General features: G+C 29.0%; 1 protein-coding gene across 2 annotated transcripts; it reads right to left on the bottom strand.

Annotated features, from left to right (window-relative positions):
• Positions 1 to 8165: 8165 nt before the first annotated feature.
• Positions 8166 to 112535, bottom strand: LOC129959077 (arrestin red cell-like). Of its 2 annotated transcripts, none has more exons than XM_056071874.1 (13): positions 112407 to 112535; positions 103220 to 103340; positions 84866 to 84896; positions 71544 to 71604; positions 71032 to 71273; positions 67557 to 67684; positions 63700 to 63835; positions 50757 to 50841; positions 50601 to 50673; positions 36568 to 36711; positions 30833 to 30919; positions 24018 to 24167; positions 8166 to 16344 (listed from the first exon to the last, which is right to left on the bottom strand). In XM_056071874.1, the coding sequence occupies exons 2-13, from the start codon at positions 103255 to 103257 to the stop codon at positions 16260 to 16262; spliced, it is 1260 nt and encodes a 419-aa protein (XP_055927849.1). In that variant the 5' UTR covers positions 103258 to 103340; positions 112407 to 112535; the 3' UTR covers positions 8166 to 16259. The 2 variants fall into 2 exon arrangements, with proteins under 2 accessions (XP_055927849.1, XP_055927851.1); XM_056071876.1 differs by lacking the exon at positions 112407 to 112535 and adding an exon at positions 111922 to 112359.
• Between the last annotated feature and the right edge of the window lie 8017 nt (positions 112536 to 120552).

Here is a 120552-nt window from a genome sequence, read left to right as displayed (position 1 = left end):
TTTACCTCCTTTTCTTGATGTAATATCTTAGAATCATAATGGAATAGGTCTGCTTCTGTTGAACAAATATTTCATTTTATAAAGTGCAGAGTTTGTCTTGCAATAATGCACTCCTATAGAACACTGTCTGACCTCCCCCCCCCCAAAAAAAAACGTACTACTTTTCAGGTATAATATCTTTGTAAGTTATTAAAAACAAGATTAGCAAGATAAGCGCCAAACAGAAGCTCAATCTATTTTATTAATTGTGCACTTAACTGCTGTTGACAGATACACTTAGATACATAAAACAGATAAATTTGTGGCGGGGGATCAAAGCTCGTTATAAATATTATTACATCTTTCCTTTTAAAAATGTAATGAATAAAAAATAAGAATTAATAATATTTTAATCAATGCTTTAATAATTCTTATGCTTTATAAGTCTTTCTGGCGGACGAACCACATGCTTGGAACGAGATATTACAGAATCGGGAGCGAAAGCACTTTGGTTGGAATTTACTGCATCACGGGAAGGGTAAGGATCACTAATAGAATTAAATTGTTCTGAGGTAGTCTTAGCAGGATTCTGAGTAGAATAGTCTGGCACGAAGAACAATGCATTCACGATTAGGGGCAATATCAGTTTTGGTATAGCAAATAATTTGAATTTCATTTTAAAATATTTCCATGAAGTGTAGTGACATAATAAGAGGGTGGGGCATTTGAAGCTGAAGAAACGGTAACAGGAACCCAGTTTCGGTTAGCTACTTTTAGTTTAACTGCATCACTTTTTTACACAAAAAGAACTTTTATTTGAAGATGTCTTGGAACTCGATTGTTGTTTTTCTCTTATTTTTCGTAAAAAAAACTCGATGACATTCTAGAAAGATGTACCTCAATTCCCTTACATATATTTCAACGAGTAGGACGACCAAAAAGTCGTTCAGCAGAAGTTAAATCCTTACGTGGGGTATTTCTCAAATTGAGGAGAACCAATCTATGATCAATTCCTTCGATTTCGCTTCATTTTAATGTGGCTATTTGTACATAACGCTCAGCTAATCCATTCGATTTGGTATAACTGAGGCTTAAAGTTTGATGCTTGATTTTCCACTCAAGTACAAAATTATGAAAAGCATGTGATCTATAATGTGGATCATTATCCGACACCTCGATATCTGATATTCCCTGGGTGGCAAAGCTGTCTTTCAAATGATTAATTATAGCTTCAGAATTAGAATGTTTGAACTGTTTAAAGTTAAAATATCCAGAATAGCTATTAGCAGCAAATCCGTAGCGATCCTTTGCCAGGGGAAAGGCTCTGATCTCATCAATAAAGGCTCTGTATTGGGAGAGCTGGAAGTTTGTTGATACACTGAACAGTGTTGAATATAATCTGTTATGCCTTTAGACATTTCGTTACAAAAAATTATTTCTCGAGCTCAATATAAAGGGAGATTCGTTCCAATATGTCCCTGATGAATTAGTTTTCAACTTTAGGTACTATTAGGTATTCTGATTTGAATAGAAGATTATCGTACACCGATAATTCCTCTCTATAGTTCTAATACTTCCGAAGCTGATGAACTTCTTGAATAGAATGCGGCCAGCCATTCATAATTAATAGCTTGAATTGCTGCATTTCTGTATCCTCGTTAACTGCAGACAAAAGTTCAGGATGGATTGTCATTGGAAGTGGTAGATCTAAAATGATTTCAAACATTTTTGACACTTCACTGGATATTTCTAAGGATTCAACTTTGCAATCACGGCTTAAGGCATGAGGTATTGGAATTGGTCACGTTCATACATTATTTTTGGAGAATGCATTAGTGTATCAAACAGTAGACTTTGTAAACGAGGTGGTGCTGATTGCAACAGTTTTTTGACAATCGTTTCTAAAAACCTGTGATCAGTTTCTATTACCACTGATTTGCCATAAATATAATCATGAACCCTTTTTTGCTGGTATTTGTGACTCTTTTGATATTGCTTGCATAATAACCGTTCATAAAACATTTGTCATCCCTACCTGTGATTCGGATCATCTACTCAATTAGATTATTCCTTCTTTACTGTCTAAAAAGTAGTTTGAATCGGAGGCCTTTCATGTGATAAGCCAACATGTTGGTTTATCTGTCCGACAGTAGATCAGATACTGTTTAGGTGGAAAACGCATATTACCGTGCAAAATCTCATACTCATCCGAGAAAAACCATTTTGATTCTGAAAAAGAAAGTTCAAAATAATAAGATTCCAACGTTCTTTATCGATTTTACTCAAACTGATGAGCGACAATAAATAAATAAAAATAAAGATCCAAGATAGAATTATCGAATTGTAAACTTGAGATCCAGTAAGAATGTTTTCTTATATTTTGTACCATAAGATAAATATTTTGAACTGTATATATTTATATATATATAATCTTTTTAAGGACTAATAAATGAAGTCTATAAGTTAGGATAAGAAACATGCATTTACGTGTGTGTAGAGAGAACATTTAAAAAAATTATAATATGCATAAATTTTTAACATTTGGAAAATCTAAGATTGTTTGATTTTTAAACTATGGCTTGCAAGTAAAACGGAATTAATTGCTGAACTAAAATAATCACTTTATATTACATAAAAGAATTAATCCCTTGACATTTTGATATCATGTCGTTAAAAACTAAAACTTTCTGGACTTCAACTACTTGTTCGTCTTTTTATTTTATTTCATATTAGAAAGAACAGAACTTCTATTTAGGAGGCAAATTCTGATGTGAATATGTGCAGGGGGGGGGGGGATTTAATTTCAATTTTGTTCAATATGTTTTCTTAAATAGTAATTATCTAAGCCATTTATGGAAATCAATCGATCCCTCCCCCCACTTACACATTTATAGCTACACATCTATCAAAATAATTAATCCATCTTTCGAGATTGATACCATCAAAGTTTCGTATTTTATTTGGATAATTCGGGGCAACTATAAATAAATGTATTTTCAAATACTCATTAGTTCATAGTGCAATACAAATCATAACCAGAAAAATTAAGTTATATAACAAATTTTGGATGTAATTAATACTAAAATCAATCTAATACTTTATATATTTATTATATTTTAATAGGTCATGATAAATCACAACTTTTACAAAAGGGCTACAACTAACTTAATTTGTCTGTGGTTATGAAGGAAAATGTTTGTCTGTGACGATTTTTAGGATAATATCAGCAATTAAATATTCATAAAAAGTAATGTTGCAATGCATTATTAACTAGTCATATGATTATTATTATTAAAAAAACTTTTTCACAATGTTTAATTATAACAATATTATTACTTTCTTTCTGAAAATGGTTAATTAATGTACAGAAGCAAACATGATGGAGAACGTGGCTTTAAGGAGATAAATATATTGTGTTTTTTTGCTAGTCGATTTCAAAGGCAACTGAAATTCATTGTCAAAACACTTTGAAGTCATAATAATCTGAAACTAGGTTTGTTAATTATGTGTTCATGGTAGAATAAATAAAGGACACTTCTTTCACAAAAATGCTTTTATCTAAAAAATAAGTAAGATTTTTTCATTCACATTGTTCAATTGAAATTTAGACTAAATGCCTTTCAAAACTTGTTACTCCCAAGATCAAACAAAAAACAGGTGTACATTTTTTATTACAGGTATTTTTCATTGGAAAAGACAAATATAAGAATATTAATACATTTTTTTTAATTCCTTCACTACCTTAGTCTCCCAGAAAAACCAATTTAATAAAGTCTATTTATTAAAATATTGAAGAGCTCCCAAAATTTACAAATAAAAGGTTTTACCAGTACATTTTTGCATATTAAATGCGATTTGAGAAATGATTTCCAACAAATTAATTTTTATAGCCAAATAAATTGCAAATATCATGAGTTTGAAATCAAAACTGCATGCATAATGTACATGAAGTTACAAAAGAGTTAAAATTTTGAAAGAAACATTACATACAAAAAAATCAATGTTTCGAAATCAATGCATATTGAATGTGATCATGAGTTACAGTGACTTGCAAGATAGTACATATTACTGTGACCTCTCAATTACGACGCTTTTTCAAATGGGTATCGTGTTTTTTTTCCCCCCAGCCAAATTTTTAATCGTATCAAAAACCATAAAAAAACATTTAAAAAACAATATTAATTTTATGAATCTGAAACTGTTCACTTATATAGGATGATTTTCAATATGGTTCCCAAACGGACCAGCTGAAAATCCATTCATATTTAAAATGGTATTTTTTTTTTTTTTTTTTTCAAATTACTGTACGGTTATTTAACTAAATGGGGAATTCAGATATTCAAAATACCGTATCAGGTTAGCAATTTACCTAACACATCATGAAGAAAAAAAAATAATACCAAAGGTTCTACACTTTCTGATCTATAATAATAATAATAAATGGTATTCAACAGATATATTATAATTTTCAATAGAGCATCATTTTGCTATAATTCAGAAGGAATCTAGAAACTTTTTCACTCAATGAAAAAAAACAAAAAAAAAACCCACGAAGTTTTCAATTGTATAGTTTAAACACAGCTACTAAAAGTACTCTTTCTTCATATATTTTTAATAAAAATGGTGATTTTATGCCCTTTCGTAATAATGAAGAAGTTGATAATCCCTTTTCAACCTATGGTAATGTTTAAAAAATTCAGAATTGTCAAGCAAGCAGTGTCATTATAAACATTGAAATGATCCCACAAACAGTTGGATTTGGACTTCCAGCGATGCAACATTTCAAACATATTTTTTTCATGTTAATTTGAGAGGTCACTGTAATTATATGCTTACATATATATACAAAGCAGTCGCTAGCATCATTTGTTAAAAACTGGATATTCAAAAGGTACATATATACAGATATACTCAGAAAGTGCATTATGAAACTGGCAAATATTATATATCAGGATGATTAAAAAAAAAAAAAAATGATTTTTAACAAATGAATGATTGGTTCACAAAACTTATTCGAAGAGAAATTAATACTCTGGAATGAAAATAATTTTACAGAAATTCATTTCATCTCTGAAGACCAGTAACAATAAAAAAGAAATTGCAAATAATACAAAATATTAAAATACTGCTTTGAAATATTACAGTTTGAAATAAAAACTTACAAATTACTTTTAAATTAAAATGGTTATCAAAACATTTTTAAATGTTCCTAACAACAAATATTTTAAATGAAATTAGCAATAATTTTTGATGACAGCGACCAGCATCAGAAATTAAATCAGTAACACAAATTTCAAGAATTGAATAAATTTCCATAATGAAAATAAAACTTATTTTAGTACAAAATTATAGGAATAAAATAAACAAGATGAAATTATCACATCCCACAAGAAATAAAGTACATTGCATGCAATTAAAAAAAATTCTGCACTGCAGCACAATTTAAACAAAAACATTTATATATAATTTGCTCTTTTACAACAAACATTAAATTTTAAAACTTTTCAGTTTTTGGTATTTGAGCTGCTTTTCATAGATACTATGTACATAAGTTTGGCATCTTTATGTGCAACAATTGTACCACAACCATTTTGTTCTGATTACACAGAAATTCTTGTAATGCATATAATAAAAATTACGCCACATTTAAAGAGCATTCTGATATGTATTCTAAAGTATATTTTAAAAATTTTAAATCATAAGACAGGGAAAACAGAACAATTCAAACAGCTGTGAGTACTAAGTATTTTCACAAAATCGGATGGCGAATATTCACTCTTCTTTTATAAAGATGTATATATACATCCATTTACAACTTTTTAAATGCAATTAAAGGTGAACTGAATGTTAATGTCAATCCAATATTCCTTAGTGAAAGGAAAATAAAAACAGTGTTTAGTAATTATGTATCCTTACATTAACACACCATTTCAGCTGTAAGCTGATTTTTCAACTTATTTTCAAAATGAATTTTAAAAAATGTTTTCAAAACAAAATAAAAGTACTTTTAATATCATAAGTAGTAATTCTATCTTTCTTTGGTTGGCTGATTATTACAGTTGAATTAACAATAACAGCATTCAAGTATTTTGTAAAAAACTGAAGAAAAAAAAATATTTAAGAAGTCATCAGCAACTAATTGTATCACTTTAAAAATATTAAAAATATATATATACATTGAATACTCCTCTTGTCTCAAAAACTTTCATAACAGATAAAGCATTTATTGATAATTTAAAAGAGAATGAAAGAAATTCGACCTCTATGCAAATACAATTAACAATTAGTTCTCATTTTACATCACATAAAAATGTAAAATGATTCAATCAACACTTGAAAGAAACACCAATCGTAATTACAAATTCAAAATGTTTAAAATTTTTTTTCCTCGCTGAGTTTCAAGAATTTTCTCAAACATTTAACTGTTTGAACATAATAGAATGTGATTTCTAGTCCAAGAATTTTGTAACTAAGTAAATTTTTTTCAAACTGACTGAAAAGTATTTTATAGTTGCTTACAATTTTGAGGTATCTAACACAATGATATATCCTTATTTTAACACTGAAAATATTTTAGAAGAACAAAATAAAATATTTAAATTCGCAAAGAAGAATAGAAATGTAACAATATATGGCAGTTGTTTAATTTTTGAGGTTTCAAAACATTACTAAAAATTATCGATATTAATATCGTTACCGAGGAAAAGTTTAGTATTGAAACAAGAAAACAATTTATTATAAATGCATAAATTTATTAATCAGTACATTTCATATAAATCTAAAAGTTTTTTCATAGTCCAAAAATGTATGAGTATAGAAAGCAAGTATCTATATCTAAAAGATAAAAAGCGCAGTAATATATATTATATATATATATATATAATACACATTTTCGCCAACCAATGAAGGCATTATGAAGTTATTAAAAGTAAGTAATATGCGGTTGAAGCACTACAGTAATGCCAATTTTTAGTAACATGCAGTTAACTTAAGTAACCATACAAAATAATAATAAATAAACAAATCACATAGCTTTAAAAAGCACTTATTAAAATTAAACAATTAATATTACAACAATAAAGAAACGATGGCACGGAATTTGCAATTTTAAAAAATAATACAAGATTACTCATTTGAATTAATTACTATTATATACTTTACCAGGAACTTAGCTTTTTTTTTTATTATTATTATTGTCTTGAAATCTATATTTGTCTTGATTCATAAAACTATTAATTAACACTTCACAGAAAAATACAATTAAAAAAGCCATTATTTCGAAAGCCTTTCGGAAAGATTTTTCTTTTACTTCACTAACAGGATACACGGAAAATTTTTGTATAAATACACTGATATTTTGCAAAGCAAATTATATATTTTTTTGAATATCGTTACCCTACTGAGCAACATCATTAACAGTAAAAAACTCGACTTTCAAAGAAATGGCAATTTGCTGAGGCATGACAAAATCCTGACGCTCTTGTGAGAATTATACATTGTCCTTTGAAAACAAAGGATTTTAAAAATGAATATGCATACTATACACATATAAATATCCACAAACAATTCATAACTGCAATATAAAAAGTGTGACAAATTTTCCAAATTTGTGATTTCTTTTCCACAATCCAAGAAAACGAACTGAAATTAACTAAATCTTAAGATACAAAAATTACTTTTATTCGTTCATTTTAAATGCTTGTATATTTCTCGATAAATAAATGAAATATTTTAAATTACAAAAAAAGATAAATCAAATTTTATTTTTGCATTCAAAGCTTCAAACATAAGCAGGATAATTCTATTTCAATAAATAATTGAATAAGTAATGTATGCATAGTTAAATTAATAAAGTATAATTAAATAGGTAATAACAAATTTTATATCAGAATTTTACTATAAAATGCTTCCAATTTAAATACTTTAATACAGTAGTTCTTTCATAAATTTTTTAAGATAGCGATTTATTAACACTCAAAAAGTGTCATTATCTTCTTTTATTCTAAAAGAACAGATGAAAAATCCGATTTGTGAAAAGACTAGATCAGTTTATTAATAAGTAGAAAAATGAAATTACTCTTTGTTCAGAGCACAAATGCAGATAAATTTCAAGTTACTGCAAGAGAAAACATTTTACATTCTAATTTATAAAAAAAAAAACCTATAACATGAAAACATAAATTAAAATCCACAGATAATTTAACATCTTTTAAAAGGTTTTGATGATTTAAAAAAACCTGCAAAACTATTTCGGAACATTATACATAAGTATGAAAAATGTATAAACAATTTTTCTTAAAATAAAATTTTGTTTATGTTTTTAATTTGGGTATCTAAAGGCTTTTGTTCAATGGAGATGTAATTTTCTACAATCTTGATGTTATAAATAATATCACCAGTCTCTCTCTCTATATATATATATATTTATAGCACAAATGTGTAAACAATAGAGCTTAAAAAAAGATTAGTGAAATCATCTAGCAGACACTAGAAAAGCTCAATTTAAATACAGTCCATTTAAGAACTTTTATAATGGTTAATTATAAAAATTCGAGGAGAAAAGAAAACAATTTAAATTACTGAACAAAGTTCAATAAAATTCTTTCAAAGAACGATGTTATAAGAAGCAGAAATAACCCTTAAAGAATTCACATTAGTTGAAAATTTTACAGTTGCATATATTTTGTTTTAAAATGTACCATATAATTTATAACTGAAAAAATAGATGATATAGATAAGTGATAATACCCACGACGTAAGATCAATGGTTGTTTTCACATGGTAAAATTTATATGATATTTTTATTTGCAAATACAGTACCTATGGATAAAAATTTGTTTAAACATACAGTACATTTTGCATAATTTCATTTTTCTTCAACAGGAGTCACTTTTAAGCTATTCAAGGATATGGTGAATTCACAATGTTTGCGGTTCACAAATTGCCAAGCACGAAATTAAACAGATAATTTTATGTAATTCCTTACATATGTGCACTGTAATAACAATAAGATTATATTTAAAAGTAATTAATGGAATGATGCAAATTTTAAAAAGTAATTACTCTAGAATTGTTAAACAAAAGCCCTGAAAGAATTGTATTTTTAAATGTTAATTTTGCTCATTTGGAAAAAAGATAATGCAAAATGAAATATGAGAGTCATTACGAAAGTTTTACACAGTTGGAGAGACAAAATCAGTAAAAATATCAAACTAAAGAAAAATTACATAATATATGTAAACAGAGAACAGCAGACTAAAACAAATTTGACCACCATGGCTTTTTGTTGATTTAATAAAGATGCAATTCGTACAATTCTTCTTTCAACGTTAATACAAGAGGGTTATGATGATTTTTTGCAAGTACATTGAAAAAAATACAGATGCCTTTGCTAAAGACATAGAAACTAAAACACAATTTTCAAAATCAAATTAAACAAATATTAAAATTGTTAAAATTTGTGTCGAATAAATATGCAGTTTATAAAATTGTTACAAGTATAAGAATGGAAAATAGACTTTCTTTTGATGAGCAGATAAAAACTTAAATTATTAGTTTTTTAAATACTAATACTCTAAGGAATGGAAAATTATGAACTCCTTACATTATATTAAAGATCAAATAATTTATGATAGCAAATAAAATGATGCTATGACATGCATTATGTTCATAATAAAAGAAACAATAAGAACAATATTAAAAGATGAAATGCTCTAAGTAAATATTAAAAAACAGAACAGGTCCTGGAATGCATTCCCCCCATTAAATAATGTTATCTTTTTTGATCTTCGATTAAAGTTTGAGCAATTAATTAGAATATTTTCAACTACCTTTAACAATAAAAAAAAAAAATTCTAAATAAAACATTTAACATGAGTAGTTTTAAGCTTTTTTAAAATGATCTTGCATTGAAAAAACTGAGAGTAGCAAGCTCTGATATAAATGTGCGTGTAAATATGACCTTAGAATATTCTTCAAATGCACAAATTCAAGCATTAAAATCGGTACTAAAAACAAAAGGAAGTTCATACTGAAAAATATTAACTTTTGCACCTAAAATATGACAGCTGTTGCAAACATTCAAAGCAGTATCTGGAAAAGCTAAAAAAACACAACACAAATTAGAAGAGAATATTCACAAAACATTTGGAGGTCAGACTCCAAACTTTGAAAATTGTTTTATTTTTTTATTCCAAAAAACCATTACAGACTATTATTATTTTGAAAAAATCCTGAATACAGTAAACTAAAAATACTTAAAAATCAGAAAATAATCTCTGCACGAAGCACTAAATATTGTAAAGGACATAATATGAAAATGCTGCTCATTTATTAATTATTGACATAGAATTTAAAATCAAAATTTCTCACTTTACAACATTAAAGTGAGAAAAATTATAAATTTCATATTTTACTTAAAATAAAATGAAGATTCTTAAGGATATCAAACAATCAGTGAAATACAAAACAGTTTAACATTTATTGAAGTTGAACAAATATAAAATGTAAACGAAATTAATTCGGTGAAACATTATTAGTAATTAGGTTGAAAATTAACATTATAAATGACACTTATGCATCTCAAAGTACATTTTAAAGTCATTTTTTGATATTCTAATACGAATTCTTAGATAATTTTATTTTTCTGTGATAAATGAGCATTTAACATATGTTAGATTGAAATTAAGGCTAATCTTTCGTTATGACCATCAAAAAATTTTACATAACAGATAGTACCCTAAAGTTAACTCCATTTAAGACAAGGGGACATTTATCTAAAAAAAGTTAATATTACAAGCATCAAATAATTAATTCATACAGTATAGCCAAGCAGTAGTATGTATAGCAAATCTCATGTCATAAGTCATTACATTTTTAGAATTACCTAATTATCCTTTTTGGGACATCAAACCATGACATACTAATGAATAATTGTTACCAACATCAAAGGTTTTCTGAAGGCTTATATCAATGTTTAATTGCCACTCATTTGAAAATTTAATAAAACTGCGAACTAAAATTTGGCAGGTCACTGAAAAGTATAATATGGCACTAATGGGCAACTTATTTTAGAAAATGCTGTCAGAGAAATTTAATAGTTAACAAAAAGGTTTCCGTAAAAAAAGTTTTTTAAAAAATGAGGTAAATAAAAGAAGAAATTACAGATAAAAATGCATGATGAATATCTCCACTTCCAACTTCCCTGCATGCGTTTAACTGAAATACAAGTTTTATTTAATACATCAGTTGAAAATTATATTAACTCACCCAGAAAATATTCTTGAATGAGTGAATAAAGACGTAAATGAATAGAAATGGAAGACAATTACAATTCAAAACCCATTAATAGAAATTCGTATTGTAAAGGAATAGATTTAAAAAAATGTTGGATTATAACATGGAGGGATGGAAAATACGCATATAAATTCAAATTAGAGATGTAAAATGATTTTTTGGGAGCCAAGCGTATATATTTAAAGGGTTTCTCATATATATGAATAGCATCAAACACATGTAAAAATTGTGAACATGCATTCAAATGCATGTTTAGCTTATAAATATAATACAATCATAGAAAAGTTTGATTAATGAGAAAAATCTGATGGTAGATGAATTCACGAATCATGAAAGAACAAAAAATTACAATCTTCACTTCAAAGACATTGAGAGGATGATATCCTATTAATCATGGAAAAGGGCCAAATTGGACGTCTTTTCAGTTGCACTATTATGTGACATTAAAAAGAACATAGTTTTCCATTTAACATCAAAAAACTAAATCAAGATACTCGAAGATAATTTTAGAATAACTGACACTGAAGAGATATACTGGTGGCAAACTTAATACAGCGCTATACACCTTTTCTTATATGAAAGGAAGAAAGCAGTTTAATGAAAGGAAATACACATAAAACGAAACTTAATAAAAATAGCACCATAAAAAAACTTACAAGAACTTCATAAAATAGCAAACGTATTTGTTATCTACAGGATATGAATTGCAATTCTATGCATATAATTATCGCCATAAGTTTTCTGCAGTTATCATAAATTCTGCATGGTCAAGTTTTTAAATGCATTCTAAAACTTCTACAGGCGAATGATTTCTGAAGTAAATGAAATAAAGTTTACAGCTATATTTGACAAAACTAAAAATTCATAATCAGCAGTAGGCATTATTCGTCAACTAAGAAACTCCAAAGAAAATTCAAACAGCTCATTTGTAGCAACCGCTCAGTGTATAAATTTTCAGAATTTGAAAAATTTTCAAATTTTCGCTATATATGCTTATACAATTAGGTCAAATTTTACATGATATTAATTTTTAAATGCACATAAAAAAGACATGTCAAATACACTCCCTATTTCCATATATATTAAGCTTCTGAAAGCAAAGTTCTCATTCAGGGAAGGAATTATACAACCAGAAACAAATCCGTAAATCTTAAAATTTTCATTCATATACATAAGAAATTATGCATAAATTTTTAGACGGCTTACTTTTAAATGTTCTAATTTCCGAATCATTAATTGAACTATAATTTAAAATGCATAAAAAAACTACAATGGTATATAAAACGCTTATTTTTGGAAAATTAACAATTTGATCTTTCTGAATATGTACATAACTGAGAGAGGCGGGTAAGCATATAACACTGAACTTTAGAACATCTGAAAAAAATACACTTTCACATATACAAAGATACAAGAAACATCTACAGACCAGCCCATACAGAATATACCACACTGTACTATATTTGCCCTTAAGTGTCAAAGTTTCTTCATTTTTTTAATTCAAGGACAACAACTGGACTGGGAGCTAAATGGTAAATACCCTGTGAACCATATAAAATATTTTCCACAAGATTAGGGTAATTTTTCCAGCTAAAACTCTACAGCACCTGATTTAAAAAAAATTGACAAAAATACATTAAGATGAAACATTAGTGCCTTAGTAATTTGACAGCAATCTAATAGAAAAAGAAATTTGCACAAATCTCACATAAAATATAACAGGGGTGAGTAAGATAATTTTCCCTCGACTTTGTAGAATTCTTTCAAAAATTAAATTAAAGAAATGAAAAATCTAAAAAGATTTTTAAATCAAAACGTTTCCTTCACTTCAAGGCAAATCTTATAATATTAGTAACTTTAATATATATGAGAAATCTATTTTATAGGATTTGACAATTTTCAATAGAAACATAAGCGATTAAAAAATTAAGTGAATTAGATAGCTGCAAACAAATTCAAATTTGAAACCAATTCAGAAAAAGCAAATATATAAATTATATATAACAAAGTACAAAAATGATTTCGTTTTGAGAAAATTATTTATGCTATCAAGCTGCTGCAATATTTTTTAGATCGCAAGACAATAAGTAGCAATCATATCAACACCCCTGTTATGAAAGCATGTCACATCATTTTGTTTTCATTTGTAAGCATAGGAAAAAGACTAGTAACATTAAATAACTTTTTATATGAAGAATACAATGAAGGCTAATACAAGACAAGTTAAAACACACACATCAAAAAATGAAAGTCACATCCACATATACATCCACATAAGTGTATATAATGATACATATTATGTGTTATATCCAGATAGTCTTAAAAATTTATTAAATAGTTTGCAATTCCAATAGAAGCATTTTTTAAGTAATTGATAGAATCTATAACTAACTAATATCAAAATTCAGAAAGTACACATTATGTTATTAAGGGAACTCTGATTATTTTGATTCACTTGTTTGTTAGCATTACACATGAGGAAACATATCAAATTATGTTATATCTATAGGTTATAGAATTTTAACTCTGCTTTTAAGGAATGTTAATATCCTTATTTTCTTATGAACAGAATTGAAAACATGCACTAAGGTTAAGTTCATAAAAACTGAAAAATTAAAAAGAATGGGGAAAAAATAACCCAGTCATTACAATTTATGAAAGTATATGAGCGTTTTTCCCTTAACATTTTTAGCACTCGGATTAATGAAATGGGTCTCTAAAATCTCATTATAATTCTATAAGTTAAAACCATATTAATGCGCAAATTGGCTATAAATTACGAAATTTTATAATAAAATTATCTGACAAGGTATATAAAAAAAATTTTTTGGTAATAATATAACTCTTTGCTAAAATAAATATATTATCTTACTTCTTAAAAAGGCAATATCAAAATTTCAAAGTGATTATAAATCAAAGTTTACTTTTAACAATTTGTACAGAGAAATGAGCTCATAAAACTAAAAGGAATAAAACAAATTTCTCATTAGCAACATTTGGAAGTTATAAAATGAAATGGAATCGCAAAGTTTCACTCAAAGCCAAATATGACTAAATGGCTTTATTTGACTGTCTATACTTGTGAATAAATAAAAGAAACCAGTCGTCACAAAGAAAGGTATAAAGACTTGTTTCTGCAAGAATTATCAATCAAAAATTCCCTATCATATAAAAATGTTTTAGATAATTATTATAGATCATTATTTAAGTTTAACATACAGTCAATTGTTTCAATAATCTTTAAAACCTATTCATAATACGAATGATTATCATTAAGGAAACATTTTATGACACACTGAACGCAACTGTCAATTTTTAAATATGCCAAAACAGCAATACTCATTCAACAGTAGAGTAAATGAGAATAATCAAAGTCCCTTGCGCCTTTTCAAAAAGAACTCACAACACTTTTATTAATTTCACATCAGTTGAATTTTATTTCATAGAAATATATGCACATGTGTGCATGTATCATTGTGTGTATGTGTGTGTGTGTGTGTGTAAACAGGCAATACATTAATATTATACAAGTAAACAAGCAGTTGAGCTTCTGATTATTGACTTAAGTGATGAATTAAAATGCATCTTTCACACCAAACAAGTAAATCCAAACAATGTAAAAAGATCACCAGTGTTACAAGTGAAATTTAACCACATATAATAAAAACGGCTCATTAAATATTTTTGCCATACATATATTTATTGGGTCCATTTATTGCAATATGTACAAGGAAATAAGTCTTAGCACATATTTCTAAATATACTATAATCTGTGTTGATAATGATACAACATTCAGAGTTCCTACACATAATTATCACTTCATACAAAAAAATTACTACAGCACTGCTTTATATACATCATAAACAAAGAAATTTGTTCTTATGCTTTAACATTAATGAAAGGTCCTTTTCAGTTGGCCTGGGAAAATTCTTATTAATATGAGTGTCACTGTGGAATTTCCTCGAACACTGTAACTTTTGGGCTCCTCATAATTCATATAACAACTCAAACTTCTGTAAGTATAAGGGACAAATGTTAACATGGCAAGTTTTTTTAAGCGCCGAGTTTTTTTTTGGCTGAATATTTGCAATAAATCTATGCAATGACGAAACGAATTTCCTCAAAAAATAAACTTTAAATTATAGAATAACGCAGCTATTCAGATAAAAAAAATTATCCAGATATACACGCAGTTAAAAATTATATGATAGTAAATTATTTTTAGATTTGCTCCAACCTCAATTCAACAGTGACGAGAAAAGTACATATTAATACGAATTTAAAAGGAAAATTAACATTTCAGCAATGTACAATAAAATGGCAGCTTCCTATTTATCTCATATTTTAATTAAACAAACGTTAAAAAGTCGAAGGTGGATACATATAAATTGTAGAAGGAATAACACATTCAGAGGTATTTTGGAATCTTTAAAAAATATCACAATATACAGATCTATTATTAAAGATGTCAATAAATAATGTTTTCTTCCAGAGCATTTTTTTTCCCCTCAAAGACAACTGTTTGCAAATAAAATTTTAAAGAAAGCAAATAATTAAACATTGTTTACATAGCGTAATACTAACTTATAATGTTAACTTGAATGTTTCGAAAATAATTTATACAACTTTTAAACAAACTCGAGGGAAATCATAATAATCAGTGCTCAACTGCCACATTAAACTTTTGATGACTCAGCATTGAACATTCTCTGCAATACAAAGGATGAAAACTCATAAAACAACATAATATACAAATATGCATACCAAGTGCTTACACATAGACAGGCAGAAACACCATCTGTCTAAACCATATACATATGCACATACATTTATAAATATACTTCCATATATATGTATGTATATACATGCCAGTGCTTGCATATGTACATGGTAATGTATACACACTCCAAATCTCACATACATTAATGCATAATTAAAAATGCAAACACAGGACACATTAAATAAATATTGTGCCTCAAAAAGATTATGCATCAGTTTCTCCTCTCAAACGGAGTCTAGCAAAATCTTCAAATATAAGATCATCATCTCCATCATCCAAACCTGCTTCCCTAAAATCAATAAATAAAGTCACTATAAGATATGAGATTAACAACCAGATATGAACAAAAAAAATTTTAAATTCTAAAATCTGTTTAAATTCAATAATTATGCTTTTACCAAAAATTGTAGCACAATGTTAATCTACATTCAAAAATTTTAATCGAACACAAGGATTTGTGGTATAAAAGAACTTTTTCATTAATTCCATAAAAAATAAAATATTAAGTAATCACTTCGATTTTTTAAATTTAAAACATAAAATTAACATAATAATATTAAACGTCGCTTTTAAGGATGCTAGTGTAGCAAAATTTTTAACAGTCGCTAGCAAAAAAAAAAAAAAAAAAAAGTTTAGAACGATATTTTCCATAACTACTAGGAATTGATTCTTTACCATCGTCACCAATAGATTTGACAAGAACAAAGTAATCATCGATACAGCTTACTTTTTTTTCTCTAACAAGTGTTTCACTGCAACCATTTCAACATCATGACTAATTATATAATAACATTTCATAATCATATATATATAACTCATGATATTAGACTAAAATTTTTTTGTGTGTGTGAAACAAACTTTTTGAGAATTAAGAGAATTTGTTAAACGTTGCTTTCAATCAGCCTCATTAACTATCAAAGATATCTCATCAACTATTATATGAGATATCCCCGAGAAGCAGTTGAGATTACATCCTCAATCCATTAGTAACTTTTTAAATATTTTGCTATTTCCATAATCTTGTATCTAAAGTTTTCGAATTGCAACAAAATTTTCATGCTTATGTGAAAAATATTATAAAATGTATTCATAAAGATAATTTATTTTCTAATGCTGTTGCCTATAATCTTATTAAATACAGCCTCCTCCAGGGAACATCTTAGATGTGCAAATGAGAAACTTCCAGTAAGGCGGTTGGTTCTCGCCGTCTTGGTGGGTACAGAAAAGGTGCGAGATTGGTTAACCACTACTTATGCTGTACCTACTTTTGGTTTCTACTACATACAAAACGAGATTCTAAAACGAAATTGAATTGCAAATCAAGAAAGCTTCTATAAATTTATGAAGGTAAATGATCAAAAAGAATGTCAAATTCTTACGCAAAGAAAAATATATGTTTAACTAGTAGCTAATACTTGATTTAAAGAAAACTGAATACTATGAAACAATGTAGAACACAATTTTTTTGTGAAAGCAATTTTTTCTAGAACATTTAATTCTATGATATAATTTAATATTATATTTTATGTTAAATCAATATTTATTTTTAAGCAACTGTATACTGGGCCATAATAATATACACGCATGTTCAATATCGTTTTTGTGGTAATTTCAAAGCAATTTCATTTCGTTCTTTCTTTGAATTATAAGTCCCGTAAATTCGGAATTTATTCAGATGAAATAGAAGTATTGTTTAAATTTTGGAACATTATTCCAACAAAATTCCTAAATAATTACTTTTTGTAAATATTATATTATGTTGTATTATTATACTTTACATATGATGCTTTATAATGTTTAAAAACGCCCGATCTAATAATTAAAAAATAATTTAAATTGATTTGAAAATGTTATTTTTTAAAAATTTGTATTAAATTACTTTGAAATTTACATGATGAATGTAAATTTATAAGCAAGATATTAAAACCAACTCTTCAGAAAGCAGTTCATATTTAAAAGGTTTATTTCAGTATGTAGAAATTTGTTACACAAAACTATTTATATGTTATTAAATAAAATGAATTAAAAAATATGTAGTTTTTAAGTTAGGGAAGGGAAAAGAGGGCACCCAAAACTTGCCTTACCTAAAGGCCCCTTAAAAAAAAGAAAGATTAATTCTACCCTCAGCCAGTGCCATATTAAGCTTTCTTCTTAAGTAAGTGTTACATAACACTTACTTCAGAAACTGGTTTTAAACCAGCTGTGATTTAGTATTTAGAATAATTCCTCATCTCTCAATCTAGCAGTGTTCCAAAAAGAATACTTTTTTCTTCTTTTTACTTCTTTTACTAATGAATGAATCATATTTCAAGAATTATAAACTTATCTTTCATTTTTTTTAAATATTTTTTTCTTTAAATACTTTCATGTAATTTGTAAAAATACATAAAATTACTGGAGTACTTTTCATGTACATTTTTTTAACATTAATTGTATAGGAGTGATTTGTTATTGTTGCCGATGTTAAAAATAATGATCGACTCGAGAAAAAAATTGCTTGGTAAGAAATAGTTTGTATTTTTTTGTAAACACCTTTTTCATGTGCTTCTTGCTTTTATATAAACAGTTATTGCACCAAATCCTTTTCTATCATCTCTACTAATAAAAAAAAAAGATAAAAGTGTGTCTGTGTAATGACGCTCTACTTGGCCAAATAGTTTGACTTAGAGAGACTAAACTTGGCAAAAATATACTTTGGAGCGTGGGAATGTAATGTGCACCTCAGGACGATTTTTAAAAAATCTCATTAGAATTTTAATTAATTAAAAATTAAGCATAATTTCGGCGTTTTCCAGCAATTACTTTCGAAAATATTGCGCAAAAATGAATTCTACACCATTTAAAAATTAAAAACATCTTTTTAATGATACCAATTTAAGAGTCTTGCGAATTTTCCGTGAATTTTGGCAATTAAAAAAAACATTTTTCCCCACTTCTAATGTCGAAGTATAGGACATTAGAAGGACTGTATAGTATAGTTCTGAAATTCAAATCGTTTTCATCGTTTCATCAAATATCCATCCAAAGTGGCCAGCACTTCTGTTTGATTTTCCCTGACTTTTACCTGTTATTTAAAGTTTTTCTGAGAAAAAAAAAATCCTTCACTTTTTTCGGAAGTATTCAAAATCTTCAGAATAATATTGTTTTATTTTTCTCTTATGTATTAAAGTGCATTTTTAATAGTGTGTCAAAAATAGCGTTCTATTTTATCTTATGAAAATCAATGAAGAATAAAAAATTGCGTTTAGAAAACAAGGCAAAAATTCATTTTTTATCATTAGGTCTTAGATAAGCATAATTTTTGTAGACATACAAATCAACTTATACAAAATACTAGAAGACGTGAGCTTGTCCGGATGGGTTTTTCTGAGAACTGACAATCCAAATTTATTCATGAAAGATGCAATATAAAATCACATGCATACTAACAAAATATATTTAAAAATAAAATCTATTTTCTTTTAGAGTAATCTTCTTTATTTAAACTGTTTACTAACACCCAAATTAAGACTGAATAATATTACCATATAATGATAACAGAAAGTTATCATTTACTAACATTAAATATAAAAACAGCCGTAAGAAAATATTGGCAATAATAGTATGCACTTTTACATTAAAAGTAGGTGGTATAGCATTAAAATAAATTATTCAGCGATAGCAAAATCCAATAACTTTTAGCTTGCTAAACACAATAAAAAATCACCTGCACATGGGCAGAATAATTAACCAATTTATATTATACAAAGAAAAGTAGAAATTTCGTTCTTATCACTAAATTTTTTATTGCATAAAAAATTGTTCCCATTAGAATGTTAAAAAAGATGGAATGAATGAATTCTATAAATTTTTATCAGTTTCATATACAGTAGACTCCCGATTATCCGCGGTGCGGATTATCCGCGCCTGCCGCACAAAGTTTTTTTTTTTTTTTCTTTTTTGACTGATTTTTTCAAAAGGGTGCAGTTTTACAGTTATGCTTTTGTAATTACATAATACATTACAGTATTAAAACAGTACATATGTATTAATTTTTCTGTGTATCCTTGACGCCTCTCGTAAATACAAAGCACTTTTCTGTTTTCATTAACAAAATGGATTTTAAGTTAGTTTTGAGTGATATACTAAAATATGAAGCGTTAGTTAAACATTTTCTGCTATTTATTTTACGTTTTATTGTACATAAAACGATTTTTCAAAGTTGGAATGACTGTTTTCTTTTTTGCTATACTCGTTTTTAGCTTTTTTCGGATTATTCGCGATTTTTGTTATCCGCGGCGGTCGCGCCACCCAATTCCGCGGATAATCGGGAGTGTACTGTACTCTCTATTTTCAGATAAGGAAAACCTCCGCGCTATTGCCCATGCGCCAGAAGGAATTGATTTTACCTTAACTGAAATGAGATGAAAGATGGAAGAGGATATTGATATTTTATTTAACAGTGTAGTAAATTTTGATTATCAATGGAAATAAGAAAGAGTAATAACCGCAGATAAATAATAAAAAATGAAATAGCCAAACTAAGATCAAATATACGTTTCGAACTAAAGCAGTGCGGATCAAAATGACAAGGAAAGAAAAAATGCAGAAAACGCGTCTGATGGAACAAGGCAAGGTCAAAAACAAAGGAATATGAAAACGCGCTACTATTATTTATTCATCCAAAAGGGAGAGTCTTGGGTTTCTGAAACGACCCTTATATTAAATCGTGTAAGAAAAATGTAGTATATTTCTTTTTTATATATTATTTTGAGAAATATCGAAGAAATATATTTCAGTTTAATGTGTTTAGTATTATATTATTCAGAAGAGTTTTACTTATTGTAGGAAGCTTCTTAAAGATACGCAGAAAAAAAAAAGGGGGGGGGGAAGTACTCAGAAAAATAAAGCATATGCAAACAAACAAACAAAATGCTTAAGGAAAATATAAGCAATATGCCTGATACTTTCTTATTCAATAAAAAGTTCGTCGAGAAATGGAAAAATAATTTAATTTTAGTTTAACATTTTATTTACAATAAATTAATCATAGATTCTGATATTGCGCAATATTTTAAATGCAGTTTAAAATAACTTTGAATATTATCAGCAAACACTAGCTGGAAAACTATCAGTGAAATTTATACTTTCACAACCCGTAGTAAGATTGACGTATGAAGAAGAAACTAGCTGGATCGGCCTTCAGAAACTTACTCACACAGATTAAATTTGATAGAAATCTACTATTTCGTGGAAAGACCACGCGCAAAATTTCATTCATTTAGCTTAAAGCACATTTGAGGTAACAATGTTCACAGATAAACCGATAAAATTCCAAAAATATGTTTTTCAGGCTCAGGGAGGTCATGAAGGTGTTTTTCGAACTTGGGAATGATAATTCGTCAAAATCTCGAGATTATATATTATATATATATATATATATATATATATATATATATATATATATTGCGCTAACAATACTTTTTCTTTGTATACTTCAAAACAAAAGTTTACTTTGTGTACTTTTGAAAAAAATTTAAAAAAATGTTTAAACTATAATAGGTTTATTAAAGCCGAAGATCATAGCATTATTATGAGCTGGGCCTTAATTACACTACCTTTTTGATACAATGCACAAGCAAAACTATTTTCGTTAATTACGCCGTTATTATACGTCTCGCAACTTGAAGTTCCGAAAAAAAAAAGTTTCGGGGAAATGATTATCTAAACAATAAATTACTCATGGTGTTTAATTTTCTTTCTTCTCTCCACTGCAAATCCGAATGTTAATATAACCAACTTTATTATTTTAAAATTATTTTGACTAACAGCATGAGTGCTAATTCAAGTCTCAATCGAGATTCGATCTAAAACTAATGAATCAACAAATTGTAATATAACGGGATTATCAGGCATGAGGCGATTAGTACTGATTAAAGTCATAATAAAAAATGCACAACACTATTCCACTGACATCAACCTTTCTTTTACATTTTCTCCAACAAATCAGTCTGCTTTTCTCCCAAGTTCAAATTTATTCTTTTCTGGTTTTTTTTTTTTTTTTTTTTTTTGTTCTTTTGGTTTCTTATCTATGTCCAAAAATATTGAACTATCAGAAATAATGATCACCATCTTCATGTAAGGGATTAAAAACTTACAAATTTGAAATCGAAATAACTAACAAATGAAGGAAATTGTAAAGATAGCGAAAATAAAATGGTTATCTTACGGAAAGCAAATAATCTTTTTCTCATACGATCAAAACTGCGATCGAATTGCATCATTTCATTCCAGATAATTTTTGACTGGATCAGAGAAAAGAGAGCGGGGAGAGAGAAAGAAAAAAGAATACGAAGTTTCGAATTCCTTCCAACACTGAACTCTAATCCCAAAGTGCGACCAAACCGCGAACTTTTCTCCTTGCATCACTTGGATTCTGAAAGGCTATAGACAAGATTAGGCAACATCCTATCAATTTGAAATGTTTTCCGCTTCAAAATTTTTGTTAGCGTGCAGTTTTTGTTTGTGTGTGCACTTCAATGAAAATGCTAGAAAACAATCAAAATGTAAAAATGAAATGTGCGAAAATGGGGGGGAAAGCAACAGTAAATTAAAAATAAGACAGGAAATGAAACAATAAGTAAGAGAAATGAAACTGGGGCTGTTCAACAAGCAATCAATGTAGACACATAAATCGCCAACTAAATTGCGATTTGTCTGAAGACCAAAAGCAGTCCTTTCTCCTTTTGAATTTATAGGCGTTAGGGCTACAATCAGACTAGACTCAGCTTGGAGTGTGGCCAACTGAAGCCCCACTCCCTTTTTTCACTCCTATTCAAAGTGCATCTTAATTCTCCCTTTTTTGCCCCCCTTCTCTCTTTGGGTCTCCACCCCCACCTCCTTTTTTTTAAGTTTAGATTTCTGTTCTTACTGCTTCAATGGAAACAGAACTGGTTTATTGAATACTTAAATTTTTCAATAGAGACCACTCTTCGAAAAAAAAAGCATATGGGAAATTTTCAAAAACATTATTTATATTGAAATCTTTATGAGGAATACATTATTACATGTAAAACACAATGAACGTTGTAGATCATTTAAAGCACATATTATCAAATATTCATTTTTGGATGAGCATTATCAAGCTGAGTGGGCAAAGAAATCTAAGGGAGGTGGACTGATAATTTTATCAGTTGAATCAACACTTCAACATTCACATAATTTCTTGATGATAAAATATAAAGAAATTGTATTATATATTGGGAATTTAATATGTTAGAAATGCAACAAACTTCATACCTAGCTTTGTAATTAAACAATTTAGATTATTTCGAGGCAAAGTTGCATTTTTAATTGCAATCTCTTGATAAATATTTTTTACAGCACTGCTAATTTTTGAAGTGACGAGAAAAACTGGTAATATTATTTCTAGCTGTTCAGTCTGTCGCAGATACTTTTGACAAATGTCATGGCAATCCTGTTTGCTCCCCTCATCCAGTCCCTCCTTCTCTAAACTATATAAAAAGAAGAAATTGATGAATCGCAACATTCCCGAATCAATATGCTTTTTCTGTTGGTGGAATTTTCCAATCTATACACAAATTGATTTCCTTTACTCTAAAAATAATGCATGTATATTTTGCATATTTTTCAAAGACCAAATGAAAAATCAAGTCGTTTTTTTAAGGTTCAAGTACAATAAATTCAAAGAATTTCCAAGGACTGTAGAACTTCGCTGATGCGCAAATATTGAGTTTGAAAAACATAGTATTAAAGGTAATATTAAAAGAAACCTTTTCTTCAAAATTTTACAGAACATCAATGGCTAATTTAATTCTGTTTATTTCAAATTTGAAGTAATACAAAATGAATGACAATCTTTTTCAACAATATAACAAATTTTAAACAATTAAGAACTAATTTCCTCAGAGAAACGTTAACAAATCTTACAATAAAATATTTAAAGTTATTTCAAGTACTTACGTATCAAGACGAATAAGATCAGTATCAATTCCTTGATTTTCACTATCTCCTGCATTGGTTATAGCACCGGCATTTCTAGCTGGTAGTGGAGGAGGATCATCTGCTGGCTTAGGATGCATCAGAATAAATGGCAATTCTGCAACTAAATCACTAAACCCAGCAAAAAAAAAAGAAAAAAGAAAAAAAAAAGGCATTTTTTATTATTTTAAAAACATTTTGAGTATAGTTTAATTATTTATATAAATACTGAAAATATGCATATCAGTACACTCTTGCATCTAAATATATTTAAGATTGAAATTAATATGGTTCAGATTATTTATGACTATTAAACCAAATCATTTAATCAAAGTACAGGCATAGGAAAAAAAAAATCCTAGAATGAATTCATAAAAATTAATAAACTATTAGACAAAAATTTATATTACATATATTCCAAGTTAAAAAAAAAACTGCATTAGATGTTCCCGTATTTTAAATATGTAACATTTACTGGAATCATTTTACAAATTGTATTTTTGAAAATAATTAAAATAACAACAAGACATGTGAAAAGTAACCCTTATATTAAGCTGCTGCTGCTTTCTGTGATTATAAATAAATGATAACATGTACAAATAAAGAGAGGAGACACATACCCAAAACAAAAAGATTCAATTATAGGGGAAATAATGTCAGTCTCTATAAACTATACACCTATCCAATGCGAGAGTTCTCCCTCATCCTTTATCATATACCAAATAAAGATATTACTTACTCTGTAGAGGCTTTTATAACAATTAATACTACAATAAGTACATCTAGCTACAGGTAAAAAAGATTTTTTTATGAGATATTATATGCTTTTTTAAATTAGAAAATAGAAATAAGCATAGCAAAATGAAACAATGCTACCATGAAGCTTAAACAAAAGCAAGCCAGAAAGCATGAAAAATGTATTTTCGATTAATTACTCAAAACCATTCATTCCCATTCTTCTGGAAAGATGCCAAATGGGGTCACATAATGCGGGACTGCTTTAGTTTTGAACTGCCATTCATTTAGCTTATTGAATTATCAACAAAGACAGATATAATATCATTTTATGTTTCAAAAAAAAATAATAACAATAATAAATAAAAAAGAAGATCAGATATGAGATTTAACAAAATCACAAATCTGAATTCTTTGAAATTACAAGAAAGTTCCTTCTCCTAAATAAAACATACTATCCCAATATCTATGCATAAACCTCAGAAAATACATACGATATTTTTAATTTGAATGTTTAAGTTGCAATTCCCTGCCATCACCAATTCTTTCACACACACATTTTCTGCATTATTTTACGAAAAAATTAATTTCTATGAGGTATTTCAAAATTCTATGGTCACATCATGTCTTGGTAAGGCGGAAAGCATAAAGAATCATATATTCACACAGAAAAGCAGAAGAGGAAAAAGATGGCAGAGCATCACGCATTTGTATTTTTTACATCTACTGAAAATTAATTGTGGCATGTTCCCCCAAGTGAATATAAATCATATGAAGGCTTTCTACTTCTCAACGTACTAAGGAGTTTTAAGACACTTTGCTTTATTATTATAGACTCTATAATCAGTTGTAATACATTTCAAGTTTTTCCATCGAAGGTCCTTTTTATTAATGGCATTTTCAACTCCCTTAAAGAATATCGTTCCCAGTAGTCGTGCCGTGTATACTATCAATATCAAGAAGTTCTTTATACACTTCACAGCTTTTATCTATTTCTTGAATAAAAATCAACACAGGAGCAGTATCTATCTATTGAATCATTTAAGGCCAAAGAAAACCACTCAAGATGCCCATTTTCGTTAGACAGTTGAGATGATACATTTTCTGCAATGTCTTGTACCCTCGGAGCTACGGTGTTTGCTGATAAACTGACAGTTTTAAATAAATTTACTTTTTCAGGGCACATTACTTCGGCTACTGCAATTACGCATTCTTTGATCCTTTCTCCACCGGTGAATGATTTTCCAAGTTTTGTGATTTCAAGAGCCAAACAAAAGTTGGCACGAGTTGCAACCTCTTGTACAGTATTGACTTTTGCTAACAAAGTTTGCTGCGAATTCAATTCGCGCTTCAAAGATTCAGATTTTTATATCCGTAAATTTCATGTATATTTTGAAAATGTTTCGTTTCATAATGACGTTTAATGTTATATTCCTTGAGAATAGCTATGGTTTCTCTGCAAATCAAATATAGCGCCATATTACTGGACTCAATCACAAAATATTAATAGCTCCTTTGATCTTTGAATGTTCTGCATTCACTGTCTATTTTTCGATTCTTCTCCATGCTAGTAGATTACGCACAAAATCTTTTCACATACAAAACACACACTTTTAAATGGGGGTTACGCATTATTTTATTTCACAACAGATAGTTTAATTTCCTTTGCTTTCCCAAGGCAGACTGACTCGTGGTTAATTGAAGTATAACAGGAGCACCCGCCTTGCATAGTAAGGTTACCTCCAAAGTCCTGGTGCTCTTCAAGGTTTGGCATTGTAACTGCCCTGCATTAGAGAGTGGAATGAGCGAAGTAGGGATCCTGGGAGGAGCAGGAGGCCTGGGTAAGGGTGAGATATTTTCAGCCAATAGGGTTTCGTCCTTCCAGGTGGAGAGGATGGAAGTGCAGTGAATCTCGAGAGATTGTAGCAGTTTGTAGATTAAGGTTTTTTTTTTTTTTTTTTTTTTTTTTTTTTTTGCTGCAGACAAACTATTGTTAGTTGCTGGAGAAATCAAACTGCTTGCTTTGGCGTGTGGGTGCAGCGAAAAATTAGAAAGCGGGGCACTTGTTTTTAGATATGTAAGTTCGTTGAATGGACAACACATTTCTTTTAATTTTAGGATCAGGAGTGTATTTACTAATTATTAAGAGGGCTTCGTTATCATTTTTGTCCAGGTTATTGAAAAAGTTAGTGGGGAGTCTTTTTAATGGCATCTATAAAAGTATTATAACGCTGTGCTTTGCACAGGACCGCAGTTCTCATGAATCGTTGTGCTTTACATATGTGTCTTAAAATTTGGTTATGCTGTTGTACGATTTTGATATTGTATTTGGCGGCATGACTCCAGATAGGACATGCATATGAGGGTAATGGATGCCCTATAGTCATGACCTATGCAATTTTGAGTTTCGGCCGAATAAGGGGGGAAATTTATGCGACTGCGCTCTTAACTTTTCCTTAATGTAAATAAAGTGTTTTCTCCAAGTTAATTTCCAATCTAAGATTATGCCCAAATATTTTGCTTCCTGAGACCACAGCGTGAGGTTATTTTTTAAAGTAAGTTTGGGGAAAGTCAGCTGCTTATGGGCCTTGTGATACATTACAGCTTCGGTTTAGGAGGCATAGATTTTTATTTTTCATTTCTGAAACCAATCCTCCGGTTTGTGCAGATGTTTATTTAGCGCGAAATGTACCTCTTTTGGTTTTGGCCAGTATTGCTGTGTCATCTGCAAACAAACATAACAGTGTTAAATTGCTTGGCCATATCATTTGTATCAAAAAAGAATAGCAGAGGTCCCAAGTTGGATCACTTTGTTACTCTTACCTTAATATTTTTGGTGTCTGAGAGTTCGTGAGACCCTGACTTGAACCTGACCCTTTTCGTGAGACCCTGACTTTAAAGGAACAATCGGTGAGAAAAGAATCGATTATTTGGATCAGATAACCTGGAATTTGATACTCAATCAACTTAAAAATGAGACCACTTATCTATACTCGAGCAAATGCTTTCTGAATGTTAAGGAAAACAACTCCAGTTTTTTTTTTTATTAGCAAATCCTTCCGTGATGTATTCAACTACCTTGACGAGTTGATGCGTCCTTGTGAGGTTTGGTCGAAACCCAAATTGTTCAGAACATAGAATGTTGTTATCTACTAGGTGTTTCTTAAGTCGTTTTAATATTACACTTTCTGCAATTTTGCTTAAGGAAGAAAGTGGTGATATTGGCCTGTAGCTAGAAAGTTTTGTGGGGGTCATTTCCCGACTTCAAAATAGGGACCACCATTGCTGTCTTCCATCGCGTTGGGAAGTCAGCAACTTCCAAGAATTTTTGTATTAGCAGGATTCGTGATATTATCACATGATGGTGTTTTAATCTTTTTGAGTTTTTTGGTGGCGCCATATGTGTGTTATGAAGGTTGTTAGTAGCTTCGTCGACCTTAGAGCTTATTCGCGGTCGCGCCGCTAGCCTGTTTATACTTGCTTTCGAATGTACTATGAGCTGATAGAGGGTTCTATCAGCACCTATTTCTTCGTTTGAAACCAGATGTTAAGTCGTACTCTAGAGATTATAAATAATGACAGGAAAAGTAAAACGGTTTTGGCCCTCGGAATATATTGGAGTAATCAATATGGCAAGAAGGCTGGAAAGTTTGTAGACCCCCTGTTATAGAGAAGAATGCTAAGTGATGCGAAGAAAGCAAGAAGCAGCTCAATATATTCTAGATGCTTATAAAATTTGATATCTTAAAAATTAATGTGCGCCACACACATTGGATCTACTGTATTTTTTACAAAGACATATTATAAAAGCAAGGATGATTGCTTCATATACAGGAAGGCAAAAGCATATTGGCCCCTATCATAATACCTACGCATAAATCTTGAAATATACATGTGATGTATAATACTTTGATGCATAAATAGCAATTGCATGCCACAAAATTAATATTAAGGCTTTTACTGCAATAAATCTGAGTCTGGTAGCAAAAATGATTCAAATGGAAAATCAAAAGGCTTAATTTTTAATTAATTTGGAGTTTGATTTAATTTTATTACAAAATTCATCTTTAGAGAAAGAGGATGAGTTTTCAAAACCCTTTCAAATTAATCACATAACTTAAGATAAATTTTGAGAATAAGTATACATGGACATGCATCATCCTTCACTGATGAATTTTCCATCAATCATTCAATAAAAACATTTTTCGGTTATAATAGCGCCTTCTAACATGTATTTCAAAAATATTCTTATGTCTTTAAGATAAACTTCAATAATTTACAATACAGTCTTGCATTCAATACGAATGCATCTTTCCCTAAGAGAATAATTGAAACATTCAGATGATAAATCTTGAACTATACAAAACAAACTTTGCATAATAATTCTAATTTATAGCTTTAAGAATTCTATATTAAATAATTTCTACGTAGCTTTCTTTTAATAACAATAATTTACTACCTTAAAATGACACTTTCACTTTACTTGACATAAGTTACTTATTACTTTGCAAGCAGATTCATAATTAAACAATTTTTCATATATTCAAAAAGTAATGGGACCGTTGTCTTTCCGTAAAGACTAAAACACATAGAATAAAGACACTTGACAAATATTGATCCTGATTATCATAAGTATGTACAAGAAGTTATAAGGTCATAGTTACTGCATCTTCTGTACAACAGAGCTTTGTACAATACATTGAACACTGACGTGCGCATTCTGTTCCCATTGCATTTGTTAAAGAAAGCTGATCACAGAAACTGCATCAAATTTTGCCAAAAACTTGGTGATACTTGTGTTGAAACTTATGCAAAGTTGAAAGTAGTTTATGAAAAAAATTTTACGGCCCGCACACGAATTTGTAGAAAATTAGCTTTCAGCTGTGTCTGATGTCCTTGAATGTGTTAAAAATGAAGACATTTTTTTTTATAACCGAGTGTGATGGAGTATGAATTGTGAGTTTTATTGAGCGTTGTAGGAGATTAAATGCAATTTTAAATCTCCATTTTCTCTACCATAACAAATACAGCAACAAAATAGTGCACACGTGTTCGAAGTCCTACTACATAGAAAGTGTGAGTTACGGACTTTACTTTCAACGCATGCGTAGGATTCAAGGTCAATATCTATTTATATCTTTATTCTGCCTGTTTTAGCTTTGAGGGTAAGAGGCAACAACCCCGTTTCTATTTTTTTTTTAATCATGAAGCGTACACTACGGCAACCCACTCTCCTGTCCACTTGCGGCAGTCATACCCCTTTTCTGCCTTCCCTTCAGAGAAGGGAAGAGCAGAATGGTGGTGGATGGATTTAGTGGCTTTAACACCTAGTACTTTTAATTTCAATGCTATTCATAGTTTATAATTTTTAAACACTATACATTTTGAAATGCTATCAGTATTTCATAAAAGATGTAAAATTCTCAAAAGCATGATGTCAAACACATATATAATATTTAAAACATATATAGGATTTAAAATAGACCTAGTACAATATTACTAGTAGCCTAGAAATAGTTTCATAAAAGCATGGCAGATATGGTTATCTACAAATTTTAATGTATGTTTTCAATAGTATATCATTCGACTCTTTTTTGATCATTATGAGGTCATTTGATGATCGCGTTATCATTTTTTTTTTGTTGTTCAAAATTAAATAATTATTACCATTTTTACATATTTAGAGTAACTAACCTTTCATTTGGAAGTCATCAAAGTATCTATTTTTTTAAAAAGTTCACTGAATTTCACAATGACACGGGATTTCCTTATATCTTAAAACACTTTATTTTTATTTTACTCATTTTCTATTTGAAAATTTACACACTACACATCATTTATTTATTTCGGAATTATTTATAAATCTTCGAAAATTATTACTTATTATTTTTTCTGACCTTGTACTTTACACAAAATTAGCCATTTTCTGTTACGATGCTTCAATTCTCTTTCTTTTATAGTTTTTTTAACCGATTGCAAAGGGAATCATTATAGAAAGCAGTTGACTGGTTTATCATGATTAACTACTAGCTTTCAAGTATTATGATTATGCATTAACTTACCCTCCAAGTGGTCCAAGACATAACTTGACTTTGACCTTGTACTGAACAATTATACCTAGATTTTCCTTCTGTGTTGCATCAGAAATTCTAAAGAAGAAAAGAAAAAAGCAATAAACAAAAATGGCACAAATATTTCTAAGAAAGGGGGAGAGAATACACGTTTTGTATACCACAAATTCTTTTAGGGAACAAAACAGATTAAAGAGGAATTTAGTTGCAACATGCAATTAAGAATGGTACACAGTATAAACATTTGAATTTTAACAAATATCTCCCATTAAATATAATCTTTGCTCTTTCTAATACAACAACTTATATATCTAAAAGTTTTTTTTTTCTTACAATAATAAATACTTGCGATTTGAAGTAAAAATTGTACAATAGCTTAATGGTTATCACAGGTTTTAAATCAACTTTGTTCGCAAATGTCTTTATTGAGCATACCCTATAAACTTTTTAGAAGGATGCTTAAAGTTTATATATATTATATATATAAAGTTATATATATAATAATTATAAAGTTATATATATTTTATATATATATAGCATACAATTATATGAGATGAAAATAGAAATGGATAGCAGTATTTCCCTCTTCTGCTTTGAGATTAAGACTTAAGGGATAGATCGAATAAACCAGGCTAAGCACGGGCAGCAAGGTGGCTATTCGGATTAACAAAACGACTGTTTCAAAAATTTGCACTAAACAAAAATAGATTCAATGTTAATTAAATTTAAAAAATGGTTAAGTTCAGGGAATCGTTTTATTTCATCTTAAAATATATGCAATATTTAGTGTGGTATGTGTTTCAAGATGAAATAAACAGATATTCACTCTAAAAGATTTGGATGCTAAATTGCATCGAACAGTGGGGTCATGAACGATTATTTTTCAATTATTTACAACTTAATTCAATTGTACTTCCTTGTCTTCTTATCAGCTCAAAATTTTCAAAAATTCAACATAATTTTGGATAAACAGGGTGCAAATATGATACACAATCTTATTTTATAACAATTTCATTAGCGATGCAAAAAGAAAAATTTTAAAAAAAATTATAAAAAATTAGTATTTTACTAATGATAAAATTTTTAAATAATCACATATGCACACACATTTTTCAAACAATTTCATTTAGCAAAACAAAAATGTGATTTTCAATAATAATAATAAGCATTCATCCACATTTTTAAAATTATTGCTAAGTTAGTTTTTCTAGGAAGGGTGGAGTTTATGCTTTGGGAAATAGTTCTATTTACATTTTTCTTTGGTGACTCATGAAAGGTCAGTTTGATCAGCAAGAGATTTGAATGAAGACAAAGGGCTTTAACTTCTTTAACTTTGTAGCAAATAAGAATTTGAATCATTTATATTACAAGTGCTGAAAAGGAGTTACTAACAAGAAGAGAAAGGTCCATGAAAGATAAAGAAATTTGGCAAGCTGCGCAGAATTGATACATTTTCTCCCAAATCTTTACAATTTGCCAATTTATATGCTTATGAATTTTCCGACCCATACACTTCATATATAGCTTTGTTTAAAGAAAATGAATTATATTTTTCAAAGAAACCTTTGTCTTAACATCACCCTGTGGAGGTTTGCCCATTAGAACTGCAGTGCCCCTCCTGAAATTATTGTAAAAGCTTGCTCTTCATTTTTAAACTTATTTAGCTATTTTTCCACATTAAGAGTTTGATAAACAACAAAAATGGAAAAAAAGAAAGAAAGAAAATGAATTAATGAAGATAACAATTCAGATGCTGTAATGCATCACATTATTCAATCATTCAAGTTCAAATGAATCAATAAGTAGAAGGTATGCAAGTTGATGCTGCATAAAACCCAGCCTCAAAAAGCATAAAAATTCTCTAACACCGCAGCAGCCGAAGATGAAAACGAAAATCTCCTTCCATTCAGTTTAGAGGTAACTGGGCTTCTCCGACTGTATATCAGGCTTAGTGCACATTAAACTGTGCGATACCTCCCCCACCTTTTTTTTTTTTTCTCTCTCTCTCTCTCTTTTTCCCCATGCAAGACTCGCTTTTGTTCTTTTGATTTTTTTTTTTCGCCTTTTCTTTTTAGATAACTTTTAGATCTAGTTTTGCTTTCATGTTGCTCCAATGACCAAGCGCTATGCACAAGATCATATGCTTAGGCACATGAATCAACGTTCACTTTATAATTTGCCATTTGAATTTTATAGTATGTTTAGGAGTGTTAAAATGCACGATATCCATACCGGAGTGGATTCAACAAAAAGTTAGGTCTATAATGTATTGTATACAAATGGAAGAGCAAGATTTAATACAAGAAAAGGAATCATAATCGACGGACATGCAACAATGATTTTACATTGAATTGTCCAAAATGTCAGCTAATGTGGCAAAAACCGTAACATTTATTAACAGGAAGTTAATAAGAGATTTAAAAAAACACACAGCCAAGATGACTACTAAGAAGGAACACAGGATTATTGGATGATGAATGACTCTTTCATACTTTACCTATAAAGTATTTGTCATTCTGTAGAATGCCTAGGTTATAATATACAATACAGAATCAAACAATAAATCAAGCAGGAAGATCAAGAAATGAAAAATTAGATGAATTGATAACACCTTCCGATACAGTAAACAAGATAAAGAACTTTTAACTTAAAGAAATTAAACGAGTTGTTAAATCAGGCACATGAACTACTTAATTTTTTCCGAGTAGAACAAATTATAACGGCCCAAATGAAGAACGGTGAGGACAAAATAGGACAGACGTTTAAAAACTTTCGCTTCCTTTAAAGTGAAACAGCATTCATCAATCATTGTTCCATACAAAATCGCCAGCTCTTAAAAAAACGGATCATGTACAAACACGGAAGGAGAAAAAAAAGAGCAGACATTACGCTTTCTATCGGTCATCGCATAAGGAAATTAAAACCATCTATTTAAAAGTAATAATGTACATTAAAAGTTCATAACAGTGTTCGTAAAGGATTGTTTATAGATTTAAAATTGTTTAAAAAACAAAATTCAAAGGCAATACAATTTTTTGCTGACATGAATAAACTGCACATGAAAAAATTTTATTAATCTACCATGATTACATCAGCAGATATTTCACATCTTCTGTTAAAGAGTTGTTTCCACATTTAGAAATATAAGCTCTGCTCCCCCTCCCTCAAAAGACATCGGTAAGATTAAATTTATTTTTGTGATATTTTAAAAGCAACTTTAATATCATTATGTCTTCAATGTTACAATCTTTTGCTACTTGATGCATGCCAAAGTATTAATTTGATAATGTCAGGTAAAAGTTTGATTCTTTTCCGAAAAAAAAATCAAGGGCATTAAAACTGAAAATTTTGTCGCATACGCGAAAGAAATAAAATTAAATATATATTTTTTTTCTTGTTTGAAAGAAATATTAGTTTAAGTGTTAAAATTAAAATCTTACTGATGGAGTTAAAAAAATTGATTTTTATTCTTCTTATGCTTTATTTTTGCATTTCTCTTAATACTCAAAAATAGACATGAAAAGGCATGCATATTTATTTTATGAGCATATAAAAAATTCCATTCAATCATTGACAAATATAAATCCGTTTTCCTTCATCTTTCACCGTCCACTTAACGTTTTATGCAAATGCTTTTTGATTAAAGAAAATTTAATTATAAGAAGAAACATATATAGAACATATGCATGTTACAAAAGTGGAACATATATTGAAGAGCATCATTCTAAATATTCATTAATTTATTTTATATAACTTTAATTTGATATTGATACATTTTTAAGAGTAGTTAATTTATTGATTAATCACATATTTTGTTGTTTCAGATATGAACATAAATTTTAATTCAGGTTAATAATCGAAAATTTATATTAGAACTTTTCAGATGACACACAACAAAATAAATTTTATTAAATTGGTATAGAAAAAGTGAAGCGTTTAGCAAACAAATACAAAACAAAAATAGAGTTATAAAATAAATTAAAAATTCACCTAAATGTACTTAAAAAGTCCAAGAAAAGATATAGGTAAATTCTTGAATTTATTCTGAAAAATTTTAAATTCTTTTCAAAGGGAAATAAGAACAGCGCTCCTACTCATAATTATTTGCCAAATCTTTTTAAATCAAAATTTATTTGATTGTGAGGGCAAATGAAGAATAACCACAGTTTAAAAGTTATTCGAAATCTAAAAAAAGTAATAATTTTAAATTAAAAGTGTGTGTTATTTTGTAAGATATTTTTGCATATTTAAAAAAAAAATCTTACAGAGCCTTATTTTCTTATTCATTTCCGCATTCACATAGAATACAATTTATAATCTTAAATTTTATTTGAATCTTTTCTGTTCCTCAATTGCACATAAAGTAAAAAGTGTGAAATTTTACATTGGCAAAAATAATGGTAATCTAAAATGTTAAAAGTATAGTGTACAAAAGTATAAGTAAGCTTCCTTTATAAACAGCATTCTACAACGCAAACGGGTGAACGGATTGCAACGAAATTTGGAATATAAACTATAGAAGAGATGCGCTCATAGAATTTCGAACATTTTTTTTAGTTCCAAAATGTCGATCAGCGGGCGCCTTTTCCGGAAAAACAGTAAACTTAACACAACAAAACGGAATACAGAAACAATATTAACATTTATTGACTAGTTTCTGATCACCTTTGTCGTCGAACCGCATTAAGTAAAGGTAAAGAGAAAATAACAGTACGATGTTTGAGGGGGAAAAAAAAAAACAGTTTGGTTTGTAGAAACAAGAACAAATTAGGACGAAATTGCACAAGAGGAGCAGTTGCTAATCGTGTCCTGGATGATGTAGGGAAAGATGCTCCATATGACCACCCTCTTCACCTGCAAAATTTTAAGTTGATGGACAGTATGTTCAACAGCAGATCGTAACTGATCAGTAGTGATGCTTCACTCATGAAGTGTTATGAAGTTCTTTAAATCATTCAACGTCGCAACACTTCCACGATACACCAGACCTTTTAAATAGCCCCATAAACAGAAATCGATGGATTTAGATACGGCGAACACGGTGGCCAAGGATTACGAAAGAAGCGACTAATAACACGTTCGTCTGTGTTGGAGCAATAGCGCCTTCAAGGATACATGGATATAGGGGGGGGTGCATCCTCCTCCATGAAAATAGTCGATGTAAGAACCTACCTTTGCTGTAATTGCGGCACAACAAACGTCTGCAGCATGTCATGGTATCAACGGCCATCTGGACAGTTAATATTTTTTCTGTATTCCGTTTCGGTCGTTTATTGCGTAAAATTTAATGTTTTTCCGGAAAAGGCGCCCTCTGATGGACATATTAGAGCTTTTGTTCCGAAATTTTGTGAGCGCATCTCGTGTATAGTCTATATAGGGGAAGTTTAATTATAACCACCCTGTATGTATATTTTGTATATATATATGTATATTACTTTCAACCTCACCAATTGTTTCGATTATTAATAATACTTTTATTTAGTTTTAGTCTCAAAGTGACTTAAAAGATTGATGCCAAAATTATAGTATGGTACCTTACCTACTCAAAATGTTTTTTTAATAAGCTTATTAGAAAATATTTGATGAGTTAAAAATTGGATCTATATTTTTATATAAAACATGATGTATTTGATATAATTTTAGTATGCATAAACACATTTATAAAATAAATTAATATTATCAAGAACAGAAACTTTTTTGAGAATAAACTTAAAAGAAATACTTACATAGTTGAAGAAGCAAGATTTGTGTCTTCATGTTTCAACTGGCCATCAAGAGCCAAGCCACGTTTGTTGGTATTATTAGCTAGAAGAGGTCTCAGGTAATAAACTTTTGAAAGAGTAAATCCAGGTCCAATTGGACAACCTTCTCTACAAAGTTTTTTTTAAAAAAAGCTTTTACTGAGTGACAGTAGTTTAAGAAATGCTAATCATATGCAATTAAATTATTAATTTAAAAGTAACAAAAAATTATTGCTTAGAATATATTTAAGAGCAATAAAATAATTCCAATATGATGACATGGTAAATGACTAGGCTCATGACATTTTACTGGATATATAGACAGAAAAATCTTTATTTTATTACAAAAGATTGCTAAGTATATGAAGAAATAAATATTTTTCTTTATAACTATAGGATACCATTAAGATATAATATATCGCAAAATATTGTCACGTAGGTTCTTCAGTGTGGAACTCAATGACACACACAAGAAGTACAGCTAAACCAATTTATTAACTCAACTCTGAACTGAGAACACAGTGAATGACAGATCTTCTGCTTTTATACTAGCAGGGAAAGTTCCAGAATACTTTTCTGGAGACAGTAAGAAAAGTCCAGAACAATTGTCTGGTAAACTAAAGAAATGTCCAGAATCTTCTGGAACAAGAAATAAAGGAAAACATAAAATCAAGGAATTAAATATTTACACAGACTGTGAATCGCATTGTCTCTAGCGGGATTCGAACTTGCGATCTCTTGATTAAGAGACCAGTGCTATGACCATTCTGCCATGGAGAGTCGACTGCCTCTTTTCAATGCGGCAATATTATCCTTATTTGTAAAAGAAAGAGTGCGGGTAATTATTTTTGAATAGCACTCACTGAATTATCACAATATATGTGCTTTGGGAAAAATACAAGAAATGATACAAGTTATTCACGAAGTGAGCTGAAACTTATATCTGTACTACGAAATAATACTGCATCAAGTCCTTTATAAAGCACCAGGTTTAAATCAGAAATAAATATTTTATAGCAGAAACATTTTAAATACAAGGTTGTCTAAATTAAAGCTTCTGTAACTTATAGTCTCTGTAAGGCATACTATAGGATATAATGACAAAAGATTTCGTGCTAAAACACTACTAGTGAAATATGATATTCAGAATGCTTATTCTTCATCTGCGTAACCAATGCAGATAATAAATCTTGATTCAAAATAATAATAATAATAATAAATAAGGGCAAGTATTTCTCAAGTAAAAGTTACTAGCTAGCTAACTGACCATGCAGACTTTAGAGGATAAACCTCTGTTAAACTTTTTTTATAAGAATGACAAGAACTCCCAGGGGTGAATCAAGCATGTTGGGGGCACCTGCGTTCACTTTCTAGGGGGCCCTCTGAAAGAATCACATAAATGAACTTGTGAATTCCGCCTGCCTAAATATAATGTTTTAAATTAATTTCGTATACTTTAATTCATAAGTATTTTTATTAACAATCATTTCGTTTTATGATTTCTCTATTGCTTTATATTAATTACCAAGCTGATTAATTTAACTAAACTTTGTTGATAATTAGTGTAATTTGAAATCAGTGTATTTATGAAATTTATTTCTGTAATTCACACATGTAGATATTTTTATTAAATATCATGGAAATAACTTTATTCACTGTGTAAAAGAAATGCCTTTTCCTAGCAACACTAATTTGATTTTATAATTGTCGAATAAATACATATTGTACTCAGTGAATTACTAAAATAAGAATGATAACTAATTTGATTCAAAAGACTGAAACATCATTATGAAAGAACGATAAAAGCAAGAATTTCAAGATTTAAATTTTCGTACTAGTATAATTCATATATCGTTTCTCTCTCCTCTTCATCCCTTATTCTTAATGGGCCACATTATATCATAAATCTTATTTTTTATTCCTATTTTTAATCATTTAGAAGTTTTATAGGCATGAAATTATGTACAAAAGAAGCGTGCTTAGAAAATATAATTCATAAAATGCTTTAAAGTAAACAGAAGATTGAAAGTAAATTCGGATTATTCTAAATTTTGTTTCGATTATTGCAAGAAAAAAAAAAAAGTGAAACTATATTATTTTATTCAACTAATCATGATAAATAGATATGTTTTTAGATACCTAAAACACTGCCTTTTAAAATGTCTCAAAGAATCACTTGCAAAAATTGAGTTCTGTTATATAAGGATAAATTTAAAATCTTAGAGCATTTCAATTATTAAATAGCACGATTCTCTAATACATTTACAAAAATAAGAATAATTTATTATAATCAAAACAAAAGTTGCTCTATAGATTTTAAAAACTCTTTTGAAAGTGGTGCTAAATAATAAAGCTTAAAATTATGCAAAATTAATGTGCAATGCTTCGAAGAAAAACTATTAAAGTATTTATAAAACTAATTATAAGATACCAAAATAACTTTTCTCAAGAAAATACTTTAATTATTAAAAATCAGTCAATGACATTTAATTGCTCTTTTTCCACATATAGTGAGCCATGCTATTTAATCTGACACAGAGCTTCAGCAACAAAAAGCCCTTTTGCCCTTTTGAAGACGAAAATTACCTCGCTGCTAATGAGTTCATTAGAAAGACATTCAATTTTCCAAAATTATTTCAATGCTAGAAAATGTAGATGGAAACAGATTTGATGCTATATATATTTCAATTAGGTAACTAAACTTTTCTCCAACGCCTTTTACAAGCAATAAAAACTTGTCAAACATTATAGTAACTTTATCATTTTGATAAAAAGATTTTAGTTTATCACGAAAAAATGTGCTTTTCTTTAGATATATTAAAATAAAAAAAATATATATATCAGGAATATTTCCGAATTACGTTCAAAATTTTTATCACTTCAAGAAAGTTCCACAATTAAATAGTCACTAGAAATATTTGAATTATTATAAATGAATTTTTCATGAGAAGAAGACAAATTTTCATACGAAATTTTTTTTCGCTAACATCTTTAATGAACAGAAATCTGGAAAACTAAAGTTATGGAATCAGCTTGTTTTTATACATTTGAAAATTTATTTTGAAACTGCCTAATAAAATTTTCTAATGATTTTAGTAACAATTTACTCTCGATAAAATGTATTGATCAAGATCTATTTCACTTATTGTCATGAGTACCATTTCTTTCTTAAACATTTTAAATAAATCGACAACTTCAGCATACAGTAGTTTTATTCTTTTTTACCCCCCCCCCCGGATTTTGATGCTTTTATTTCTGATAAAGCTTCTGTTATATTGTTAAAACAAACATATAAAGCATGTACTGCATCAGTACTCGACGATAATTTTTTTCGCAATTCCCCAGATTTTTATTTAAAATTTGCCAGCAATGACTGGATATAGAAGAAAAAAAAAAAAAAAAAAAGAGACAAATTTTTGCGCAAACATAAAATATTGAACAATTATATTACAGCTCTCTGCACTAAATTTTCCGACTAAATTCAAAGAATGAACAGCACAGGGAATAAAAATCGTATTCCGGTTGTGTTCTCTGATCAATGCTTGATTGTCTCCTATGTTAGATGCATAATCGACCTTGTCGTAACATTTTCTGAATTAATGGCAGAGGCCTATTTTTTTTAGTCGTAACATTTTCTGAGTTATTGGCCTAGGCCTATTTCTTTTAAGTGCAATATTTTGTTTTCCAAATTTAACCAATATTTTTCTTATGCTCTGGAATAAGAATGAAATGAAATATACTTTAAGGAATGGATTTAGTACTTTATTTTCATTGGAATTATCAAATTATTCTTGTTAGAGTTTTGATTCCCTCCGGTGGAGAAAAGGGGAAATTCTGTTCTCCTAAGCAGATGTATTCGAGACGCCGACGCGGCGACATGTACATACTCTCTCACCCGTCTTTTGTGTTGTGATGTGTTTGTGTGGTAGCTTAGAAATGTCCGTGTCCATATATATGTGAAAATAAAACCTATGAAAGTTTCAACTCTTGCTTAGTCATTAATGTAATTGTCACGCACTGATTGAACATCGTGGTGTACCCTGGACGTGATACGTTGAAATTTGGAAATTGGAATTTTTTTGGAAAGCACGACAATTTGGAGGAAGCGCAGTGAGGAGCTGATACAAGAGGTGGGCACATTTATTATTTGTTCTAAGCGTTTTTTTTTTAATTATTTAGTTTAAAATGGATATTAATAGATTAAAGGGAAAAAGGAAAGGATTACGTACTATCTTCACGAAACATTTAACTAAAATAAAAAATTCCTTAAGCAGAGAAATTTGTAATGAATATACGAAAGAAACAAAAATAAATTAGCTTATGAGTTTAAAAGCTCAGCTCAAGGGAAAAATTGAAGGATTTAATTAGCTTGGATGACAGTATTCAATTAATTATAGATTTAAGCGAAATGGAAGGAGAAATTGAGGTATGCGAAGATTACAAAGACAAAGCAATCGAACTAACATCTAAGCTAGAAAGACAAATAGAAAATTTGAGGGATATTCCACAAGTAAGGACAAACAGTCCAGTTACAAATAATGCGGAAAATGTTACCCCCTTAAGAAATCAAAGTGTTAATTTACCGAAATTAAATATACAAACTTTTCAGGGCGATTGCAGTCAATTTATAGATTTTTGGAATTCCTTTGAAGTCGCAATCCATAAAAATGATTCATTAACAAAAATTGAGAAATTTACTTATCTAAAAACGCATCTTCGTGGAATTGCCTTAAATGCTGTATCGGGATTTTCATTAAGTGAGCAAAATTATGATGCATCGATACAGTTATTAAAAGAAAGATTTGGCCAAACAGATGTAATCATATCTTCTCACATGCATAAACTTTTATTGATTGATCCTGTAAAAACTTGCTCAAATGTAACAGGTTTAAGGAAAATGTATGATGCAATATCAACCCAAATTAGATCGTTGCAATCATTAAATGTAGCTACAGGTACTTATAGTAACTTATTATGCCCTGTAATATTACAAAAGCTACCCGAAGAATTAAATTTAAACTATAATCGTCACCGTAGGGCAGGTGAATTATTTGATATCACTAAATTAGTAGAATTCTTAAGAATAGAAGTAGAGTGCAGGGAAGCTTCTTTATTATTAGCAAACCCTAAAAATTCTAATTTAAAAGAGTATCCGTTTAGAAGCAAACCTGATCAAGGTTACAAAAATAGATATTCTTCGCATACGAATGCCTTAACGACACACGCTTCATTCACCATAAAACTGAATCGAATCGTAAATTTAATCCAAAAAGAAACTATTATCCTTCTTCCGATGACAAAATGAATAATCAAAAATGTATCTTTTGCACTGAAAAACGCATGAACCATGATTGCTCAGTAAATATTAATGAAAAGAAAAAATCGTTAATGGCTAAGGGAAAATGCTTTATATGTTTTCAGAATCGCATAAGAAAATTCTGCAGTAACTATCAATGTAAGCTCTGTGGTTCTTTTTCGCATAATTCCTTAATTTGCAAAAGACCGCAACCCGCTACCGTAACTAAGAATATTTCCCCTCCAGTCGAAGAAGAGACTTTTATCCCCAAAGAAAATAATACCGCTTCTACCATGATATCTTTCAGCACCGAACAAAATAAAAGAAAAAATAGGGTCCCTGGATCGGTTTTATTACAAACATTTTCAGCTGTGGTGAACGGACGTAGGGGGAGTAGGATGCACCTGCGTTGCATGTTGGATTGCGGGGCCAATAAATCCTTCATCCTGAGAGGGGTGGTCGAGGAATTGGGATTGAAAACAGTGGGCAGGGAAGTTCTAGCTATTCACACTTTCGGAAGTGAAACCGCTGAGCGCCGTGTTTACGATATAGTGGAGATTACGTTAAAGAATGTACAACACCCGACTCGGTGTGTTGAAATACAAGCGGTTGTTTTTGACTCGATTACGTCGGAGAAAATTCATACTCCATCGCAATTTGGGAGAAACATAGCGTTGAAAAAGGGAATTGAGTTAGCAGATGTTAGTACTTCTGAGAGGATTGATGTCTTGATTGGTTCGGATTATATTTCAGAGATTTTAGGAGAAAGGAATATAAGGATTAGTAAAAGATTTATTGCAGCTGATAGTATTTTCGGATACTTACTACTGGGAAAGGAGATAGGAATTGATTGTAAGGAGATATCTGCTAACCATTTGATCGTCGAGGGTGAGGAATCGAGGTTTGATAGGGTAAAAGATTTGTGGTTATTAGAAACGATTGGGATAAATGCGGATAATGAAGTGTCTCTCTCAGATAAAGAAACTTTAAAATCGTTTCAACAAAATACGACGTATAAAGACAAAAGATACGAAACTCGTTTGTTATGGAAGGAGGATAATAAGGTATTATGCAGTAATTATGAAATTCCAAAACATCGTTTATTCGGTTTAAGCAAAACATTAGATAGAAACAAAGAATTATTTGTTAAATACGATGGCATTATTAAGGAACACTTAAGAGAAGGCATTATAGAACGAGTAGATATGAATTTAGACCAAAATATAAACACAGGTTTTCTTCCACATCATGCTTGTCGTGCGAGAACGGAAGGATAGTACAAAGGTTAGGATTGTCTTTGACGTATCATCAAAGGGAAAGGACACGTTATCATTAAACGATTGTTTAGAGAGCGGACCGAACTTAAATTCTGATTTACTTAAAATCTTGTTACGGTTTAGGTTACACAAAATTGCATTTAGTGCAGATATTCAGCGCGCGTTTTTAGAAGTAGGAATCGCCGAGGAAGATGGGCAGTTTTTAAAATTCTTATGGATGAAAGGGGATTGTCCTAATCTCGGTTTCAGCCCTCACAATATTGAAACATTCCAATATAAAAGAGTCACCTTTGGATTGAAATGCAGCTCATTCTTACTTGCCGCAGTTATTAAACTGCATTTAGAAAAATCCGAAAGTGAATATGAAGAAGCATGTAAAATGTTGAGCTATTTGTACATGGATGACCTAGCAGCTGGCACGTCAAGCGTTTCCGAAGCTATAAAATTGAGCAAAGAAATGATTTACATTCTATGTCAGGCCAGCATGAATCTTCGAAGATGGGCTACGAACTCCCCAATTCTAAATGAAGCTTGGAAACAAGCTAATGTTGACCATCGTGAAACATCCGAAGAATTAGGTGTGCCATTAAAAATTCTTGGACTTATTTGGGGCAATATCAACGATAAATTTACCAAAGACATTCATCAAATTTCTCAGATGAAGGACAGTAACCTTTCAAAGCGATTGATTCTGAGCATCTGTGGGATGCTGTTTGATCCATTGGGGATGATAACCCCTTTTACTGTCAGAATGAAGTTGTTACTACAGAACACCTGGGAACGGGAGCTGAAATGGGATGAACCACTACCACCGGACATTCAAGAGACATTTCTGTCATGGCTGGATGAGGTAAAAACTATCCCTCAGATTTCTTTGCCTCGTCCTTACTTCCTTGATGCAGAGACTCCAATAGCTGAAATTCACATTTTCTCCGATGCAAGCTCAAAGGCTTATGGTTGTGTGGCCTACTTCAGGAAAGTGACCAACTTGAAGGTGAACTCCAGTTTCATAGTGGCGAAATGCCGCCTAGCTCCATTGAACAAATTGACTCTGCCCAGACTCGAACTCATGGGAGCCCTTGTTTCTGCCAGATTAGCAGAATACTTAAAACGAGCATTTCCCTGGATTACATCTGACCACATCTTCTTCTGGTCGGATTCGCAAATCAGCCTTCATTGGATAAAAGGAGACCCTCTACGATGGAAGGAGTTTGTGAGAAATCGCGTACGGGAGATCCAGGAGAAAACCAATCGAGATCAGTGGAATTACTGCAGAGGAAAGACGAACCCTGCAGACAAGTTAATCCGAGTGTTAGCGCACGATGATGTTTGGTGGCATGGTCCAAACTGGTTGTTTAACCCAGATCTATGCCTTGACAACATAGTGAACAGCGAATTCAACGAAATTGAAGTAGCAAACGAATTAAAGAAAGACTATGTTCCAGCGAGCAACCTAGTAATGACTGTAACCGGAACAAATTGTGATGATTTTCTCGATAAATTTCTCAAAATCACAAATGAGTATGTAAAACTGATTTGTATTATTTCATATATTTTAAGATTTTCAGCTAATTGCAGGTACCCTCAGTCAAGGAATGCAGGGCCCGTTACGGCTGATGAAAGAATTCAGGCAGAAAACCAATTAATCCGAATAGTTCAACGTGGTAAGTTTAAGGAAGAAATTAGAGATTTGAAAAGAGGTAAGAATGTTTTAAGGAAAAGTAAACTATCAACCTTAAATGCATTTTTGGACGAAAATGATATTCTAAGAGTGGGAGGCAGGTTAAAAAATTCCAAATTAAACGTTTATTCAAAATATCCCATTGTGTTACCATCGAATCATATTTTAACTTACAATATTTTAGTGCATTATCATAAGAAATATTTACATTTGGGAGCACAGGCTTTGTTGTATCAAGTACGTCAGAAATTTTGGTCAATCAATGGTAAACATTGCAAAAAGGTGATATTTAATTGCATTGCTTGTGTGAAAAACAAACCTGTTTTAACATCCCAATTAATGGGTGATTTACCAGCTGATCGCGTAACCCCTAATCATGTATTCAACATTACTGGTATTGACTTTGCTGGCCCATTCTTCTTAAAATTCAAAAATCAGAGAAAAGGTATATTGAACAAAGTTTATGTTGCAATTTATGTGTGCTTATGTAATAAAGCCTTGCATCTTGATTTCGTAACAGATCAAACATCTGATTGTTTTATTGCAAGTTTAAAGCGTTTCTTTGGAAGGAGAGGTAAATGTGCAAAAATTCTTACAGACAATTCCAAAACATTTGTCGATGCAAACAAAGAACTTAAAAAGCTATATAATCTTGTCAACTCTCCTGATCAATATTTAAGTGAATTTTTAATTTCAGAATCTATTGTATGGAAGTTCATTTCACTTAAATCACCGAATTTTGGAGGTATTTGGGAAGCCGGAGTAAAATCCTTTAAATCTCATTTAAAATGCGTACTAGGAAATCAAAAACTAACCCTGGAAGAATTTCTAACAATTTTGGCTGAAATTAAAGGCGTCCTAAATTCTATACCCCTTACTCCGCTATCTCCAGAATTCGACGATTTTCAAACTTTGTCACCTGGTCATTTTTTGATTGGAAGACCCATTAATGGAATTGCCGAACCATTGTTAATAAACAAATAAAAATCGATTATCAAAATGGCAAAAAATTACAAAATTTTCTCAAAGTATATGGAAAATATGAAAACGTGATTATCTTTGCAGTTTACAACAACGTTACAAATGAAAATTCAATAAGAATGATGTAAAACTCGAAACTCTTGTTCTGATAAAAAATGAAAATTTACCTGGAACAAAGTGGTTGTTAGGAAGAATTACTGAAGTTTTCCCCGGTAATGACAACCAAATTACAGTAGTCAATATTAAATTACCAAATGGCAATATAATAAAACGAAATGTTCGTGATGTAGCTATTTTACCCTCTGGAAATGAAGTGTATTAATGTTATTGTTATTTGTTTTAGTTTTTAGTCCATTATTATATATATATATATATATATATATATATATATATATATATATATATATATATATATATATATATATATATATATATATATAATGGAATTTAATAATCAGAATTGTATTTGTATTTATACTAATTGTATAATTTGTATTATTGTGAATTTATTGTTTTATTATAACTATAGTATGCAATTTTATGAAGGTCTAGATCCGGGGGGTGGATGTTAGAGTTTTGATTCCCTCCGGTGGAGAAAAGGGGAAATTCTGTTCCCCTAAGCAGATGTATTCGAGACGCCGACGCGGCGACATGTACATACTCTCTCCCCCGTCTTTTGTGTTGTGATGTGTTTGTGTGGTAGCTTAGAAATGTCCGTGTCCAAATATATGTGAAAATAAAACCTATGAAAGTTTCAACTCTTGCTTCGTCATTAATGGAATTGTCATGCACTGACTGATCAATTCTCATTAGTAAGATTTTTTCATTTTCAGGATATGATTCAGGAATCTGATCTCACAATCATTTCCAAGAAAAAAAAATCATAATCTAAGCTTTCCTCTTTCTCCTAAATAATAAGTTTTTTAATAAAAATTGACAACTTTACTTTCAATTTAAATGAAGGCAGCGAAATTATTATGTAGCAATTTATTTAATAAAATAGTGAATGTGATGTTAAATTTGCATATATGAAATTTTTGAGAAATTTGTCCTATTTTATTTCCTTTTTTAGAAAATCAGTGAACACTGTGCAAATATAAAAAATTAATTCCACAAAATATTTTCAGTCAAATATTATCTAAATTTATAATGCATTATTGCTTCCAGTTTGTAGTGGGGAAAAAAATGTTTCTGGACGATTATGTAAAATACACCACATTTATAAATTGCATGAGACAAAGGGAACCACAAAATCTATTTAAAATAAAACTCGCAGTTTTTATTTAACATAAAAATCGCAGTTCAATGCCAAAGGCAAATTTTCTGCATTGCAGCCTTGTTCACAGAAAAAAAAAATCTCCCCAATTTCTCTTTACAAAATTGAAATGAATGAATCAAAAGAGCCAAACGAAACATAGAAGTAAATATTAAAGAAAACACGAAGAGAAAAATCAGATCAATAAATAATTTTGAAAGTAGAGAAATTCAGGAAGTTTATTAGATAGATTCAAAAATTATAAAAAAATATTAAAAAACGATATCATTAAATTAACAATATTTTTTAAGACAAAAGACCAAATGAATTGTCATCGAAAGGTATAAATTTTAAGTAAAATCATCAACATCTACACCGATTTCCTGTGTTTGTAGCGCTAGTTTTCTTTCTTGCTAGAATCAGCTTTAGCTGTTATTGAGGGATTGGTAAGCCAGTTAAAATCAGATGTGTAAACAGAATCTTAAAAAAAATCTGTCGCGATATTTAAAATAAGACTTTATTTTGGAGGCCCCTTTCAGCCTAGGGTCCTGGCGGGCGCCTAGCCTTTAATCCGCACCTGAGAACTCCTCAGCTGCAATAACAGCAACAGAGCATACGCTGGAAAATATAAATAATTATTGTGAAATGCTTATTTAATTAAAATCAATTGTTTTGGAATTATAATAATGGGGCGATATTTTACAACCATTTAATAATAATACCCAAAATTCATACTTTTGTTCTCTCATAACACATGGTATGATCGCTTTGACGTGCGAAGGAAGAAATGGTCATATACATCCTTTTAAATAAAAGAGCCCATTAAAGCTTAAAATCATAACAGTAAGAGGAGCTGGGCTTTAATTAGACCGTCTTTCCCCACATTAAGCAAAACAATTTTTGCTAATTATGTTGATAACTTGTCGTTCTGAAAAAGAAGGCAAACAAAAACTTTCAGCAAAAATATTATATATTCAAGAATATATGCAATAAATTAGATATGGTGGTTAAAATCTCTCTCTACCACAGTCTCTTTTAGACTCAGTAAAAGTTTGATTTTCATTAGTTGCCTTGCCAATGATGTTTCATTCTTGAAAAAACACCAGCGAATTATGTCCGATAAAAATTACATTTATATAAAGAAAAATTCCAGTTTTATAATAAATTTCCCAAACTTCCCTGATGATTTCCGGTTTTTCCGGTCCGCCGACCACCCTGTTTTAGACAAAAGTCCAATATCACTGATGACTTTTTCGAACTGGCACGTAGTTTTGTATGTTTCCCTCTTTTGACATCACTAGTAAGTGCCTGTTTTCACGTATTACTTAAATTTATTATCGTCTTATAAAGCAAGCAGTACGCAGCAAACAGATTTTGCGGACATCTGTAACCCATTCAGCTAAATCAGGATTTATCTTTTTATGCGTCCAATACGTGTGAAATACGCATTTTCAGCAACACAATGTTTTAAAAAATTCTTTAATCTACTTTGAATAAGTTCCCAATTTTTGAAATAATAAACAAAGCATTTAATAAACAATCCAAACAGGGAAAGGCTAAATAAGTTGTCAAAATTTGTCAGTTAATTGAGCACAATAAAACGAAAACAATGTATATTTCCAACAGCATATTTCTCAAGCCGCCGACACATTTTACGAAATCAATATACTGATAAAAATTGCACGCACTTTATCAATATTAACATGTACATGCAAATAAAGCTTCAGAAGCTTTCGAATTGTTAGAAATTACATATGCACTATTATGGTTAGGAATAAGTTTCACATTCTCAAAATCTTTGGGGTGAATAGTAGCAGGGCAAGAAAATTAGATTTAATCAAACAGTAAAAAACTTCATAAAATGTATTACAAAATCGAATTCAATTGCGTTAATATCATTAAAACTTTCAATCTCTGTGGACTGGTTTATCATATTTACTAATAAAGCATAACAAATTTACCCATTTGTGGTTATGTCTGCTTTGTAATATATTTATTTATTACTAGTTGACATACCCAGCTTATCTATGAACTAAAATACTTATATATATATATATATATATATATATATATATATATATATATATATATATATATATATATATATATATATATATATGAATTAAAATACTTTATATTATATATATATATATAATGCAAAAACTAATTCTGCATAAATTATAATACACAGACTTCTTTTATTACACTATAATTCATCACTTGATTCATTACCCTTGGACCTTGGTAATTTATAATCGATTAAAGATGAAGGATATGTATCTTTCCAGTTCTTTTAAGTATCGTTAAAAAACTACTTTAAGCCAATTAAAAAAAATTCCAAAAGGTCAAGAAACAGAAATAGAGGTAGAATAGATTAGAGCTTTACTGTTATCAAATTTCAAAATCACATGAGTTAATTTTAAAAAAATAATAATAACAATTGAAATCACAGGAAAGGCAAGAATTTGAGTTTAAAGATGGTATTACAATATTTGTTGTAAGATAATATGTTCCAAAGTTATTGAGGATAATGGCATAGTTTCGGTTAACTTCTAATTAATTGAATAGTTAATTTTTACGCAATGAAAAGTTGATAGTATTCGTTCTCCTCTCTTAATGAATAAGTGTGAAAACTTTGGTTATACATACATACATACATAGCCACAATGACTTATTTATATTAAGATAAATTTTTTTTAAAAAAACCTTTTTTGTAATGCAAAATGTACTAACGGTTATATGAAAATGGAGCAAAAACTGTACTATCTGTTTGCAAATCTTTAAATAGAAAGCCGTTTTCATGTTTAAATATACCGTATATGCTCTATTAATCTTATAGAAAAAATGTTTTTTTATAAATGTAGTAAAAAAATAAAATTTTGTTTTGAAAAAATTGCTGCGATATGCAAATTATACATACCATAATTGAATTCAAAAATTCATCGTTTGACCGTCAGATCTTTCCTTGAATCTGAGTTAAATTTAAAATAACTTCAATTAAGGAAACAGAATAACATGATGTGAGGTTACTTTCAGTGTTGGGGTAATTATTATTTTTTTTAAATATATACAACCAGAATAGTAGACTATATAGGAAAATTTTCCTCTACGGATTTTGACAATACTTTTATATCCTGTTCACGAAACAGGCAATTCAACTAGAAGATAAATAAAGATCTGATGAAAATTTGAAAGAATCATAAATAAACCCCTCTCCCCCATTCAGCAAACCACTTCACTTCCTAGGGTAGAATCTGCCCCTAATGGAGCTACTCTAACGTCGCTCTTGAGGAACAGTAAGATATGATAATTCTCCAAATTCAGATTTTAAATAAAACAAGTTCTGGTCATGCGATAATAGCTAATAGGAATGTAGATCGGAATATTACAGGCTAAGATGTTCAGAAGAAGTTAATCTACATACGAAACACCAACAAACCACACATTTGAGAATTTTAAGACAACACAATGGATTGTGGATACCAAAAATCAATTTACTAAAAAAAATGAAAATTCGAGCACACTTACTCGCTCTCAATTTCAGCCACTGTGCATTTATATTGTGCAGTAGAAAACAAACAAATATCAGCAAACTGTCGCACTATAAATACAAATAAAACTATAAATATTTACATCGTTTTAACATCGTGAAGTTTAATGGAAATTAAACTTTAGTATACTTACCTGAAACTTTTATTTTTTTAACATTTCGATTAGAATTATTAGCTATATGCACATTAACAGCAATTGTTTCCCCATGAGAATACAACTGAAAATAAGAATATGTAATTAGAAATTAAAAAAAATACTTAAATTTCGGATGAGATTAAAATACATGTTTTAAATTCTGTACATATTTTAGGAGAAAATTAAAATAATCCTTAATTGCCTACCAATGGATAAAAAATAGGTAAATACAATTTCTGTCCCTAACGAATGCGATAATATCACCAAAAAGCTTGAATCTCTCTCTCTTTCTTTTAATTCACTTGCTTTACTTGCCTTTGGGATTATTATAGAACTAATAAATTTGTGCCTAATTCAGCAGCTTTAACATCTACTCAATACCAGCTATAAGAATCATAAAACAAAATTAAGTTAGCATTAAGGTCTTTATATGAATCAAATTATTATTTTATTATAGAGTTGCTTCATTTTTGTAATAAAAATATGACAATTTTTTATAAGTTTTACAATTTAAAAATATATAAGCAATAAATTAATATCATATAATATTAAACTATAATTTCTTTCCTTTGACTTCACAGTTATCAATAATTTTAAATTTTTTTTTCACGCCTTAAAGCATTTCAGAGCATTGTTCAATATGATATAAAAACTTTTAAATGAAAATATAAAATTTCCACTAAAATAATTCGTTTAACAAGTCAAAAACTAAATAACCTTACTGAAGTTCGGTAATTAGCATAGCAATCCTTTTCTTAATTGAGAAAATGATATTACCGCATTAAATAAAATAATGCTTGGAAATAAATTTAAACAAGATATTGCATTATCAAAACAAGATTCATCCAAAATTTCAAATAAAGGTCAGATCAAATATTTGTGTCGACTAATACTTCCCATGCTTCAAAAATACACCATCCAACAATAAAGTATTTGGAAACCATGAAAATGAGGGTATCTGTGGTCCTGATGTACGTCACGCCTTCTGTACTTAAATATCGTATAGGAAAACAATAACTGGCATTAGTTGCCATGAAATTCAAAGCTGTCCGACTTCAAGAAAGGATATCACGGAAATGCACGATAATTATATAATTGCCGGATATCACAGAAATGCACGATCCTTATGGGACATATCTAGTTTCATTCCCAACATTCCAAAATCGACAGTGGCTTTTGTAATTAAGAAGTGGAAGGTGAGAGGTGATTGTCGGAATGTGCTTTGTCCCGACAGACCCACGAAACTATAAGACAGAGACCGGCGAGTGCTGTCTAAAGAAATTCGGAAAAACTTCACCAAACCGATGGCCTACATACTCCAGGAGTTCCACAAAGCAATCGGGACTGTTGTTTCGATAAATGCCATCCGCAAGGAAGCACTTTTGCTTGGTTTCCATGGTCGTGCTGCCGCCCATAAGCCTTTGATTACAAAATCTAACTGCGGGATTGAGGTGGTACAAGGCATGTAGAAATTGGACTGTAGATGAGTGGAAACATATTCTCTAGAGTGATGAATCAAGATTCAATCTCTACCAATCGGATGGCAGAGTCTAGGATTGGCGTACGCATGGAGAACGCATTGTGCATATAGTAAAATTTGGTGGAGGTGGAATTATGGTCTGTGGATGTTTCTCATGATATGGATTGGGACACTTACCATGATCCCAATACATGGTAAGCTCAACGCTGACTCCTACTCCACTCTTCTACACAACAGTGTGCTTCCTAAGTTGTGGCAATTTTACTGGTTGGATCATTATTATTTCCAAGATGACAACGCCACTTGTCATGTTGCGAGGTCCACATGGATTGGTAAGATGACAATGGAGTGAGCCGATTGGACTGACTTGCCCAGAGCCTAGACTTGAATTGTATAGAAAACTTCTGGGATGATTTGGACCGCTGAATTAAGAGGTACAGCAATCGTCCAAAGTCGGTGCAAGAACTTACATGTCTTCTCCGAGCCGAGTGGAAGAAACTACCACTGTCCACCAACGAAACATTTGTGGAAAGCATGACCGGGAGAGTTAGGCAGTAATTGCTTCAGGTACAGGCTCTATCAACTATTGAATATGAATAAATTGCGTTTATCTCTTTTATCACAGGTGTACAATTACTAATTGGTAGATAGTGCAATATAGGTAGAGGCCTATGGGTTCAACTCTGACTTTACTAAAACTTTGTTATATACTCTGAAATGTATAATTTGTAATTAATATATGCAATGAGAATCTCAGTTATTCTCCTCATTAATATTATAACAGAACATATGAAAGAATATCGAAAATTCATGCAATAATAGCTTTTGTATTATATATTTTATTTCCAGAAGAGGACTTAAATCTCAGAAGACAACATTCATTGAAAACTCCATATCTTCATCAGATATAAAAAAAATTAACCTTGCTATTATAAAGAAATTCTGCAAATCAACAACATTTAATCTCCAGCATCAATCAGAAATGATTAATTTATAATATTCTTAAGTTTACAAAAAAGTAAAATGTCTTTTTATAATAATGGAAAAAATTATCACTATGGCAATTAGTATTTTTCAGTTAGTATAGTATTTGGTAACAAAATGAGTTTTAAGAAACACAAAGAAAGAACCAAAATTTCTTCCAATTATTAAGAACAGATAATCAAAATCAAATGCATTAAACACAAATTAAAAGTGCCAACCATGAATAAAAATCAATTATTCAGATGAGAAGGAAAAATCTGTAATCTATATCAGAATAATGAGGAAATGGAAAACACAATTTATAGTTAAATATCAAGTTGCATTCAATGATCTTCATCTTTGATTTATATATTTCAAAGCAGTTTTTAATGCACTGCAATTTTCAGGTAATTATTTACTTTGCACTCCCTTTTCCCTTTAAGCATATTAAATTATAGTTATCTTTTTGAAATGGTGTAATTAGGTAATTTATAAATTTCAAGCCTAGTGATTCAAGACTATTATATAGAAAGAAATTAAGATTGTAATATCACAATTTCCTTATTCAAAAGGACTAAAATTATTAAAACTGGATATTCAGAGTACAAGAAGAAGGCACATTTGATAACAATACAACAAAATTGTTTCCTATGTACCCAGGATCGAATAAAATTGCATGTGAATACATTTCGTAAAATAAAAAGTTTATTGGGTGAAATATATTAATTGTTGACTGAAATGCAAGAACCAGATTACAATATAATGGCAATGCTTATAAAAAAAATCTAAAATAATACATTCTTTTTAATAAGACAATTTTAAGTTTATCACGACATTTTCATACTTACAATTTTACTCATATTAACATTCCAAATTAGGAAATTGGACTGATAAGTCAAAGGAAAACAATAGTCTGCTGAGCGAAAATAACAATTTTAATATAAAAAATAGTAGTACATGCAAACAACACAAGAAAAGAAAGTCATCAGAGACATTTATAACACTCCTATGAAATGATCAATATACTGTTCCTTGGTTTTGAAGTAATTTTACCTCCTTCGCCAAAGGAATTCCGATAACTTCAAATGTATTCAGTTCAGTTTAACGAGTGTTTCATAATTTACAGTATTTTAAATCATTACGGATACCCTGTACTTTTAAACGCAATGAAGGACACTAATAATATATTCAATATCAAAAATTCTGAGCCTTTAATATCTTTAAATCAGCTAATGACATAAAAAGCGCCACTGTTTAAAAATAAGCATATAATTGCTGAAGTCTGAGAAATGGCAAACATGACTCCAGAGCAAAATATACAGAAAATTTGGCAATTATCAATACACAGGAATTTTTAATTATGTATCATTTTAAATGTGTATCCTGTGTATAATTTTTTTACAAAATTATACACTGGAATTAAAAAAAAAGAAAGAAAAAAGAACGATTTTGATTCAAAGTAAAAGACTTCATTTAGTACAAATTCAACAGAAATTCTTTAAAGATCCCGATAACAGGTTAAGAAGTTATTTCTTTTGTTATCAACTTCGTCCTCTGATTTCTCACCTACAACTGATTCATAAGACAACATATCAGCTTGGGTCACTCTTTTTTTTTTTTTTTTTTTTTTTTAGATTCAATTATTTTACTTGCTTTTGGTATTATTAAACAAGTAAGAGAAACATATAAAAAAACTTGGTTGTACTCAATAGCTTTAAAGTCTCAATCAATAAGATAAACATTAACTAATTAATTTGCTAATTCACTATAACTTAATTTACATTAAATTTGTTGACTCTGTTAGTTTTAAATAAAGCTCATAAATGACGTTCTGTGCAATATATATATTGGCTATAACCAGAATAAAGTTAGTCTTCCATGTATCAGTTAACAAGTATGTTGTGGTTTCTTCTTCTCATCCTTAGCTGCATTTTTCGCTGCAAATTACGAGTTTATTAGCTTACAGGCCCAGAGTCAGAGAAAAAGAATAAGAATAAGAATGAAACCTTAGTTAAAATGTTTTTTAATTCTTTAAATAAATTCAAGAAATACAATGTACTGCATTTATAGCACATGATACATAGACTTAACTAGTAAAGGAATATTTTAATCTTGCATGTTAATTGAATAATTGCACAAGTATATTTGAGAAAAAAATTCCTTTTATTAGAAAATTTATTTAAATTGCTCTGAAGTGAATTGTGTGTACTTTTCTCGATTAGAATTTTATTACAGACAATTAACTGGAAGGACAAATTACATGAATTGGAAATTTATGATGAAGAGTCACCTTATTAAAAAAGGATATGCTAATGGTAATAAGGAAGATCCAGTGAAAGATACTAAAGCTTTGCCTTACACATTGTTGAAAGAGTGAGTGAAACCTTCTTTAATGGCTTAAGGGACTCATCAAGTGGAAAGGAAGTATGGAAAGTGTTGGTAGAAACCTCTGAGGACAAAGATATAACAAGAAAAATTTCAATTATAAAAAAATTAGTAAACGTTTACTATATAAATTTTTTTTTAAAATTTTCTGCACTTAATCAAATTTCTTTTTTATTTTTTGGTTTTTGTGTGAGTAAATTTTAAAACTAAAGTGGGGATGTTAAGCGTTTTAATTTTCAATGCATTAAAAGCCCATAAATGAATTTCTGTGTTGTATATATATACTGGCTATAACCAGACTAAAGTTAGTCTTCCATGTTTCTGTAGGCAGGCATGCTGTGGTTTCTTATTCTGATACTTAGATACATTTTTCTTCGCATTTTATGAGTTTATTAAAAATTTTGAAGCTTATAACTAAAAATATTTTTTAATGTACTTCTTTATCCTTTACAAATGTTTTAGATAGTTACTTTCAGGTGACAATTCCTGTATAAATTTCTATATAACTAAAAAAATAATCTACATGTTCTTGCACAAAATTAGGATATCTATACAAAACAGCAATAAAGAATTTCGATATCGAATTGGAATAATTTGCACACAAAATGCCAAACTTAAACGGAATTTTATGGTCGTTAATGCTTGTTTATAAAAATATTGCTTTTTACTTTAAAACAGGAAGGGACATGTAAACATAATGGTTAATGCATAAGTTCCACGTGTTAAAGCCAAGGAAAATGAAGTACAAACATTCTTAAAATATTTCATATATGATTGTTTACAAGTAAGACTAACCTCTTATTATCAATCAATCTAATATCACAGACCTACTTCCTCTCTGTCAAGATTTTGAGTAACTAACATTTGCACTAATCAAATCGGGTAAAACAGGGGGGAAAAAAAACTCCCTAGTCAATACCCTATAGTTAATATTTTTGTTATATGAATAAACTAATTTGAGAATATATGAAGTTTTTTTTTCAATATCAGAATATAATTCACAAATTCGAGAAGAAACTAAGAAAGCATACAGAACATATTACGACATTCTATTTACTAATGATTAAATTAATCCAAATATTTAGTCTTCATTATCATGAACTGATAAATTAAAAACACTTCCAATTATCTAGTGCTCTTTGAGATTGAAGAAAAAGAAGCGTAAATTTTCACTGCTAACACAAGACAGCAGAATTGCGATCTAACACAAGTCTGCATAGAATAAAGAGTATAAATGATTTTTTCCAAAAATAAAGTTATATAGGTTATCCACTCTATTCGCCCTTAATAAATGATTTCTAAACCATTAGATATAGGTGCACACTGGGTGGTTGTAAAATAAATACAGTATGCGCCAAAATATACAGTACTGAAATGAAAAGATGAACAAAATTACATAGCACTGAAATGAAATGATGAAAAAAATTACATTAATGTCATCTGCGAGTTTATTTTTCCCTCAAAAGAAATTAACGTACATACATACACACTATTAGCGTGTTGATTTGCATATGTTGCATTGTATGCATAATGTAAGTGTTCAAAGTGTGCACCGCTCCGCTGTTCATATCGTTCACGCAGATTCTCAAACGTATCCTGAAACAAAGGTTGCTTCAGACACCTGAAAATAGATGTCTCACGTAATTCAGGCGCTGTTTTTGATGGATCTTCACAGTTGAACACACTCTCCTTTAACATTCCCCACAAGTAGGCATCAGGTGGTGTAAGATCGAAGAAATGAAAGGGTATGAAAGTCAATATTAAATCAATAATCAATATATAAGCCACATGAATGATTCGTCCTGGAAAGTTACCCTGCAGCATAGCTAGAGATGTTCGAGTGGTATGGCTGGTCGCCCCGTTCTGTTGATACCACTGTCGATTCATCTCAAAGTTCCTTGCAAGACAGAACCTTCTTACATCCTGAAGAAATAGCTCGATTAGTTGCAACAATTGTAGACAGATGGCGCAGTCAGTGCAAACGCCGTTGTAATTTTCAGCAAAATCAATGAGTCACCATTTCTGCCAGTAACAAGGTACGAGATCCCTCTTAATTTGCCAGATCGCGCTTTCATTTTAAAACTATTCTACATTAAAAATTCAAACACTGCAGCTGCTTTACGTGAATTTAAGCGTGCGAAAGGAATGCATAATAGAAAAAGTCCATTGATACTATGTTCAGCAAGAAAAATGATTTAAAAAAATTGAGGTGACTGGATCATTTACTGTAAAATGTGGAAAGGGCAGGAAACCAGTACCTTTCCCCATAAAAGAAGAAATTGCCACCGCAATTGTGGAGTTATCAGTGACTGCTAAAGCTAGTCCTTGTGCGGGTGGAGTTGGTCGAGAATTGGATATTCCATATTCTACTGTTCGAAAATTTCTGAGAAAGGTAATCCATTTTTATCTGTATAAAATTGGTAACAACTGTTGATGACGACTAGGCAACGCGCAGCATAGATTAGATATTGCTCAAATTTTTTTAGCACGAATAGATAGATGCCTTCCTATAGAAGATTTTATGGGGAGATAAATGGGAAGTCAATATGCAAAAATGTAGAATATGGGCTTCGGAGCAACCAAATGTTATTGAAGAGAAAAAAAAAAAAAAAAAACCCACTCCCCAAAACTTACGGCGTGGATTCCTGACTTCCTTTTTTGGTCCTTATTTATTTATTTATTGAGGAGCTGCAGCCTTCAGGGCCTGTAACATGTTCGGTTACTGCACAACGATACCTGAAAAAGTTGCAACCATTCATAGTATCTGAACTGCAGCAAACAGTGATTCCCATCCCATACTGGGCGAGTAATAAAACAGTTCTTACATTTTACAGATAATAGAGTAATAAGAAGGTATTTTCTTATGGCGTGGCCTCCTCGATCCCCTTATCTGACGTCATGCGATTTTTGATTTCGGTTGCATTTAAACTCTATTTTATACTGTGGAGACAAAGCTTAAAAGATCGCATAACACAACATGTGTGAAACATCATTCTTGATGCATTACATTCCGCAAATGAGCACGTCTCGCACCACTTGGATTATGACCTCCAGCTCAATGACATGTGGAACCTGGACTTAATAGGCACTGCCATGTGCAAGAGCCATCACATTATCTGCAACATTTTTCAATAAATTAGGTATACTATTCGGCATTAAGTATGCATTCCGTGTTCTTGCATTACACATTATAAATTCAAAAGCGCAATTTGTTGGCAACTGTAGCAAATAACATTTTTTATTATTATTCCGTTCTTCTTCACCTTTCTCGATTAATAAGTGTATCAATTTTGATTTCATTCGGATAATTCCTTGAAGCTACAGATAGTTCCAAAGAGATATACTTATTTTATAACATCCTTACTCCTATTGTAAAATGCTTTCAATTAAAAAAGGTTGGGGGGGGGGGGAGGGGGCTAGTTATAAAATTTTTTATAAAAAATGTTAATAAATTTAAATCTATTTACATTTTATTGATTATAACTTCTCTTTCTTAAAACAACTATTCATTTGCCTTATATACACAGACACACATAAAAAACGCATATTTTGGCAATTTTGTTTATTTTAACACCAGAAATGCCTTTATAACAATTACTGTGCGCCATGGCTGTTTAAATTTGCTCTAAACAAAAAAAATCTTCAAAAAAAAAACTATTAAAATTTTGTTTGCTGCCTAATTAATTTATAAAATTAAGAATAATAAATTACTTACCAGTAATCAGGCCAACCTGGAAGTGGTAAGCATACTTGTCACTGAATATTTAAGGGTAATTATATGTTAGGATGCTTACTAGTAAGAAATTTGGCCTTAATTTTAGATGAATTAAAACAATTAGTTGATATTTTTTAAGCATAAAACAATGGAATTTTTAAGTACTGATAATAAATATCTCCTTAAAAATTTAAAACTTTATTTTGCATTTAATGGGATATCCATATTAAGATTATATCAAAATAATAAAACTGCACTAATCTATTATAATTTAATTAATAACATTTTTCCATTTGTTTTGTTAAGAAAAAAAAATCAGAAGCTATAATCTTTAAGTATTCATTATGCCTAAATAAAGTCAAAATACACAAAAAATTATTGATTGGAAGATTTCAGAAGAAAATCCTGCTGAATTAATACTATTTGTTGTTGTGGTTTTTCTCCAGAAATTACATATAATCCATATATGAAATGGAAAAAATTAATTGTACTTCATTTAAAAGCTGAAAATTAGACAAGAATATTACAGTATAAAGAATCAAATATGAATTTGTTTTTTGCAGAAAGAAATTATGAGATAAAATTTTAAGACAAGCTACTAAGAAAATCCTTATAACACTTTTCCAAATAAGCAGCAAGTGCATTATAGATGAGTACTCTAACAGTCACTTCTACCGTGATTTTTTTAAATATCTACAGCTATAGAGTTATTTTATCTGAATTATTATCTGCTTATTTGAAGGCGTCTATTTTGCTATGGAATTGGTTAAAAATGAGGCAACAGCATCATTTGGAAATAATATCTAGGATATGCAGGTTCTCGCGAGCGACTCCTTGCAGTTGTCAGATTTAAAAACTTGCGACCCAACCGAAAATTAAGAGCTTCTCACATATAACAATTTCAAAAAACGCATTTCAATATTCTAACAAAAACATTGTTTAAAATGAAAATTTCGAACTAATTTACTATTCTGGTGGTTCAACTGCTTTAGAATGAAGTTTAATTCATTATAGAAATAAATTTCATGCACATTTATTCAAAAATATATATATATATATATACTATTTCCTCAAGAGTAATTAAGTAATTTCAAAGCTCCAATGATGTTATATTTTCTTACAACTGCTTAAAGAAAATACTGCAAAGCATCATTAGAATTAAATGTGATAAATTAATTCAAAACTAAAGCTTTTTTTTCTTTGTTCATTTATATATGGTACAGTTAATCATTCCTATTAATAGATAAAATACCATTTTCTTGAATGCTGTCATAAACATTTCTTCTAGCAATGAGTTGCGGTTTTTTTTTTTTTTTTTTCATATTCTTTAACAGACAATCTTTATTGATCGAAAATTCATTCTCAGTATTTTTGATGCCATGGGAAAGTATCATTTTAAACATTGACATAGATATAGCATCACTACAAGAGCAAGTCGAGCCAAAATTATTAACCCTCTCTTTTCTTTGAGAAGTAAAAACTGATTTTTCCGAAAATGCCATTTGTTGTTAGCCATGTTTATCAGCTTATCGCTATTATCATAATGAAATTATACAAAATCGCCATAAAAGAAAGATGTCTCAGGTTGCTTTTGCTATGATCGTTCTGGCGATATTAGGATTTGGACGCAGAAAAATAATAACGCGAAACGGACGATCGTGCGCATGCTTGGCGCGAAATGCTCTCATCGGCAATTTTCCCAGATTTTAAGATATTATTTTTACGAATTACCCAGATTTTTCCATATCGATAAAATTTCCTTACTTTTATCCCGATTTTCGGATTCTGTCGCCACGCTGTGGATATATATCTGAACAAGGATTAAAAGTAAAATGGTTTTAAAATAAATTTATGTTCTGAATTCAATTTTCAGCATTCCTACACAATGGTACGAATAATTGCAAAAAAATTACATGTCAATCAACTAACTCTTCAGTCTCAAATGCTTCTAGTTTTTTTTTGTGTGCCCATAAATTTTATCTTTTGATTTATCAACCGATTCTGAAAAATTAATCAGTAATGAAACAAATTTTGCTCACAAACCCCAAAACAAACCTTGAGGTCATACAACCCCGAAAGATTCCTAATTTACAAATATTATCCAGATAAACTTAATGGGGAGGGAAGGAGTCAAAATCAAATGCATGTTATCGCGTATGGTGAACTGGAACAGAGACAAAGATTAGAAAGAAAAAGAAAAGTATTTTTTTTTTTAAAAACATGATGATTTCAAAAAGGCCACCAATGATCACAATACACATTTGTATTCGATCAAATAGGACGGTATGCACTTGCTTAATCATCTGCGGTGTGATAGTAGCCCCACTATTTATATGTTACTTATATATGTTCATTACTTAAATTCCGCTAAGTCGTTGCTTGGAAAAACTATTTGATAATATAGAATACATTTTTCAATTTTAGGAAGAACCACTTTTCAACTTACGGAAAATTCATAATTTTAATAACAAATGTCTACCCAATTTTACAGATAACCCTATAAAACTTTTTCCTGCGCTTTTATTATGGTATAGTACACATTTTTCAAACTGAACTTTTTGGCCAATCTTAATTTATTTGGCGATATTTTTGTAACTTCCTTATTTCCGTGCCAGGAGTGCTGTAACTGGTCTCAATAAATTCAGCATAATCTTTTTTCTATAGGTAAACGTCATTCCCCCGGTTATGCGAGATGCTATTTTGAATTTAAAAGGCTTAAAAAAAACTTACCAATCACCCTATATTATATATACAGGGTGCCTCAAAAATCTTGACCGCGGCTTTTATTCCTTAAATATTGATCACAGACATATACTGTAAATTACAAAGTTGCGTAAAAAAGGTGCAAAATGTTATGAAATCGATTAAAATTTTCAAGGAATTAAACTTTAAAAAAAAATACAAAATTTAAATTTTTATACGGACCCCGTACAAAAAAAATTCCCAGTAATGAGTAAAATGTGCCCCATCCTCTAATAAGGTCATGTACAAAATTTCAGAATTTTATCATGAAAACTCTCAAAGATACGTTAAAACAAAGTTGGTGAAGGGTCAATCACAAATTAAAATGCAAATGTTTACAGCTTCAGTGCAGATGACATGACGTAGGAATGCATCATAAGGAAATAAAATATGCTTCATATCTTTAGTTTTAAATACAAATTTCAAACTCTATACTTCCTGAAAAATACTTTAAAATTTTTTATCATGAATTACAGAACATAGCTTAAAAACAGCACAGTCAATGAACTTGTAAAAAAACTTATGTAATCTTTCCTTTAAGTTATTATTTCTACAAATTTTTAATACTTTTGAACCAATAAATAGCAAAATTATTATTTATTTATCCAATCATTACTTTCTATGTTAATTTGTGTACGACCCCTAAAACACGAACAACCAAACGTGATTTTCCTCTTTGTTACTCATATTAAGGCATCGAAAAGTAGTTTAAGTCAGCATTTATGTAGTTTCATAATTTTAAGACTTTTTGTGATAAATTGCTGAAATTTTGTACATGACCTTATTAGAGGATCGGGCACATTTTACTCATTGGGATATTTTTTTTTTTTTGTACAGGGTCCGTATAAAAATTTAAATTTTGTATTTTTTGTAGTTGAATCGCCTAAAAATTTTCATCGATTTCATGACATTTTACACCGTTTTTTACGCAACCTTGTAATTTACAGTATATGATCTATATTTAAGGAATGAAAGCCGCGGTCAAGGTTTTTGAGACACCCTGAATATGATTATTCGTTTCATCTTTTTCAAGTATTTTTTGTGTAAATTTTATTAGAAATAATGTTTTGTAAATTGTATAAAAAATTATTTTGAAAACTTTTTAATCTACAGAATTGCAAAAACCTCTAATGTGATACAGAAAAATAGATATTGTTTTTGAATTTGACACTGCAAATATAATTTACATAAAATTGCATAAACTTCAGACATAAAGTCAAATTTTGTAGTCAAGTGTAATTCAAATAGAATTTCAAATAATTTAAGAATAAAGTTATCCCAGTACTACAAACTGAAAATGTTCATTAAAGAATGACCACACACACATACAATGAAGTTCATAACAAGTCCTGTTTAGTAGATATTAAATTTTAAAAAATTGGTTGAAAAGTTTTAAGAAGAATAAAATACCACAAAAACCACAAAGTATTTTGGAATTGATCTCTGTTTCCAATAGCATTGAATTAAGAGATGAAAATAATTTAATAATGACAGAAAAAAATTAATCACAAATGGATATTTAATGGAATTCTATGTAAAACTGCAACCATTAAATAATGTAAGAGCAGGGATTTAGGTAATTACTGATACTTTTAACAAATATTATGTAGTAAATTTACTTCATTGATATGTATAGTATATTTCATAAAGATTACCTCTTTGTCAAGTGATGCTTCTAAATGCAACTTATTTGGTGACATCATAAAATCTTTGCTGACTTCAACACTTGGCTGTTCACCTTGGCGACTTGGAGCGTACATGATTTTTCTAATGGCTAGGCGAACGGAATTTCTGTAGAAAATCACATAAAATATTAAGAGCAAAAAATTCAAATGCATGCACGTGGAATAGAATATTACAATTTTCCCAGGTAATAATGCTCTATAACAATCTTTAAAAATATTTTAAGGCAGCCAAAATTATATGTTTTAGAAAGATGTTAAACATTAAAATGCAGGCAGCAGTGGACTGGTCAGACTGCCAGTTTGTCTGATGGCAAGTGCCCCCCACCCCTTACATATAAGACAATATGGGCTCCCAAGATGATGAGTGAATGAGAGAGAGCGTGAAAGGGAAGAATAAGTTGTTTTTTTTATGTGTGGTTTATTAGCGCAAGATCTAGACTACGCCAGGGAAGAACATGCTCTAGTAGAAAATATCTAGAATTTCTTTCAGTTTCAGAAACTAAGTAAACAAAACAGCAAGAAATTACTTTTTGGTATAAACATGCAAACTCTTCTGAGGCGTGACCTCAATGACCTTTTAGATTTATACGACTATCAGTGTGCTGCGGCGATACGGAAAGGGTGATACTCTTCTTAGCTGTGGTCACTGCAAGAGCCGACTAAAAATGCGTTTTCTTTCATTTTTTACAGCTGCATTTTACTGTCATAAAACTGGTGTAAATACTTACAAAGGGACAGTTGAAGGATGAATTTGATGACCAAAGCTACATTTGGAAAAAAGAACAACATCCGCCTTTTCTGAAATTTATCCGATTGGGGACATTTATTTGATCATGCTCACAAAATTGACGGAAAGGCAAAGCGGCCTCACTCTTAACGAACCAATTTCTTTATATTCTTTTAAGGCAAATAGCTGGAGGAAAACGCAGTAATGAGCAGAGATTACAACATGCACAGCTTGCAAGATAAAAAAGCTATTTTAAAGAGGTGAGTTTATATTTTTGTTCATCTGCTTTTTATTTTGCTTTTGTTTCATTAAATACTGGCCATCTTCAGCAATCAGATGAGTCAAACATCTTATTATTTGCATTAATTTAATTACATCATTCAACTACAAATTAACCAACTTAATATAACCTAAATTCAAAGAATTATTACAAAAGACCAAGAAATTAGTTATGTAAACACACAATGGGAAAAAAAAGCATTGTTAGTTGAACTAAATTTTTTATGCTGAATAAAACATGCTGAAAATCATGATATACAAGGATGTTTATTTTTCTTTTGGTTATGTATAAAAGAAATATAAATCACAATTATATAACTTATTAAGCTAAAGTTAATATTATCTCTATTACAAATAAAGATGAATGTGTGCATGCATTGTTGCTCTAAAGTAAAAAGTATTGCTCTATAAAAAAAAGTATATGATATGAAGGCATGAAGATATGTATTATTCTTCCATGTTGAGTAGGTTTCTGTTTTAGTAAGTTTTAAAAAACTTTTTGAAAATTTCTTATATTAACAATTAAAATTAAATTTATATCCAAGCAATGATGAAATGTTTTTTTTTAGTGCACTCATTTTTAAACAGTTTCTGAAAAAAATTGTATTAGTCACAGTTTAATCATTTCTGTTTCAAATTTAAAATTAAATTTCATACAAGATGATAGAAAATAAAGGAGATTCACAGTATAATAAATAGAGTGATGTAAAGCTTTTTTAAATAGAACACATTATTTGTCTATCAAAATTTAAGGTTTATAAATAATTTGCTCTGGTAATCATTAAGTGGAAGTAACATAAAATATTTAATTGAAAATTTTAGCAATCATCAATCAAAGTTAAGTTCAGGCTGTTAGTAACCAATAAAGAAATAGCATAATTACTAAAGATTATCTTGATGAACCAGGGGAAACACAAATTGTGAACATGCCTAAAAGCAACATCTATTGAAATAACATGGTTATAAACTGTTAAAAAAATTATTTAAAGAAATAGAGAAGAAAAAGATGGACAAAAAAATTAGTAAAACAATAAAGATGGACAGCATTTTATTAGAACAAAAGTTTTATACTGCAAAATATAAACAGATTTTCATTCATGTTTTTAACAGAAGAGCAATATCAGTATTATCAATTTAATGGAAAAATTGAAATTTGATTTTTATTACGATATTGCAAAGCATTGTTGAAAATTATGCATAAAGCACAGACAAACAAACTGGTACCATTTAAAATACTGATGAGAACTTAATGGATCCTAGTTGCAATAACTTCAAAAGTTACAGCACATGTACAGCATATATATATATATTAAAGACTTAAGTATCAAACAAGCTTCAAGATAAAGCATATGAAAACCTTTATTAACTTTATAAATCGTTTATACCCTATCAGACACTCAAGTACTCAGTGAAAAAACATTTTCAAAGCAAAAGATCATTAAGAATAGATTAAGAAATTCATTGTCTGAATCTTAAGTACTGCTTTCAATTGAAAAGTAATTATTAAATTATTTAGATAAAAATAATTATTGACAGATTCACACAATCATTTAGAGAAATAAAATGCTTCTTGACTTTTACTTAATGAAGTGAACCGCATGTAAAATATTTCTATATGTTTGACCTGTTAATTTTCGACTACAAGAAGTATTCTTTAAAAACATTGAAAATGGTATATAGTTTTTTTTTTTTATTCAAGCCTAAAATAAAATGTCTTAAAATAAGAATATATTTCCGAAATTTCAGTACATTATCCATTCACTAATAACTAATTTAAAATTCAATATTAATCTTCATTTATATTCAGTATGACTAATTTCCAGAAACATGTATATTTGTATACTGCAATTAGTAAAATAAGAAGCATAACTTTTACATTGTAATAACTTTAACAGCTGCAGGAAATAAACTATTTTAATTTATCGATCTTAATCATGTGTGTGTGTGTGTGTGTGTGTGTGTGTGTGTGTGTGTGTGCGCGCATGTGAGGGAAAGAGAGACAGTGAATGCCCACCCCCTCGTTACTGTTAGGCCATCGCTATTTTCAGATCCAGTTCGCCATTGGATGTAGATTCGTGTTATGTTATAGAGTAGTTCAATGCTTATAAGGGAAAGAAAAGAAAATTAAAATTCATCTGTGGTTTATAAATCCGTCTATCATATGGATAGTTGCATACCAATGTTTATAATTTCAAATGAGCTTTTAGTCTTATACATGTTTTCATACCTGAGAAAACATCTTGTTGATTATCAAAATAGGACGCGTGAAAAAAAAATTAACCTTGAAATGAATGGAATAATCTGGATTTCATGCAGCGAACTAGAGAGTGAATGAAATGGTATGGTATACACCAATTTTCGGTGAATTTGACTGGTAGAAGCTTGTGATATCAACAGCTAAAGAAATTTGGTAACAATTCAAATTTTGTATTTTGACGAAGTTTCAGCTCCATTAAATCCAGAAGTTTTGATGGAAGTGGTATCACCTCATAGGATTTTTTTTTTTCAGCTCAATCAAAATATGGGTTTCTTTTCTGTAGGTTTCTCAGAAACTTCACAGTTTTTTTGCCATAATATATGGCACAGTTTCCAACTATATACTTTAACTCACAAACGGTTAGATACAGAATATTATATGTTCCTCTTAGGCTCTTTTTCATCTCATTTAGTTGTCAGATATAGATCAAAATAACAGTACATATCAATAAAATTTTCATTATAACTTTAACATAAATTACGGCAAATTCAAAACGAATATTTGGATAAAGAAATGCATAGAATCCTTTAATTGATATTGTGGAATATTAAAAGCAATGCAAACCTTTTATGAGCTTTTTCATCAACACTGTCAGCAACATATGCTTTTAGTTCATAATTTACACCACAAGGCTTGCCAGTATCACCTGGTGATGGTTGTAGCGTTACAGAGGCAGGACAATGTGGTGGTAGCTGAAAAATGAATTAATATGATAAACTAAAACTTTTAAGAAGTTTACATACTATACAAAAACAACAATGGTCCATATTTTTCATTCCAGAAATATATCTCACGCTAATGCAAACTAAAACCTTAAAATTAAATAAAATGAATATTGGATAAGGATGAATATTACATGAATATGAATAAGGTAAAATTTTATTCACTAGTTAACTCAGATAAATACTAGCTCAAAATAGATGACAGCCTGAAAGTCATTAATAAGCAAAATTAGATTATCTTCATATGTTTGAACGCAATTAAAGAGACCATTCAATCCATAATCTATATTATAATCAAAAAAGAATTTTTAACACACTTTAGGTTTGCTTAAAGATGAATATTCCCGACATTTACCAAGATTACATATTAAATGTGCTTAATTCACACAAGAAACCAGTCAATCTAAATTTTATCAAATACCGATAACTATGTTTAAAAAAAAAAAACCTTAGGCACAGTTTCATGTTAAGTGGGACAAATGGATAAAGATATAATGTGAGACATAACAGAAATTTTATTGCAAAATAGAACTAAAAAAATTGCTGAAACATATATATATCTTGCTTCAAGCAAAAGTATATATTGATCTAGAAGCATACAATACAAAGAATGCAGATTTTTCAAGATAAACAATTTGGAAAGATACTTAAGTAAAAGATATGTCCATCGTACAGTGTAGTGCAAATTTTCACAAGTTGTAATATATTTTGAATGAAGTGATAAGAATGATTTCAGGAAAATTATTCCATTCTCCTTTTACTGCATGAATAAGGGAAGTCTTGTTTCGTGAAGGATAAAAGCAAGCAGAAAGACGTCTGATACATTTTTTATGGGATTCAAATCATTATAATATGCTGACCACATGATGACAAAGACCCTCACTGTTTAGACAATCTTATGCAGCATTGATGTCAATTACTGATCCTGCACAGCATCAACACAGTGAGAGAGGTACTGCTATCAATGACACAGAAAAGTCGACTCAGTTTGATGCAATAAGTATCAAACTGAATTTTCTGGCCAATAACCACAGCCATCTTCCTGCCATATAAGATGGTATTTACTATCAAAGAAAGAAAAGTGAATCCAAATATTTGTAAAAAGAAAAGCAGCCCAATCAGGTTCGGCAAATGGCAAAGGAAATGAGACCATTGCCCTGATGCACTATTTAAATTCTTACAAATTGAACTACACGTCTTCATGCTGCTGTCTGTCACAAATGCCTTGCAACAGGTTTCGACAATATCTTAAGTATTTGTGTCTGCAAAGAACTGTTTTCTCATCCATCTACCAGTGTTCTATTGATTGGTTTTCGATATTAGAAAGATTACGATTGACTTGGAATGTTATACGGCAATAATGGCCTTCTAGTTCGCTACTCTGTTTAAAACTCTTCTTCCAATTCCAGTCTATGTGGATAAATTAATCTAAACGAAACAAAACATTCTTTGAAATGCCATATACAACACTAATATGCTGTAAAATCCTAATGCCTGAAAACTAAAGCTTATATCATAATTCATAAATGCGTATCAGTAAAACGATTATATTGCAATTTTCAGCAAACTCAAAACTTCGTAATTTTTACTAATTCCTATAAGACACTGGATACGATTCCCACGTTAACTTGCTACTGGTTTACAATATTCGCAGGAATGACCATCTTGAGGCTCAAGATACTAGTGCATTTCTTTCAATTAATATTTGCAAGCACTAGCCATTTGCTTACCAAAAAGGTTGATTAATTAATTTAAGAAAAAGTTGAATTGCACGGATTTCCACATGACAGACATAACCACATAACAGAAATATAAGTCTGAATAAATTATTTTCAATCTTATCAATTATGTATTCAGTTTTTTTTCTCTCAATTCACCATAAAAATCATAACTTAAGCAATCAAAACCTCATATTAAAAATAAAATGAAATTTTTGTTAAAGTTTCTCTCAAAAAACATTGCAATCATTACTCAATATTTAATAATATTCATTATCTCCCCAAATTACATTCAAAAAATTCTGTTGCAGGTTACAGAAAATATCACATTTTCAAATATATGTTATTATATCTACAAACATGATGGGCTAATTGTTTTTCAAAATGTCTGTTCTTCATGGAAAAAATGAAGATGCGAGATTTATTTAACAATAAAATAGGATCAAAAATGTTATAGTTTCCATAGCACATAGTGGTTTTTAATTACGGTAAAATTTTTATAAAATCTTGGAAGCTCAGCATGCCTCCAAGTTACTCTTCAAAGATTCGCTGATAAATTTCAGAAAGTTATGCAAATAAATGGCAGAAGGAAAGAGGTGCCTATAACTAGGATATGACTTAGTTGATTTTATTTATGACAAATTTATTGATAAGATAAAAAACAAACCAAATTATATGCTCTGACTTTCAATAAAATGTGAAAGAAAGAATTTTCATAATTTTTTCTAAAAAGTGCATAAAAATCGCATGATTCCCAGGAACAAAACTGCACCAAAAACTAGATAATGAAATCTTTTAGATGTAATCTCTGGAATTCCATGGCATTATTGTATTTTAGCTAAGGATAACTTTCAATAATTTTGCGTCATAAGCAAATGTAACCTTTCTCAACTAATCAAAAACATTATCAGCTTTCATGCATTATTCTTATGCCCTATAAAATAGATATTCTATTGATTTCCCATTCCTCAGGCTGTTTCAAAATTTCTAGATCTTGGATGTTGGCACAATATTCAGTATTCTATCTACTGCATTATTTTCAAAACCACTGCAATAAAAATAAAAAGAATTTCCTTACAATAACGTTTCTAAACAATAATATTGGTTTTTCCTACTTCTGAGTTTTAGTTTCAAAGAACATAACAGATTAGCTACTAAAATTTTGAATGAATAATTTTCGTAATAGAGGAGGTGGGGGAGACTTAAAGAAATTACTGTTTCTAATAAAAATGAAATGAAAAAATGAAATTATTTATAAAGACTCAAATTTTAACTGGAGCTTGGAGTTATCTGCATACTTTGTATAGTTAATAACTAAATATGGCATTGATGAAAAAAAAAATTTTTTTTTTTATTGATTGGTTGGTGACACTGTGCAAGGGTTTTCCAATAAATTCGAATATCAGATTTATGAAGATATTTTTAAAAAAATATTGATTTAGATGTCTCGCAGTTTATCTTAATAAGGCTTCTCTGTAAAAGGAAAACGTAGGTTTCATTAAAATTTTACAACTGAAGAAATACCATTGTTTTGTGCTGACATTAAAATGCAATTAAAAAAAATTTTACAGCATTAAATACAAACACAGGAATATTTACTTCAAAGAAAAATGGATGGGCATCAGGGCCTAGTTTGCGAATTAAGCGTTCTTGCAATCTTGTTAATGGACGCTTTGATTCACCTTCAGGTGGATAGATTTGTTCAGAAGCTAAATATAGATCTTTTCTAAAAGATATTCCCAGCACATCAAGATCCTCTCGACCATAAACAAATGCTGCTAAAACATGTCCGAAAACTTTGTGATCTTTGACAAAATCAGTATCAACAAGGACGACACCATCTGAATAGTATGTGAAAAAAAAAAGAAAATATTAAAATTAAGACAATACAAATTTAATATGAACATTATAATCGCACTAAAGAATGCTTCACTGCTATTGCCAAATATTTTATGCATGTTAACGAAAAAATCTGTATCATTTCTTGTTACATTCATGCTGAATAACAAAATCTTTAGATCAGTTATAAAGTCATAAGAAGAGTAAAAAAACTGATATGTATATTAAATAGATACTAGATTAAAAAAAAAAACAATATAGATAATACAAACCTATAGGATCAACATGTGTAATGTGATCTACAAAATCTCTTTTGCCCAAGTATACTGTGATCTATCAAGGGAGAGAAAAAATAACATTATAGTACAAACAAATAATTCACAAATGTGGTTATATATATTTATAAGGCTTTACGTGAAAATTGGATCTAGATATAAGGAATAGTGTTTGATTTTAAGTTTTTTTTTCTCTCTCTTTTACCTTTTTTTCTATCATTTTAGGACATATTCCTTGTAGCAATTTTTTGAACAAAGTGGGAACAATTAAAGCATATTTTTAAATGACGTTTTAAACCTGCAGAACCTTAGACTGTCCAACGTTCGTTATTGGATTCGCCTTTTTTTAACAATATTTTTGGAGAGCATATTTTTTTACCTGTAGATAATTTTAAATATATCTCCTATACTTTGTTTTTTTCTGCAGAGTTATCTAGACAGATCATAATTTGATTTAATTTTTTTTTTATCTATACCTTTCATTTCCTATAGTACTTGTATAAGCGCATTTATCTTACTTCTCATTTTTCAAATTGTTTATGAAGAAGAAGGAGTCATGCTATATTAGGTATTTAGATTAGGATCATATAAATTTAATTATCTTAGTCATGTACTTTCCAATTAATTTCTTAATTTATTTGAATTTTAAACTAATATTCGTATACAGATTCTAATTAAATGGTTTATCTCAATTTACAGAGATAATAATATTTCCTATTTTTATTATATTTATGAGGCATTAAAGAAGAGTAATATTGTTGACACAAATCATCATCCTGTAATAATCACATAATTTTATTAATGCTAAATTAGTAATGTCACATAAAATTCTAAGAAGGAAAACTTGCATTTTTAAATATAGAAATATCATTTCATTCCGTTAAGAACTACAAAAATTCATAGTCTGATGCACAATTGTAAAATCTGAATACTGATATGTATTAAATCATATCTTATTAAAAGTAATAACAATAAGAACAAGTTATTACAGAAATACGCTAGATGTTATAAATATCAGAGAAAATAATGATCATGAAACTACTTAAGATTAGAGCTATTAAAATATAAAGATTATGAAACTACTTAAGATTGGAGCTATTTGTCTGACAGATTACAGCTAATAGATAACACAAATAACCAGACACTAAGAAAATAAGTAGCCCCAGTAGATAATGGCAGTCAAAGTTCTATGCATAGAAATGCAGTCATGAGTGAAGAAGTTTCTCTTATATAACCTTTTTTATAAGGAAAGTGCCCTTTCAATATTGAGGACATATTGCTTCATGTATGATATACAAGATGGTAACTGTCCAATGACTTGCTCTGCATTAACCAAAATGATTAAAAGATTTAAAGCCCAAAAATTTTTTTAGCTTCTCATTCTTTATCATCTAACAGCAATTCCTATACAGTCAAATAGAAAATGCGGCCGATTCAACAGTTTCTGAAATGTTCAGGAAAACAGTCATTTTGCACAACAGTTTAAGGTTTGCCCAAGCTGCGTTAAAGTCATGATTTGAAAGAATTCATCCAATTTGTGGCAAAATCAGGCATTATTATAGTTAGAGACACGATGCAAGTTTCGAACAATAAACAGACTTTCATAAAATAATGAAGTATGCTAAATCATAAATACTAAGAAATAAAAGACGTATGATAAATTGAACAATAAAATGAATACATTTATACAAAAAGTGCTAGAAGTATTAAAAATATAGTAGAATTATTCATAAAAGGAAATCAATCTATCTCAAGAACGATAAAATTTGATTCCGAACATGCTGAAAACTGGGAAAAGGTGTTATGTCTGAATTAAAAAAAAATCTGAATTAAAAAGCAATTCTTACTCGCTAATCAGTACCTCTCTCGTAGATGAAACAATAAGTTTACATGGGGGGAGGGGGTCCAACATATTCTTTTAACTACCAAAATAGTTACTTTTTAGATATTTGAATGTTTTTTTTTTTTTAAAGATACTTTATTACTTTGCATAAAACATCACAATCTGTTTAAAATAAATTTAACAATCATTTCAAAATAAAAAGAAGTGAAATACTTGCATCAAAAGGGAATGTATAAGATATGAATAAATGTTTTAAGAAAAATATGTGAAAGTTGCCATTGCAGTGCCTCGTTGGTGTTTAGTTCTTTGTACTTAATTTTGTCTAAATTATCTCTAATCGTGTATCACTAAATGCAGTGACAGCAAACCATCAAGGAATTACAACTGTAATTAATTCTCTTATTAGGTAGCCAAGTGTTTTCTAACAGCATCACCAATGTTCCACGGGGTTCAGGTCGAGCTGTTTCCTGACCATAACAGCAATTCTGCATTATTCTCTGTGAATAAAATTTTGCACATCAGTACTATGTGGCTAGTGTTTGAATTCAGCTGATAAAGAAAGGATGCATTACACAGAAATAGATTCCTGGCAGAAGATAAGACATTTTGGTTTTAAAATGCTGTCAAAATATGTTCTAGCATTTAGAGTATTATTAATGACATGAAGGTGGCTAACAGAACTGTAAACATATATGTACAGATAATAATACTTTTAGGACCTTTGTTGTCAATTTTATGCAGTTCAGATCTATCATTTCTCCAACTCGACGACTCGCAAATCTCCCATTTTTCAAAAACAACAGCTTCATTTAATTACTCCATAATTTGTTTTCACTGATTTCATTCAATATGCTAAATTGTTAATTGAACTCTTTTCTGTAACTTTTTTATTCCGAAATGGTTTTATTCCAGGGAATTCTATTTTTCAATGCCAACTTTGATAGTCTCCACTGTATTGTTCTGGAAACTACAAAAACACTCTTTCCTTTCGCTTTATCATCAACAGTTTTTTTTTTTTTTTTTTTTTGTACTTCATGTGGGTTTTTTTTCCAAATACGTCTTGTATACATCGAATTTCGAGACAATGCAGTCATGGCTATCATACTCCGATGCATAGTAAACAAACTTTGTTACTTTTTTTCTTTCAATTGCTTTGAAAATCAGCAATGTATAAAAATAAAAAATTATAAGATCGCTAGCGATACATTCAACAGAGATATGACAATTTAAATAAACCTTTATACGTTAAAAAAATAAATAAAAGAACAGTGTTGCCAAAGTTATCCTGGAAAAGAGATAACTTCGCAGTAAAAGGTTTTCCTTTTGTCATTCGTACGAAGATGATCCCTCAAACTCCCGTCTCCATACAACTGAGTGGGTTTATCAACAAAATACTCGACACTCTTTTCCCCCTTCCACAACAAACAATCCAAGATTTCATTTCGAAAAACAATACTATTAAATGCCTGAGTTATGTCGACTTTAAACATTTCATCATGTTCGTCAGTTTAGTTTAGTTATATTAACGTCCCGTTTTTAAAGCAACACTAGAGCCATTTTGACACGGACCTCGTAATTTTGAGAAGCGGTCAGATGTTGCGGACGACACCTGAGCTGGCACCCCCTCTCCAAACTTCCACGCCATCCCGACGGATTTAATGTGCACCAGACCCGCTTATACGATTCTTCGGTGGAATCGGGTCTCGAAACTGAAACCCGCCGGATCCGAAGACGAGACCTTACCACCAGGCCACCGCAGCCCTATCATAGTCGGCAGATGTGTCATATAAAAAAAATGCACAACCACACTCATTTCTGCTCTTGTGATTATTCTTCCGATTGTTCTTCCATTTACGAGCCCTGCACCTCCAATTAATTTGCTGCAGAAGTACTTGGAAGAGATTGTACATTTTCCATAAATTGTAAAATTGAGGAATCTGCCCCAAAAAGAATCTAAGTTATCTTTCAGAAAGAGTATCAAGAGGTATTACTTTGTCTGCACAAGTAAAGGCTCGTTTGAGGATCTCATTTTTCTCATAATCTCAATAAAATTTGGTGTCTTGGCTCCTTCGAATGGAGATTGACTTTTATTCTCAGCGATTTTTCGAGTAATATTATAACTTTCAAATGCTTTTCCATTGGTCATTTCCTTGTTAACCACAAAATAGACATCAAATTGCAATATAATGTCATCATAATTTTGATACCTGCAACTTCCCGACTTGGTCTTAATGCGTTTTGGCATATGAAATGCTTATCAAACAAACACGGGAAACACACGATTTGTAAAATGTATATAAAGATATGATAAAAAGACAATATTCCAGAATGGCAAAGTTGTCTCATCTTTAACAGACTTGTGGTTAAATTTTGAAAAAGTTATATTAATAAAACGAAATACAACATAAAATTTATATCTAAACGTTATTCTTAAATGGAGTAAAATGGTCATTTAAGCATGTGTAGTTTTTACTTAAGTTTGAATGTGAACTGTTTGAATCGCACGACACGGTTGCCACTCAAATCTGGAAAAAAAATTTCGAGTTTTCCCTGTATGTGTAATCAAGATACGAGAAAATGCGCGAATAGCACTCTTGCTAATTATAATGGAATAAGGTTTTAAGGAGTGGGAAAAGCAAGGAAAAGAAGCAACAATTTAACATTATTTGAAATAACATATTAAAAAAAAAAATTATATTTACATACAGAAAAAAATTATCTTTATTTATAATCTAGAATTCAACAAGACAAAATTTATATATTATGGGGGAGGGATATACTAATTCTCATGCTCTTTAATTGTAAGTCACACAAAATTAAGGATTCGAGTGAAATAAATCACAAAACATTTTTGTTTTCATGATACAAATCATATAATGATTACTTAACAAAAAAAAAAGCATTACAAAGCAAGATTTTTTTTAATTATTCATTTTTGCAAATTCAAGTATTTGGGTATCAATTTCTGCAGAGTTTTCAGCTATCAGTTTTATGGAGCTAATGGGCCTAATCCATAACAAATAAGGTACATTTCTGAATGGCCTAACGTACTTTTTTCAGTTATTTCACTTCCAGTGAACATATGAGAAAATATATCCGATATATCATTGAATGAATTAAAGGACGAATGTGACGCAACAAGTTTTAATGCCCATAAAAATTCAACTTTAAATTATTGTTCTTGAACTAAAAAGTTCGAAATGGTTTATTTTCGGACATTATATCGGTCGTTTTCGGATTTGATGTGTCATTCCTTTTAGATACCAGCATCAGTGATGACTCTTTTGAACTGGCAAGCAGTCTTGTATGTTTTCCTCTTTTGGCATGATTAGCAAGTGATTGTTTTCCCATATCAATAAGGTTTATTATCTTCTTACAAAGCGAACAGTAAGCAACAAATCGATTTTATGGAACTTCTCGAAGCCATTCTCCAAAATAAGGATCGATTCTTTTTATTCGTCCAATTCGTATTACATACGGATTTTAAGCAACTCATTGATTTAAAAAAAATCTCTAATTTAATTAGAATAAGGTCACGGTTTCTCAAATAATAAATAAACGATTCAATAAACTCAAGTACGGTAGACTAAAGAAATATCGGCATTTTTGGGGGGTGGGAAAAAATAATTAAGAAACTTAAAATTCCCTGTATTTTCCCCGATTTTATGGAAATTTTCAAATTTCCCTGCTTTTTTAAACGTTTTTTTAAATTTCCTGTGTTTTCTCGGTTTTTCCTGCATGGCGTGGCAACCCTTCTTTATATTTAATCCGTCACCAACTTCTCTAATCAATCTTTAAAAAAAAAAAAAAAAAAAAAAATCTTGAAATGTCAATTCAAAATGAAAAATGTTATTGCAAAATAGTAACGACTGGAAACAAATTTAATTTACCAAAGAAGCAGCCAAACCGATTATTCTTATCTTTAAAGCATCAACTTGTGCAACTTCTCCTATTTCTTTGAGCCTCAGAACAAACATTACGATTAACAGTTACTGTAGTCAGCTAATTCACTTACCAGCATCTATGTTCTCATCGACTAAGATTAGCATGACCCCCTTTTTATTGTAAATATTTTCATATCTTTGTCTCGAGTTTAACACTGAACTCCTTTAAACAGTTAAATATTTCATTGCATTATGTAAAGTTAAATTTTTCATAAACATTCAAATTAAAAAAAAAACAGCAAACAACTTTGGCCTTCATTTTATATTGAAATTCGGACGCAGCACTAGTGTATGCTTAATCGATAAATAATATGAACATCGGTGGATACAGGAATGAAAATATTTATTCGTGAACATAGTTCGCCCGCTTCTAGGAGAATTTAGCATAACTGCTTTCTTTCAGTTTAAAGAATAATATTTTAAAAAAGAAAATCTCAAGAAATTTATTATGATTTTATTAGTCCCAAATACTCTTGTCATTTTTTCCAATCGATTTTTGACCATTTGCAAAGCGTCACTTGGAAGGGGAGGAAGAAACAAAATTTTCAACTATCACTGATATTCTACTTGCAATTTTCCCATTTCTTACGATTCCTGAATATCCAAGCATTCAACGAAATATTACATAATGATTTTCTTTCTGTGAAATAAAGATATAATTCATAGCAATTCAGGATTAGAACACAAATTAATAGGAAAACATTCTTCAGTGCTTTAATAACGCTTTTTGAATCCGGATATATTTTTTTTTATAAACCATGTCTGTTACTTTTATCAAAGTCAGGTACAGTGCATATATTTTCAATGTCTGACGCTAAAAAAACAACAACAAAAAAAAACCGTGCAATCTTTCAAAAATGATACTTTTCCGATAACAGCAATTAGCCTTGTATTTATTGGTAAAACATAGCAATGTAACGGTATCAAAGCAAATTATGCTTAAACGATACCCATACAAACAACAACATAATCAAGAGTTAAAATCTGATGATTGTAGCAGCCTCCTAATCTGTTTATCGGGTATTCAATAAGGAGTAAACTATACCTGGATTTACATCATGAAGGATGATAAATCTTTCAATATTTTCTAGAGGAGATAACACGATTTATTTGTGTTACCATGAATAAAATTGACATGAATTAGTTGAATTAGCTCCATTATTGTCAAAAGTTCGTCTGGTGTGATTTTACTACTGATTTCTCGGTCCTCCCCCTCCCGCAAAAAAAAAGGGGGTGGGGAGAGAGTCAGAAGGTCTTTAGTGAAAACAATTTCTGTCTCAAGTAGGTGCTATGCAGCTTTGCTATAGAACGGAATTAAAATATAAACGCAAGCATAAAAAACATAGCATATAACCAAGGTATCTTAGAACTACTGATCTAATACCTCCCAAATGTTGCTTGTGGAGATATCTGGAGCTTCCCTCAGAGCTGCAGAATCCCCAAAAATTATCTTTTTAAATTGCATTTTCGTTTTTCCTTTTTATCTAATTTACAAACAATACTTTACTTTATCACTCAGAGACCAATGATCATAGAAAAATAGGGGGTGGGGACGATAAGAGAAGACAAAAAATAAATCAATAAGCAAAGACAACGGTCTGGACTAGTCGAATGGCTGTCCATGAAAGCCCGCATTGCTTATATTTGACTGATAGAGTTGAAGACTGAAATCAAATATTCCTCCACTTGAATTTTAAGTTATGAGCGCTGCAATTCCACAAGACTCGCTTTAAAGCACGGAGAACTCACCCCCCCCCCCATAATCGATATCAACCGGCATTCTCTAAGCGTTTTATTTTATTTTTTCCCGATTCCCCTTACTGAATATTTATGAATTTCAGAGTCAAATCTTCAGAATATAAAACCATCTCAGTCTGACGTGCGAGTGCCCTGCATCGGTCATTTTTTGAATCATTTTTCAGTAGGGAAAAAATCCAAAGGGTCTCTGAACATATTCTGGCAAACCGCAATTATTTACGAGCATTACTTTTTTTTATTATGAATTTTTGAAGTTTACAGTAATTTATACTTCTTTCACTTAACTACTTCATCAAATAAACAGTAAGTTAATTAATCCATTAACCAAGTATAAAACTCCTAGATTGAAATGAGCAAAAATGTAAATGGTGCAAATATGAACCTTTATAATGTAGGTTTTTAAAAGTTATAATAAAAACAGTTACAACACAAAAGTTATATTATACAGCAAACATAATGAACAAGTATATTATACAGCATTATATTTGTATGTTGAGACCAGAAAGACGAAGAAGAAATAGTGTAAAGAGTGGCTCCTGAATACATTTTGTTACACACACATAAATTATCTAAGGATCTTTCACTAGAGCCCTTTTATTGGTAAAATTAAGTAAAGATGGTCGAAACTACTTTCAAATACTTACATTTATTACTCTCTTCATTAAAATTAAATTAGACACCTTACAAATTAAAAAAAAATATTTACAAAAAGAAATTTAATTTGATGATTCTGTACAATGAAAGTAACTGATTTTAAAATTACTGCACCTGCCAATAAAAAATATCATTTAAAAACACAAGGTTTGCTCCAGACACTTTTGATATAATTTTTTGCTTTTTTATTACTAATAGCTTTCTATTTTTTTACACGGAGCCTATTTGCTGAGTAATTAATTAAGCTTTCTTGAATAATGATTTTTTTAAAAACATCTATCACAATAATTACGATGCATTATAACAACCGTAACAAATTGCATGGGAATAAACAGGTTCTTTTTTAAATGTTTTGACCAAAGAAATGAGTTCTAAAAATTTGGGTGGTCTATAGTAATATACATAATCATACTCTGATAAAAACTTTATTACAACAATTGTCTACACAGAATGTTTTGAAATAAAATGCATGCATATATGTATAATCAGAATATAGATATAATCATTACAGTATTTACATGGGGTGTAGAACAAATTCGATTTCCATCTTCAGTGTGAGTCTTTAAAAAAAATGCCATTTCCAACAAAGAAAAATAATTGCTCAATTAATTCAGTAAATTCAACGGCAGAATCTCATTCAGAATTTTTAGTGAGTGCGTGTGTGAAGAATTAGAATGTTTACATCTTGAATTACTAATTCAAGATGTGAACATTTTAATTCCAGATTCAACTGAAAAACGCTTGCTTTTTGTAGATATTTCAAAAGAAATATTTAAATTACAAAATATCCAAACTTCAACTTTCAAAATTGTTTCTTTTATTCTGACAGCACCTTTATCTTCAGAATCTTGTGAAAGAAGATTTGGTTGAAAAGTAATTTCAATGCACTATATTTAACCAAGCATGAATAATCATTGGATAAATATCAGGGTCAAGGTCATCAAATAAGAGTCTGGGCGACACTGAGGTTCAAGTCTTTTTAGCATTATTTTCAGGGTTATTTATTTTTAAACCTTCATTTAATTTCAAAAACCATGCACTCTAATTTATACAAGTTAAAAAATTTCAGAATATTATACTCTTGATTTTTTTTTTTTTTTGATTTTTTTTATTTTACGTTCTAAATTTTCAGCTTAATGTGGGCAAATTTGTATATCAAATGGTTGTCTTATTCTCAAATCAACAGCCCTGTAAACTTAATATTTAAATATTTAAAATAAGTTAAAGTCTTGTCACTTATTCTTAGCATTTTGTTTAAAGTTACTTCTTAATATTAATTTTTTCAGAAGCGATATACTAAAAATAACTCTCTTGAAAGTAACCTGAAATTGAATGTTTTGTTATTTCAGTTTGTAAAAATATCTGCTACTTAAAAACTACTTGGATAGAATTTGAATCAAAAACGTTTGATTTTGGAATTCAGGGAGAATGAAAGAGGGCTTGAAAACTTGTAATGCCTATAGGTTTAGATAGGATTAATACATTTTGAGAATTATTTAATGTAACGCTTTTTTATTTAAGACATAATAGATGCTTTCAAAATGCTGTATAGAAATGGTCTCGATTGCTTTAAATTATAATAGCCTGGTTGAAAATTTCATTTTAACTCTTTGGGTACTATTTTTTTATTTATTTATTTATTTATTTTTGCATTTGGAATCGACTTATATATGCTGCTACACAGAATGGTAAACAAAGGCAATAGAATTTATAAGTTTCAATGACAAATTAAACTCGTTATCTGTAACTTCTGCAAAATGAGCATATCAAGTTTCAGTCGTCAAATGTATTCAAGAAGGTAATAAAGAATAACTTCATATATCATCTAATTTTATTCATAAAATTATTTTAATCTTGTTTGAATTTTTCAGCTACTATTTTATTTATGAAATTTATTTGTTTGTTCTCTTATTCTTTTCTTTTCCATTGTATATAGAACAAAATAAATCTTAGACTCAACACAATTTTCCACATTTCAATTAAAAGTTAATTAGAAATAAATTTATTCTTCTTAGTAGCCCATTTGTGAATTAGACACAAAAGCGGAAAGATTTTGAATATTTATAGCTTTTCCAAAGATCCCCTGTTTTCAAAGCATTTGAAACAGATTTCAATCAGTCTATGTATATTTACTGAATTTTGAATGAAAGCCTCCGACATTTTCTATTCCGAGATTAAATTATTTTTTATCATACAGGCAATATATGCAATAATTTATTTACAAAGAACCCAACAAAGACATTCTTATGTATATATAACAAGAACCTTTAACCATTTCTATCCACAAAGTAGAATTTAATTTCACTTAAAAAATATAATTATTAATTTCTATTTTAATATTTGCTTATTCACAAGTTTTAACAAAGACACTATGTCACACAGTCAAGTCACAATATTACGGCAACACGTAGATTGATGTAAACACAGTTGTAGCCAACCACAGGTAAGATTGAGAAACCTGCCTGTTGGAAGGTAAATATAGGTAGTTTCAGAACACGTGCTCGCATAGCGATAGTTCATCAGTTAGTAAAATCGTTGAACATATTATCCTCAATAGAACTCAATTTGAAAATAATATTCTATATCCCGAACAATTTGGTTTTAGGAAGATTCTCTTCACTACTCATCAACTAATCAGAGCTGTAGAATTTATTGAAGAAGGATTTGCAAATAAACAAAACACCTGCAGCCGTTTTCCTTGATATTCAGAGAATCTTAGAGTTTGGCAAGCACATCTTATTTACAAACTCATAATATACAAACACACACACACACATCTAGTAAAAATTATCACCTCATATTTGAATAATACATCATTTTAACTTTCGTATTAATAACGTTTATTCTGAAACAAAACGCATCCACGCAGGAATCACTCAGGGTTCAAAATTCGAACCAATTCTCTTTTCCTTATTCATTAATGACATTCCAAAACAATTCAATACTATGTTATGTATGTATGCAGGTGACACAGCAATACTAGCCAGGAACAAAAACAGCAACTATCTCACAACAGTCCTAAATAGACATGTCAAATCTTTTAAGGACTTCTTCGTTAAATAGAAAATTGAAATTAAAGCAAGTAAAACCGAAGCTATTATGTTTTCTGGAGCTAGTAATAAATCTAACCTCCTCATTCAATTAAAATTAAAAATACAATTATCTTGGGGGCTAAGGAATGCTAATAGTTAAGCGTAACTCTTGATAAAGAATTAACCTAGAAATCACATTTCATTTATACCAACAAAAAGTTTTGTGACCTAATTCGTAAATTCTCCCCCCTAATCTCTCAAGATTCTAAAATGAGTAAGCAAAATAAAATACATCGTTTACTTGCGGCCAGTACTTATACATGCGTGCCCTGTATGGGAATATGCTGCCAAGACAACTTAAGAATTTTAGAGCTTAAACAAAATAGCCTATTAAAAATATATGTAAAATACACTGGTATATGCCTAACAATAATATGTATAAAGCCCTCGATTACCCCCCCCCCTCTATTAAAAAAACTGGCCACTAATTTCTTTAAAAACTGACGAAAATGAAAATGAAGCAATAGCTAAAATTCTAAATACACCCCTGATTAAAAGGTACCGTAATATCTTTTAAATTTTATTTTTTTACCTCCTATTAATTTTACTTAATTATTTTAATGTACTATTTAAGCCATCTACTGGCATACACATGTCTTAAAAATTTCATAAAATGTTCTCATCTCTCACTTCCAAAAAATGAAGTCTCAACTGAACATACCTCTTCCCACGGTAGCATATCCCCTCATTCCACATCTCCAGACAAGCCGATAGCAATGCCAGCATCTACTCACCACCACATCCAGCACTAGCTCAACTAACAAGATCTTCACAAGACACTTTGGACTTTCCTCATTCTACGCTAGACCTCGTTGGAAAAGTTCATTGCAAAACACCGAAGGCAATGTTCTGCATTAGCTCTCTCATTACCAGAGATAAGCCCTTGCTGGGATAAGCTGGCCCGTCAAACACTTCACTAAGCGTTGGCATAGCAATAGCAGCCGTAATGGGTAAGTCAAGCGATTTAATGACATTCCAGTGATCATCGGGTACTGAGCACACAGCGACAATATTTCTGAAACCGAAGCTTTTGAGAAGTGCCGTAGTGAATGTGTACAATAACTGGAACAATCAAGAGGGTATACAGTCCAGGTGTGCAAACTGTGAAACACTACGGGCCATTAAAAACAGGGGTAAGCGTCGCTTTCGAATCCAAGTTAAGAGTAATTGACAGCCCAAATGAATCAGCAATGCACCAGAAAGCTATCCAGGACAGATATTCAACGTATTTGATTGCGTATTGGCCTTCGCAGGCAGACGTCTGATTTCAGCACAAGTGTGCACTGCAAGAAGTGTCGTGCATTTGAATTACAGTACAAAAATTGGACCCTAGAACAGTGGGAAAAGATTGCTTTTTCAGATGAATCTCGTTTCCTGCAGCATCGGATCGATGGGCGAAACGCATTCGTCGAGAGATATTAGAAAGTACACTTCCAGAAACAATTGTTGGGCGTCAACAGGGTTGAAAGCAGTGAGACAAGTTTTCTTGCTATGCTTTGGATCCATTAATTCCTGCAGAAAGTACCTTCAATAACTGTGCGTTATTGAAGTGCGTTGTCCATTATTACCGATCAGGCGTGTCCTTACATGGCAACTGTGTATCCTGCGAATGATAGTATGTTTCAATGAGATACTGCTATATGCCATGTGTCCAAAATTGTCTGTACGTGGTTCGAGGAGCATGAGGAAGAGTTCCAGTTACTACCCTCGCTTCCAAATTCCCCAAATTTTATTTAATCCCTGTAAAAATCTGTGGGAACACCTCGTTCGACACATCAGAAAGACCCTCCACCATGGACTCTTCACGATTTACATGATGCTCTGCTGTTCTGACAGTCACAGATGTCTATGGCCACCTTCCATGCACACATTTAGTTGCTATTTTTGCTGCAAGAGGAGACTATTACGGATTAGACAGGTAATCGTAATAATATGGCTTGACTGTATTTGCAGCGCTTTACATAATATTGGCAGAAAATTCCCCCCTATTATGGAAACTACATCTACACTTAAAAATAATATACATACTTTTCCATTCGGTGAACTTTTCTTGAAGACCCTAAAATAATAAAAGAAAAAAATTATAAATGCAACAATTTTTTTTTTCTTTTTGTTAAGTTCTAGAAAAAATAAAGAAATTTTTATTTTTAATATCGAAAAAGGGCATTAAAAAAAGTAATTATATCAAAAATTTATAAAATGTTATTAGCAGAAGTGCATAAAAACACAGAACTGAATGATAATTCAAAGTTTCCTACAATATGTGCAATGAGAAATTGCTTCAAAATTTAAGCACTTCTTAAGCATTCAAGCAAAAAAAAAAAAAAAAAACTTTTGTACATGTATGTCTACGTATACTCACACATTTTCTAAGTAAAGGTTGTTTTCTGTTTTATAATAATGTATAATTTTAAATATATATTTTTTATTTTAATATTATTTCTGTACTTATTCTTCTATTGTAAAATAAAGGATGTCTTTCTGGTTTGACAAAAACTAAATATGGTAATGCAGATTGTCATTATTAAAAAATTAAGTCAACTTTTATAAGATTAACAATAAAAGTCTCCGATTTTTTTCCAATATTTTTCAAAATTACCGAATTACCAGTCAATTTGGATGAATACATCATTTCTGAAAAAATCGACACAGATGCAAAAACATAGTATGACAAAATTTTAGAATGAGTTTACAAAAATTTGTTCATCGCTTATATTAAAACTAGATAAAAAATTATATATTTTTAATTTTATTAATATTTATTTTTTAAATTTCACTAAATATGTTATATGAACACTAATGGACTCGTATCAATTAATTAAAAAAATAATCTTTGAAAAAAAATCTGACAAAAAACAATTTTTCATGCTTATATTCAACATTCTAAAATATGACATAGTATATAAAAATGGTTTAACTTCGTTCATAAGAGATGATTGTTCAATCGATCCTCATCACTTATTAGTTAAAGATAATGTAGGCATTCGCTATAAGTTATACATGAATAGACAATATGATTGAATTGAAAATTTGATTTATGAAGTATAGAGGAAAAACAGCATGCGAGAAGGTATTTTGAAATTATATAATTTTAGAGAGGAAAATTAATAGCCCCCACAAATTAGAAGTTACATTGAAGCTGGAATTTAAGAGATTAGGAAATTACTTTTAGAACATAGATTAATCAAAAATAATAACACAGACACACATATATTTGTTACAAACACTGGAGATTTGGTAAATTATTGGTAAATTGGACATATCTTCGTAAGGAGGGAACTTGTAGCATTCCCTGATACAAATATCTATGCAAATTATACTAATCAATTACCAATTCTGTATTTGTTAGAAAACATAATTTATCAAGACAGATAATGATAACAGATTAGTGTCACTAAAATTTTAAAATTTGAGTTCAGAATTTAAAAAAAAAAAAAAAACTGAATAGAATAAAATAATTTTTGTTCAAATTTTTACAAATTAAAAATTAATTGGCTGAAATTCATTCACATCTCGAAAATCATACCCTGGGACCCCTGTTGGGGATAATGCTGCCAACTGTAACATAAGAGGGAAAATTTTCTTTGAAAAGAAATTTGTGATCTTCGTTTCCAGGGACATTCAAGATTTAATATTCACATATAGATAACGGTATTATGGAAACTGCCAAGCATTAAAAACCTAAGTACTACAATCAACAACATTTCTGAAGACAGAAGATAGTTTATTTAGTTCAACTATACCACAGCAAATCACAAAATTTAAAAATCGATCTGGAATATATATATATATATATATATATATATATATTACGGCCAAAGGCCGAAGTACGCCCAGTTCGCGTATTGGCTGGCCAATTCGCGTTTTGGTCAAGAGGTGTGGCCAAAGTCCGAAATACTTACAATTAATACTGTATATTCTACTTTGGCTGGCCATTTCGCAAAGTGGCCGGGAATGCTTGGTCAAAGCCCGATGTGATAATCTATACTTATAAATAAAGCTCAATGCGTGCGTGCGTGTTGGCGCTCTACAGTCCGAATCAAATTTGGTGGCATATGGTGGAGGTCGGGAATGTGCACCGTGGAGCTATTTTTTAAAATTTTTTAATTAAAAATTAAGCGTAATTTTGGCGTTTTGTCGCTATAACCAAAAAATATTACAGCACAAAATCGATTTTTGCATCAAATTAAAGCTGAAAAAATTATCTTTTTAATGATACCAATGTTTTAATTTATAAATTATGCTTAAATTTTTAAAGAAATTTTAACCATATTGTTCAATAATATATTTCGCCCGAAATAAAAATAAAATTTAATCTGCACGAGCACGTCCAATTAAAAAAAATAGCTTTTATCAATATGCTGCCATCACATTAACAGAAGCTCAAATTAAAAAATAAATCAACTATTATTGCAAATTTAATAAATAAAATTGTAATTTTCGGCAGATGCCTATAAAATAAAAAAAATGAAATAAGATATTTTCTGAAAAGTAAAAGGAGGAAAAGCTTTCTATGAGCTTTGACAATACTTATATTATGAATTCAGTAAAACAATTTAATTTAAGGCAAACAAAGTTTTAATATACTTAGGATAATCATTCTAATCAGCAACCATCAGCTAATTTGGGGCATACATTTGCTAACAAAATGGTCTAAAAGGAACTAAATAATTATATTTAATATAATTTTAGTCAATAAATGCTCCGATGAATCAGGAATTTTAAATTTTTACCCTTTAATTTTTTGCCCTTTGAATCATATTTAACAAAATATTCTTGAGACACCAATATTTTAAATAAAAATTGTTGAACTCCAATCAACTAAATCAATCACAAAAACTGACTGATTTATGAAATTTCAATATGACTCTTCTATAAAAACTGGCGATTTTAGAGTACTTCACCGACTGTCTCAATGAAGATACGAGAATCTCCTGTCAGGGTTTCTCGACAGTGATTGGCCTGTGATTATAAAAATGTTGAGTGTTCTACAACTGATGCATAAAAACTTCATAAATCGGTCAGATTCATCGCATAAGATAAGGACGTTTATTTATTTATTTAAAAGTTGAAGTGTCAAGAGTATTTCGCAGAATATGATTCCTTGGGACCAAAGGACTGCGTAAAATTTAAAATTCCTAATTTTTTCATAAGTTTATTTATTGACTGAAATAAAATAAAATATTTTTATTTACATCATTTAAATCTTTTGAAAGTAAAAAATTATTTTACGATGAACCAGAGAAATTTTTTTTTAATAATTCTTTAAAATATTATATAAATTATTCTGCAATGCACATATAATTTCACTGCCGAACGACTCTGATTTCAATTTTCATATTTAAAAAAAGACATAGTTAGCTTCAATATAAAAAGTTTTTATACTGATTGCAGTTTAACATTTCCACTTTAATTTAAAGTAGAAATTTTATGGATACTGACAGAACATTAGAGAAAGTAGTACAATGAACAGAATTGTTTAAGGCCTACATAAAAGTATGACTGAATCATATAACTACCAAAATATGAAGCTCAAAAATATTTTGCTGAAAAAGCTACTAAGAGAACAAGTTACATTAATTGAAAATTTTAGCGATCATTAATACTGATGAACCGGTTGGTCGCCAAAGGCGACTAGTGGTAAATAAATATAATGACATTTATGTATAAAATATAAATAAGGACATGTTGTAGGTAAAATTCGATGTATGGTGCCAACAAAGAAATGTCTTTAAATGATATTAATAACAAAACTATTTTTCCTTCATATTTGCTTTAATTAGCATTTATATTTACTATTTGCCTTTGCAAAAAATTTCATATTTTTTGAAGCGATATTTCGGGAGACAATGTGATCCGGGATCTTTAACATTAGGTCCATGGAGCAGAAAAAGACTAAGGCTCACCCTTAAATGTAATTGAAAACTGAATACTCAATTTGCCTTTGTATTCATACACGATACGCAACGCCTTTGCTCAAGATATAATTCGTTCTTTTTGAAGGGCGCAAATCTAATCTTCACGCTATAACGCTGTTACAGCATATACGTTCACTGAATAATTTCTATTATGGCTTTAATATGAGAACAGAATAACACGATATCATATTTTTATATATTACAAGCTTATTTTTAACTCAGAGGTGTCACTTATATTTGAACTCGTTTCTGAAACAATTGTACTTTTTAAAAAAACAGTACACAGAAGTACTCATTTTTAAATACTTCATTTTTAACAGTGTGTAAAACAATCTGCTCTTGATTTCTTTCTTCCTACTTTGGACGATCGTCCCAAGCCACTCCGCGAATTGGCCGGCCAAATCCCGAAATCAAGAAAAGATCGGACATTGACCGGTAAGTTTACAGCAACGTTGGCCAAAACGCGAATTGGCCGGTCAATTCGCGAACTGGCCGATTTCGGGCTTTGGCCGTAACATATATATATTGCAAGAAAGCAAGATGCTTTAAAACCGAAAAAATTATTACAACTGCAACAGTAGATTTCTCAAATTGCTGATGCACTTAACAAAATGAATGAACAAATGAATTTTTAAAAAATAGAAGCATTGTTCCAGGGTCAACATGTGCATGCTACAAAAGTTTCATTACATTGCAAACTATTAAAAATTATGTACACACTACCATGGTTCAGAATAGGCTTTAAAACCTCATAATCTTTGGAATGCATGGTACAAGGTCAAGAAAATGAGATTTGCATCACTTAGTAAAAAAACTGATAAAATGTATTACAAAAGTCCACCTCAGCTGCACTAATATCATTAAGATAAATTATCACTACAAGTTGGTGTTATCACATTTTTCCAATAAAACATAAGTTTGCCCATTTGCGATTACGTCTGTTTTATAACATTTTTATTATAAAGTCCCTTTTTTTTTATAAAATGAAATATAGCATTGAATATTTGGGAATTGATGCAAAACTGTTATTTATAAATATTTAAATTATATTATTTTCACACATTTAAATATATTGCATATGCTCCAATATTCCTACATGTAAAACGTTTGAAATGAATGTAATAAGGAAAATGTTAAAAGGGCCGTGGGAAGTATGCTTCACACCAAATTTATCAATCTTTGTATGAATTTATGAAGGTTGGCATAAGTTCTGACAAATTTTTTTAGAAAGACAGAAACTTAGATGCTTTAGTTCTTTATTTTACACAAAATGATGTGTCTTGATTTGATACTTAATGAACCAAATTAATTAATTAAATTAAATTTATCTAATAAGCTAAATGAATCGCTTTTCTTATTCTAATTTCAAGCCTAAAAATATTTTAACATAATATGACTAGAAAAAAAAGGCCTTTAAAGGGTTAAAGGAATTTGCTGAGATATACAAGTAACACATTATCATAATTGAATAAGATCTATAATTTGATTGTCGGATATTATTTCTGTACTTTGTTTAAGGCTGGATTAAATTCAAAATAACTCTAACTAAAGAAACAGAATTTCATGATATGAGGCTAAATTTTTCAGTGATGAGGGTAATTATTTCTTCTGAAATATTTACAACCTGAATAATAGGTTATAAAGAAAAATATTCCTCGCACGCTCTTGACAATATTTTTATGCCCCATTCACATAAATGACTATTCAACTAGATGATAAATAAAGATCCTATGAAAATTTGAGAGGATAGATAATTACATCCTGATCCATATCCCAGGGGCCCATTAACCCCCTAAACCGATCATGACTAATACCATTCCCGTTAACAACCCACAATGGGTTAAGTATACACACACCAGGAATATCTAAAATAAATTCATCATCTAAAACACTAAAAATTAAAATTTTGTATATTTTAATAGTAGGAGAAAGTTTGACACAGCCCATTCTGGATAACCATTCCAGTATTTCAATATATATAAGTGTCTATTATTGAAGAAAGGGAGAGAGAGTGGGGGAAATGTTATTCAACTTTATCTTAACATACACCGGCATCCCTGGATCTATCTAATTATAGATTCCTTCCCCAAATTCTTCATTTTTTTTATCAGTTTTCATTCTTGATACATCCAATTAACAAACGATGCTTTATGATTATCTTTCTATTTATCATATTCAATGGCGGGGGGGGGGGAGTTTCCTTTGCAATTTTCTTGAAAAGTATGCCCTTTTTAAAATATTTTTGCCACCCCCCGCCCAATTAAGCATTTTTAAGGTTCTTCAAAAATGATTTTCAAATTTAAGCACTTTTCACACTACTACACATCTTTTTCTATCAGCAAAATTGCTAAGAGCATTTCTCCATTATATCCCTATAAAATACTTTCCATAATTCATATATGAAAACAATAATGAAATAGAATTTCAAAAAAGTCGTTTAGATATTTAAAAAAAAAAATGACGCAACCCAATTTCTGCTGCTAAAGAATATCACTTGGAAATATTAATGAACAAATATGTATGAAAGTAATGCACATGAAATAAAAACCAGGTTCTGTTTTCTTGAAGCTAAAAAATCAAATATTACTTAATTACAATTGAAGAAGAAACCTTTCAGAGACATAAATATTAATAATTTTAACATTAATGTTCCATCTAAAAAAAAGGAAAAAAATTAATAGCATTGACTTTTTATAATAGGAGAAGGGAGTACAAATTTAGCATTAATATAATTATTTTTGTCTATCAATCATTACTTTCTATTTTTCATTAACTCGAGGATTTCTTTATTTTAATTTATTAAATACTTAACATAATAATTTTGAGAAAAATTAATTTTTAGTTCAGAAAATTTATAAAAATACTATAAGCGTACTAATCATTTTGACATAAAATTTGATGATCATATTTTTTACATCAATTTATTTATTTTCCAACAGTCTTTAATTTATTTTAAAAATAGTGTCTCTTCCTATGATATTTCGATTTAAAAAAAAGAAAAAGGAAATTTGTAATAGGATATCCAAATTTAATTTGAAATTGTTTTAGTAATACTACAAAAGTTATAAAATATAAAATGAAAAAATTAATCTTGATTCTATCCTAATTTATATTTTAATCATTCAAAATAAAGTACTGGCATTTAAATTATCCAGAACGCTGAAGTTTTTTTTTTTTTTAATCAACATTTTAAGGATACAAAGACTTGAAATAATCTATACTTATATATATAAAGTTCAATGTGTGTGTGTGTGTGTGTTGGCGCTCTACAGAAAAGACCATTTGACCTACAGCTACCAAATTTGGTACATGTATACCTTGGAGATCGGATTGTTCACAGGGGTAACTTTTTTTGAATTTTTAAATAGAATTTTAATTATTAATTAAAAACTAACTTTCCCGCCAAAAAAAATAGTCATTTTTCATTTTTTTTTCATAATCATCTTCATTTTCCCCACCGCCAAATGAGTAAGGGTTCAGTTTTTTTTCCCAACAGTAATGAGGCTAGGCTTAAGATTTTTCGGCTGATTATTTCAAACGATTCTGTTTATTTTCTTAATGTTTGATGCATTTAAAATTAAACATTAGTGCCCATAAAGTTTAAACGCTCAGTGACTGTTTTCAGTAATCATATTACAAAAAAAATGCTTTGTTTCAGTAAAAAATAGTATTATATTAATTGCAGATTAATCCTTTCCACTTTAATTTAAAGTATAAATTCTACGGGAGCTAACAGAAAATTAAAGAGATACATATTACGTTATGACTGAAGGCGTTTATAATATTATGAGTGAATAATATGACTATCAAAATTTGAAGTTTTAAAATATTTTGATGAAGAAGCTATTAAAGTAGGAATTGCATAAAATATTTAATTATTAAAAATTTTAACGAACATTAAGATTGGCGAACCGGCTGTTCGCCAAAGGCGGCTAGTCAATAATATTTAGAAAATCAGTCTTTCACAAAATATTTAATAACATATAAAGACGATGAAACGGAAATAAAATTTATAGGTTGAAAGAACAGAAAAGTATTGAAGAACTAGAAAGCAATGAATCAGAGCTGTTGTTAATAGATTAATTCAAAGATTGTTTCAAATAAAATGAAATAATGATTGTCAGGAGTCTGCATCCGAGTCCAATTTCTGTTTTAAATTTCTATGCATATATATTCAGTGCTAACAAATACTATCTCTTGCCATCCAGAATGAGTTAACTTGGTTTTATAAAAGCAAAATTTAAAACTGTATACCAAAGGAAATGAAATTTAAAAAAATTTTCACCGATTCCTGTTGCCAATATCATCAAATTTAGCTAAAAAACACTTTTTTTTCAAAAGAGGAAATACATATGCATGCGAAACAAACAGTTAAATAGAAAAGGAGAATGAGAATAAAATAAGCCTTTAATATATATTATTTTAAGAATGCAAGTAAAATATAATTGTTATAACATATTGCCTCAAAGTGCAATCATTCTTTAATAAACATATTTCAAAATATAACTAATGTAAATTTCAATGTCTGAGATTGACCCAAGAATCAAAAAACATCAAGGAACTCTTAAAAATATCCAATAAATACTTTTCTCAAAGCTCCCTGCTTCAAAAATATAAAAGGCAAAATGCAGTTTTTAGTGCTCCTCTTTCTACTATTTAATGTTTGCAAATAACATGTCATCTTTCCGGATAATATAGAAAATTACTATATATCAAACATTTTCGGGAACCTTTCATCTTCAACAATAAGAAGTTTCTACATATTGAACAAAAATTTCCACTTAAGAATTTTATGTATTCCTACTGTATTTAAAAAAAAAAAAAAAAAAAAAAAAAAAAAAAAAAAAACAAATTTCATTCCTAAGAAGAGATATTAATAGAAAAAAATATTTTTTCTACCTATTCTAATTGCAGTAGAATTCCCAGACCAGAAGTCCTACAAGAAAAAGGATTAAACACTTGCCAGTGAGTCATAGTTATTTTTAACTTACTTTCAAGGATTTTTTTTCTTCTCTTAGCTTGAAAAGAATTTAAAAATAAGGGTAGAAATTTTACTTTCAATTAGGATTAACTGTAAATTTCTTATAAAAAATATGGACCCTAAATGGGAATCTGCAAGTGTGAAAGAGAAGTTCAGTTTAATTAATGACACATATGTGGGATAAAAAAATTAAATCTTTAATATTAATCATATAATAAATTCGAAAGTATGAAATTTTGTTAAGCCTCATGGTGGCTAATTATTCTGAGTACAGCTTCTCTAAAATTTATTCTCTGTTCTACAAAAGATTAATTCAAAAAAATATCAGCATCAAGGCAGTTCGAAAAAGAAAACAGTATTTTTCACTCCCCTTCCTTCCTAGCTGTGGAGGGCTAATTAGCACAGTGGGGATAATGGGTTTCTTATCAATCTAATTACCTTATTGACTGACCACTTCCCTCCCCCAACCACTTCCCATTTTTCTCCTATAAGCAATATGTAGTTCAAAACTAAATTTTAATCTGAATTCATTTATCAAAAAACTACATCTTGGAAAGGGGAAAAATATTTTCTATTATAAGGTTTAAAAACTTAAGATTTTTCTCTAATCAAATTGATTATTATATATGCTCCTTTATTTGGACATTTTTACAAAAGATACCTTATGTTACAAGTTGTCTTTTCATTAATCTATACTTATAATAAAGCTCAATGTGTGTGTGTGTGTGTGTGTGTGTGTGTGTGTGTGTGTGTGTGTGTGTGTTGGCGCTCTACAGGCCAGGTTATTTGACATACAGCTATCAAATTTGTTACATGTATACCTTAGAGGTCGGGAATGTGCACCTGGGGTCCCTTTTTTTGAAATTTTAATTAGAATTTTAATTATTAATTAAAAACTAACTTTCCCGCCAAAAAAATCTTCCATTTTCGCCACCGCCAAATGAGTAAGGCTTTCGTTTCTTTTTTCTCCCAACAGTAATGAGGCTAGGGTTAGTATTTTTCGGCGGATTATTTCAAACGATTCTGTTTATTTTCTTAATGTTTGATGCATTTAAAATTAAACATTGTTAATGAATCGATCCTTCAGATTCATTCTGAAGTACTTTTGAATTAAAATAAAACAGAATAAAGGAAATTAAAAATTTCTAATCCGCATAGCGTTACCCCAACTGGCGTAGAAAAAAAAAAATCACGTATTTGCGTTACGTAACTGGCGTTGAAAATTCACGCATGCGCTTTGTGTTCTGAATTCCGCATTGTGTTGACGAATTATTATCAACGGATGCTGACTGGATTTAAATTCTTTTTAGGTTCGTTGCATGCTTTTGTAATTAAAATGTATTTATGTTAGTTATATATATTTTTGTATATGCTTATAGTTTTAAGTGCATCGTTTTTTAAGTAGTTTTTTTAAAACCTGTTTTAAACCGTCTATTTTAAACGATTCGTTTCATTTTCTTAGTGTTTAATGCATTTAAAAGTAAACATTGTTAATTAATCGATTTGTTCACGATGAATCTAAGAAAATTTTGTTGACAAATTCTTGAGATAATACGTAAATTGAAAAAGATATTCTTTAGTGCCCATAAAGTTTAAACGCTGAGTGACTCTATTTTCATTAATCAGATTATAAAAAAATTCTTTGTTTCAGTAAAAAATATTATTATATTAACTGCAGATTATTTCTTTCCACTTTAATTTAAAGCATAAATTCTACGGATTCTAACAGAAAATTAGAGAGATACATATTACGTTATGACTGAAGGCCTTTATAATATTATGAGTGAATTATATGACTATCAAAATTTGAAGTTTTAAAATATTTTGATAAAGAAGCTATTAAAGTAGAAATTGCATGAAATATTTAAATATAAAAATTTTAACGAACATTAAGATTGGCGAACCGGCTGGTCGACAAATTCTTGAGATATTACATAAATTAAGATAATTTTTAGTTCCCATAAGGTTTAAATGCTCAGTGACTCTGTTTTCGTTAATCATGTTATTAAAAAAATTAACATTTATTGACGAACACGAACACACTGATATTCACCGTTACTCTGATTAGATGTTATAAAATCTGAATAGATAAACATAAACGAGTAAACAGCTGTGCGCCGGTTTCTATGGCAACACAGCTGGAAAGGGAAAAGAAGTTTCTAACACAGAACATCTGCTTTACACAATTTTATAGAATGACTTTTCCCCTTTTTCGTTTCATTTTTTAAAAAAATTACTTATTTAATAAGAACACCTGCTTTACCCAATTTTTTAGAATAGTTTTTTTCCCCTCTTCGCTTGCTTTAAAAAAACATCTATACTTATATATAAAGTTCAATGTGTGTGTGTGTTGGCGCTCCACAGAAAAGACCATTTGACCTACAGCTACCAAATTTGGTACATGTATCTTAGAGGTCGGGAATGTGCACCTGGGGTCCCTTTTTTTGAATTTTTAATTAGAATTTTAATTATTAATTAAAAGCTAACTTTCTCGACAAAAAATTATTCATTTTCCCTATCACCAAATGAGTAAGAGTTCAGTTTTTTTTTTCCCAACAGTAATGAGGCTAGGCTTAAGATTTTTCGGCTGATTATTTCAAAGGATTCTGTTTATTTTCGTAATGTTTGATGCATTTAAAATTAAACATTGTTAACTAATCGATCTTTCAGATTAATTCTGAAATACTTTTGAATTAAAATAAAACAGAATAAAGGAAATAAAAATTTCTAATCTGCATAGCGTTACCCCAACTGGCTTAGAAAAACTCACGCATTTGCGTTACCGTAACTAGCGTTGTAAATTCACGCATGCGCATTGTGTTCTGATTGTTGACATGACAACCAATATCAACGGACGATTTAAATTATTTTTAGATTAGTTGCATGCTTTTGTAATTAAAGTGTATTTATGTTAGTTATATATTTTTTGTGTATGCTTATAGTTTTAAGACCATCTTCTTTTAAGTAGTTTTTTTTAACCTGTTTTCAACCGATTATTTTAAACGATTCGTTTTTTTTTTTTTTTTTTTTTTTTTTTTTAGTGTTTGATGCATTTAAAATTAAACATTGTTAATGAATCAATCTGGTCATGATGAATCTGAGAAAATTTTGTTGACAAATTTTTGAAATATTACATAAATTAAGAAAGATATTCTTTAGTGCCCATAAAGTTTAAACACTCATTGACTGTTTTCAATAATCATATTACAAAAAAATATTTTGTTTCAGTAAAAAATATTATTATATTAATTGCAGATTAATCCTTTCCACTTTAATTTAAAGTATGAATTCCATGGGAGCCAACAGAAAATGAGAGAGATACATATTACGGTAAGGCGTTTATAATATTATAAGTGAATTATATGCCTATCAAAATTTGAAGTTTTAAAATATTTTGATGAAGAAGCTATTAAAGTAGGAACTGCATAAAATATTTAATTATGAAAATTTTAACGAACATTAAGATTGGCGAACCGGCTAGTAATATATAAAAACGAAAAATAAAATATTTAGAAATATTAAAGCACTAAAATTATGCTACAGATTTACACTTTTTCTGCAAAATTTATAAGTAATATTTAATGCAAATAAGTAATTTTTTGCGAACACATTATTAATTTTCAAAATCTGTATCTCCTATACTTTATTTTTCTTTACTAGAGACTTAATTTAAGATATCTTTGGTGCTGAAAGGTGAAAATTTTATACCTAATGATGAAACCTCACCAATTTATGCCTTTGTCATTTTATAGAGGAGGATATACCTCTATCATTCTTTAATCAGCTTTTTTTAAAACTATATTCCAGCTTTTAGAATAAAAAACATTTATCTAAAAGCTTGAAAATATCATTTAAGAACATTCATACATTTAATAGTAGTGGGATCTTTCAATTTTAAGCTCAAAATTCAGGAAGTTTTCACTAAATTTTTAGAAAATTTCAAACTGATAGAATCACTTTTTAGTGAGATATGAAGCGATATTAACTTTATTTTGGCCACAGCAGTTTTCGTTATTTATTTTATATTTAAGCACCTAAGTCATCTAAATTTTGCCATGAAATAAATCAAAACGCTTTTGCAAAAATAATGAAATGTTAACTTATTGGTTTTTATTTATATATAGTTTTGTTTCATTAAAGATTTTCCATTAATATCAATAAAGCAAATGCTTTTCAATGTTTCTTAGTTTACTTTAGTTAATTATATTAACATCCCATTTAAAGTAACACTAAGAGCTATTTTGGGACGGACCTCGTAATTTTGAACCGCGGTCAGATGACGAGGATGACACCTGAGCTGGCACCCCCCTCTCTAAACTTCCACAGTACACCAGTGAGAGGGCTTTTGGTCCCGAGATATTTACCGTGCACCATACCCGATTACACGATGGTTCTTCGGTGGAATCGTGTCTCGAACCTGAAGCCTTCGATCTCCGAAACTGGGACCTTATCACCAGTCCGCCACATTCCTCTTTCAATGCTTCAACAAAGCATCATTTTGATAGAATTCTAAATATCAGAATTACTGGATAGGTGCATCTCTTTTAAATTATGAATGCCAGAAAGTGTAAGTATACTAATGGAATGTTCCAAATGAACTGGTTTCATATTTTAACATATTTCTCAATGGAATCAAGGCAAAATAGGAAATAAATCGAAATTTATACTATTGGGAATGATAACATGCACATGTTTGTATAAGCAACCTTCAAATTTGATTTAACTAATTTTCACCTAATTTTTGCACCGATTCTTTAAGCAGTTTCTTTTCTTTCTTTCTTTTTTTTTTTTTTTTTTATCGTTCCCTAATTCAAAGAATACTACCAATAAGAAGTACCTATATTAAAATAATTTCCTTATATTTAGATATGATTTGTTTGATTTATATTTTTTTCAAAAATCTGCAGCTTATTTGTATGCATTATTAATCACATACAGAATATAATCCAGTATAAATCCGAAATTAAGTTTAAAAGAGCGGTTGAAAATTTAATTTGCATTTAGCATTTTTTTTTTTTTTTCAATTATCAAACCTGCATTCATTTTACCATTATCATTATGCTCACGACTTTTTCTTTCTTTTTTTAACTTAATTTCCACAAATTTTTGAAACTGTTATTATGGTACCATTTGAAATTATAGAAATTTTTTTTTAGGATCGATTTTTTCCCTCCTTTTCTCAGATTCTTACAGATAAAAAAAGTATTTATAGCTATCTTTCGATACCCTTGGTTTTTATTCCCAGAGTTGAATTTTCAAAAATTAATGCAAATATCTATCTTAAACAATTACCAGCTATTTCCTTCTATATAGCACGTAATTAAATGGAATTTCAAAAATTTATCTCGTATGAAAAAAATGCTTTTTCGAAATTTTCATTTACTTCAAATTTGTTCATGACCTCATAACATTTTATAGCTCAATTTATAGGAGCTTATAATACAGATTCATTTTAAAGGACTATTATATACTTTTCCTCTAAGTTTAATAGTGTTTTATTTAAACTCAAAAATTTAATATAATCTCTATCTTATAACACTCAAGGTAAAACCCAGAAGCCAATTTTGTACAGATTGCTCAACAACTTCAATGAATAAAATGGCTGTTACATTTTTTTTTTTTTTCCTACGGAAAAGTAACATTCGACTGTTTTATTTAAATTGCAAAAGTTTTTAAAAAATTTTAATTTCTAATTTTTTAAAAAAAAATTTTAATATTTTTAAATATGATTAACGCTATTAATAATTTTTATAATGCTACTATTTAAAAAAAAACTCTTAATTTTATTTATTTATTTTAGGCTGTCATTGTGAAAAGAATCTTTCTGCAAGCAATTTTTATGAACATTTTTGCATTTAATATCTTAACCTGATTTCCTCACGGTTCCGTTTACGAAATCACACCTACAATAAAATGCTAAAATTCAGTAACATTTTATTCAAATTACTTTGGATGAATTTCAACTTGAAGTATTTAGTTTGAATAAAACATGTTCACTCCGCTACTACCGGGATTCCCCGTTTCATTGTAATCTTCAATAAAAACTTCAATTAACATTCTTTTATCAAAGAAAATCGTTTGCGGTACTGCTCACCTGCGTTAACCAAGTGTTCTGCACCCGTGTGTTTTGCATCCCTCTCCCACCATTACCCCGTAAATTAAGTAGCATTACATTATAGATGGGAAGAATATTGATGGAATGTATACAATGATACGACACTTTTTACAAGGACTTTCTTACAAATGCCTGTTTGCTATCAGATACTCTACTGTAGATGTATTTCTACAAATTTTCAACATGATTTTCATTGAACGCTAGGTTGCTCCAAACAAGCTTATATGTTAGAAAAAGTGGAAAATTCCGAAATATTCTAAAAATATAATGAACATAATAATACATGAATGATACTATATATAAAATAATTTAATTTTGATGAAATTTCAACTTTTAATTATTTTAACCAATGTAAGAGTAAACACTAAAAACACATTAAATTTTTTTATATAAATTTTAATGAAACAGCATCGAGATATATAAAATTAATCAGTTTCACGTTCTACTTTCGAAAATTTATCCCCTCATCCAACCTTCCTCACTGGAATGGGAATTTAGTTTTAATAAATTTCATATTTAAACATATCAGCTATCACATTTTTCAAATAACTTTGAAATCTATTTTACAGATGTAAAAGGTTTAATATTTTCTGTTAAACCTTTTACATCTTTTTTGGTTTGCTTAATATCAGTATGAGGAAAAAATAAAAATAAAGTAAATTAGATACATTTGATGGATTAAAATTTCAATAGGGTTTATTTGAATAAAAATTTAAATTTTATTTCGTACTAAAGATTTACTGTGTAAGAAAGTACATATCAAATTTGGCAGCTTTAGGTTTAGCTGTTCTATCTCGCCGATTTTTATGTCTCGTATTTCATGGAAAATATGTCAACTAAAAAGAATTAAAATATTTACATTAGGAATTGAAAACGAAATTTTCAATTTACCAACTCTTGCTAACTTTTTGTAATATGCAAAAAAAGAAAGAAAAGAAAGAAAGTGTCAGATGACTGCGAAAATTTATTAAATGATGTTTGCAAGCAATATAAGTATATTATGCAAGGCCACTTACCTTTTTACCTTGCTTTATATCATTCAACATTTCATAAATAGTTCTTTTTTCAATTGGAATTACAAATAATCTGCTAGCGCTTATATGTAATGAGTTGTGGATCCCTATTTCCTTAAAATCAGATTCATTTAGATTTTTTTTTTTTTTTTTAAATTTTCCTGAGTATTTCAGAACAAATTACTGTGCCATAAATATTATTAAAAAAACAGAATGAAATATGAATGCTGTTCTATAAAAACATATAAGTATAGATTTCTATATCTCTTCATAAAATATTCTCATCAAGCATTTATTATTTATTCTTCATAAAATATTAGTGGCACTACAGAGAAAAAAAATTAATGTTTTTTTAAAGTTTTATTGGAAATGAATTTCTTCTTAAATTCAATTTTGAAATGCATTGATATTTTATTGCATTTTAAATCTAAAACAAAACCCCTTTCTTAATTAATAAAGCCGGAAATTTCTTTCAAAATTTTATTCAGTATTTGAAAAGAAAAAAAAAAGTAGAGAAAATCTAGTTACTTTTATGTCAAAATATAAATATAACAAAACCTTCTTGAGATCTTAACAGATGCAAATTTCTATTTTGCGCAGTGAGATTTTTTCCACATATTTATATTATGGATAAACTTTGATGCAAAGTAGGGGATTTTTTAGTATCAAAGAGAAAGAAAAAACAAACACATGTATTGTTATTACCTTGATGCCGATCGTTAGATTTTAAGAATGTTTGATCCCAATTTTTATAAGTTATTCAAAAACATTCTTTTACTTTTAAAAATAAGTACTTATAAAACTTTGCATCCATAATAATTTAAGAAACGTTTTCTTTCTTTCCGAAAGCAATCTTTCCCACTTAAATCGTTTATAAGATAAAGAATTCGTTAGTCAGCGCAAATTAGTTCCATCTGGACTACCAGCTGTCTTTCACATTCATCACTGCCAAAGAAATCATTTGGGGGGGGGGGGACAACAATGCCGAAGAAACACATCTTTTCCTATTTCAAAGGCAAAATCTAAAGTCGGAAAAAACCGTTTGCACTCATCTTGTAGACAACTAGAAAGGGCGAAATAAGACGTTCCAGCCCATTTGGAAGCGGATTTGATTTGCAGAAAAATACATCTCCGTCGTTTGGAGGGTTAATATGAACAATTTTGGAAAAATCGTGATTCAATTATTAAAACCTCTGAACTGGTGCAGAAAATTGAAAACAATTTAAATGCTAAAAAATTGACAAGACTGGTAAGCACTATTGAAATGGACAAAATAATGCAAGTCAAGAATGTAACTGTAACTGGGCCACTCATTAAGGATAAAGCGACAGAATATGATGTAAATTTTTATATTTCTCAACTTGCAAGCTAGCTCTGGATTGTTTCACAAATTCAAACACAAGCATGGTATTCAAGAAAAGTGAAAGATAGAGTAAAAACTCTTGCATATCAGATGTGCACAATTCTCAATGACAAAACTTATTTCTGAAAGCTATAGAATTATTTCTGCTCAGAAAGTTTTTAACATAAGTGAAGCTAGTGTTGTATGCCCAATAAAACTTATACTTTCAAAGACAGAATATGTTTTGATGGAAAATACAATTAATGTCGAATCACAGATGCCATTTATACAAACATGACTGGTAAGGAGATATTACAGCCCTTTACAATAGGATAAAATAAACAGCGACATTATTTAAAAATGTTAAATCAGTTGAAGTTGATCTTGATTGTAATAAAAAAAGTAATGATGACAAAAAATATTTTTGAGAAGTAGGTAACTAACTTTGATAAACAAATGCTGAAACTAAAAAGAGAAGTGCTTTTTTCTGTGGACAATTATCTGGCTTCTCCTAATTCAGCTGCATGAAAATTAACTAATTGAAAATTGATTAAAATTTGAAATTTCATTATCGAAAACGAATATCATTTTTTTAATAATAGATTTCTGCACTTGAAAATTATCTATTAAAAAAATTACAAAAGAACAAAGTGTTAACTAACATAAGATAAAATCAGAAAAGGATGAAAAAATCAGTGACAGAAGTATTTAGAAAGCAAATATATATATATTTAATCTCTCTTAAAATCTACACAAATGATATGCTATAACAATTTTTTTCGATCTATTAAATTGAATTTTATAGATTTAAAACCTCAAATATTTAATGTAGTTGATCCTTAAAACAGAAAGGAAAATAGTTTATTCAAATTATTCAGTAAATAGGACATAACTATGACAAAAGAATTGATTTTACTATACATAAATTACAGATATATACAAACAAAATACACAGAATTTTATTACACATTTGCAGTAATAAGAATAAGTTTTGTAGAGAAAAGAAAAATTACCTTGTTCCTGGTCTCTTACTGGCTTCATCTGAATCCATTTTTTTTAAATGTAGAATTGAAACAAAAGTAAAGAGTTTCTTGTTATCTTGTTCCAATCAATTATTCTAGAAGCATTTTATACCTAAGAAATATATATATATATATATATTGATACATATTCCGAAATAAAAATTCTTATGTAAATCCATTACAGCAAGAAATATATATTTTCATACAACTCAATATTTTTGAAGAAATTTTAATACTCATTCTTAGATACTATTAATTCATTATGATCCTAACTGAAACAATTATATTCTAAAATCATTCATTATTTGGTACATTTATAAATATTATAAATGTACAAAAATATATATTCTTATAAGGAGAGAAACTATGTTATTTTGTACTGTAATAATAATAATGCACGAAGTGTTAACTATGAAAGTAGATTAAATAAATACTTGCTTTTCTGAAAATTCATAACAAAATGGGCAGAAAGATATCAAAAGTCATAAACTTTAAGAGAAAAGAACCAGTTTCATGCAATTTCTATGCATGCACTACAAACAATTTAAAAAATGTTCTATATATTGAGTATCACAACATATTATAAATTAATACATCATTAAAGTGCAATAAAAAAAACTACTTCAATTGACAGCAATACACCTAATATTTACACAATAATATTACCTGAAGTATAAAGATTTATTTGATTACACAAACTGTACAAAATATCTTAAAGATTTTAAAAAATCTTATTGAATCAGCATAAATCACTGAATTATCATATTTATATCTATATAAATCCCTTCACCACCTGAATTAAGTGTAAATTCTCATTATTCAGAGTAAAAAGTCAAAATAAAATTGTGTCTATATGACACTGTATCCCCAAATGTCAATATTTTTAATACAATAAACTTCTTCATAGTTTCTAGGATCATTTTATCAGAATCTATACTCATCAGAGCCTAAAAATGGTGATATATATATTTTAAATACATTAGCAATTATATCCTAACATTCAAGAAAATATAACAAAGTAAGCAGTTTCAAAAAATAAAGACACCATGAAATCCCCCCCCTATAAGTCAAAATATGTTTTTGATCACATATAATATTCCTCTAGCCCAACATGAACATAAGATTTTTTAATGCATCTTAAATGCTATGTAATAGCAAGATTAAAGCAAAGACCTTATGTCAATTGCCTAATTGTTTCAATAGTAAATACTAAATTAGATATTCCCATTTCTAATTTTTATGTTAATTTTTTAAAAAAAAACCCAAAAACAAAGATTTTAAGAAACTTTTATTGATTTACAAACCTGCTGGTATTAAAATAATAATAAAATCTTAGAAAAGAAAGAACACATCTGACAAAAGTATAAAAAGGATAGAAGCTTTTATTTCCCAGTATTAAAATTTACCCCCCCCCCTGCCTGAATCATTCAAATGGTAAACTCAAAAGCTACTGGATGACTCTGCATGGGATTTCGCTGTTCTGAAAAATATAAATCAGAAAAAGTTATATTTAGCTGTTGATTTTAATCTTTTTACATGCCAGTTATTATTGGACTTCCTTTTCACAAAAATTTCTGCAATAGGAACTATCTATTTTTAAGCTATCAACAGATATTATTGCTGTAAATAGTAATAATGAGGGAAAAAATTAGCAGAAAATTAGACATTGCTATTTTTGCAAAATGCATTAACTTTTCCTTCCATAGTCCCTATCTTAAGCATCAACAAAGAAAATACTGATGCTTTAAAGGAGAGTATTAAAGATATGAAAAAATAACAGAATAAATAATCAGTTACAATTAAAAATAAATTTTTATAATAAATAAAGTATAGCTCTGACAAGAAAACTCCAAGTATGTAATTTAGCATTTAATACTCCCACCCCAGCCACAGACATTGAGCTCAATACATCCAACCATTGCAGATCAAATTTTAATTATTAATCACTGATTTCTTGAAAACTTTTCTAATCCATTTTTAGAATAAATTACCCCAAAAAAAATAAAATATGAATGCTAAAAAAATAAATTTATAATGAAGAAATAAAAATTATACAATACTGCAGAAACAAAACTATTTACAGGAATTTAATCAACTATAGGAATATCAGAAATGTAGTCAAAGTTTATAAAATATAACACAAAGTGAACAATAATATCTTATTTGAAATTAGTAAAAGCTTAAGTTATCAAGCAAATTTTATTTTGTACAGGTTTAGTAAAGCTATTTTTTTTTATTCAAGTTGAAGCTTCATTTAAACTTACAACATAGGCTTCATTTTATATCAGGAATAGGGGCAATATGAGTAAGTAGAAAATATCTACAAAATGCTGAAGTTCATTACATAAAGGAATTTATTAAATCAGTAGATTATAACTGCATGCAGAAACTTGGACATTATAAACAAGATACACTGTAAATTAATGTATGATATTTTCAATTTAAAACATGTTTCTTGTTTAAAATTATATAAAAATTTAAATACATCTATAGAGAGAGAGAGTTCAATCTTATCATGGGCCAACAACTAATTTCTAAACTGTTAGAGATAGACATGCAGTTCTGATTGGAAAAATATTTTAAGCGTTGAAAGAATTTTATTTTAGGTAGATCAAGTAAATAAATATATTTCTGAAAAAATTGCAAGTTCTAACATTTCCTCAATCCTATCAAATATATTCAGTGAAAAATTAGAAAACTAAAACACACAATAAAAAAGTTGTTATTTTGGGCCTAAAAGTTGTTGCTTTGGGCCTAAAACCAACCAAGTTATAGCTGTTCAATCTAAATAAAGGTCAGATACCAAACTATTTTACAGGCATATTTTGAAAAAGTAAAATGTTTGGATGTAGTTAAGTGCCATTATATTTTTTTATTAGTGTATACACTGAATAGAAAAGTATAAAATAAATATTCAGTTTCTGTATAAGTAATCGAAATATATGTTGTTCAGATTAAAAAAAAAAAAAAAAAAAACAGGGTGGAAAAAATCATTTTATTACAAAATAAAGTAATATTTAAAATACCATTATAATCAATGTTTCTAAAGATGAAATAAAAGTCACTTAACTATTAACTTTTAAAAGTCACTTATAATAAAAATTATTTATATTCTCTAATTAATTCTTTCCCAGGTATACAGACACACAAACAAAGTGTAAACAGCAACAACAAAAGAGTTAACTTACAGAGACTTTTAATTCAAAAGAAAATATGAAAATGAAAAATAAATTTTCCATATAAATGAAAATATCAGAAAAATTAAGAATAACATATTGCTATAAGCAACTGAAATTTTGCATCACACAAGAAGGATTTAAATACAAAGTGTAAAAACAAAATAAAATAATAAAACAAAAAAATACAAACACAAAGTGTAAATTATTTTGTTAAATTTAGTACAAAAAGTTTGTGTAATGCAAATTTTGCATATTAGAAGTTGTTCTTTAAATAAAATGACTAAAAAATAATATTGAAAAAGAGATTTTACAAAAAATAATTATACATTAAAAATATTTTCAAATCAGCTGTAATACATCTTCATATAAAATATTTGAGCAGATCTAAGTTTATTAACACAACAATGCATAATTCAAGAGATTTTCAATGCTTCATTATTCAATGAATTTCAATACTATAAAAATATTTTTTTTTTTTTTTTTGCTTTGTTTAAACTTAATGATTTTAAGAAAATTTAAATATGATAGGACACGGGAAATGTATAAAAAGTGAGACCAGGTAATTTTTTCACTCAAACATAAATATTTTTTTCTATTTCAACTGAAACTACATCTCTATCTCTAAATGGTTTTAGAAGTTAGTTATTGGGTCATGATAAAAATGAACACCCTTTACATAAGATATATATAAAACAAACTTGTTTATGAATAAATACTTGATAACCTTTTATAATTTTCCTCTATACCTATTTAAAATATAATGATTATTTCACACTAATTAAATTAATAATGTAACTGCAAGGCAAATGTAATGAAACTAATTACACTATAATAATAAAAGTCATTCACCAATAATTTCCAATTAGAATATGCATATGTAAAATTTTCAGTCTGCACTAGAGAATACGATATTGGAAATGAAATAATGTCAACTCCTGATGATGAATTATGAATCTCCAGGCTATGAATCTGATGCTCAATGAAGTCACCAAGTTATGCAAAAGATTTCAATAAATTGAATTTAGACAACATAGCCATAAAAACTGCTTGATAAAAGATATTCATAGCATAACTACCATTCAAATAAAATAAACAAAAACAAATCTAAAACATTAGTCTATTTAAAATTTCAATCTTTGATCCTGAAAGAAGATCTTAGCTTGAAATGTCATTCACAGTAATAAAAAAATAACCAGTAATAAAATGTTGGTTAAAATATTTAAGACCGCTATTAAAATAGAAACATTTAGAAAGTTGATACGAATATTTTTATATTGTTTTGTCTTTTCTTTACTTCTTACTGATTACCATACATGATATTTAAAAAAATACACAAATCTAGAAAGCACATAAATTTTTTTATTTAAAACCTTACAGAGAATCTAAAATATAGGAGACCTACTACTGTGCTGAAAAAATGAAGTTATTTTTCCTTTACTTTTTTTCCCCCACTACAAGAGTTATAATTTACAGATATAATTTATGAATAATCATATTAAGTAAACAAATTATGCATCTTAAAAACAGCAGGTGAAAGAAAGATATCTTTTGAAATTGTAATTAAATCAATGTTTTATTAATCTGAGAATTTATAAAGTTACGACATAAATGAATGAATAAAATTGGCTTTCCCTTCATGATTTCACAGTATATGTCATTTATATAAAAGGTTCCATATGCTGAAATATTCCAGCATGTTTTAAAGGATATATTCCTGCACTCCCAATTGTTTCCTGCTGAAAAATAGCTCTCTCTCTCCTTTTTTTTTTTGACGACAAATGAATGCAGATGAAAGCTAATAACATAAAAAAGAGTTCATCAACTATCTATTAAATGATGTCATTTATTAATTATTTGGTAAATTTAGATGCAAGACTTTAAATCAAGATGGCTTTAATTAAAGAATACAACAGAAATATCATGTGTCAAAATTCACTCGACTCCTAAAACTAAAATAAGAGACCTTCTTAACATTACAAATGTTTAAGATGTTATCACTAGGTAAACTGTTTTATTCCTCTAGCAATTAAATCCTAAAATAATATACGTAACAGTGATCTTTGCAAAATTTGACCCTTGAAAAGTAATGAAATAAACAAAAATAAGCTAAAATTTCCAGGAAATATTTATTTTATAAGTTAAAAATATCAAATGTGATCAAGGGGACAAGTAATGTAGCAAAGATAAATGGCACATAGAGCTTGACATTTTTCACTCCCTAAAACTGGCATTAGGGGTATCTGTACATCCTGATTGTTATGTCACTAGGGGACAAGATAGATGAAAATCTCAAAACTGATGCATTTTATAAAAGATGGAACACTGAACTTTAATACATAGCAAGGACTTCAGTTAAATATCATTATTTGCTTTTATAGCTGAAGAAATTTTGTTTATTTTACAATATCGCAAAATAATTTTTCACTTGTGCTTTCCTCATAGTAATATATTACATATATAGTTTATAGCAGCTTGAACCATCAATTTTTATATGCAAAACTGCTACTATTTTGGCATATGTACAAACATTGCATCATAATTTAAATCCTGTAGTTAGAAAGATGACCCAAGTTTTTAAGTTCAAATGAGATATTTTCTTCAAATTATTCATGAAAAACTATCTTATACTATCGGCATCAGAAGAAAAAAAAAAAAAAAAAAAAAAAAAACATCTTTTTATATTGTTTAGGAATTTTATACCCTGAATCCGAAAAGCGCAATAATCATGCTTTATAAATTGCATTACATTCTTAAATGACATGTTTTCTATTAAATTTTATACTAAATACTGCTATTTACACTCATCACTAAGATGATCAAGTTTAAAAATCACTGTAAATAAAAATGCATTTTTTTTTTTTTTTTTCTTTAAGTTGGTATTATTAATTAGAGGCTAGTATGATTACAATTCAGTTTCAAGATTTTTGCATAAGTTACAAAATAGTTTTTTTTTTAATCAAAATTAGTATTACAATATAACTTATATCAATTTCATAGCCATGAGAGCATGATATTTTAAGAGAATGAATAAATAAATTCTTGATTATACTTGCCAAATTCTTTAGTTTCATTTAAAGCATCGTTATCTGCGTATCTAGTTGTTTGATTTTTTTAAATAATCTATGCACCTGCACAATCCTCCTCTGTCACACATATTTTTAAGATTCAAAGATTAATATCAGATAAGCTTAATATTAAGATTCAAAGTTTTGATTAAACATAAAAAAGTTAAGTTTGTCGTTTAAAAACTAATTTCTAACAGCTTAAATTTATTATAACAAACTAATTGCGTAACTGGAGGGTTAAGGACCATTTAAATAAAGGTACAAGTTTAATTATTGAAGTGCTCTTTTTTTTTTATTTATGTCTTTCTTCTTGAGGAAATTAATTTTAAGCAATCATTTATTAATTTTCTATTTTCTAAATAAAAAATTCAAAACATATGAATAGAGATTATACAAAATACATTATAGTAATAAAGAGAAAATAATTTAGCAATAAATAGAAATTTTAAGAAAAATCAGAGGAAAAAAATGAGAATTTTATATTCACTCTTTCATTTGTGAAATCATGAGTATCATTACGAAATTTGCGAATTTTAAAATTATGATGAAATAAAAAAAATGCATTTTACACTTTAATGTCGCAACTAATGACTATACAGTGATAAGGAAAATCTTATTTCAAGTATTTGTCCGTTTCCATATGAGAGGTATTAAAAAGATTTAAATATATACTAGGCAAAATAAATTATATACAAAAAAAAAAGAAATAATTTAGCAATAAACAGAATTTTAACGAAAAAATTATAGAAAAAAAAATGGCCCAGTTTTATACTGCCTCTTGAATTTGCGAAATCAAAAATAGTGCATGCAATTCTTATTCTAAAAACATTTAATCTTCATAGCAAACAAACGAAGTTCAGTTAAAACATAGTTTCTCTACTCTTGAAATGTTGAATTACATATAAAATAGTGCATAACTATAGTCTGTATTTTTTGTAGGTGGTTCAAGGTCATATTTTCTACCACGTTACTGGTACCAGACAACCAATAATGAGGTAGAAAATATGACCTTGAACTGCCTACAGAAAATATACAGACTATAATTATAAACTATTTATATCTTTCATAAGAGTAAATTAACTACAAATAAATTTCATAAAAATACAACTTTATAATTATTCTTTCCCTCCCCCTTCTGATAGCTTAGAATGGAAAACATATAATTTAAGATAACTTGCAACATGTTTCCATGTGAATTTTAATCTAAAAAAATATATAGCATCAATAACAAATATTAATTCAACATTTTCTTTATCTATCTTCATTCCAATAGCTTTATTTTTTCCCTTTCTTTCATTTTACAACATAAAGTTGGATTTCATTAGACTACAAAACTTAATTCTTTCATGGTAAAATATTTATCATTTCAAAAAGGAAAACCCTATTTAATTATTTGACTTCAGATTAAAGGATAAAAAGAAATTTTAGCATAGCTTTTACCTCAATAAAAATCCTTTATAAAAATCATTGCATATCAGTATATTTTTGTAAATGATTTAATGAATGCTTTTTTTATTTAAAATGATTAATGATTCAATGACCAAAAATTATTTATATCAAAGAAAACAAGTTTTTAATGATGCTCTCATTTAAATAAATTTTATTATAAAAAATTCAATAGTTATATAACTATAAATTTTTTATACGTAATTATTTCCATACACTTCCAAAAATTCCATTCTTATTATATACTTAATTATAAAACAATGCTAAAAAATAATTAAAAAACCATTCTGTCTAAATAAGCTTTAATATAAAAAACTTGCAACATAATCTTTTAAAAACATATATTAAATAACATATATTAATCAGATATATTAAACATATATTAATCAGATCTTACTTTAAAAATAACCAAACAATCTAATAGCAAAAAGCACAGTATTCCAGACATGTAGAAAAATTTGAAATTTTCACAAAAGAAAAAAAAAATACTTTTCATTACTAAACTAATCTTTTCCATGAGAAAAAAAAATTACAAAAATTAAATCTTCCTACAGAGAATGAAAATTTTTTCATAGGACATGTTAAAAATATATAACTTACAGTTTAAAAGAAATAATGTTGGTGTGATTAAATACTGAAACTACAATTCTCAAGAAAGAAAACATTATATTTAATATATTCAACTAGCTTCACATACTTTCTTCAAATGTAAAAAAAATTAATTTCAAATAAAATTTCTCATATTGCTCAAAAATATATAATATATGAAAAATATCTATTACATATTAAATAAAATATTTACAGTTCCCAATAGTTTAATTACTACAATACAACATCTTAATAAAATAATCTACCAATTATATTAGTTTATACCTTTTATCTGACTATTCATTTTCCTAATATAATATTTAATCTTCAGTAAGAATTATAAGAAGACAGAAAAAACTTTATGGGCTATAAAAATGAAATAAATTAATATGACATAACAAAAATAAATATTCACCTCAATATATAATGAGCTCGCAAGTTTTCCTATATAAGTGGGAGTTTAACAAATATTGCTGTCGATAATTACCACAGTATGAAATGAGCATAATCTTTAGCTATTGAATAAGGGTAGAGTAATAATCAAAATAATTTTTTTTATTGAATATCCGGTGGTATGGAAACAAAATGAGAATCACCTCTCAATGCATATTTTTAATTAGGAAGTACAACATCTACCAGGATAAAACATCGCAATGACTAAATAAGACTTAAAATCTAAAACCAGTTATCTGTTACAATAAAAATGGAATAGAATTGTAGCGTCAAAAATTTTCTGAAAATAACAGTAATGTTTTATCAAGACTCAAAGTCTGTTTTTAACTGAATTTAATCAACATTTTGCGTCCATTCACCACCGCGAACTATAGCGTCACATACAGGAAGCTATGATAATAAATAAAAATTAAAAGACCGCTCCCACATCGAAATCTAGGTACTTACTCATCAAAACATCGCCTACACCGACAATACTTAATTTTTGAATCGTTGTCTGTCAGTAAAACATGAGAAATTCTGTTTCTCTGAGACAGCTTTTGATTATTTTGTTTATTTGAAAGTATATATCCTGGCTTATCCTCCGCAGAGCGGCGTGCTTTGCCAGTGCGAAAAAGACGACTCTGAACTAAAGACCGACATATTTTTCCTACTGAGAAAGTGTAGTTTTTCATTACATCATTTTAATTTTCCCAATAATGGAATGTCTCCAATTTTTTCACGATTAGACTTACGAAAAGTTATAGATCCTAATTCCAACGGGTAATGTTGTGGCACTAATGAATCATCATGGATTAGACAAATGAAAAGAAATTGTTTTAGGTTTTAGCTAATCCGAATATTCCTGGTAGACTAATAAGCTTTTGGATTTTCGAATTTTGTTTTCTTGCATTATTTTTATATTAACAAACCCTCACAACTCTTTGACTACCGCTTTCCTATTGATAAGATTTTTATTATTGTTATTATTATTCATTTAGCTACTTATAGAACAACAATTTGGATTCCTTAAATTGCTGTACTGATATCCAGATACGCTAGTAACTCAACAATAATATAAAGTATTTTAAGCAATATTGAATAATTTTGTGTACAAACGAAGAGTTTGTACATAAAAGAAGAGTACCAAATGCTACATCAACAGTATTGTACAATATTCTTATTTAAAAGTTCATGCCAAATTTTGGTGCTGAATTATTAGTTTTAGCTTACTTATTTATTTTATTTCATTCCGAAAATTCCTCTGGTATAGTTTTTCAATAAGAATAATATCAATATAACATACCTTTGCAGAACCCAACTACCGGCAGGAAAACTGCCCAGACCAGTGACAAAATGCACCGTGTCAATCATGAACCGACTCCCGGTTGGGAAACTACCCATACCGGTGACAAAATGTACCGTGTCAATCATCCTGGAGGAGCCGTGGCTATGCTTGAGGGTTCGTATGACGAAGTTGACTTCTTTTCAGCGCATGCGTAAGGATTGAGAGCTTGAGCATATCTTTATAAAAAGTAAAAAAAGATCACTTCTTAAATAGACAAGAATGTTATTTTAACAAAACAAAAAATCCTGAAGAGCCAGATGAAGTCAACAGTAGTTGAGCCAAATGGATGATTCATATTACTGTGAATTTAATGAGGTCGTTTTTCTTTTAAAAAAGAATAATTGGAAAGTCAGAATAAATTGAAATTGTACACCCCGGGGAGAAGATTTCGATGATTTAATGAGGTCTTTTTTTCTTTTAAAAAAGAATAATTGGGAAGTCAGAATAAACTGAAACTTTACACCCCGGCTGGGAGAAGTTTCGATGAATTATTTCGAGATAGAAATTTTGATACTCAGTTTATTCCAATTTAATTTATAATAAAATGATTAATTCAAACAATAAAATAACTTATAGTTAATTGATTTTAACTATTTAAAGAAAATAAAAATAATTTCCTTGATTGGTAGACTATATAATTTCTTTAAAAAAATTAATGAATAAAACATGCAAAAAAAAGGTATAGACCATCAAAGAAACAATTGAATGCCAATTTTTAATCAAAAATATCAATAATACTTTTAACATCTGCTTTGATAAAACTTTATCTATTAAATTATTTATAGACAAGAAACGAAGTTTGTAAGACTAAAAATTTCAGCAAACTCCATTAATTTAGAACAATAACTTTCGATGATAATCAATCAATATTTTTAATTATACGAATAATTATATGTATTATTTCAATATTTATTTTGTAACAACTCTTTAAAAAGAAACATCAAACATTTTCATTTATTAATTACTGATTGTTACAATATTTGTTTAAAATAACGTAGAAAATGAAGGTAAACATATGAAAGTGTAACCGACAACATATTTTAAAACTCTCCAAATAAATAAATACTTCAAAATATTCTATTTTTCCAATAATTTTTAAAACCAAGTTTTTGCTTCAGAAATATAAAAAATATATTACGGAATTATCCCAAAATTAGAACATTTAGATTTGTGACTGTTTTTGAGGAGGGGGGGGGAGGACAATCAAAAATAATTTGTTTTTATTTATAAAGGAAACATTACAATGTCTTGTGGATAATCGGGTAAAAAGTACTTTTAAAGTAAATGTAAAAGTACGGAAAGTTTTCAAAATAATCTGAGTATTGGACTGAAGAATACTAGAATACTATATAGACAGGGCCCTGTCTAATAAAAAACATTCTTTTAAATTTAATCTTATTTTGAAATTAAATAAGTCAGCTGGAGTGATATTCCCAAAACTTCATCGTTATGCTTTAATACAGGTGTTATCCCTTTCCAACATAAAATTGCGGATCGTGAATAAAGTCGTGTATCTTTATTATAACATTCGAAAACAGCTGTTATGAAATATAAAACTTTAGCGTAAATTTAGTGTTTCTACTGAATCTATCGTGTGATTTTCGACGGTTTTTTTAGAAGGATTACTCCCTAGAAACCGAAAACCGAATTTTTGTTTTAGACAAGTTTTTCCCCAATCCATTGAAAACAAAATTTTAATACAAAACTACAATTGTAGTCACAAATTCATTGAGCAAATAGAGTTTACAAGATTGTGAAAATTCTATTTCTAACACACGGAACAACAGACGGTCAACCCCTTGACTGCTTTGGTTCCGAATGTGATAGATATCTATACATAACGTATTAAATCTATGTACCAAATTTTATCCATCTAGCTCTCTTCCTTTTATCATGTTAATTTATATTCGCACAGCCGGATAGATAGACTACATCTGAATAGATTTCGATCAAAATTTGGTATAGAATAAATTTGGCGTAAATACCATGAACCAAATTTCATTTGTCGAGCTCAAAGTGTTATTGAGTTATTGCGTTCCAGGACAGACAAACAGACTAAGAAACTTTATACCAATTTTTTTTTTTTTCTCTCCTTTTGTACGAGTCAAATTTTTTAAAGATTGTAATACTTGCTCTATATTTCGTTAATGAGAAAATAAAAAATAATAAATAAAAACTTTATTGTTGTTGTTTTAATTTTGGTTATTTGTTTATTGCTAGCGCTTAAAACCTGATTTTGTAGGATTTTATTTATGTTTGTGATATGCAAAGAATTATATTTTAGGTGCTTTGTATAAAATCTTATTACCTAACTCCTTACACTTTTTTTATTTGATTGTTCACCTATACTTAAATTGCTTTACAGACTTCCTAAGAATGGATTTCGTTCAAAATTTTAATAGAAATCTTCAAATTTAGTATAAAAACCATGCATCAAATTTCGCACATGTAGCTCAAATCGTTTTTCAGTTATCATGTTCTAAAAACATGTTTTCAAACTCGGGAAGATCTGAAACGTAGACAGTAATCAATATCTTGACTTTCAATTTATTTAAATTTTATTTTATTTATTTTTTTGAGAATTATAATTCCATGTATTATCTACATGTACAAAATTTGGTGCAAGGTTTTTATACTAAATTTGAAGATTTCTATCAAATTTTGAACGAAAACAATTCTCAGGAAGTCTGTATGGCTATTTTAGTACAGATGAACATATGTACTAAACGTAGAGAGAGAGATAATAAGATTGTATAGAAAGCACCTAAAATATAGTTCCATATTATATTTTAAATAATATCTAAATGCGATAACTTAAATCAACATAAAAGAAATTTGGTAAGTAATTTCATTACTAAAATTGCAATCCGGTTTTTCTGTTATATTTGGGATTCAGGTTCCAATCGGTAGAAGAAACCGTACCTAAAATACATATGCATGCATAGCTATACTAAGCAGCACAATACTCTCATTTACGGGGCTCTGAAAATAAAAATTTGGACACTCGTGGTGTATACGACCTTTTAACACAATTCTGCAGTTTAATCCTTTCATAATTATCCTAGTCATAACTTCAGGGTTACATTTATTAAAATATTACATGGTTATACTTTATTTACAATATATATGCACATATGATATTTTGCATTACCAGTTTTCTTACAATCTGCTTTAACCCTATGAATCCTGACCGCTTCGCGATATCGGGCGGGCAGGGCTCCTAGGGTGAAATATCTCTTTGGAATCAATATTCAAAAATTTTAAATTGTACATAATAAAAAACAATGAAATATGTAATTAGCTGACATCAAATTATAGATATCATCAAATCAACATTTATTTAATTAAAAGGATTCTTGACTCATGGATTCAATAATTTATTTTAAATATTTATACAAAATCTTGCTCCAATTGCATTATAAAGTGATTAACTTTTTCATAAATTCTTCTCATTCTTTATAGCAAAGATATCAAACTCATATGTTAGTTTGGCCAAATTAAACAAGGTTTATATAGGAGATAAAAAAAAAAGGAAAAAAAAAAAAAAGCTTTTTTTTTTCTGGAAATTTTGGTCTATTTCAAAAAAATTATAAAAGAAGAAGAAAGACAAACTGATTTCAATGTTTCCTTCTTTGCACAAGGCATCTTCAATTACCCTCATTCCATTTCAGGAAATAAATTGTCAATAGTATTAATTTCAAAATGACATAAGTTGAATATCAGTAATTCTGGATCTGACAGTGAACTTATTTCATGTGAAGTGAAAATAATTGCTCATATCTATAATTACTTCAAAAGAAGGAAATAATTTTATATCTCAATTTTCAAATTTGTCTGGGAAATATACATTTTATATCTATGGAAAAAATTTCGAGAAATGAATTAAACTATAATTCAAGGATTTGAAATCCTGAAACTTGTTCAATATACAACTCTCAGCCTTAAAATGTTTTTTTCCCCAGTATATTTTTGAAACCATGCAGTTTCTACTGAACTTGATCTATTAAAGAGTTTAATTAAAAATTTTAAAAATTACAGTAAAAATATTTTATTTACAATTTTATTATATACTGTTATGGCTACTGGACATTAACATATTTACTGTGGCTCAGACGTTGTTGTGAGGAATAAGATATATGATAGCCTTAAAAATGAATAATTTGTTCACATTTTCCCCCTCAAATTTCTATTAAATAACCATTCACAATAGTTATTCAATAACAGAATTCACAAACTTGTATGATAAATATATACTTGCATACTTCTAAAAATTCTCATCAAAAATGTATGTATACAATGCAAATAAGATTATTCTCATCATTATCACTGCTTTTGCCATACACAAAAATTGTCATTATTAATAATAATATTCTATATTATTTAACGGGGTTTCTCATCCTGAGTGTTGAAAGAAATAATAAAGGAATGAGTATATATATATATATATATATATATATATATATATATATATATATATATATATATGTAGTCTCTTTCTTAGCAATTTTATTAAAATTTTACATTATTAATATAAACATTTTTACAAGACAATTATCTATAGATGTGTTTATGAGAATATATTTTCTAAAATTAAATCACATTTCTGTTATTTGTTAGCTATAGAGGAGTTTCTCTTAATAAATGCACCTTTCTTATTCCATGCCATGCCATTTAGATTAATGCAGCACATATAGATTTAATTGGATTATATAGAAATAAGCAAATATTAAAAGTAAAAAATCTTTTTAATAAAGCAATGTCATTTTTAATATTTGCTTATTTTTCTATAATGCATTTGAAATGGTTAACATAATTTGAAGAGGAGTAATTATTTTTTGCCAATCTTCCTTGTATACTTCAGGTAGCAAAACATATACTGATATAAATCTTTAAATAAGGCATTTTTTTTTTTTTTTTTTTTTTTTAGATTTTAAATAAAAAAAACACCTCTAAATAATCATAAAAATATATTTCTTTTTTTTTTATTGGTTCTTTTATAATGTATAACTAAGTATCATTTGATGTGAAGTAAATATTTTTTTTTCATTTGATATATTATATATTTACATACTATTAAAATTACATAGAATTATTTTACTGTGAAAAAAGGAGGAAGCACAAGATTTATCACTTTTGATATATTTTTAAAGGATAATCTCTATTATAATAATAATAAAGATGAATTTATGTGTGACCTACAGTGTCAAATTTGGGACATAATTGAAATTAAATACAACCAATATCCTGACAAACCAGCCATGTTGGCAAAGGTATCTAATAAATAATAAAGTTTATAATTTTAAATTCTAACATGATTTTTTTTATTGGCTATATATCTATATTAAACTTAGATGAACAAAACCACAGCTTTTGGCATTTATACTTTATTTAGATGTGTTTGATTTTACAATTATCAAATTCTGATTATATATTAATATTTAGAGTTCTAAAAGATATCACAAGATCCTATGATTTACAAATTTTTTCAGCAAATAAAAATATTAAAAAGTATTCTTATTAATAAAAACTAACATTTAAATTTCAAATAAAAAAATCTCAGTTTATATATCAGTAAAGGTTTATATTGCAATCATAAATATTAATAGGTCAAGGAAAACTCCAAAGCAATGAGCTGACTATAACTCTCGAATAAATAAAAAGTATTTTAAGTTATAGAAACCCTTTTCTTGCATTTGTTCTAAAAAAATATCATGTTTCATATTTATTTTATTTCATAGATATGTGTTAATAATTACATTTTCCTAGGTCAGTTTTTTCGTGAGAGTTAACCTATTAATTTGAGTTTTTGTTAACATGATAGCAAAAATTGAAAGAATTTTTTTTTCATACATGCATAATGCATTTTTGCACATTATATGTCTTTTGTGTGTGTGTGTATGTATGCAAACATATTGTTGAAACACATGTTTAAATTATTTAAAAACTGACTAAAATTGAAAACAATTCTTTTTTCAATTTTCAAAAGGTTATTGCCCCCCTCCAAAAAAAAAAAAAAAAAAAAAAAAAAAGAAGAAGCAAACAAAACAACAACAAATCCAGAAATAAGACTAAGAAAGTGAATAAGGCTTTGAAGTTGACTGTTAATAAATAAATTTATAAGTAATAAGAAAATGTAACAATTTTAATAAAAAATGAATACATTTTCAATTCCTATAAGAATTTCATCACATGCAAATGAAAACCACTTTAATTGAATTTTCATTTCCTATTACTCAAAAAAAAAAAAAAAAAAAAAAAAAATTACAGTACATTTTAGCTTACATTAAATAAGCTCCCCATATTTAAAAAGGTTCTTGAACATTCATGAAAATTAGTTCTCCATTCTAATTTCAATGCAGAACTGATTACTTCAGCTTCAGCTTAAAGGAACTTTCCTAAAAGTTAAAAGCTTAAGCAAAAGCCAGAAAATATCTAGACAATCGCTTAAACCCAACCATTGGGAATGTTATTCCTTTATTAGAAGACAAAATTAATAAAATGGGGGTTTTAATAATGCAAGCAGCAACATGAATACTTACCAATTTTTTCAACTTTTTAAGCACATAAAAAACCACGCACTTCAATATTTAGAATTCACATCACAATCTTTTAATTTATATTACAGATTTAAATTCCATATACTTACTAGGAAGTCAAGTGCCCCATCCTCACATCAATGAAGCACTGACAATTTGTATTTGATTTATTGAAACTGAAATAAACAAGGAATTTTGCTAAAAGTTAAAAGCCTAAGTTAAAGCCAGAAATTATCTAGATAATCACCTAAACCCAACCATTGGGAATTTTATTAATTTAAAGTTTAAAATATTAATTTAGTAGTCCAATTCCCATTTTTTTAAATTATTTAAAAAATGTAGTGAGCATACAATGCTGAAAATGTGTATTCAAAACAAAACTACCTTTTAAAAATTTAAGCCTGCAGTGATTTGTAAAAACATTAATGCTCTAAAAGCAACTATATCGAAATTCTCAGTCAATGATAAATTGTTTAATTTTTGCTACACATAATAACTAATATAGACACCACAATTAAAATCATCTATTTGTTTTACAAAAGGTGGGAAAACAATCTGCCAGTGACTATTTGAATTGAGCAAATTATTTAATACTGTACACTAAATGTTTATTAATGTTGAGGTACCCTTATCTGGCTTATAACAAAGTGGGTCAAAACAATCAAATATTTCATTTTTCACATCAGCTATCATTAAAGTCCAATGGGAATTTAAATTTACAGGAATTATT

Source organism: Argiope bruennichi, chromosome X1 (assembly GCF_947563725.1).
Source record: "Argiope bruennichi chromosome X1, qqArgBrue1.1, whole genome shotgun sequence".
In the NCBI taxonomy this organism is placed as follows: Eukaryota; Metazoa; Arthropoda; class Arachnida; order Araneae; family Araneidae; genus Argiope; species Argiope bruennichi.
Note: the sequence above shows the minus strand (reverse complement) of the source record. Positions and strands in the feature narration are given on the sequence as shown.

Excerpts from the sequence above, each read along its gene's own strand:
- LOC129959077 (XM_056071874.1), bottom strand. The coding sequence starts at position 103,257 with ATGGATTCAGATGAAGCCAGTAAGAGACCAGGAACAAG. Across the intron at positions 84,897-103,219 it reads AGTAAGAGACCAGGAACAAG|GGTCTTCAAGAAAAGTTCAC; the intron begins GTAATTTTTCTT and ends TTATTATTTTAG. Across the intron at positions 36,712-50,600 it reads GTGGCTGAAATTGAGAGCGA|AGAAGGTTGTCCAATTGGAC; the intron begins GTAAGTGTGCTC and ends AAAACTTTGTAG.